The 140,254-nt window shown below is 52.0% G+C and overlaps 1 protein-coding gene across 2 annotated transcripts; it reads left to right on the forward strand.

Moving 5' to 3' along the window:
- Positions 1–935: 935 nt before the first annotated feature.
- On the forward strand, positions 936–115,029 carry PLXNA1 (plexin A1). Of its 2 annotated transcripts, none has more exons than XM_079316591.1 (32): positions 936–1,215; positions 14,634–15,980; positions 22,058–22,240; positions 49,850–49,990; positions 51,984–52,084; positions 52,530–52,653; positions 54,725–54,878; positions 55,553–55,652; positions 64,370–64,484; positions 68,964–69,164; positions 77,185–77,281; positions 77,566–77,756; positions 81,279–81,430; positions 81,737–81,857; positions 82,183–82,319; positions 82,864–83,031; positions 83,899–83,992; positions 84,465–84,704; positions 84,861–85,004; positions 85,694–85,928; positions 87,284–87,426; positions 89,895–90,151; positions 93,945–94,011; positions 98,540–98,686; positions 99,519–99,678; positions 100,239–100,342; positions 100,773–100,869; positions 101,531–101,721; positions 102,372–102,541; positions 104,193–104,405; positions 107,336–107,486; positions 110,760–115,029. In XM_079316591.1, exons 2-32 carry the CDS (start codon positions 14,778–14,780, stop codon positions 110,853–110,855), a joined length of 5,697 nt encoding a protein of 1,898 aa, XP_079172717.1. In that variant the 5' UTR covers positions 936–1,215; positions 14,634–14,777; the 3' UTR covers positions 110,856–115,029. The 2 variants fall into 2 exon arrangements, with proteins under 2 accessions (XP_079172717.1, XP_079172718.1); XM_079316592.1 differs by lacking the exon at positions 936–1,215 and adding an exon at positions 3,193–3,324.
- The last annotated feature ends 25,225 nt before the right edge of the window (positions 115,030–140,254 follow it).

A 140,254-nucleotide genomic window follows, 5' to 3' on the forward strand; every position in this document is an offset into this window, starting at 1 on the left:
TTCCTTCACAGACGGGGTAGCTCCCAGACTCCCACGGCGTGTCAAGGACAGAGTGTCTAAAGGACAAAGTGTCCCCGTGTTGAGAGCTGGTGGGGCTAAAGGTCTGGCTGGCTGCTGCCCTGAAAACCTGGCTGAACGAGCTACCTTGCACCGATTGTAAGTTCCCAGTGAACCAGAGCCACCTACAGCTCCATCTCCTAATGGGGAGCTCTGGAGAGATCCACTCCCTGTCATTTCCACCCCAAAGGACTCTTCTGAAATCTGTGGAGGTCCCTATGACAAACACTCTGTTTATTCCTGCTGATTTTTACTAAGGTTCTTCCCTGATGGAGGGATGATGGAGCATTTCTTTGGGGCCTAACCAAACACAGGGCAGGGGAGAGGCCGGGTGGCACTGCTGTCTGTAGTAAAGGTACTCTGGCTGGCACGGTGAGAGTGAAAAGTAGGAGAAGGTTACAACAGCAGATAATACTGAGAGTGCTTAAAAACCACAAACAACCACTTCAGACCTGTAATTAATATACTTTTACGTTTTTTATTATTTTTTTCCCCTTTTGTAATTTTAATTTTAGGTGGAGTGGATGCGATGCCAGCGGGCAGATGCTGAATGGACATCCCTGGGGCACGCAGTCCTGCCGTGGGGCGCAGGGGAGCGGCGGGCGAGCACGCTCAGGTGGGTGCGGGCCCCTCCTCGCCCCGCAGCCGCTCGCGGTCGCCTCCGCTCGGTGGCCGCTTTTACCGAGGCCCCACCCCTGTCCCCACCCTGGCATCGCCCCTTTAAGGCGGACAGGGGCGTGGCTGCCCCGCCCACTTTTCCCCGCCCACCTTTCCCCGCCCCCCTTTTCCCTCGGGCGCCCCCTGGAGGTTGCGCCGCGCGCGGGCGCGCCCCCGCCTCCCCGCGCTTCCCTCGCGCCGCCGGTGCGGGGCGTGCGCGCGTGCGCGCGGCGGGGGCGCGCGGCGGGCGGCGTTCCGTCGGGGCCCCGCGCCCCGTCCCATTCATGCGGGGCAGCGGCGGCGGCGAGAGCGAGGCGGGCGCGGAGCCCCGGGCGGCGGCGGCGGCGGCGGGGGGAGGCGGGCGCGGAGGGGGAGGAGGAGGAGGAGGGGACGGAGGAGAAGGAGGCAGCGGCGGCGGAGAAGGCGGCGGCGGCCCGGCGGGCGGCTCGGTGTGGAATGCAATTATGGCTGGCACGGCGGAGGCGAGCGGGGACCGGAGCTGTGAGTAACCCGGCTGCAACTTTCGGGCGCGGCGCGATGCGCCCGATCGGTCGGTTCGCTAAAAATAACGCGGATTTGGATATATCGCTCCTCTAAAAAATTTGGCTTTATTGCCGGCGCGGGGCCGGCCCGGGCAGGGCACGGCGGCCCCGTCGGGGGGCGCGGAGGGGCCGCGGCGGCCGGGCAGGGCTGGGCCGGGCAGGGCCGGCGCCGCGCTGCTGCCGCCGGGACCAGCCCGCATTGCGCCCCGCGGCTCCGGGAGCCGCCTCCCGCGGGGGGACAGAACCGCGCCGGGACCGAGCCTCTTTCTTTATCCGCCGCCCGCCCCGCGTGGGGCTCGTGGCGTTGTGTGCCGGGCACCGGGCAGGTGCGGGCTGGACGGGCTGGGGGCCGCTCCCCGCCCGGAGCTGCTCGGGCCGGGGCGCTCCCGCGGGCAGCCGGTGCCAGCGGTGCCTCCCTGCCCGGTGTAGCGGCGGGGCTTGGCCGCCTCCCTGCTCCCCTCCCTCCCCGCTGCACCCTCCCGCCCCGGCTCTCGGCGGCGTTCGCTGCCCCAGCCCCGCCACCCCTCTGCCCAGCCGGATCCGGCACTGCTGGGGATGTGAACCGGGCTCAGCCTTTCCCGTGCTCGCCGCTTTGGATCACGCATCTGCCCTGCCCTGCATCCCCGCTGCCATCCCCGCATCGCGCTGCCCCGCATCCTCGCTGTCATCCCTGTGTCCGCACTGCCCCTATCCCCGCATTGTGCTATCCCATATCCATTCACGCATTCTCGCTGCTTTACATCCCCGCATCCCGGCGGGGCGCGGCGAGTGGCATCCGGGCTGGGCTCGTCCTGAAGCCCACAGCGCCGCCGTTCCCTCCGCGCTCCCCGTTCCCCAGCCGCCGGCGGGGAGGTGCCGTGGGCGCCCTGCGGGATGGGATGGAACGGGATAGGGTGGGATGGGATAGGGTGAGATGGCTGCCGTCGCCCTCGTTATGATCGTTACTGTTGTGATCGCGCCGTAGTTCGGCAGCGCAGCGCTGGGCACCTCCGAGCGAGGCGTGGGAGGCTGCGGTACCTGTGTGCGGGGCTGCGCCGGTGCGCGCCTCCCGCCGCCGGGCTGAACCTGGAAGGTGGCGAATAAAGCCGGCTGCGCGCTCCGTGTCCCTCAGCCCCTTCCCGTTCCTGCCCAGCCAACACACGCGGCAGCTCCGGCGTGCGATCGGGGAGGGATTTACAAAATCTCTGTGGCATGCTGAAATAAATCGCGGAATCCCGCAATCGCTTTCTCCTCCCTTGTCTTCCTTGCGGGAAAATTCTTCCTTCTGCCTCTGGCCGAGCGCCGGGGTAGGGGGAGCCAGGGGAGGGGGGCTGGTGTGTAAACAGGACTTAACATGAAGGTCACTGGTTAAAGAGGAGACGGATGGGAGAGAAAAGACAGGCATTAACCTCACTTGTTAGCTCCCCCCTGGCTCCTGCTTGGGGAGGACAAAACAAAAGCAGAACCTGCTAACGGGGGGGGATGAATATTCATGATCCTTCTCGTATGCTCCGGGACACGGAGGGGAGAAAAGTTGGGCAGATGAGCCGCCTCCCGAAGCTGCTTTTCCTCCGGCTTGGGAGAAAATCCTTTTTTGCTGAGCGAGGGCTGTGTCGGGAGGAATTACCAGCTTTTTGCTGGATTTATTTTTTAAATCTTTTATTTTTAATTTTCTTTTGTGTGCGGCTGCAAGAATTGAAAAAAAAGGAGAGAAAAAAAAAAAAAAAAAAGAGGAGCTGAGGCTATTGACTACATCAAAGGTTATCCATTTGAAAACACCATTTTCCTCTGAACAGCGGCTAATTGCTTCCTGAACAATCCCAGGGTCTTTTGTATATACTCAGTGGGTAAAATGAGTGACTCGATGTCTTCTCTCAAGACACTGGTGACCGAACAGGGCGGAAAGGTGGAGAAGCCAAGGAAAAGCAGTGGGGCAGATGCCTCTGGGAGGATGCATGGATAATTTCTTAAGTGGCTGCGAGGAGGGAAGGATTTTTTCTTCTTCCCGCTCGCCGCCGAGTGATCTGCTGGTGCCGGGGGATGCCGGTGCCGGCAGCGGCGTGGCGGCACGGGGCTATAAGGAAGGCTGGTAAGGAAGTTTGGATTCAAAATACCCGATCATGCGTGTGATCTGGTGCTCCCCACCCGCCTGTGGCTTTGGCTGCCGGTGCCGCTCCTCCGAGAGAGGCAAGCCTGGATGCGCTCGCTGCTCTCGAGGGGCTGCGGGGAGGCAGCGCCGGGGGCTGCCTGGCTCCTGCTCCGTTGTGTGGCTGGGCTTTCTGCAGCTGCTACCCTGAAGATTAAAGTTTTGGCGACGTTGCTTTTGTTAGCATGGTGATAGCGGCGTCTGGGAGAGTTTTCCCCTCTTAGCATTTTTTTTTTTTTTTTAATTGATGCATCAGATTTGGAGCAGAGCGCAGGCATCTGCCTTCTTACACGGAGCTGCGGAGCAGAGCTCTTGTGCTCCGTCACACAAAGCCCTTTCCCCGAGCGAGGCAGTGCCCTGCGAGCGATAAACAAACTCCTCTGAACTCCGCCGGAGACGGGGCCGAGGGCCGTGCCGGCGGCTCCCGGGGTGTGTTTCACCGGGGCTTTGCGCAGCCGAAATGGAAGAGGGTAATAAAGCGGCGCTGCTGCGTGCTGGCAGGGCTGCCTCCCCTCCTCCACGGCGGCAGCCGGGGCTGGCCCCTGCCCTGCTCCCTGCCTGCCAGTGTCACGCCAGGCCGCTCGTTTCCGTGGGTTCGCTGCCTTTGACTTCTGCCGAACAAAGAGAAGGATCTGGCCCTGGGATCGGGCTTAATGAAGGGAGCTGGGATGTGTGTATTCGCTAGGCTGAGTGTGGGTCAGGGCCTTTGTTGCTGCCTGCCTTGCTGCTGGCTGCAGCGCTCAGTGCTGCCGAGAGCCGGCCCCGAGCTGGCGATTGCCGAGCAGCAGAGGCTGGTGCGGGGACACCGGCTCCCTGCAAACCAGGGACAGCATTACCCGTGCCGGGCTTCTGCTGAGTCCCCCTGGGCTTTGTTGTAATTGCCTTTCTGTGTACGGTGTTCTGGTTCCTTGGTCGTTTGTGTCTTCAATGAGGAGTCGGTCATGGTGTTTGGCACCTCTTGTTCAATGGAAGGGGAGCCTTGAAAGAGCCAGGACAGCAGAAGTGGTGCCATGTACCTGTGCAGTGACAGGAGGGTGGGCATGGTCACCCCAATGCCCATAATGCTGTCTGCATTATGGATTTTTCGTTAATCTGAACTGGTGGAATGCATGTATTTAGAACTTGGGGTGGTGTTGTCTCTAATCCATGAATGTCTCTTTCAAGTTTGTGTGCTATGTGGAAGAAACTAGTGAGTAGAGGGCCAGATTTGGACCAGTGAATGGCTTGGTGATGTACCATGTGTGTAGAGGAAGGCACAAAGGCTGGAATTATGAGTGATGTGGAGCTTGGTTCAGCATGGACCATGACTCCTTACCTTTCCTGAGTTTGGATTGGGTGCAAGGTACACCCAGCAAGGTGCTGAGTGCCATGGCTTCATGAGGAGGAGCAGCAAGTGTTTGCCACCATCCACTGGTGAGATAGCTGGTTTGGCTTCAGACTGGAGACAACCAGCTTCTTCTCTGGCTGTAGCCTGGGAAGTGTTCCATGCAGTGCTATGGGGAACATCCCACCACAGATACGTGGTACTTGGTGAGAACATGTGTGCTCTGACACCGTCCCTGACCCACAGCCTCATCCATGCTCCTCTTAGTCTGCCCAGGGTGCAGCATGGAAGCTGGGGAGACACCCCAACATGGTCTGCCTGCTACTCTTGGAAGTCACATTTGAGCAAACATCTTGTGCATCATAGAGGAGAAAAGCTGCAGACAATAAATAATTTTGGTGGTTTCAGTGCCAGGCAAGGGCAGTCCTGGTTCTTCTGCCCTGCACTCAGCATGTGTTGTAGCCAAACCAGACCTTCCCATGGGTTTGTCAGAGCGTGGCCAGACACAGGAAGGTGTCCTTGTTTGCCTTGCTTCCCTGAGCACTCTGTGTCTGCCTCCAGCCCTTGTTCCAGGTGGAAGCTGCCATTTAAAAACCTGAATGAAAAGCATTTCAAAGTTTATTTTCCCTTTAGCCAAGGCTTGGCACTCCTTCTCTTTGTTGCTGCTGTGCTGAGATGTTTGAGTCTGGAAGAAAACTCCATGTCTAGATAATCAGGCTTCACACCCCACAAACATTTTTGCTCCTTTTTCCTCTGAAGCTGCCTTGCATGGTGCACAATGGACTATTTTGGGTGATTCCTCTGTCCCCATGGTATCTCAGTCTAATAAGGACCAAATCCACCTCTGCCCTCTGAGCTGCTGTGTGCTGGTCCTTTCCTGGGGCCAGAGACCCTCGTGACCTGCCTGAAGCACAGAGGAGATTTTTTACTGCTGGGGTCAAATCAGGGCCTGGTGTGAGCCAGGGTGCGATATCCTCTTTGCTCCTTGAGCTGAGATTGTGGGGGATTTTGCTAGAGAAAGTGCCCAAGGTGAGAACATGCCAGGGGTGCTAGAGGCAGGCTGCATGGCTCTGGGGAATATACCATGCAGGGACCACCTCTTCCTCATCTCTTCTCCTCCTCCTCACCGGCAGCCTGCAGATCAGCCCTGGGGCTCGCTGCCCACCTCCCCATCCTGAGCATCCCGCAATCTGCCAGCCAAATTGGCACAGAGACCTGGGAGCTCTGCTAATCCAATTTGGGCAGTTTAGCTGCTCTTTGCTCTCCGTGCTGCTGGCCGGAGCTCGGCAGCTTTAATCCGGCTAATGACCCCAGCTTGAGTAACCACAACCATTTGCTTGATTCAGTTTTCCTTTCTGTGGCGATGGCGAACGGGCTGAGGCTGTTTCTGAGTCCTGCCCATGGTCTCAGGGACGGTTCCCAGGTATGTGCAGGGACTGGAGGGTGAGGGCAGTATGGAGGGACACTGCAATCCCTGCTTTCTCCTTGGGAGATTTCTCCTTTCCTCTTCCCGTTTTTCTTCTTCTCTCCCTCTTTTTCTGGTAAAGATAAGCCCTTCTTCCGGAGTTATTTTGCAACATAGTATTATTTTCAGAAAGGCAAAGCCAAGAAAAAGAAAAGCCTCTCTCTTCCTTGGGTTGCCTACTGTTTAATGTACAAAATACAGGGGTGGTAATTGCATTAAAACATATATAATTATACTGGAGGGAGGAAAAAAATCCTGCTAATTGCACATGTGTTTTGAGCTGATAAATGTTGAGTGATTCTTCATGTTTTCTTGGGAGTTTGGAGGAGCAGAGATGCCGTCTGGCATGTGAAGGGTTGGGAGCAGAGATAGTTTCCCAAAATTATTGGGAAGCTTGGATACTCTGAGCACCTCTGGGGTAGTGTCAGTGTTGGGGACCTGATCCTTTGAAGATCCACGTCTGATGCCCCCATCCAGGCAAGTCTTGGTGCCATTGCAGGAGCCCTGTGAGTCCCTTTGCTTTATGTGCTCAGTTAAACAACTGCTTGTGTGTCAAAATATTCAGGCTCTCTCACAGAAGTAAATTCCTGGCAAGAGAAGAGGCAGATTCCTGCACTGGGGGGAGAAATTTCCTGTGTATATAGCCCCACACAGGAGGGCTGTTCCTTCACTTTACCGTGGTGCTGGCATGAGCGGGTGCTGCTGGGGGGCAGGGGGAGGAAGGATGGTCACACTTTTTTTAAGTGGCACGATGTGAAAACCACATTTCCTTCGGCGAATGCCGACCCCGTCAGCGCTGCCGATAACATCTCAGGTAATTGTAATGGCAATAAGTTGTTTGCTTTGTGCATGCGGCCGGGCTTTGTGTACGGGCGGTTGCTTTGCTCTTCCTGTGCAGACTGTTAGTTTCAACAGGGGAAGAGGAAAACCCAAAAATATTTTAGGAGGAGTTTAAAAATAATCTTGGAGCTTGGCTGGTGGGCAGGATGTTTCGCAGGATCGTGTTCCCTGCTGGTCCGTGTCCAGCTTTGTGGCCCTCGGAAGGCTTTGCTGGATAGTGTTAAGTCCTGCATTGTCATTTTGGCCAGCCTGAGGGCTTGCTGTTGGGCTCTGGAGCTGCAGTGAGATGGGAGTCTGCCCTGGGATTTGACTTTTGCACTGGGCAGATCTGGCTGCCCCATAGCAGGGCATATCAGAGCCGGGGCATGAGCCCCAGTTTACAGCTGCCACAGCCTCTGTAAAACACTCCTATCTGCTCCCCAGCGTTGCATTCCCTCCACTCCCATCTGCTTCTCCATGGGTTTTATTCCTGCAAGTGTTGGCATGCTGGCAGGGTCCGTGCCTGCCCGCTGCTGCTTATCTCCGGGTCCGGCTCCTGGATGGCTGCTTCCTTTCTGGAGACAAGGGGGGGCTCTCCCCTCTCTGACGGGACCAGAATCAGCTCGATGAGCCCTGCTGAAGTCAAGAACCTGTTTTTCAGGCTGATGTCATCGGGAAGAAATGGGGGAGGAGGAAGGCAGGAAGGCAGCGCTGTTTCCGAAGGAGAGCCGCTGCTGAGCCCCATGACGAGCCCCATGATGCTGACAGCAGCCCTGGCCCACAGCTCCCACTGCTATTCCCTATCAGCACAGCCCAGGTGCCCCTGGCTGCTGGCACATGTGGGAGAGGTCCTGCTCTGCCTCCCTTCTGCCTGTGCAGGGGAGAGCTGGGAGGGAGGGATGCAGTGTGCCAGGGGAGCGTGCCAGCTCCCAACACAGCAGCATCTCTTGGCCCACTGTGTGCCTTGTATGGCTCCCTGGCCTGCCCTGGGGGTGGTGGCACTGCTGGAGCTGCCATCCAAGCACCTTCATTAGAAGAAAGTGGGTTTTTGGCAGAGGTGCTTGGACAGCCCTCCCTGCAGAGGCGAGCAGCCGCCTCTTCTCAGTTTTGCACTGAAGGAGCTGATCCATGATGCTGATGCCTGTTGGAATCTCAGCTCCATGCATGGCAGCAGTCCATAGTAGCAAGGTGATGCCTGTGTCTAGCATGGCTTGGGGCTGCAGGAAGAGGAGAAGCCTTGCTCTGCTCTCCCTCCCAGCCAGCAGCTCTAGGGCTGCAGCCATGCTTTGAAGTGTGCTCTGCCCAGGTCCAGTGGGTGAGACCCCCTTGCTGTGGGAAATTGGGGTGGGGTGTGCTGTGTTGGCACTGCCCATAGGAAAGCAGAGTGTGGGCACAGCCACTGCCATGGCTCCTCCCTGTTAATATCAGATGCTCTTTGCCCGTGGTGCTGTGAATGGAGCCTCTTTTGGACTCTCAGAACAATTTCTCCTCTGGTAGTGTTGCTCTGAAGAGACTTTTGGCTTTTCCTGTCTCTGCCTATCCCATTCCCAGGTGAGGCTCTACTATCTCTCGGGATATCTCACTTCTCCTGGGTCAGCTTCACCCTGGGCAAATAAAACATGGAGCTATGCTGAGCTGGAAACTCCACAGGGGAAGCAGAGCCAGGACTGAGCCATTTCCAGCTGTGGTGCTTGGGGCAGCGTAACTGAAAGAGCAGAGGGGGAAGAAGGAGGGTGATAGGGGAAGGAAAAGCACACGTGGCTTGGGAAAGCTTGTTTGGAGAAGTTCTGTGGTTGTTTTAATCAGAACTAATGTGATGGCAGTCGTGCTTGGCTTGCCACAGGACAGCACAAGTTCTGGTGTCACCAAGGGGCCAGGCGGAAACATGGGAATTTCAGTTTATCTGGAATTAAACCAACCCCAGAATGACCTCCCTTTGCTGGAGTAGAGGGGAACCAGCAACCAGGAATCCTCCTGTGGCAGTGCTCTATTAGAAAGAGCGAGCTCTCCAGATTCCCTCTAGGGTCTTGTGACAGAGAGGTGAAAATACAGCTTGGAGAGCTGGGGCATTGATCTGGGGAGGGTAAGATCATGGATTGCCCTGGCCCAATGAGGGATGTGGAGCAGCAGTCTGGTGGGTGAGGAGTGATGTGTTATGCCCCATGGAATGAGATCAGACAAGGGAAGGATGCTGATGGCCGGAGGATCTCTTGTTGGACTTCTCTGCTGTTGAGGAATCTTGCTTGTGGTGACCTTCTGGTCTCTGCAGGTCCAGCTGGACCAAGGTGACCTCTGCCAGCAGGACTGATTTTTGGGACATTTATATAGGGCAGTGGACTGATGGGTTGTGAGAATCAGAGTCAAAGCCAAAGGGGGAGGTGGCCTTCAGGGAATTTGGTCTGTACTTCTTTGCTCTTAAGATGTTATTGATCGGTCCTGATTGAGGTGACAAAATTCACATAAGTCTGGTGTTTGAAGCCTTGAGTTGACCTGGATGTTGATGGTAGGAAGCCACAGTCCCATGGCTGGTGTCCTGGTGCCTTGGGATGGGGTCTGTGGATGATGAGAGGCACAGAGGGTTGGAGATCTTGTGCTCTGTGTATGCTGATGGACAAACTTCCTGAAGTAGGATGGGAAGCAGCAGGCTGTGTCCTGTGTGGATGATTACCCAGGGGCTGTGCGCTTGTCTCCATTCCAGGCATCAGTCAATCCAGGTCTGTGTACTCCTCTCTTGGCTGCAGGGAGCACAAGGGAAGGTGGGGCTCACTTTTCTCCTGGGAAGTCCAGGTCCAGCATGTGGCTGCAAACAGAAAACCCCTTGGCAGCCCTTGTAGGGTCCCTGTAGGCTGTGATATACCCAGGTGAGTTGTGGGAATAAGGCAAAGGACAGCCACTGACTCTCACTTCTGGTGTAGCCAGATGGAGTTGAGAAACATGTGTAAGGTCTCAGTCCATGCCCAGTTTCCTGGCAGGACCTGCTGAGGCTGTCCTCATGTGCCTCCTTGCCTTGGGATGTGAAATGCTTGTGAGCCCTTTCTGGAAGGGCTCTGCAGAGCAGCCTGCAGTCTCTTGGTGGTGAGTGCAGGCAGTGGCTCCAGAGCTGTTCTGGAGTTCAAGCTGTTCTTGGCATGACATGGCTTCTTGCAGAGGAGCTGAGAAGGGGAATTGCACACTTGAGAAATGCTATTTAATTTCCTCACTGCTTGTTCTTTTATGCTCCTTTTTGCTGAGGGTCAAGCTTCGTGAGCCCTTGGGCAGTAGATGGCCGCTTCTCCTTGTCATATTTCTCAGGATGAAAGAGGCTGAATTCTTTGCCCAGAAGAGTAGGAGTGGAAGGAGTGGAAATTGGGGTGGATGGCAGGATGGGGTTCTCAGTCCCTGCCTGGGAGGGGTGGCAGGAGTCTGTGAGGACACTGAAGATGCTGAAGATATTGTTGATTGGGTGATAATAATGGAGTTTGGGGCAGCTTCAGAGCCTGCCTCTGATTTCATCAGGGTGTGGTTTGACCCAGGGATAAGGTTTTTAATGATTAAACTCACTGGCTAGGGAGGGACCCCAGCCATTGAAGTAGTTTTCAATGTATGCAGTTAAGAAAGGAGTTAAAGTTTAGCCCTGTTGCAGCAATTGCATATGTAGTGCAGCTCAAATTTGTACCACCACCAGGCTTTCCTCATTGTTGCAAGGCTTTTCCCAGGCAGATGAACCTAAAAATACACCAGATCCACAGTGAGGCTGCCTCTCCTGTGGCCTGAAGGCTTTTCTCTCCCCTGGATAATCTCCCCTCTCTCCCCTTTGCTAATTACTGGCAGCTTGTAGCTGGTCTCTTCTTGACTTTCTTATTGCTGAGAGCAGCAAGTGACTTGGAGGGATTACAGGTAAAGACCCTTTAGATGCCATTTCCCCTTTTGTGGGTCAGCTATTTGGGGGTTTTCAATCCCATGCCTTCTCTCTTCCAACCTCCCTTGCAAAAGTGCAAGGCTATAAAGCTCTTGGGGTGTTTTGCTGGAAGTGAACCTGCTGGGGTCCTGTTGATGGAGGAGCAGAGGTTGCAGGCAGGGCTGTGTGTGCCAGATATTCACCTCTGTGTCTGTCTGCATGTTTTAAACCCTGTCTGTGGGTGTTCCCATAAGGGCTGCTGCTTTGTAGGCTAGTGCTGACTCTTGGACTTGCTGCCTGAATGAGTGGAGCTGGTCCTTAATGCTCTGTCCAGTCTTTGCCTTTTAAGGTTAGTTTTTCCATCCCAGTACTCCTGCTTTGTGCTATCAAAAGTGATGATTGTTTTCCCAAAGTGTGATCTCCTGTCACAAACACAGGTTTTTGGGCATATTGCAGGACTAGGGAGCTCTCAGCCTTGGGGAATGAGTGCTGCTGCCCCTTGCCACCTCTCCAGTAGCCAGGAAGTGGGGCAGTGGCATCTCTGGGGCATGTCCATGGCTCGTTGCTGAAAGGCTCATTGGAAGCTGGAATGTGAGAGTGCTGGCTGTGCTGAGGTGGGCAGCCCCCATCAGTGGCTGCAGCCATCTCAGTGTGGCTACTTTGAGGTGAAACTGAGCAAATGTCCTTTCCAGTGGGGGATGAAGAGACTGGGGCGGATTTGGCTCTTGTGCTGGCTTTGCTCCTGATGGTAGATTTCCTTCCATAAATAAGTGTGTGTATATATGTGTGTGTTTGTGTTTGTGGAAATGAAAGCACAAGCCTGTGGTGCCTCTGGCCAGCAGGGTGGCCCTGCTGTGGGGTGGCCCTGGGGATGCTCAGTGCTGCAGATGCTCTGTGCTGCATCTCTCATGCCCAGCAGCACAGCTGGCTGTGTTTGGGGTCTTACTCTCCCAGCTGGCAGGCATGCAACTGGGCTGGGGTGAGTTATTTTATTGCTGCCTGTTTCAGGGCAGGGCACAGCTCCAGGGTGTCTGCCCAGGGTTTTCCATGCTTTTGGACTGCACTGGATGTGTTTGTGGTGCAGGCCTTGCTTCCTGGTGGTGGCAGTTGTACGGGACTGGGTCCCCCCAGGGTGAGGTGCTACTTAAATGCAGCCCCAGGGGGTTTGGGAGCCCTGTGGTTTAGAGTGTGCCAGTGGAGGAGCTGCCCTGTGACCTCTCCATGGGGCTTGGAGGCTGTGTGACAGCAGGGAAATGCCCTTTGGCTGCTGCCCCCACAGGCAGGGACCAGGGGCTGTGCTGGCACCCAGGCTCCAGTGCAGGGCTGGGCTTGAGCCCTGCTTTAGTTTAATCCAAAATTCAGGAACTCATATCACTGAACCCCGAAGAAAGCAGACAAACTAACAGTTTGTGCTGTTTTATTTTTATGAATCATTGCTGATAGTTTTAAGCAGGACTGGACAAAACCACCACTGGTGTCAGGTCACTAGGACGAGATGTTGCTGCTGTAGTATATTTAGGAGCAGAAATCTCAGAGGAGCTCTGCAGAGTGTCATCTCTCAGCTCGCCCCAGCTCTGCCTCACTTTGCTCTCGTTCCAACTTCTGATTTGCAGTTCCCTACGTTAATTTGGGAATCTCCTGTTGGGCTTTCTAGCCCTGGTTTGTGGTGGCAGCTCGACCTCTAGTTCTCTCACCCACTTCCTGAAATAGAAGCAATGAATCATAGAAATGCACCAAGAAAGCAAGTTCCCTGTCATGCTCTCTCATCCTGGCAGGAGATGCTCTGGTTGGCATCCCCACACTGCACCAATCTCCCACTGTCACCTTCCCCATCTCCCCCATTCTTTCTCTCCTTGGCACGTCACTGACAAGGAATTTGGTGTCAGTGCTGGTCTCCCTGCCAGGCAGCTGCTGTGCTGTTCCTGGGGGGCTCAGCTTCATGGGGTTTGGTGACAGCTGTGCCAGTTTCTTAGGGTGGGAAACCACTCTCTGGTTTCCTTCAGGAAACCCCAATGCCTGCAGCTGCTGGGCTGTGGCTTTCTGGGTAACCAATGGGTTTGTGCTGACAGTGCCACTTGGTCCCACATCAATGTGGTTTGGGGCTAATAAGCTCTGATATGGGGTGCTTGTCATTATTTTCTTATCAACAAGCTCAGAAAAATGAAGATTCTGGGCAGTGTGAGTGTCTTCTGGGTGTGTCCTTCCCCTGACAGTGTTGTGACTACCTACTCTTTGCTGGGAGACTCCCAGTGTTGGAAAAGGTGGTAGGAATGGGGTGATTAGGACCATGGGGATGGTTTCCAAGGCGTTGCTTTGATTGTCTCCACACCCATTGTGCTTTGTGGCACCTGGATTTGGTCTCAGTGCTGCTCATGTGCCATTATCCAAATGTCCCTTGAGAGTGTTGCCTCGGAGGCAGATGTGTTGGGAAGTCAAAGGCAGCAGGGTGAGGAGCATTGTGGGCAGAGGCAGATCTGCAGAGAGGGTTTGGAACTGGTGCAGAAGCTTTGCCCAAGGGCTCAGGGGAGCTGGCAGGGCTGCAGGGGTGACCAGGGCTGGGCATGCCCTGAAAAAGGAGAGAGGGGTCTTGTGTATGTTGGGAGTTGAAGAAGGGGAAAAAAAGTTTCTGCTTTTCCTTAGATCTCTCCCAGTCTGTCTCTGTGGCTTGGGAGGGGAGCAGCAGAATGAAGGATGCTGTGTGGAATGTTGGGGTTGCTGTATGGCTCAGCCCCCCAAGGTTTGTGTGTGGCCTAGCTGGTGCATCCCATAGCCATGCCAAGAGCAGGATGCTGGGGCTGGGGCAGCGTTCAGCCCCACCCAGCCCTGCTGATATGGCAACTGGCTGCCCTCTGACACCCTGCCTTGCCAGGGCTGGGACCTGTCAGAGCTGCCAGTCACCGTGGGCCATGTTTCCTACCGGTGCCACTCCCTGCTGGGAATCCTCTTGGAGGTTGTCCTGGGCTGAGTCAGAGATGGACGATAAGGAGAGAGAGGCTCTGCTCCTCCTCCACTCCCTTCTGGAGCTGCTTATCTGCATGGATTGGGAAACTGAGCTGGTGCCTCAGCCACGGACCTTGGTCCCACCTGGGGTGGGTGGATTGTGATGGTAGGATACGCTGTGTGCAGGCAGGGAGTTTACACAAACCCCAGGTTAGTCTAGGGGTGCTTGTGCCTGTGTGGGGAGGGTGGATGGAGAAGACAGGGATGGGATGTATGAGAGGGGCTGCTGAATACCCCTGGTGTGGGGTATTTGGCTGGCTCCCTGCCTCTTTGCCATTCCATGTTGGTGAGCACATGTGGCACAGCAGCAGGCAGAGCATTCCATCCTCCTTGTGTGTGCCCCTTTCTCCCTCTGGAGCATCTCAAACCAACTGCCTCATGTCTGGCCCTGTGTTTTCTAATGCACAGAAATGCCAGAAGGACAGGTTTGTCCTTGCCATGCCTGCGTGCTTCCTCCAGCCACTCCTGCCCATGACCCTGCTGGCAGGCAGGTGCCAGGATGGCAGGCAACATGCCAAGGCTCTTGGCTCTCTCAGCTCCTTTAAAAGGTGCTTTTGAGATCTTCTTTTGTGCAGGGGCTTGGGCTGCTAACTGGGATTTTGCATCCATTCCCAGCACTGCCATGGAGTGGGATTGGGGCAGCGGGTCAGGGTCTCTTCTGCCTGCTAGAAAAATGTGAAGCAGCAGAGTCTTCTGGGTGGGGTGGAACATGCTTGAGACTGCAGGAAAGCCTCCTAACCCCACTTTTCTTGTCTTTTTTCCTCTAGGGTTGACTGGACTGGCCATGCCCACGATGCCCTGAATGCTGAGCGCAGCGGAAGCAGAGGAGAGTGTATCCCATTAGCTCCTCCTCCCTCCCCCATCCCTTTAGTTTGGGTTTGTTTCTATTTATTTTGTGGCTGGGTTTGGGCATGGCCTTGGCTGGATGTGAGGCTGCTGCGATGTGGCTCCTTTGGCTCAAGCACCACTTGTCCATCCACGTTTGGACCTTGCTGCTCTTGGGGAGCACCTGGCTACCGCTGGCGGAAGGCAGCCCCAAATCTCCCTTTAGGACTTTCCCGGTTACAGACTGGAGCTTGACACACTTGGTGGTCCATAACAAAACCGGGGAGGTCTACGTGGGGGCTGTCAATCGGATCTACAAGCTCTCCAATAACCTCACGCTGCTGCGGACCCACGTGACGGGGCCCGTGGAGGACAATGAGAAGTGTTACCCCCCGCCCAGTGTCCAGTCCTGCCCGCACGGGCTGGTCACCACCAACAACGTGAACAAGCTGCTGCTGGTGGACTACTCGGGGAACAGGCTGATTGCCTGCGGCAGTGCCTCCCAGGGGATCTGCCAGTTCCTGCGGCTGGACGACCTCTTCAAGTTGGGTGAGCCCCACCACCGCAAGGAGCACTACCTCTCCAGCGTCAACGAGTCGGGCACCATGTCTGGTGTCATCATCGAGGTGCTGAACGGGCAGAACAAGCTCTTCATTGGGACGCCCATTGATGGGAAGTCAGAGTACTTCCCCACCCTGTCCAGCCGCAAGCTGATGGCCAACGAGGAGAATGCCGAGATGTTTGGCTTTGTCTACCAGGATGAGTTTGTCTCCTCTCAGCTCAAAATCCCCTCGGATACACTCTCCAAGTTCCCCACCTTTGACATCTACTACATCTACAGCTTCAGCAGCGAGCAGTTTGTTTACTACCTGACCCTGCAGCTGGACACCCAGCTGACCTCTCCCGACTCCACTGGGGAGCAGTTTTTCACCTCCAAGATCGTCCGCCTCTGTGTGGATGACCCCAAGTTCTACTCCTATGTGGAATTCCCCATTGGCTGCGTGCAGGACGGCATCGAGTACCGCCTGATCCAGGACGCCTACCTGACCAAACCTGGCAAGGCTTTGGCCAAGTACCTGGGCATCTCAGAGCAGGAGGATATCCTCTTCACCATCTTCTCCCAGGGCCAGAAAAACAGGGTTAAGCCTCCCAAGGAGTCTGTGCTCTGCCTCTTCACGTTGAAGAAGATCAAGGATAAGATCAAGGAGCGTATCCAGTCATGCTACAGAGGGGAAGGGAAACTTTCACTGCCCTGGCTCTTGAACAAGGAGCTGGGCTGCATCAACTCGGTGAGTTCCCACCTGTCTTTGCTCAAGCCAGACTGTTTCTGGTCTCTGGTGGTGTTCTCTAGCTGGACCTTTCCCCGTGATTTGAGCTGAGATGTATTTTCCCTGTGGATTTGGGCAGTGTCAGTGAGTTGGGCTGGCAGGGTGGGATGCTCAGGCTGTAGCTCTGCTGTGGAATCCTTGGCAGATGGCACGTGGGTTTGTGGGTGTTGTGGCCAAGCAGAAGGTGTTGGAAGCAGCAGGACATGCAGGACAGGGAGCACAGACCTGCTGGAGGGAGGTGGGGAGGCTGGTGGTCCCAGCAGAAGTTGGTCAGATGTTCAGCATGAAGAGACCACATCCTCCCACATCCATGGGGTGTGGGAGGGCACAAGGCACTGTCAGGCAGCTTTTGGGAGTGACCAGTGCAAGGTGTCATCCAGAGGTGCGGGAGATGAGTGCTGCTATGCTGGCACAGTGATTCCTAGCTGAGGGAGCACTCCCCTCTGTCCCCAGAGAGGTGTTTTCCTGCCTGGTTCTCACCTGAGTGCCTCTGCACCCTGCTGGTGTCTCAGCTGCTCAGTGTAGGACCTCTGAGTGGGGTGGGCAGGAGACCTCCCAGCTTGGCTCTTGGAGTTTGTTTTCTCATTGAACTGTTATTGTTACTGCATTCTTTTCTGGGCAATGTTATTAACTAGCAGTTGTTGCTGGAGGCTACATCTCCAGGTGATGGAGAGGTCATGGGCTGGATAGTCCCCAAGAAGGGTCAGCTATGGGGCTGAGGCAGGCTTGGGCTGCTGCTGTGTGTGTTTGGGAGGGTCTGGTGGAGGTCCTGACCCACCTGCTATCCCCCACCTCCCCCAGTTCCTGTTTGTTTGTGTTCAGCCCCACCAGCAGACCCCCATCCCTGCTCGAGCAGGGCTTTGGGTGCAGGCAGGTGGGCAGGGGTCCCTGTGGAGCAGCCCTGCCCTCTCTCCCACCGTCCTCAGTGCTGCTCTGAAGGAGACAGCTAACAGCTGCCTGACAAAGTAAAGGGTTTGCTGTCAAGAGCGCTGGGCTCGCAAATCAGATTTTGGCTTTGAACTAATTCAATTTTGCTGGAAAATGATGAAATCGTTACACGCTGCCTGTTGGGCTGTGCAGCTGCTGGCTCCAGTGCTGGAGCTGCTCAGAGCTGCTTCCTGCACTCCTGGCTCCCCTCTCCCAGTGCCCCACTAATGCTGTGTCCCCTGGGTTTGGGGAGGGTGCTCTGCCCCCCTACACTCTAGGGATGCTTTTAAACTCTGATAGTCCTAGGATTGCTACCAGCCCCTGGGAGTAAGTGGATCTCAAGGTACCCCCTGGGTGCTGAAGATAAGGCTCTTGTGGGGTGGAAGGATGTGCACTGTGATGGGGAGCTCCTGCCCTGGGATGGGCTGGTGGGTGACACTCTCCCCCAGGAGAATCAGGTGATGTTTTCTGTCCCAGTCCTCCAGCTACCACATAGAGGGGCAAGACATGAATGGATCATAAGTCAAGCTCTGAGCTCTTTGCTGTGTTAAGCACTGGCCAAACCAGACCTCTGGAAGTATATAGCCTCTTTCTGGCAGGAATTTCTGTGCCCCTAATAAAACAAAGCCACCTCTGGTGTGGGTCATGGCAGTGATGGGTCTCTCGGTGGTGAGGACAAGCCAGAAAATACATAACATTCTGTTATTTAGAATTTTAAGGAGGCAAAATGGAATTGCTCAAGTCAGTAGTTGCTTGGGATTTACACCCCGTCCATATGGAAATACATGAGGAGCTCTCTTGCTCTGCTCCTTCATGGCAATAAGGGGCTGAGGCTGGTCCATGCTGGAGGAGTTTTGTCAGCACTGTACTCCCAGACCTCAAGCAGTGCAGGGCCAATGGATGGATACTCGTTCCCAGTGCTGCAGGGTAGCTCTGATTCTCCAGAGCTGGTGCTGGAGCTGGGTGGGAGGAGAGGATACCAAGCTTGGCAGATAGCTTAGGAGATGTTAGTGATTCCTCTCCAGTGCTGGTGAATGGAGTGAATTCCTGTTTCCTGTTTCTCTCTCTCTCCTTCTGAGATCCAGTGACCTGGAAGTAGGAAGGGGAAAGGAGCTGGCTCTGTGGGGAGACTCCACACACTGGTGCACTCAGACCTGAGCATGGACTTCCAAATGCAGCACAGGCACCTTGTGGAAGCACCCAGGCATTTCCCTGTGCCAGCCCCACTGTCTAAAGCACCCCTGATCCTCTCCAGAGGCTTTGCTGCTCCCAGTGTTTCACTGAGAGGGGTTTGCTGTTGTGTAACCAGGCTCTTTTCTTCCCCTGTGCAGTGCAAGGCTGGGAGGTCTTTGTGCCTGTGGCCAGATGTGCTCAGCACATCTGCCCAGTGCTCCTGTCCCCAAACTGGGGGGAACAAGGACTAGCAGGTCTAGGATAGGGCAGTGGGATGGAGTGCAAGTGTTGCAGCAGGGAGTTATTTAGAGTTCCTGGAGCCCTTGACTCCTGGGTTGGCAGTATGGGCAGAGCCAGTGCCCAAAGCCAGCAGGATGTGGGCATCAGCTTTCCCTGGGCTACCCCAGGGAGAAAATGAGTTTTGACTCCTCAGTAAGGCTTGCTGCCCAGCTTGCTGGCACAGGACAATGGCTGGTGACAAACAGGCTGCAAGTGGGCCAGGATAAGCCAAATCCTTTCCGGGGCAGCCAGAGAAAGGCAGGTGGTAACAAACTGTACCACACTCGGATTATTCCTGAGCAGCGATTAATGCACAAAAAGCCTGGCACCCCAGCCTGGCACTTAGTACCAACGTCCTGTAACCTCCTCTCTGGCTCTTTGCATCCCTCCACATCCTCCATCACAGCCCCTGGAGGTGCACAGGGGGGTGGGGTGAGCCTATAATGGTGTTAACTGGCGAATTACTAGCTAATTAATAATGCTGAGTGATGCGAGCCTTGTCGTGCTGTCTGCTCCCTCATTGCTTTCGTAAGTGGGCTTGAAGGGAGGCAATGAGACAAGGCATATCAGGAGACACCCGCTCCTGCTCACTTGGTGCTGTGGGCCTGCTTTCCCCCTCCTCCAGGTCCCTTTCCCCAGGAAATTCAAATTTCCTGACCCTGTTTTGGGGAGGAAAAAGTGGTGCTGGGAGAGAGAAGACTGCTGCGCTGTGCAGATAGCAGCCCTGGGATGTCTGAGCCAGGGGCAACTGAGAAGGGTGCCAAAGAAAAGCATGGAAATAAAATATAAAAATAATTTAAAAAAAAACCCGACCCCCCAAAAGAACCAGCACATTCCCCTTGCAATAGGCTGAAAGCTGTGGTCCTTCAAAAACCCAGGCAGATGTGAGAGTGGGCAGACCCCAGTGTCTCTTGCAGACCCCAGTGTCTCTTGCAGACCCCAGTGTCTCTTGCAGACCCCAGTGTCTCTTGCAGATCCATCAGCATCCAGGCTGAAGTGCTGCAAGGTCAGTGGCCCTGCCGTGCCGTGGTGTGTCGGTCCCTGCCAGCACTGACAGCTGTCCCCTCTGTCCATGCTCCCCTCCATCCCTCTGCCCTGCCTCTCCCCTCAGCCCCATCTGCCAGAGACACGGTGGGCTCCATAACCCCGGCACTGCCGCCCTTGGCCCGACCTCTGCCGCCTGCGCTTCCCTAACGAGGCAGTTTGCTGTTAATGAGCTAATTGGCGGCGTAATTATTTATCGAGGTGGTGTCGGCATGGCGGCGGCGGGAGTTCCTCAGTCCCAGAGCGCAGCTGTATTTGTCATTTCCCAGAGAGTGTGTTGAGACAAAGCAGAGAGCAGTAAACACCATAAACATCTCTCCTCTTGCATATTCAGCAGCCGTGGGGTTGGAGAAGCTGCTGATTGAGCTCAGCAGAACCTGCACCCAGGGGTGCCAGGGCTTGAATTCCTTTGTGGCATTGCCCTGAATCCTTCTGCTGCTGCAGGTGGCTGGGTGGAAGGTGCTGGGGTTTATTTGGGCTGTGGGGGACAGAATCTTTTCCTCAGCAAAGCACCTGAGAAATCCCAGGTATTTGAATGGGAGCTGTGTATCAGCTGGAGCATCACTCACATTTCACTCTGTGATTAGGAAGATAATTTTCTAGGATCTGCTGTTTTAAAATTCCTAGTCTTGTAATGCAGAGGAGGATGCTTAGTATGTGTCTTGGCCAAAGGATAGAAAAGGGCATTCAGAGGATAGAATGAGGTTGTGATTTCCCTTTCCTCTTTTTCTTGTGGTTGCAGAGATATGTGGTGGCCCATGTTTCTGTCCTGGGGATCCCCATGTTTTTCATGACTGGCTGTAAGAGTTCCCCTGGTACAGGGAAGGATGAGCAACAGTCAGGCAGGGAAGGGAGTTGTTCTTTGTACTTTTAACTCAACACCCAAAAGCAGAAGTTAGAGTAACTGAGGGAGCAGCCCAGCATCCCCGGAGTGCCTGGTGGGCTGAGTATGACTGGTCCTTCCCTTTTGGAAGGCTGGGACAGCACTGACTTCCTGCTGCAGCAGGGAGTGGGACCACTGGCCCTGGAGCTGGAATGGTGAGGAGGGCGAGCAGCCTTGCCATGGCTGTGGGAGGCTGATGCCATTGTAGCTGCAAGTGCATTGTGCTGGGGCACAGAAAAGTGCTGTGTTTTCTCCCCTCCACATGGGTGATTGCTGGAGAGCCAGTCTGGGCTGATCCTCGCTTCCCAGGCAGTGATGAGTGGGAATTACAGAGCTCTGTACTGCCCTTGCGTACGTGGAGCTTGGGAGCTCAGCATTTTCCCATATGCTCTGTGCACATGCGGTATGGATTTAAAACCCCTTGGGGACTGGCATGCATTTGGAGCCTGCTGCTTGCCAAAAAACCTCTCTCCCCTTTAAATTCAAAATTATATAAGGAACCTTGTGAAGCAGAAGAATCCCGTGACCAGAGCAGGCTGTCTCCCTGTCAGCCTTGCCTGCGTTGCCATTTTACCCTCCTGCACCCAGGCTTGCTGCCACCTTGGGGTTTTGGCAAAGCCCTTCACTGCCTGGGACAGAGCAGGGATTTTGCTGGTGCTGTGTGACCATGTGAGGCCTTGTGTGGGAGCACTGGGAGGCCCATGTGCCCCCAGACCTGACAGCTGTGGCCAGGGTCTGTTGTTCTGCCCAGCAGGTCAGGGGGAGGATGCTCAGGTAGGAGTAAGTACTGTGGATCTGGTCCTGGTCCCACTCCCCTGCCTGCATCTCAGCTTTCACAGGGAGCATCCCTTTGCCTTGCCTGTCATTGGATTGTCCTTGATGGAGATCCCTGTGGTCATGGCCGTGAGAGTGGACACAGACCAGTGCAGCCCTGCTTCTGCCTTTCCCCAGGCAGAAGGAAAGCTTGCAAAAGCTTCTCCCAGAGCTGTGGGCTCACTCTGAACTGAGGGAGGCAGCTGGCTGAGGCAGGCGCCTTGTATGGGGCAAGGCAGCATGGAAAAAATGTGGGGATTTCCCAAAGACGTTCCTGTGGGAGGAAGAGCAGGGCTGGCAGGTGGGTAGTGTGTTTGCTGGAGGCTCTGCTGTGTGAAGGGAGGCTCTTCCAGGAGCCCTGACTTGTTTGCCTTGGCATGGCCTTGTCTAGGAACTGTTTTTTCTTTGGGGGAAGGCTGGGGATGCAGGATTCAGCCCCTCCTGCCTTGCTGCCAAGCTGGGTTGTTTTTTTTTTTTGCAGCTAGTGCTGGGATGAGGAGGAGAGGGATATGTGTGTGTGCTGGGGGGCTTATGCTGGCACCCCACGTGTGTGGGATGGCATTGGCAGGGATGGAGGGGGGAGCACTGATGTTCCACTGGCTCCTGCTGTGTTTGTGAGTGCTGCTCTGTAGGATACAGAGGACACACAGCCTTGGTCTTGGTCTGCAGAGCCTGTTCAGGTGTAGAGAGGGCATGCAGTGCATCTGTCCCAAGTGTCTTACATCCACGTGTAAGGAATGCTAGGGAAATGACAACTCAAGCCTTCCCTGGCTGGTGAGGTGGGTTGGCTGCGGGAGGAGGCTGCCGAAGGTGCTGTAGCTGTGGGGTGAAGGTGGGAGATGGCTGATTGCCATCTGTGAGGTCCAACACGTTGAGGCACTGGCAAAAAGCTCAACTCTCCTCTGCTTTCTTCCAACAGCCGCTGCAGATAGACGACAATTTCTGCGGCCAGGATTTTAACCAGCCGCTGGGCGGGACTGTCACCATCGAGGGCACCCCGCTCTTTGTGGATAAGGAGGACGGCATGACCTCGGTGGCTGCCTATGACTACAGAGGACAAACTGTTGTCTTTGCAGGCACACGGAGCGGGAGGATCAAAAAGGTAGGAAAGCCCTCAGTGATGATGATGGGGAGGGGTGACCACTTGCCTCACTGGTCCTTTGTGGTGTAGGGCTGAGCCTCCATAACAAAGTGACTTGATATATTTGGGGCAATGTGCAAAAGGCCAGTGAGGGGCAATTTCCCCTTGCTTCTCTCTGCCAACTGAATTTACAAAACATCTGCCTTTTGGAAGGGTCATGAATAAGGAAGTTGAGTCCTTGTTGATGGTTGTTCAAAGGCCATTCTGTCATGTCTTGGGGGCAGGTGGGCTTGCCCTGGAGCTGTCACGAAGGAGGCTCTGTCTGTCTGGATCCTCTGTCCACCTGGCCTTGTCATTGACCTGGGCAGGGTGGGTAGAGGTGGGTGCTGGTGGTTCCAGCCTGGTGAGGGGGTGATTTCACTTCTTGTACCTTGCCAAGGCACAAAAGGCTGCTTGTTGGTGCAATTAGCAAATAGCTCCATGCATGCCTTTCTCTGCCTGCATCTCCACAGGGCACGGATTTCCTGTTATCATAACATCATGCCTATAATTACAGCTGTACATGCCCTGTATAAACATAGCTTCCATTAACACATCCTCAGCCAGGGAGAGGCCATGTGAAGGTCCTGGTAGGGTCCTTGCTATGCACCAGAGCTTGGCTGGGGGGTGACTTCAGAGAAGGTGCTTCAGTACTCTGTTTTGGACACATTTTTGCTGCATCTCCTGATCTGTGCTGGCCAGGGTGCCCTGCAGGAGGCAGGGTGGTTTCCCTGGCAGGAATCTGGAGCAGGATGCCATTGTGTAGTCCCCATATGTCCTACTCACTCTGCCCCTGTTCCCCCACGTCCCCTGACAGACCTGCCTGTTAGCATTTTTGGGGCATGGGCAGCACATATTGGGGTGGGGTGCAGGAAGGAGGGATCCTCTCTAGCACCACACCTTCTACTTGTTTTTCTGCAGTCTTTGGAGGGGTGCACAGCAGCAGCAGGGCTGTGGGGATGGAGGCAGCTCATCCTCCCTTCCGGATCGATGAGGGACCCAGAGGGACTGGTGTCATGTTGCTGCTGACTTCTGCTGCTGGGCTCCAGATGGGAGCTTTTAGGTGGTGATGGGAAGGGAGGAGCATATAGGAGGAGGGTTCAAAAAGCCACAGCAACAGTGTTGCACCTTTAGTTCCTTGGTTACCTGGAGGATCTGATGGTTGGTTTTTAGATGGCAAATTGGATTTTTCTTCCAATTGCTTTTTTTCAGTTTTTCCTTGGTCTTTGCACCTTCAGAGCCATTTGGAAAGGGTCAACTAGTGTGGGTGCCTGATTGGTGTGTGGGCTGCATGCTGCAGCCATGACTCAGCCAGAACTTGATGCCCAGGTGTGGTTTGAGCATCCTCCTTCCCTGCAGGGCTTTCTCAAGCTTTGTTTTTCCTAGTTTGGAACTTGATGCCCCAAAGAGCTGATGGGACTCTGGCCCTGCAGAGCATGAGGACATGGAGCAGAAGAGACTCAAGAGATGAGTCTCAGTCCTGTCTCAGTGTTGGAATGCTGTGTAGATTTTATAGGCTTGTCCTGCCTGGAGCCCCCAGATCCCCTGGTGCAGCAGAGCACTCTAATAGCAGCATGGGAGCACTTTGCAGGCTCCAAGTCCTGTGCCTCTGGTCCTCTCCTTGTCCCTGCAGTGACCTTGGGGTGGGCAGCCCAGCCCTCCTGCGGCAGGGGCTGCCTGGCTGCCCGGCAAAGCGCTGCCTCAGCAGCTACCTGATCCTGCTGCCTGGCTGCCAGGGCCGGAGGCAGGGGAGGGCGAGGAGGGGCTGCTGACCTGGCTTTGAGTGGAACCAGTGTGTCCCCAGCCAGGGGATGTGATACCTGGCAGGGGCTCAGCAGAGTGTAGCCAGGGTGGCTCCTGCAGAGGATGTGTGTGGGGGTGTGGGAGGGTGCAACCTTCAGTCGTGGTTGCAATCCTCTGATTTTAAACTGTTGGTGTTTGCCACTGTCCCCTTGGCAAACACCCCCACTAGGCTTGGTGCAGCCTGCCGTCCCCGCCGCCCTTTCCAGCAGCCCTGGCGTCTCCTCTGGGAGAGGAAGGGCTGCACTGACAGCTGGGTGCCCCCTCCCCACCCCCAGGAGCCCTGGAATGGCTGTGCTCGGCTGAGGGGCACCGATCTCGCCATCTGGGCCGGGGTAAGGTCAGGCCAGAGTCACCGCCGCGTCTGGCTTTTCCTTGGGTGGCAGCTCCCATGCCCAGCATTTGTCCAGACTGCTGCGTGCAGACAGAGCCTCCCTTTGTCCCCCCAAAAAGCCACGCGAGCCTGTGGCTGCCCTGCAGCCTCTCCCCAGCCCTGCCACCAACAGTTGCTGTCAGGAGGGCAGGGTGCTGGGCAGCACCTGCTGCCACCACAGCTGCAGAGAGACCCCAACTTTGGGGAGGGGGGGTGGAAGGATCTTGCAGGCAATGTCAGATTTGCAAAACTGTCTGTGGCACAGAGGCTGTGGGCTGGGATGTGGAGGCACCAGGGGCATGGCGGTCACAACCCCTGGGTTACTGAGTGGGTTGCAGCAGCAGAACCATGGCAGCCCAGTCTCAGCATGTCCTGCAGCAGCACCAGGCAGGCAGTTTTCTTTGGCTGATCCCGAGTTATGTGGAGAGGCCAGGCTTGGAAAGCCCTTGGTCCCGCGTGCTCACTGTGCTCCGTGCCAGCAGTCATGGGACTGGGGCACTCGGGGAATTCCAGCCATGCCCAGGTGAACAATGCAGGGATGGGTTCCAGCACTGCTGGAGCTGGCACTGAACCACTTTCTCTGTACTCCTGAGCTGGCAGGACAGGGACCTGGCCTTGCACCCTACAGTCCGAGAGTCTGGATGGGGACGTGACATGGGGACGTGAGCCTTGAGCATGCTGCAGCAGGAATAACGGGGTGTTTTTGAGAGGGAAATGAAGCCTGCATCCTAAAGCTTGGGTGTTTCCTGGAAACCACCTGTCCTCAATTGGCAATGTTTTTATTGGGCAGTTATCATTTTCCCAGGCTGTCTTTTCTATTGTTCGGGTGGATAGGAAGCTGTGTGTATGATTGCAACGGGAGTGCTCAGTCATGTGCTGGAAAAGCACGTTTGACACTGCACCCATGTCAGCTCTTGAGCTGTGTATGCCAAGAACTTGATTTTGTGTGTGCTTCAAGTGTTGTATGGAGAGAGGGAAGGAGGGTGATAGTGAAGGGGGTGTGCTGATGGTGCAGCCCCCTCCCAGTAACCAGTGCTGGGCTGGCGGCTGCAAGCTGCAGCAGTGGGACATGCTGGGAGGTGCAGCACAGACCCGGCTGCCCTCCTTCACTGCCATCTGCTCCTTGTTATGCAAACACAGCACTGCCTTGGGGCTCTGCTGAGCTCACTGTAGCCCTTGTGGGTTGACCCAGTTTTGGGTGCTGTCTGGTTATTTTTGGGGGGATGAGCTGAGTTCCTCTCTCAAAGCAGGTTCCCTGCCCACAGCTGTCCCTGGCTGCTGCAGAATGGGGAGGCTGTGAGCTGTCCCTCCTGCCACAGCCCTGCAGGACATACCAGCACCAATAATCCAGGCACTGGAGATCCCTAAGGCAGGCATGGTTACAGGAGAGTGCAGCCAGTGCATCCCAACTAGGATAGCATTGGACTACATGTCCCTTGCAGCCAGCTGAGCTCTCATTTTGTGAGGATTATCTGTCTCTCCTGTCACCACTGCAATCCCTGTAGCTCCCTGTTCTGTCCTGGAACTGGCTGGCCTTGGGCATGAACGCATCGTGTCTCTGTTGGGAATCTGCTCCCCCTCGGGGCTTGCGCTTGCCACGGCTTGTTTATTCTCTCCCACAGAAAACACAGCTGAACTGGGCCTGTGTCTGGCTGCTTTGATTTCACTTCTTTGATAATAGCAATACTAATAATACTACTAATAACAAATTCTTCACATTAAGTGGGTTATCCCCATCCCTAACAGCAGGACGTGGTGTTCCTCTCCTGGCCTGGAGAGGATTGAGGGGCTTCCCTGCAGCTCCCTGTCCTGTGGGCAGGGAGATGATGGTGCTTTAGGGGAGCAGATTTGGCAGCCTATGGAGACACTTTCCTTGAATTCTCTAAAGACTTTGAGTTAAGGATGCTTCAGTGTGTTACCAACCCTTGATGTGTCTGGATAGAAAATAGGTGCTGTTGGGAGAGGGAGTTGCTGACCAGGGCATTTTTGGGATTTCCCTGTTGCCTGCTGGCTCCCTTCTATCCCAAAAGCCCCCATGTGTTGGTCCCCTGGCTATGATGCAAGATCTGATCGTGGTCCACGTGAGCTGGGAGAAGGAGCCATCAGGCTCCCTGCCCACCCTGGCACTCCATGTCCCCACGGATCCTTCCGATCACCCTCTGCTCAGTGCTCAGTGCTCAGGGTAAGCAGCTCTGGCTGAAAAGGGGCCCTTTGTGTCTCGGCGGTGAAATCCGGCTCCCGGAGTGCGCGGGAAGGCTTGGCCCGCCTCGTGACCCTGCTGCTGGCTACTTCTTACTGCCTGTGCCTGGGCTAGCTTTTCTTTTGGGGTGTGTGTGAGGGGACACAGGACCGATTTGGGGCATGAACCCTGCCCTGGCCCTGGTGGTGTCAGCCGGTGACCCTTGAGGACTCCTGAGGCATCGACCCCTGCGCAGCCCCTGGAAATGCTCTCCTGCCCGTGCTGCTGCCTCTTCCCAGCTGGCTGCCCAGCACAAGGGCCTTTTGTTCCTCCTGCCTCTTCCCTGTGCCCTCTCCTGCTCCATCCCCATCCCATCCCATCCTCTGGAGACCCCCAGCCCCTCCCCACACGCTGCCAGCCCCGGTGGGTGCTGTGCTCAGCTACGACAGGGATCTCCACTCCCCAGAGCATGCGCCCGCGCCTCGCCCCAATCAATGGCAATAATTTTATTGGCATGACAAGGTAGCCGACGGTTGCCAAAGCGAATCCATCAAATACCTCTTGGCGGCTCCCCGCCCCCTCGAGAGCTCTCGCTGGAGTCGTTAAGCTGTTTTAATCAAGGTGGAGGCTGGAGAGCAGGCGTGTTAAGTGGATGGGGTGGTGGGGAGGGGGCGGCGGAGCCTCCCCGTCCCCTGGCTCGTGGCAGGGAGCGCTCGGCATCGCCCCGTCGCTGCTCAGCAGGAAGGGGCCCCGCTCGCCGGCGCTGGGCTTTGTTGCGCCGCCCGGCTGTGAACAGGATGTCTCATTGTTGGAGGAAACAATTAGAAATTCATCGTGAACCGCTGGCCTCTGGGATCTGCCGGGGCGGCCAGGCCGCGGCTCCAGGCAGCTGCCAACTTCGTCCTGGGGTGACTCCTAAAGGGGAATGCCACTGGGGTTCCTGCTGCTGCCTTGTGCAGAATGGATGGGGACCAACATTTTCAGGCTCATGGCACTCCAAAGGATGCTACAGCATGCTCATACAGCCTTGGGGAAGTAGAGGAGGTGTCAAGGGACTCACTGCCCTCAAAGTCCGTTCCCTCCATGCTCCAAGCCCCCAGGCTTTTTGACTCACAAGCTCAAATCTCTTTCTTCTCTCCCCCCATCTGCTCCGCTCCCACACAAAGCCGGCAGGTGAGCGAGCCTGGGAGGCTGGCACCCGGCCAGCCGGGAGGCAGCAGCAGCAGCAGCCAGCCCCGCTCCAACCTTCGCTGCTGAAAGCGCTGACGGTGCAGGTCTGGCCTCTCCCTGGCGCCGGTGCCCGCAGACAGTGTGAGCCCAGCCCCAGCCCCAGCCCCAGCTCCGGCTGCAGAGCCGCCCCGCACGCTGCCGGACCTGAGCGGGGCCAGGCAAGGTGACTTTGGGCAGCAGTGCCCTGCAAAGCCAGAGCAGGCTCTGGGATGGAGGTGGACCCCAAAGACCCTGTGTCTTCAAAAGGGCTACTGCCTGCAAACCCTGCAAAGGGGTTTTGAGAACAAAACGCTGCTTGGCAGCCCCTCGGGACAGGTTGATGCTGTTCTGCAGGGAATGCTCAAGAATTGGCGGGTCTGTGCCAGCATCACCTTCACAGCTGGTCACTGCAGAGCATCCTGTGCCCTGGCAGGGGCTCCCACCCTGGAAATAAGGTTGGGAAAGAAAAAAGCAAGAGGCTTGTGAGCGTTTGTGACTGTGTGCCTCGCTGGTCCTGCCCCTGTTTTTGCAGGGCTGTGCGAGGAATTGGTGACCATGGCTTTGCAGTGCTGGGAGAACAAGGCAGATGAGAGATCTTTGGGATTGTTGATGGGGATACTGAGTTCCAGTAAATGTTTGGGTCACACTTATTGGGGGCTGTGGTTAGGAAAAGGGGGGGTGTGTGGGCAGGCTGGGGGCATGCAGTGCCAGCAGTGAGCAGTAGGTTTTCCTTCCTAGCTGGTGGGGTTGGTTTGCTCGCTGAAGCGTGAAGCTGATGAGTGTTTTCTTCTGCATCTCTCTGTTGCTGAATGCAGGGATGTGGCCCCTGTCTGCGACCTCTATTCTGCTGGGAAGAGCGGGAACACGACTCTTGCTTTGGACTGTGCCTCCTGCTGGGGACCTCTGTGGTGGCCCCAAGGGGGCAGGGCAGGGGGAAAAGCCACCCCATTAAAATGGAAATGAGGTGGGAGGGCCCAGCTCTGTTGGATCCCTCCTGTCAGAGCCATTGTGCCTATTCACTAGCTAACTTTCACAAACACTGACTAATTTTGGCTTTCTAGGTGGGAGAATGGCCCCAAGCTCCCACCCAAGGCAGCAAGGGCTGATGGCTTGGCTCATCAGGAAGGCAGTGGTTTGGGAGGCAGGGACTGTCGGTATGCCTGGTGTGAAGGGGCAGTGCTGGTGTCCTGCTTTGCCTTTGTGCAGGCCCATTAACCCAGATTTAATGGTGCCTGAGGAATTTGCCCTCAGCCCCTGGCCTGCTGGAGCAGGGAGGATGTGTGCTTAGCAGGAGCTCAGGCAGCTTCAGCGTTCTCTGGGTCTCTGTTGTTCCTCAGGTAGAGGCATGACTGCAGGGCAGGTCAGACATCCCCATGAGCTGACCTCCCTGCTTTTCCCGTCTGGGCTGGGAGGAAAATCCATCACAGATCAAGAGCAAGGTGAAGGTATGGTATGGCACTTGGGGATGCAGGATGTGGACTCCAGCTGCCCCTTAGTGGCTGCTGGATCCTGTAATCCATCTCTGAGACTTTGATACATGGGTGGTCATTTGTCTCCAAGTCCAGGTGGGGATGGTATCAGTTCCAGTCTGCTTGGAAGTGCTGCTGTTTGGCCTCTTGTTGTCCCCTTCCCTTGTTAATTACAGGCTTTTCTGAAGTGGAACAGGAGAAAGGATGCTAATGGCAGGCTGATACCGATGGGGAAGGCAGCAGAAAGGTGCCCCATGGGGTTGGCATTGTGGGGTGAAATAGGAATAGAGGAGCTGGAGTGGGTGCTGAGTGGTGGTGAGAGTGCAGACCCCTGGGACAAGGTCCCTGTTTCTCTCTAGTGCTTTCCCTGGATGACCTGTGCTACCAGAGCTGATCCTGGCACCTCCCTGCTCTTTGTGTACCCATGGACCAGCTGCCAGCATGAAACCTCCCTGTGGCAGTGAGAGCAATTGTCTACATGGGAAGCAAGTGGGAAAGTTTTATTTAATGGATGCTTAGTTCTTTTAATGCCATTTAGCAGCTGGAGGGAAGGAAGAGAGCCAGTGCTGTGTGACAAGCCGGCTGTCTGCAGACAGAGAATGGGCTGAAGTGGTGGGGAGCATCCCTACAGTCTGGTAGAGAAAAGCAGGATAATGTGATAGTGCTTTAATTTGCCCACGCTTTGTGCTCTTAAGGGCAGCACTGTAGCTTTGTGCTGGGACAGATCTGGCATGACCAGGGTGCTCAGGTCTGGGATGCAAGGAGGGGTTCTGCTGGTAGAGCAGGTGCTGGGGAAAGCAGCTCCCTCCCACCATAATCCCTGTATGGGCAAAGGAAACAACGCTGGGCTGAAAAAACCCAGTGTGGTTTTTATTAGCTACAACCCTAATGATGTATTTTGGATTGCTCTCCTGCGTGGATAAAAATTACCAGTCCTTGAATGAAGGGGAAATAAAAAAGTCTCTCTGACCTTGAAGCTGTTCGTTCACTTGTCTTCATTTCATTCCCCTTGGCTGGGGATGCAGGTCAGTTTTGGGTGCTATTTATAGTCCGCCTCGTTTGGTGGTTTTCTTTACAAAGCGAAAGGTTGTCACCTTTGTTTCTGATACTGCAGAGAGGAGCTGCTCTAGGGAAAAGGAAGAATAAATGAGAAATTTCTCAGAGTGTTCCTGTATGCGGCAAAGCTTTGTAATCTGGCTAGATCAAAAAGCCCTGGACTGCCAACCTGGGCTCCTTGTGTGGAGGCAGCCAGGGTCCATGGTGCCTTGAGAGATATGGGGTGATGCTTTTCTGTGCTGGCCAGTGGCTGCTGGGGCTGAGCAGAGCCTTTATTTGCACCAAAACAGAGATAGTTTCCCTTTCCAGGCAGCTTGGCTCAAATCTCCACTTCTGGCACGGTTTGCTTTTGTTGAAACAACATGTGGGCTTGATTCTTCCCTTCTCCCACCCCTCTGAAGGAAGCTGTGGCTGTGTTGTCCATCTTCACTGAAGCTACATGTCCACAGGAGCCCGACTGCTGAAGTTGAATTTCCTCCTCCAGCCCTGTCCCTGGCAGACAGACTCGTTGAAACAACAAATGTTGCCATAATTTAATTTTCAGGCAAACAATAGTCCGGGGACAATGTTAAATTCATGAAACTGGCTTAATGCGATGACATTTAATGAAGCAATTTGTGCTCCAGCGTGGCTGTGCGTGGCTCTGGAGTAGTGGGGATGCTGCTCCCCACTGCTGGGCAGTCCCTCTTTGGGAACAGGCTGGGAAAGGTTGGTGCTCCAGGGTGAACGAGGAGGGTTGTCCCACTGCCCTCCAGGCTGTGTGCTCTGGTGCTGCAGCTTTCCCATGCTGCTCCCTGATGCTGCTGCAGCGTGGGCTGGGAGCTGGTGGGTCCAAGCTCCGTGGTTTGGCCTGAAGGGAAGTGTTGATGAGAATGTTTTGGAGCAGGAGGGGACTTGTCCTCTTCTGCCTCTGCTTTCTTTGGACTTTTCCTTCTGTGTCTGGAGCCCTGGAAAGGTTCTTTGCTCTCCCTGACTCTTTAGTGCACCAGATTGAAGCCTCAAACCCTGTACCCCATCTCCCATGCATTGCAGTATCCCATGGGCTGTTAAGAGGCTGTTCCCTTTGGAGCAAGAATTAGGAATTATGCTGCACTGGGAGAGCACAGGCTTGGCTTTGGGGGGATTACAGTTCATAAAAGCAGGTGAGAAGAGCCAGTTTGGAGGGTGGAGGGACTGGCTGCTTCCTCCAGGGGTGGATTGGATTTGTGCCATCCCACCAGCATCCCTTGGGCATCCTGGCACCAGCAATGCGTGGGCTTCTGCTGTGTCCCAGGAGAGGGTTCCCTGCTGTTTCTTTCTCCCCTTGATTGACAGAGCCCTGTAGATCTTAATTATGTGCCAGCATCCACAGAGCAAACCTGGCGCTGCTTTAGCTGGAGGCTTTTATAGTGCTGGTAATGCTGCTCCCTGGGCAGGCAGCTCCCAAGGTAAGGGCTTTCCTTGCTTTTCTGGGGACAGCTTGTAGTCCTTGCTGGATATGATGGACCTCTGGAGCTGTGGGAGTGGGAGCTGGACTAGTGACAGGTGAAGATGTTTAATGTACATAAGGTTTTGGTGTGGCTGCTCTTTAGTGGAGCTCAGGGCGGAGGGCAGGCACACCCTGTCACTTCCCTGGAGAACTCCATGTCATGTTTCCCACCTTGAAGGACACAGTATCCATGTGTATCCAGCTGGGCTTTTCTCAGGTACAGTCCTTCCTGTCCCTCTTGCATCCTCCCAACCTTCCAGCAGCAACCTCAATCAAAACCTGAGCTCCACCAAACTCGTATCGCTGCTGATGCTCCTCCCAAGCAGGCCTTAAAACTGAAAAATCTTTCTGAGTTTGGATTTTAGGCTCAGCAGAGGTGCTTGTGGGCAAACTTGAGGTCTGTAGAGCAGTTTGCAGTCCTGCTGATCTTGGAGGCTGAGTCAGCACCTGGCTGTTCTCTGGTTCCCCTGACTTTTTGCTTTCTGTTAAAAGTGGTCAAAAATTAATTGGTAGTTATTGAGCAGAATGCAACTGAAAAAAATAATGGGGGAAAATATGATGCAGTTTGATGTGTGCACCCATGTCTCTCTCTCTTTCTACATATGTATTTATTTTTCTTTGAAAGTTTCCAGAAATAGGTCTGTGTCTTGGCCAGGGTGATTTCATCTGTAATTAGTTAAGGAAAGTGGGTGTCTTGGTGACAGCCACACAGAAATGCTCAGCATCCCTGGTGGGGCTGTTGGGATGGGGGACCTTGGAGCCATCTAGTACTGGCAGCTTCCTTGAGGGAGGGGAGCAGCCTCTGCCCCCTGGATGGGAACACTGGATTGGGTTGGGCTTACTGCCACCACCCCTGGTTTCCTGGGGGAGGGTGATGCTTGTGATGGTTTCTTTGAGACCTAAGCAAAGTCATTTAGAAATACCCAAACCCATGAAAACTGCATCTTGCATGCATGGCTCATGCCAGCTGATCCCCACCCTGTGTGAGGGATGGGAGCTTCCCAAACTGAACCCCCCCTTTATTTCTCCAGGATTACTCTGTGTTGCTCTCTGCTCTCTGTGTTTCTGGTATGTTTATGAGCCTCAAGGGATATTGTTTTTACACTCAACGTTTAAAATTAAAGATGTGTTTCCAGTAGGTGAGATAAACACTCCCTGTCTCAGCTGGGGGTTTCCTTCCTGCCTCTCCTTCCCTCCTTGAATCTGCCAGTGGGAAAGTGTGAGCCTGTGGCTGGAGCACATAACCTGGGAATGAGATTCCTGGGCTCTCCCAGGGGGATGAGTCAGCTTCGATGCAGGATGTGTGAGCTTTGGCTTCTTCCTCCAGTGGCTTCTTATTTTAAAAGAGGGCAAAAAATTACTGCCTTTGGCGTGGAGATGGAGGAGCAGGAAATGGGGAGGGGTAAATATGCTTGCTTGAGCTTCAAGGTGTGTTTCACCTTGGTGGCTGAGGGCACACCATGTGGCAGTGTGATGCTGCTGCCCATCTGCAGGTGTGCTGCTTAGATCGTGGTAACTCAGTTGTTTGGCAGCATCAGCATTTCTGGCTGGAGGCTGTGGCAGGGCTGGCACAACCTGGGTTGTTACCCACCACCTGTGGTCCCTGCTGGATGTGCTGCTTTAGCATGTCCCCTGCTCTTTATCCCCTTACCCCAGAGATGGAGCACATCTGTGTCCACCCTTCATGGAGTCCAGCATCTCCACTTGCCTTCCCTTCTGCAGCCTCATCCCTCCAGACCTCATGCAGCCAAGGTTGTCTTTGCCCATTGCCTGCTAATCTGGGATACTGAAATGAGACTGGGCTTTATTTTGGAAATGTAAGTGATGAAGAGCATCCAAACAGCTCTGATACTCCCCAAGACTTTATCTGCCCTCCCTCCTGGGATGGAAGAATCTCCACTCTCCTGTGTTTGGCTTTGGTTCCCCCTTTCACGTGCTGTCACTTGTGTGAGCATCCTCACCATTGTGCTGTGAAAGCCTTGGCTACAAACCCATCCCAAATCTCCAAGTACGTGATTTTTCATGGGCTGAGACTTGGCTCACTGTGCATTAATGAGTTGGAGCCAGAGGTGACATCTCATACCTGAGGACCAGAGGTATTTTTGCAGTATCTGAGCTCCAAGTTTTGCCCTCAGTGTCCCTGCCATGGGTGGCAGCTCACACTGGTCAAGGCTGTTGAGTCAAAACTGTTTTTTTTGACCCCTCTAACCTCCCTAATTCAGTTTATGTTCAAGACCAGGGAGAAACGGAGAGAGAGCAAACGTTTTTTAAATAGCTTGCGAGTTTCTGGTGTTGTTTTTCATCAGGAAAATGATAGTTGTATAGAGGCAATTAATTGGAGGAAAAGTTTCTGGTAATAAATGTCAAGAATGTTTCAAGGATAGCTTGGATAAAATACACTTTTTTTAAAGCCTCCCAGCAAAACAAAAGCCTTATCCTATTTTGAACCTTGCCAAAGAGAAACAACTACAAAACTTCAATTTTCTTTTTTTTTTTCTTTTTTTTTTTTTTTCGGTGTATGTATAACATTTAAGTGCTTTTTTTTTTTCCTGCTCAGCTTGTGCTCCTTAAACAAAAGCATGTGTTTTCCTGGCGTGGCTCCCTCGAGGCAGCTCTGTTGGAGTGGAGAGCAGGGGCTGTGGAGGTGATGGCTGCACAAGTCCAGGCAAGTCCTGGTTTTGGCAGGAGCTGGAGCTCTCCCTTCATTGGGGAGGGGAAGGGAGGTGCTGGTGGATTGTGGTCAGTTCCCTTATCCTGCCTGCACTGCCCAGTTCTTCCCTGTGCCAGCCGGGGGTGGTGATGCCTGCAGCCAAAAGGAGGAGCGATCCGAGTGTGGAGTGCTTTGATATCCCGGGGCAGAAGGTGATAAAGGAAAGAATGAAAGCTTCAGAGTGATGTTAGAGCCTTGGCTGCCTCTCCCGGAGCAGCCATCGCCTGCGGCTTGTGGGCTGTCGGTAACCCTGCTGTGCCTCTTGCTCCCTACAGCTTGGGGAGCTTGGCATGGAAAAACTGACATTTTATGGGCGAGGTGATTTCCTAGTGGGGGATGTCTGTTTCTGTGCATGGGCTGAAATGTCCCTGGGGTGCTGTGGCTGTGTGAACCTGCCAGGCAGCTCTGCTCACCCCGGAGCGGCCGAGCCCTGCTGCGTGCTGCCTTCCAGCCACAGCCATACCTTTGGTCCCAGCTGCGGGGTTCAGTGCTGGTGTGTTTTTCATAAAGGCTCTTAATCACATACAGGATGTTTCTGTTTGTTCAAGCAATGAAATCACACAAACAACCCACCCCCAGTTTGGCTTTTGCAGAGCATCAGCTGCTCGACCCAAGTCCTCGGCAGAGCCGGAGCAATCCTCCCCTCTCCTCCTCCAACCCTCGACCCAGCAGTGCAGTGAGAGTTCGCCTTTCATGCTGTGGACATGGCCTGGAAAGCCGCCTGCCAGCTCTGGGATTACATTAGGGCTGGGAGCTGGGGCTGACTCATCACTGGGGTGCTTGGCCGAGCCAGCAGCAGCGTCTCGAGGGAGCTGCACAAAGGCTGGGAGACCTCGAGCTGGGGCCAGCCCCGAATTCTGGGGGCTCAGTTGCAGGCAGGCTGCACATGGTGCCCCCCCAGACCCTCTCCTAAGAGGAGCATGGTGGTTTTTTGGGTGGGTGGGAGGTGAGTTGCAGGCGTCTTCTTGTTTCTGGGCGCTGGGGTTGTGTATTTTTGCATTACCCCAAATACTCGGTCCTGGATGGGGACATCACAAACCTGCCACTGCATCATCATCTTTTGCTTTAGGTTTTGTCCTTCGGGGTATTAAGCAGAAGGAGAACAGGAATGCGTCAGGGTGGATTGAAATAAAAAAACCACCCTGACTTTTCTCACTCCTGTTGCGTGCATCGGTCCCATGGCTGCCGTTTCCATGGCAAAGCAGCGGGCCCGTAACCCAGCCCGCCCCGCGCTCCTCAGCGTTTGGAGGAGCAAAAACCCTCGGAGATGACAAGAATAATTTAACGAGCCATTAACGAGAGGGAGGGAAAACACCGGAGGAGCTGGAGCAGGGTCGGGGTGGGGGCGAGGGGAGGCAGGGCTGGCTTTTGGCAGGGACAGGGTCACGTTGGCAGCCTGCTCACCTCGCCTTCGATGTGTTATGAAGTTTTGGAGGTTGCTTGAAAAGTGTCTGGGGAGCAGTGGCGAGCCAAGCGGGCTGCGGGCCAGCTCACAGCTAAACATGTTGTTGTGTAAAATTGCAGTCAATTAATTTAAGACCTGCCAATTTCAACTGCAAAGCGCTAGGAGGTTCTGTCAAGTTTTCAATGGGATAAGAAGGGGGAAGGGGGGATTAGTTTTCAGCACTTGGATGGGCAAATAGTGATCCTCTGCCCAAGTCTGCAAAACACCTCCTCCTCCCTCTGCTTCTTTTGCTTGCAGTAATCTCAGCCTCCACTGATGTTAAAAGTCCTTGTGGTGTGTGCTATTGGGGCTGAAATGGTTCAGGGATGTCAGACAGAGCCTGATTATCTGCTGATGACCATTTCAGGGCTTGGGGAAGCATTGGCTGCAGGGGGATGACCCACTCTCCTTTGACTTTGCAGTAGTCCTCCTCCAGTCCTGTCGAGAGTGTCTCCTCTCTGGCATTCCCAAAATGGTCTTCCCCAAACTTACAGATTCCTGCAAGCCTGCAGGTCCTTGCCCTGCTGGGCAGTATGCTGGCTGGAACTTGCTCAGGGCAGGCCCAAGAGGTGCCCACATCCCCTACATGCAGCCCTGGAGGTCAGTCCTCACTCCCTAGGAGGTGCATAGGCTGCTGCACACCATGCAAGAAGACAGCCTGCCCCAGAGAGCTGATTGCCAGGTGGGCACAGTGTCTGCACCCCAAAAAGGCTTATTTCTCCCATTTCATGGTGGCAGTCAGGTGGTGCTGCTCTGCACAGAGCCCTTCTTTCTGGCTGTGCCCTTCTTCCAACTATTCCCCATGCCTGTTGTCCTCTTGTGCTGCAGGAGTGCACCTCCAGTAATGGGATGTGGGCTGAAAACTTTGCTGAGGTTTTACTCACTTTACAGCAACTTTAATTTGAAAAGTGTTTTTTGGGTTCTGGGGGGTGTGTTTGTATCTGCAAGCTGGCTTTTTTTTTTTTTTTCCTTCCTTGTTATTTTTTTCTTGTTTTACAGCTTAATGCAACTTCTGAGAAAGTGCAGCTCTGCTGTGAGTAAGAGTCATGAGACTGGTGGGGAGAGCTGGCTTTGGCTTGCAGAGGATTGAGCTCCTTCTTGGGGCTGCTTGAGCCTGAGACTTGAGCCTCAGCTCTTCCCTGTCCTTATCCCAGCTTGCTTTTCCATCCACAAAAACACTGTTCCTTAGATTTACACACATATGTTCATGCATCTTTCATTCCCGGGCTTTTTTTGTCACCTCTGCCATCACAGCTCTATGTTCCCAGGACACTGTCTCCAACCACTGTTGCCTTCTGTTTTGTCACCAAAGGGTGTAAATCCCCTTCTCCCAGACTCTTGGGGCTCAGAACCAGCTCTGTACCTCACCATTTCCATGGGTTTGTGCTTTAGGAACAGGGCTTTGTGCTTTTCTGGGTGAGGCTTTGCTCAGAGCCTGTGTGTGCAGTGGAGCTGCTGCATGTCCCTGCAGGGCTGCAGACTGGCTGCTCCTTGTTGCTGCAGGAGAGGGGATTTGGAGGCAGGTCCCTCCAGAGCCAGGCTCTGCTGCTCAGCCACTTCTGTCTGCAGACTTCCCCAGAATATATTAAGCGTAATTTCCTCCTGCTCCCCCGGAAGCTTGTTAATATTTCACTGGGGCACGGGGGCACACTGCAAAGCCCATGCTTCAAAGGAGGGCAGCTTTCAGCAGCTCTGGGGTTAGCTTTTGGTTTTCCCAGCTCTTGTTATAACTCGTTCTGTGGTTTTGAAAATAGGTAAAAAGCCCCCAACGATCCAGCTGAGGAGAAAGCTCAGGCAAAGCTCACCAGTCCTGCATGTCCCTGCCTTGCTGAGCCAGGCTGTGGCTCTGCTGTCTGCTCAGCTCCACTCTTCCTGCACTGACATTTGGGGAAAAAAATTGTAAATTCATGTCTGGATGCTTTGTGAACCCATGTGGGTTAGAAATGTCTGGGAGGAACCCAGTGCAGCCTGGATGTGCCCTGCTGCTGCCAGCATGGCTTGCAGGTGGGCTGAGGTGGGTTCCCCTTCCATGAGAGGAGATCTTTGGAAATGACTTTTAGGGAATTACTTTTGCCTGATCCTGAACTCCACAAATCGGAGCAGGATTGGCCCTCCAGGAGCAATAACAGAAGAATTACTGCATTGCATGGGCGTCTTTATGTGTTTTTTAAACTGTGCCTCCTAATTATAAATAATGGCTGTGATATGAGATATGATTATGATGGATGGTGATTCTGTATTCCGTGTGCATTAGCGGCTTTAACCTTGCCGGGGTAATTATGTCTCATTTCAAATTCTGATACTATTTATTTGAGGTAGGGGACTGGGAATTTAATTTCTATTGCTTTGTCTTTTAGTATTATTATTATTTGAAAAGGATACCTTTGCAAAATTGTTTTTTAATCATTCCCTCCAGTTGGCAGCACCAGTTTATTAATATTTTCAGTGCCCATGTGGGGCTGTTTTGGAAATGTTTGTAAAGGTAGATGTTTTGGGGGAATGTGAAGCTGAGGGCTGATGGATAGGAGAGGAGCTATTCCTGCAAGAAACCAGTGTGCACCCCACAGCTTCAGTCTTCCCAGAGCAGCTGCCTTTGGCACTGGCTGCTGCTGACCCATGTGTCTCTGCCAGCCTCACATGGGGTCCCTGGAGGTCCAGGAAGGGCTGAGCCATCGTCCTGCCCACCCCTCACCATCTTCCATGGCACGTTTAATTAAAAACCGCATCAACCCGAAGACTGTGCACGTGGTCCTTAATCAGTTTGAAGTCTCTGTGAGAATAAAGTAATTATACTACTCGTTTGGTTACAGTAATTAAAACTTTAATTAACATCATTTCCCACCCCTTGGCCTCCCTTTACAGATATTCAGGTATGTGATGGGTGCCTGCCAGGGCTGCATCTCGGGATAAAGGTGTTTATCCGGGTGCTGTCTGCTGTCCTCATCTTTTTTCCCTCCAGCACCAGGCTGGTAAGGTCCAGCTATTCCTGACTCTGGCCCAGCTCTCTCCAGGCTGCCAAGTGTCAACTGCATTCCTGTGTGAGAATGCTCCATGCCCAAGGTGCTGGCAAATCCTGGTGGGTAGCAGCTCCACTTGAGATCCCCTGTAAGCCCTGGGAATGGTGGAGAGAGTGGTAGGTGATCCTTGAAGATCTTCTGAGAACTTAGTTTTGAATGTGGCATGTGGTCTGGTCTTAGCAAGAGCCAGGCTTTCAGAGAGCAGCCCTGCATTCCCAGGAGGAATTTGTTAAGGAGACAACCAGGCTCTTCATTTCCCATTGCACAGTCCTGCCAGAGCTGAGGTCACAATGATTTGTGGCTGAGTGCTATCACACCAGGAAAGCTCAGGGTGGGCTCCAGCCCCCCTGGGTGAAATGTGGCCATACCACCCTGTGGTCTGGGATGAGCTCTGTGTTGGCCAGCAGGATCCTGTGCTCCCCAGAGCCTGCAGAGGGATTGCTGCCTGCAGAGGCAGAGCAGGGAGTTCTGCATTGGTTCCAAAGGAAATCCGTGCTGTGTAAAACCTGAGCTCTTAAATATCTTGAGCAGCTTCCTTAGGGAAAGCAATATCTATATTTAAAATCTTCTCAATCTCTCCTTCAAAATTGCTCTGATGCACAGACTGAAGAGCCTAATTTCCATCCTGGTTTTGAACAGGGAGCCTACTGCAGACAAGTGGTTTTCTTTGCTCTGAGTTCTGCCTGGTGGGGAGCCATGGCTCCATAGCTTTCCCTTGGCTTTTTGGAAATGCATAGAAGGATCTAGTGTAGACAGGGATGTGACTCTCTGCATTTGAAATGGTGCAGGAGGACCAGAAGTTTAGAGTATGAGAATGAAATTATAAAATGGGAGCAAAAAGGAATATATGGGAATTTAGGATCAAGAGCTCAACCTGGAGTGAGTGAGAGGGTGTAAGTCTCCTTCAAGCAAAATATTTGCAGGCACTCTGGTGTGCTCAGTGTGAAGCCAGGCTTAGCTGGCTGTTATCACCAGGATCACTGGCCATGGAATGTTGGAGGATTTCTTCTCTAATCTTGGAAGTGTTTGTGCTTGGAGCAGGAACTGTTTTATGAGGAAAGGCAGGACCTGGAGTTTTCATCTTGGTGTGTTGAGCTGTTGATCAGAAAAGGTTAACAAGAAGTGTGGCTGTAACTTTCTGTCTTCTCCTGATGACATGGGTTGCATTCTCATAGAGTCCATCATGCAATCTATGATTTTTGTCATTGAATCTGTAAGAGATTCTGCATGCTCAGTCCTGCTTCCTGTGCTCTCAATATTTAATGTCACTGTGCCCTACAATATTTAGACCCTGGTTGTTTATTGCTTATCAGCTTCTCCTGGGCAGTCTGGTGTGATTTGTCCATGGAGATAAAACACCAGGACAGCCCAGAGCTGCAGTAAAATGAGGAGTGATGGGTAGGAAGGGATCAAAGCTGGTGTTAAATGGGTGAAGCTGAACCCCCCACGCCATTGGCATTGTCCTTCTCCCTGTGTGGAGGTGAATGTGCAGTGGATTTTGTTCCTTTTATAGTCACCCTGCTGCAGGAAATGGCTTTTGGCTCTCATGCTGTGGAAATAGTGGCTGGTGCACTTATGTGGTTGAAGCTGAATGAGTGGGGGGCTGAGATGGGGGTGCAGAAGGTGTTGGAGTGTGATGGATGGGTAAATCCAGACACGAGCCATTGTGCCTGCACAGGCAGCCCCCCTGAACCAGGGGCTGACTGGTGCCGTGTGGGGCTGCTGGGGTGAGCACTGGGTGGGAGGGGAGCTGACCAGGGGGAGTGCACTGAAACAGCTCCCCCCTTGGGGTGTGTCCCTCTACAGCCTCCTCTGGCTTTTCCTGCCACAGGCTCCTCTGTTTGCAGGGCCAGCAGCCCCTGCCTCGTCCTCAGGCAGCTCTTCTCTCACTGCTGTGCTGTTTAGGGACCAGGAAGGAAACAGCTATTTTCCTGGAGCCGAGAGGGAGGGGAGGAGGGATCCAGCTGATCTCCAGCTGTGCTGCAGCCCTGGAGCTCATACTTCCTCCCTGACATGTCCCTGGTGAGGGCCTGTTACCCCCTCCCTGACTTTCTGGAAATGAGGCAGTCCCATTTCAGTCCCACTGCTGTTTTCAGCGAGGCTTTGAGCCCCTGGCCACAGGCAGAGACTTTGCCTGATCATTGCTCCATGTTCCAGGATGGTGGGAGTGGTGGGAGTGGTGGATTGAGCCTTTGGCATTAATTTTGGGGTTATCTTGGTCTGGTTGCATATCTGGGCAGAAGCTGAGGGAAAGCTCAGGAAAGAAGCTTTATGGTGCTATGTTGAGCTGAACAACAGCTCATTAAGAGGTAAATATTTTGAATTTGCAGAATAAATAGCAAATTCTAAGCTATGGAGAGGCTGGGGATGGAGTCTCTGGGTCTGCTCTGCTTGCTGTGATGGGCTGTGTGTTTTGGGGACCAGTAGCCAAGGGTTTGGGCTGGTCCCCATGTGGTCTCTGGAGGAGCCAGTGCCTTGGAGCCAGTGGAAGAAATGGCTTTTGCTTTGAAAACTCAGTATTGAGTCCTTCAGGTGAGAGCTTTCTCCCCAGGGCCTTCTCTGGAGGGTTTAGGTATTAACTCGCCCCAGGCTGGTCACATGCAGTCTGGCTCCTGTGGGAGCTGGAGGGTGACACATTGCCATGGCTTCATTCATGCCTTTCATGCCTGGGGCCTGCTGGGACTCTTGGGATGCCTGCAGTAATTAATGAACAAGAGGAAAAATAATCCAGTATTTCTGTGATGTGCTCTGCCCTTCACTGCTGTCACCCAGGGCTTTATTTTTGCATGAAGAAGAACAGTGGGATGCAGAGAGGAGTTCCCTGTCACATTTTGCTTTGTGTTCTTCCTGCCCTTACCTTCCATTTTGCAAGGCTAAAATTCATTCTCCATCTGTTACTGGGCTTTCCTACCTCCAGAGCTCCTTTCTTTCCAAGCCTTGAGAAAAGAGCAGGATTGTCTCACCTGCCTGTGCTCCTCTCCCTTGCAAGGGACATTTCTTTGTTTGGGTGTGGTGCTGGGGTTTCACTGGGTATTTTGGCTGGAATGGGCACAGGCACTGTGTGGCTAGAAGCATAACTGAGATATTCTGTTGCTCCTCCCCAGGGAGCTGATGCCCTGGCAGCTGCTGTGCGGCCCCCAGGGACAGCCTGGAATTCCTGTCAGTTCTCTTTAGCCTGGGGGGCAGAGCCCTTGTGCAGCATCCAGCTCCTGCAGGGCTGGTGGCTGCACACACGCTCTGTGCAGAGGTTAAGTTGCCTCACTGTTGCTTGGCTGAGTGTCAGCAAAGATTGCCACCTTGCCAGGTCACAGCATGGCATGGAGGAGTCCCTGGGGTCTCCATCCCCTGTCCCTTGTACCACTCTACAGCTGCCAGTGCCTCCTGCCTGGGCCCTGGCAGCCCCAGGGCAGTGCCTGCCCATTGATTTGCTTGTTGGGGGCCCCCTCTGATGGCCTCAGCCCTGAGCAATGCTGATTGGGAAATAATTGCAATAATAATAGAGATATTTTGCTCCTGAGTGACTAGACGATATGAACTGGGCTCTGAGCCAAGAGGGTTTTGAAGGGCAAAGCTGAGAAATCAATGGCTCAAGACTGCTGGAGCTGCTGTGGGATGTGGGGCTGGGGGCTGGCAGGGATGGGGATGGGATTTAGGGCTTTATTTGGGATGAAAGTGGGGCAACTGCCTTAACCCATCACACATTGTGTGGCTCCCACTGGGAGCCAGTGATTCCTCCTACCACTTAATAGTGACTTCACCATCCATCATTCCCTCCTGCACCTGGGTTTGACTCTGCCAAAGGTGCTTCTCCTGTGCATTATCCTGGCACTTGCTCCCTCTTTCCAGCAGTTCAGTTTTGGCCCAGAAAGATGGGAAGGATTTTTCTGACAGTGTCTTAATTCTGTCAAAATTGCTGGAGCAGTGTGTTAGGCTGTACTTCCCATCCTGCTGATGAAGCAGTGCTGGCAGAGCTGGTCAGGAGAGATTTTGGGAAGGTTTGCAGATGGTGAGCATGGAACTGGTCAGTCCTATACTGTGCCACGTGGGCTGGTGCTGGTGTAACTGGCTGTGCTGAGCCCACTTATCATGGTGGAGCACCACTTGTGTGGGTGGCTGAACAAGAGGAAAAGATGGAAATGGGTTGAAATGAAAGGAAAGGCAGTGGAGAAGTTTTGTGGAAGGTGTTGCTGCATTTTGGGGGCCTGCTGAGCAGGGTTGCTGCCCTGCCTCCTTCTCTCTTCTCTTTCCTATGGCAAACCCCAGTGCTTCACCCAGTTCCCACTTTGCTTCCCAGAGAGGTGCAGTGAGTGTGTCTGTCCTCAGCCCACATGGCTGAACTCAGGATCCTGCCTGGGGATTGCACACTGGCAGTAACACATGCTTCAAAACCAGCTGGGTCAACCTGTGTCACATCTGCCAGTGTTGGTGAGGTGCTGGATTTGTTGCTGAGCATTTGAGCACTGATTTAGATTAAGTATCTTTTTTTTTTTTTTTTTCTTTATTGTACTAATATGATTAAATTACCAATATTCTCCAACTCGGGGTGATGTTGGGCCCAGGATAAAAGCCTCATGTTTATCAAGTGAATGGGTTTCACTGAATGGAATCAGAATCAGAAACAGCTTGCCTTGCTCCTTGGCAGGTTAGGGGAGAGGCAGGAGCATCCCAGCCCTGTGAGAGCCATCAGTGAAACCTTCCCTTGCAGAGGAGGGGGAGAGGACAGGACCCAGCCCTGCCAGATTAGAGCAGCCTGCAGCTGCCTGGTTCTGGCAGGAGGTGTGTGTGTGATCCTGGTGCATTCCTGCACAGGCAGCTGCTGGGGTGGCAGGGGTGGCAGGGAAGGGAAGGTGTCTGGCCACCCAGCTGGGGAGGAATGGGAGCTGGGGTGTTGCTGCCAGCCTGCCCTGCATAGCTGGGATGTTTCTGTGGGGCCCATCCTGTCATCAGGCCTGGGACAAGCCCCTGCAGGATGCATCCCCACAGCCCTGCCCATGGCCCTGCTGCTGGCTGTCCCTACCCTTCCACTGGGTGTGTAGCTCCTGCCCCGTGGCACAGAGCACCCGTGAGGGTAGCCCTGGTAAAGTGTGGCTGAGGCACTCCTAATGGCAATTTCCTGGTTATCTGAGCAAAACCAGGGGAAAATCCTCTGGCAAGCCCCCTTGGACACCAGAGTTTGGTGGGAGGGAGCAGGAGCCCTTGCCTTGACCTCCCTGCTCTTGACCCCAGCATGCCAGTGTCCCAGGCTGTGTCCATGGGACAGATGATGCCCTGCAGCTGCTCCTGTCCCTGCCTTTTGCTGCACCTTTCTGGGTGAAGGAAAGAAGAGAGTGTGTCTCCTTGGAGCAGCTGATTCAGAAATTTGATTTAAACCCTTTCCCTCCCTTTGGAAACTGGAGAGGGGCATGTGCATGGCAGCTGCTTGTCCTGGGGGAAGGCACGTGGAGGAGCAGCTGGTGTCCCTGTCCCCACACTGTCTTACTGCCTTGGGATGATCCCAGGCCATGTGCCAAGAGGGGCTGTGCAGGCTGACCCCCCAAGGCCATCGCTTTGCCTGTGAGCCCCCTGGACATGGGATGTGCCTTTTCCAGCTGTAGGCTTGTCAGCAGGGTGTTGTGTGACACTCTGCAGCAGCTGTCACCTCTACCCTGTGTGGCCAGGCCCTCTGTTGCCTCTAGGAGGTGGCCCCATGGCTTGCAGGGGCTCTGCCAGGACCCACTCCTCTTCTGGTTGTGTTTGGCCTATCCTATGCTTTTTGGGTGGATGCTGCCAGAATCAAAGCAGAGTGCTGGGGGTGTTCACATGGCTCTGCTCTCAGGGAGGGGACATGTGCTGCTGGTTGGGGTGTAGGAGCCTGGGGCTTTCATGATGCCTGAGCTGTGAGCACCAATGGCCTTGGGAGGGGAAGGTTTCACTCCTGGGTCTGCACTCTGCCCTCCACCCATGACAAAGCATCTTCTTCCTCCCAGCTCAGCTGTGTGCTACAGAGCTGCTCCCTGGTGAGATGACAGGGCAGGACATGGGCACAGGTAGGGCAGGCTCCTCTTTCCAGCATCCTCTCCTCCCAGCCATGTCTTGTTTAATCCCTGCCCCCAGTGGGGATCCTTGGGGCTGGGGAACTCTCTGCTTCCCTCAGCGTGTGTTGAGAGGGAAGAGGGGAGGCTTTGAAATGCACTCCCATAAATAAGCCTTTCTTTGGCGTTGCCTGTCAGCGCCGTGCGAGCCCCGTGGAACTGGGAAGGGTCCCCGTGAAAAGGCTGCCGAGTGTGTTTCAGGCAGATAAGTCTCTGCCTTTGAAGTGTGGCAGGCGGGCAAAAGCGCCCTCCTCTTGTAGCTGCTGCCAGCCGCTGCGAATTAATCACAGCCCTGCACAGATAAGAGTACAAAGCCTGCCTGAGCACTTCTCCTGCCCAGAGGAGGGGTCTGGGGGGGCTGCCTGGGAGCAGGGATGGAGGCTGGGGAGCCTGGAGCTGGGGGGATGTAGGGCTGGGGTGGGGGGCCTGTGGGGAGACTGGCTGTAGGGCAGTGACGAGCCCCCTCTGCCTGGTGCTGGGCTTAGGGGTGTCCCCTAAGTGTGAGATTGGGTCTCTTGGGGACCTTCTCCCTGGGTCCCCAGAAATGTGATTTTGGTCCTGTGAGGAGCCAGTGGCCCACCCTAACATCTCTCAGACCCTGCACAGATCTCTGCTGGCATGTGTTAAATCCAAAAGCAGCCTTGGCATGTCTGCAGCTGCCTTCCCTCTCTGGCTGTGCTTCCTCCCTCTCCACCTGGTGTCCCTGGCCCAGACTGAGCTGTAAAGCCCTGTCCTCCAGTGCCATCCTCCTCTGGACCCTCTGCCAGCACTGGGTGGGTGCCAGGTCATGGCTGCTGCCCCATGTTCCTCTCACTGCCTGTCTTTCCAAAACTCGGCTCTGGGGAGATGCTCCTCTCTGCCTCGTGCCCTTTGCTGGTGCCACAAAGATGTTGGGAGATTTTTCTGGTAGTTGGCTGATCAGCAGTGATTATGGCAGTGAGGAAGTGCCTCCTCACCTGGGCAAGTGAAGGGCACCTTGCCCAGGGGAGAATTGTGCTGCCATGGAGGAGCTGTTTCTTAGCACGGCAATGTGCTTGCCTGCCCCAAAGCCTTGTATGGGATGGCAGCTCCTTTCTCCAGCCAAGACAAAGCCACCCCCAGGAATCCTCTCTGGGTCTCTTGGGAGAAGGCTTTGCATCTATCCAGCTGGTGTGTGCAGTGTGCAGTCACTCATTACACCGGGGTCACCAGGTGGAGTGTGGCACCCCATCCTCTCCCTCCTTCCTTGGACAGGGTTCTCACCTTCTGGGGCTGCAGGTCGTAAACCCCTCTTAGAGTGGAGTTCTGCTGGGTGCTGTCCCTGTGGGGATGGGCTTGTTGGAGTGGGGAGGGAGTGTTTCTGGCAGAGCAGCCCCTGGGCTTGCTTTGAGATGATTCACCCAAGCAGGGAGTTTATAATTTCATGCCTCTGGTCTTCCCCATGTACTTAACAAGGCAGCAGCGCTTCAAGCTGACCCTCACTCCTGTGCCTCAGCACAGCCCTGGGAGCTGGCTGCCCCTTGGGGCTCCTGCAGCTCCTGGGAGGAGGCACCACTGCTGAGTTACTGCCTGAAGCCAGTCTGAGACAGGCAGGAGCGAGGGCAGGAATCCTGAGCAAGAAATTAGTGTGAGTAATTATTAGTATTGGGTAATTATATCAGCGTCAGGATGAGGAGAAAGGTTAATATGTTTATTTATTTATTTATTTATGGTAAATGTCTTTTCCCCTGGGTGGGAAGGCAGCCAGGGTGGGCAGGAAGGAGTGTGTTTCTGAGGGGGTCTGTTCTGATTAAACTGCATCCTCTCCCCCTTTCCCTGTTCCCAGCTACCCTGTGGGTGCAGGGAGGGGGAGGAAAGCAGCCCCTTCCAGTGTCTGTAGGAGATGGGGGGCTCATTGTGCATTCCTTGTGCATTCCTCATGCTGCTCCACCATGCTATACCCTGCTGGCCAGGATGGGCAGGTTCATGCTGGGCTAATCCTGCTGGAAGGGCCCTGATCCTGTGTTCCCACCTCTGTCTGCACAGCAGTGGGTGCCTTGGGCAGTTGGGTCCTGCCTGGCATGGGGGGAGTCTGGGGTCTGTCTTGCTCAGGGAAGTTGTGGATGCCCCATCCCCAGGAGTGTTCAAGCCAGGCTGGATGGGGCTTTGAGCAGCCTGGTGAAATGGAACCAGGGAGTTGGAGCAGAGGTGTTAGAACTAGATGATCTACAAGCTTCCTTCTACCGAAACCTTTCTATGATCTATGATCTCCTCATGCTGGAGGGGAGTGTTAGGATGCATTTTCCTACTGTAAGCTAACTCACAATCTCCCTCTGTGCCCTGCACTTTGGCCAATCAGAAAACACCTTGATTCCAAGTCTTCCAAATTTCTTTTTCCTGATTCCCCAAACACACCTACAGATTATCCTTAACAGGGGGAGTGGTGCTAGAGAGAAGGGTTCTTGTTTGTGCATGGCCCCACCAGAACATCTTAACATGTGTCAGGCTGGGTTCCAGCCCCGTTTGACTACTAAGAGTATTTTTAGGTTCTTCCTGGAGCCTCAAATTAACTGGAAGTGCTTAATGTCTGTTGTTTTTTTAATACATCTCTTTCTCTTTCCCAGCACCGCACAGTGCAATAATGTAATGGGGAAATTACCCCTCTAGTTAAAAATTACTGCCAGAGCGACATCCAGCCATAGATCTATTTTAGAACCAGGGTAAAATTGTATCGATTATTCTGTGCTGCAACTGTGGCCGTAAAAGGGCTGGAAAGGTGCGTTTGTCACTTTGCCATGGGGGGCTGGGGAGAGGGTGCCTTGCTGGGGAGTGGAAGGGGTGCTCCTTGTTAACTCTTCTCCAGAGAGGTGCCTTGGGAAGGACTTTGTAGGGGAGAAACTGAGAGCTGGGAGGAAGGGTTGTGCTTTGGGGGTGGTGCTGGGTACCACTGAGCAAGGGACACTGCTGGGCAGGGGTGCCTCATGACCCTGTACTGCAACTGTCTGGGGCTTGACCTCCTCTGATGTGCTTGGAGTAGGAACAAACATGGTCCTGGGCAGAAAGATACCCCTGCACGAAAGGCAGGCAGAGGCTTTAGCACCTCTGGGCTCCCCAGCACACAGTGTACCAATTGTGGGGCTGATGGGGAGCAGAGTCTGTGTAGGGGTCTAGCAAAGGATGCTGAGAAGCTGTGTGAATACCAGGACCATTTTGGGTTATGGTGAAGGCTCTTCAGTCCTGTGGAAGGAGGTACAGGGGGTTTTTGGCCAAGCCATGAGCTCCCAAGAGTTAGTCTGCAAACCCAGTTGTCACATCCCTGGGGAGAGGGCGGCCCCTTTGCTCACTGCTATGCAGGACTCATCTCTCTCTGGTTGCTCAGGGGTCTCTTTCTTAATTAAATACATTTGTTTTGTAAAACTGCCTAAAAATAATCCAGGGCTGGTGCATGCAGGAGGCTGGCAGTGAATCAAAGGCGCCGCTCTAATTAAACGGGCCCCGGTTTGTTTGTGAGCCGCATACATTTCCATGCTAATCAGCTGCACACCGGGATCCTGCTTTCCCGGCCCTATCCTCCTGATTGGGAACTCTGCAAATGCTGGCAGCAGTTTACTGCAGGAGGGGTGAGGTGCCTGGGATGCTGAGCTGGCTACTCTGGGGGCACAAGGGGTGGTGGTAGATTTGCTGGGCTGTGGGAGTGGGTGTGATAATTGGGACAGGGCTGTGGGATACATTTGAGGGGGGGTGCTTCTAATTTGCCCCTTTGCTGTGGGGGAAACCTGAGTCCTGCAGATGGAGATGCTGGACCAGGTCTCTGTGTGTGCCAGCACCAGTGGGGAGATGATCACAGGGAGAGTTTGCTCCATCTTGCTGGGCATGATGCTTCACTGCTTTCAGATGGGATTTTTGCAGAATGTATGGGTGGTGTGGCTCCCATCCCATCCCATCCCATCCCATCCCATCCCATCCCATCCCATCCCATCCCATCCCATCCCATCCCATCCCATCCCATCCCATCCCATCCCATCCCATCCCATCCCATCCCATCCCATCCCATCCCATCCCATCCCATCCCATCCCATCCCATCCCATCCCATCCCATCCCATCCCATCCCATCCCATCCATTCCAGCAAGGGCAGAGCTGAGTTTAGCCCTGTGTGGTGCTGCCTGCAGCCTCCTGCTGTGCCGATGGCCGGGACACCGATGTGCTTAGGAAAAGCTTTAACGTAATTGTCAGCAATAAGGAGATTAAAGCCTTCACCATGTTCCTGCTCGGGGAACAAAGGCGCTTTCTGAACCTCTGTTGACCTCCAGCTTCCTTGAGACCCTCTTGACTTCCCCGGTCACGAGCCCAAGTGTTTCCTCTGATGGATGGGCTGGTGGGAGCTGAGCCTGCGGGGCTGTGATGTGTGAGCTGCTCCCAGCACTGCTGGGGCAAGGTGGGGTTTGATGCTCTGCTGCAAGCTGGGGGCTCATCTGCTCCGTGCTGCAGCTTGGAGGGGCTTTGGGGCTGAGCAGCAGCACATAGTGGTGTGCAATGTGAGAACCAGGGATGTGTCTTCCCTCCCTGGAGAGAGATGAATGCTATCAGTATGGATGTGGTGCAAATGCACCAGACAAATGTAGTAAAGCAAAGGAGGCATTGCAGTTTGGTCTTCTGGAAAGGAGAGGGATGCTTGCAGAGCAGCTGATACTTTGCTGTGCTGCAGGGGTTGTGGAGTCACCTCACTGCTGTGGGATGGAGGGGTGCCCTTATGGGGCACATTCTGTATCCCACATCCTGGGTGGGGGCTGAGGTGTGTGAGGGATCATGCTCACCCTGCCTTGCTCTCCCCACAGATCCTCGTGGATTTGCCAGCTGAGAGGAAGCACCAAGCTCTGCAGTATGAGAATGTTGTGGCCCACGAAGGCAGCTCCATCCTGCGAGACCTGGTGCTGAGCCCTGACCGTCAGCACATCTATGCCATGACTGAGAAACAGGTAAGGGGAGGGGTCAGCAGTCCTCTGCTCTCCTGACTTGGCAGCCCACACTGCAGCCCTAGTCTACAGTCCTGTGTGCTGGGCAGCCTTTGGGGCCACTCTCTAGCAGGGTCTGCCCTTTGCTTCCTGGGATTGGAGCTGCCTAGGGACCCTGGGGCAGCTCCTCCCTGCAGAAACACTGTCCTGAGGCTTTAATTGTTAGCAGCAGCTGCATGAAATTCCCATGGTCCCTGGGGACCAAGGACTTCCTGACCCTTCCTTGCTGTGAGTGGCTGGCCATAAACCTCCTCCCTGTTTTGGCCGTCCCCTCCTGAGCAAGGGTTTTGCAGATCAGCAGGAGCTCCTTGCTCTAAACAACCTTTTGTCCTCTGCAGCAGTTGCTTTTGCATGACAGGGCAGAGGGGACATAGGGCTGGTGCATCCCCAGGCTCCTGATGTGCACCCCTTGGTCCCTGCCTCTGCTTGTGCTGAGCTAACTTTAGGTACAGACCCAATCTGGATCTGGTGCTGTCATCCTGGCAGCGTGATCCGGGCACATGATAGGAAGTTTTGGCTGTCTTAGTGAGCATTTGCTTGATCCATGATCTATGGGAGGGCTGCTGGTGTGAGTTCATCCATCCATGGGTTGAATTGGAGGGAGTGAAGCGGGTTTCTGTCGTGGTGGTGACACTTTCTGGATCTGGTGCCAGCATGCCATGCCTGGTAGGTGACACAGGGTGGCCATGCTGTGGTGTGCTGTGCCTGTGTCTCCCAGCACCTCTGCTCCTCTGCCCTGCCAGAGGTGTGTGTGTGTGTGAGCAGGGCTGCAAGCAGAGCTGGGAGCCTCACAGTCTCCTGGCCACCAGCCCAAGGGCTTGGGAGGGGAAAGGATGCTGGAGCAGGAATGTAGGTTTGTCTAGACAGTCCTGAGGGGACAGCAGAGCTCTTTTCTCCCTCCTCCCAGTGGCTGTTTCTGGTTTCTGCTCTGTTGCAGGAAACATGCAGCTTTCCAAGGGGGCAGAACCTGCGTTTGGACTCCTCCATGCAGCTGTCGTGGGCTGTGTTTCCATCCCTGGCTGTTTCTGTCCCAGATCTTGCTCAGCTAAGCTTTCCCTCTGCAGGGCAGATGTTGGAGAGTGTTTGCCAAGGGGGCAGTTTCATTGACCTGGACTGGGAATCTCCTCCAGGGACCCCCACAGTTGCTGGGACCTGCCACTTGTCTGTTCAGGATCTGCCTGGGGGTACTCTCTGCCACCACCTGCCTAAAGCAATGTCAGGGACAAACAAATGGGAACATTACAGGTGTCCTCACTACCCTGGGGGGACTGGTTGGCCAGCATATCCCAGCCCTGTGGACTTCATGCTGAGCTTGTGCTCTGCTGTGCATTCTGGAGAGAACACCCCAGGTTTAACCTTCAGTAGAGAAGTTTGCAGATTTTAATTAATGAGCGAGTGCTGCCCCATGGAAGCAGTGGGGAAACTGAGGCACAAGCACAGCAGCCATGGGCAGCTGCTTGGTGCTGCAGATTCCTTGTGGCTGGCAAGCAGGAACCCCCTCCCTGTCCCCCCTCTTCTCCTCCCCTCTCCTTAATAAAGCCCACTCTCTTCCCTCGTACGCTCGGCGTTATCAGAGTGCTGGTGGAAAGTAATTAAATGAACAGTTGTAACAGAGCTCGAAGGGCTTGGAGAATGAGGGGATTTTAATCAAATCTGGAGGAGCAATTAATAAAGGACTGGTAACCCTTTCAGAGCAGGGCTGTGGCAGCCATGGGGTGCCTGGCAGCGCTGGGAACCCATGTGGAGCTGAGCTGGCCCAGCCCTCTCTCAAATACTGCAAAGGTGCAACAATGGAAGGAGCTTGTTTGGAGTAAAAGTCTCTCTGGGGTGGAAGTGCTGCCTGCAAATGCGCTGCCTGGGAGAGGAGTGAGTGATGGTGAGGGGCTGGGTCTGTCTCTGCCATGTTGACTATGGGCACAGCAGCCTGACCCCATCACCCCGTGCCCATTGCCCGCAGGTGACGCGTGTGCCGGTGGAGAGCTGTGAGCAGTACGAGAGCTGCGAGCTGTGCCTGGGCTCCCGGGACCCCCACTGCGGCTGGTGTGTCCTCCACAACATGTGAGTACAGCAGCATCGTCCCTGGAGCTGTGCCAGTGACCTACAGCTGACAGAATGTGTCCATCCCCACTGCTGGTCTCTTTCAGGGCAGCCCTTCTGGGCTTTGGCCCCAAAATGCTGAGAGATGGAATGGTCCAAGGGGTCATTGATCCCCTCCTGGGGTGCCCAGGCTGTGCTTAGGAGTATCCATGCATGGTGAAGCTGCCAGGGCCTGCTCATCCTGCCCGTGGGCTCCTGGGTTTAGCATTCTTGTGCCAATAAGAAAAACGGAATATAAAATACTCCTGAAGCCTCAGGAGAGAGCAGAACTCTGGTACTGGCATCGTTCACGCACAGTCCCTACTGGTCATCATCTCCGTGCCAGAGGCTGTGTTTGCCATGGTGGCAGCCCAGAGCCTGCAGGTCCCGGGCATTCTCCTGCTCACACGGTGCTCTCGCCCCGCAGCTGCTCCCGCAAGGACCGGTGCGAGCGGGCGGACGAGCCGCAGCGCTTCGCCTCCGAGCTGCGGCAGTGCGTGCGGCTCAGCGTGCAGCCCAGAAACATCTCCGTCACCGTGTCCGAGGTCCCGGTAAGGCAGCCCTGCCTGCCCCTCCCCTCCTCCACAGCCACCTCCCGGCCCCCTGTGGCCACTTCAAAATAGCTGATGGCTGTGCCATGCATGGGGAGAAAGGGGAAAGGGGGCTGAGACAAAGCAGAGCAGAGTGTACGGCATTGATGAGGGGGGGCCATTAGCTCCTTATTGATGGAGATAGCAAGCCAGTTGATGATTATTCAGAAATGACATAACTGAGCAATAAATATTTCTCCATAATGTCAGCACGACCATCAGAAATGCTGTTCATAGGCCAGCGATCTAGCTCTAGTTCAATAGCCTGTCTCTGACTCCAGCCTGCAGTAGATATTTTGGGATGAGACTTTGATGTTCTACTCGCTGCTCTCTCTCTGTGCAGGTAGAAAGGATGAGGTACTTCCCTGAAGTGTTTTTCAGGCCATTAGCACCATGAAGAGAATAAGAAACAGTCTATACTAGCAATAAACTTCCAGGTCTAGATATCTGGCACTCAGGAATTCTAAAAAAGTTGGCCAAGTAGTTCTGTGGCCTGGGGATGTATGTAATAATATGACTTAGTAATAAATATCTGAATGTTGAGAAAAGCCCCAGAAACAGAAAAGATGCTCCTTTTTTTTTTTTTCCTCAGATGCACAAAGGACCAAATAGCCAGAGACTGCTTGGTTTTACTTCAGAATTAGAATAAGAAAAGAAAAAGAACAGGTGCAGAATACACCTGATAATGATTTAAGGATGGGAACATAATTTATGCCAGTCAAACATGACAAACCCCATTTTGCTCTTTGGTGAATTTATGACTTGAATTAGAAGAGGGACTGTGGGGATGTGATGTCTTTGGGCTTTTACAAGGCTTTTGACTTGGTACAACACAACATTCTGATTAAAAATTAGCATTATACAATATTGATAAAGCACACGTTAAGTGGATTAAGAACTGGCTCCGTGACAGATCTCAGAAAGTTCTCATCAGAGGGTAATTGTCTCTGGATGGAAACAGTTTGGGAAGCACTTCTGCAGGAGTTTATTCTTTGGTAACATGGAGATAAATGTGTTATGGCTGCAGATGGGACCTGCTGGGGTGCTGGGACTGGAGGGTGGTACAGGTGAAATTCCTTCAGAGCAGTTGGGTTTGAGTGGGGCTGTATAGCAGACAAACTGGGGCTTGGTATTGCCAAGTCTAAAGTTAAACATGGATGGAGGTTCACCTGATATCCTGGAAAGTGGTGCTGGGGCTGAACCCTCACTGCAGGCTCTTGGTGGGCAGTGCTTTCACTCCTGGATTAATTATCTCCATACCCATGGCAGGATGCTGCACAGAGGTCTGGGGTGGATGACACAGGGGTGCTCTGCCTGGGCTGGAGTGCAGCTTTCAAAGGGAGGGACTGAAAAACTCCTGTAAACATCATGTAAATGAGTTGAAGGCTGGAGAAAATGCCTTGCAGTGAGAGACTTCCAGAGCTCAATCTGCTTAGCTTATCAAAAAGAAGATTAAGAGGTGACTTGATTACAGAGTATAAGTGCCTTTACAAGGAGCAAATATCAGGGACTAAAGGGCTTTTTAATCTATCAAGGAAAAGCATAACAAGAACTAATGGCTGGAAGCTGTGAAAAATTCAAATTAGAAATAAGGCAAGCGTTTTGCAAAGTGAGAACTGCTGACCCTGGGGATGACTTTGTGAAGGAAGAGGTGGATTCTTCCCCTCCTTGCCTCTGCTGGAGTGGGTGCCTTTCTCCCTTTCTGTGCAACATACTTCAGCCCTGATGGTGTTCTTGTTCTCTGTAGAGAGCTGAGGAATAAGGGCTTGTGGTGTGTCAAGGGCAGAGGACAAAGGCTGTGAGTCATTCCAGCTCTTAAACCCATTTAAACCTGTGCTCCTTGCTTGAGCAGGGAGGTGCATGGATGGGACTCCCTTGCAAAAGCCCAGAGCAGGTCTCCCTGCCATGTGTGGGTGGCAGAAGAGGGATTGCACCCCCTGGTCTTTTCTGTTGGCTAGACTTACACATAGCAGCCACAGAGGAGCCTATTTTCCTAGTTCTCTGTGTTGATGCTCTTGCCTCTCCTCCCTAGCTGGTCCTGCAGGCCTGGAATGTCCCAGACCTCTCAGCAGGAGTCAACTGCTCCTTTGAAGACTTCACAGAGTCAGAGAGCCGCATTGAGGATGGGAAGATCTACTGCAGCTCTCCCTCTGCCAAGGACGTCATCCCCATCACCAGGGGCCGCGGTGAGCTTTCCCCCAGAGTGGGAAAAAAGCCTGAGACAAATGTCCCATGTATTACCCCACAGGCAGATGTGGAAGAGGACAGTCCTGCTGTGACAGTGATCCCAGTCTCAGGATCTGAACCTCACTTGGGTTCTCGGGATATAGGGGAAGGAATTGGTGCTCATGAGAGGCTGGTTCTTTAGTCTCCTCCAAGCCATGGACACAGCTGCTGGGACACAGCCTATGGCAGTGGGCTTGGAACTAAATAATCCTTAAGGTCTCTTCCAACCCAAATCCCTTTGTGATTTTTACTTGCTGATCACTCCTGGGCACCATGGCCCTATTTCCATCTGTGAACCATTCCTGGGCAGATGTGGCCATGGGGTCAGGACATTCTCCTGACCCCAAAACTGTTAAACCATCCTTCAGTATGCCCAGTATAACCTGAGGCCCCAGTCTCCATGCCAGGAGGTTGTGTTTGGCTGTAGGGGCTCAGAGCTGTACTTGGGCTCTTAGGTGTCTGAATGGAGGTCAATGAACAGTCTCTTTTTATTGCTACACTTGGAGGATTTTGTTAATTAGCTGGACTGAGTGGTGATGCCCAGATCTCTCCAGCCCATCACAAGTCTTGGACTGAATGCTGGGCCATGCACTGTGTCCTTTCTGATGTCTTTTTTTGCCTGGTTCTCTTGCAGGGGACAAACGAGTGGTGAAGCTCTACCTGAAATCCAAGGAGACAGGGAAGAAATTTGCCTCCGTGGATTTTGTTTTCTACAACTGCAGTGTCCATCAGTCGTAAGTGGCATGAACTTTGTGGGAGGGCTTCAGGAACAGATTGGTGGGATGGGGTGAGACTGGGAGAGAGAGTTCTTAGCTTTGTGGGTGCTGATGTTGCAAGAGGAAAGGGCAGTTGAGTACAGTGGTGTTTACCGTGAGAAACCTCCTCCTTTTGCCCGTGTGAACTGAGATGGTGACCAGAGTACCCACAGTTGGTTTGGGGGTGTGGGAACATGTAGCGTCAGGGCAGAACCTCACATAAAAACAGGGCTTTGGGTTTGGCAAAACTTTGGATGAAAAAGTGAGTTTACTGCACTGCAGACTGTGGAAATCAATCCATGTGACTGAAAACGCTGAGTGTCTTGTTATTCCTGGAAACAGTTAATAGGAGTGACTTGGCAATGCAAAAGGAGAAGCCTGTGCTTTCTTGCCACGGTACCTGCTTCCCAGGCTTGCTGGAGAGGGAGCTGGAAACTTACAGCAACATGGGATGGAACATGCCACATGTCCTGGGGCGTTTACCCAAGAATTTCCTAACTGGAAGTAATTGTGAATTTGCTTTCTTGTCAGGCTGCTGTGAAATCTACTCCTGTAAGGGTTTTTAGACAGCTTGAGATATGCGTTTGATAAAATAGAGGAGGTGTGGATTATTGATGTGCTGTCTAAGCAAGGTGTCTAAAGTCTCAAACCACAACTCCTGATGCGGAGCTGCAAACAGTGTTCTGGAGCAGTGGGGGATGGCTGTGCTGTAGGACTGTCAGAGCTGATGCTGGGGTGTGTTTGGGCAAAGAATTTGGACCTCAAGAATGTAAAAGATTTAATTACTCTGCCAGAAGCCTCCTGTGGATGGTGGTGTTCTGGCTGATCAGGAATTGCAGACAAGCAAATCCCAAGTGGTCTCTTTTGGATGTCTTTTTGCAAAGTGTTGAGCCTAGCTTGGGGGCTCTGCTGGAGTTCACTTCTCCACAGAGTTTCCACTTCGATCAAGGAAGAGCAGGTGAGATGCAGGTGCCCTGGCTAGGAAGCCACCTGCAGTGAGCTCCAGGAGGGAGGTGTCAGCAGAGAGCCCCTGCAAAGTTTCTGCATCACAGGGATCCCTTCCCTCCTGCTCTTTGCACAGGGAACAGGGCTCCTCCTGGGAGCACTGTGCCTGTGAGGGAGGAGAGACTTTGCAAACCTGACTTTCTCCCTCACCTTGACTCCGAGATGAGCTTTGTCTCCTTTCACATCCTGTGGTTTCAGTAACATTAGCTCAGCTTTGGCTCAGGCTGGCTGCATGTCAGTATTTGCAAATCAAAAAGCAGATATGACTTTTATTTTTCTAAATGAAAGAAGGATGACTTTTAAGTACAAATGGCATCAGATTTGGTCCAATCAGTGGTCCAGTGGGAAGAGGTGGTGAGGGAATTGGCATTTTATTTTATGTGCCTGACACAGGAGGGGAAAAAACCCCTACCCCCCCTGAAACAAACCTACAACAAAGAGCTGACTGATTTATTACTGCGTTGATGTTTAATTTTGGATGCATTATTTAAAAAGGCTAATTATGGATGCATTAATATTTATGGGCTCCAGTTGAAGCTGATAGAAAAGTCCATGTTCTAAGCTGGTGAACGTTATTATTTTTTTTTACATCAAGAGTTTTAGGGTTTGGAGGTAGTTTTAACTATGTGACCTGCAGTCGAATCGTAGCCAAAGAGCATGACAATGCCTCCTGGGATGATGCAATACTTTTAAATACCATTTGTAGACAGGCATCTTTAATGGATCTCTCTGGAGTTAATAGCCTTTCAGATCCAGGTTTCATATTTTGTGGAGGAAAATCTATACGTCAGCCTGATAAATTCTGTATTAGGTACAATATGCTTTTCCATGAGGCTAATGTTTTTCCTGTGGAGGTCTCTGATCACTGTGCTTTATGTTTTCTTTTTATATTTGGATGGCTTTGCTTAGGTTGGAAGGCAGAGTTCTGCATGTCGACTCATTTCTCAGCTGAGGACAAAGTGTTTGAGTGAGGTTTTTCATATGGTTGTGGAGAGATGGGAGGCCAGTGAGGCAGCTCTTTGCTGATGTCAGCTGGGGTAGCTCCAAGGGAAGCCAATGCAGCTCCACCATGTGCACTAGGGACAGTCTGATCCTTCTTATTTTCAGCAGACATCTGGAAAGGGATCAGCAAAATGTGGGCTGTGGGGCTGGTCCTGCCTCTGCATGAGCATCCTGGCTCTTATTTCCCACCACCTTGGCAGATCTGCTTCCCATGCATTTTCAAGGGCTGCTGGAACCTGCCTGGTCAAGAAGGGAAGATGTATCTGATCACTTCTACAGGAGAGGGGGGTACAGAGGGGGTTGTGCTGCCTGTATGTTTGACTGTGATGTACTGAGCAGAGGGGGTGCCTTCCAGGGAAAGTTCCAAAGCTGCCCCATCTGTTAATGAAGGGCTTTATTCCTGTGTGATGGAACTGTTCCTATCACAGACCATCAGTGGCTCCTGGGCTACTTTGTGCAAGGTCCCAGGGAGCCCTGGTCTGGAATTTGCATCCTCTCTGGGGCTTCATTTCTCTGCAGGAATCACCTGGGAAGCTTCTGGAAGTCCCAGCTTTGTGTACTCTGGGCTCCTGAGGGGTTCAGGCATGTGTTTTCAGGCAGGGGCATCCTTTGGGCATCCTGCTCCTAAGGGCTTGGGCATTAGGCAGGGGATGCTTCTGGCTAGAGTTTGATTCAGGGAAACAGGGCTCTTGCAGAGGGGGATGTGGATGGCTGAGGGTCACTGCCAGCCCACAGCAGGGGAGCAGGGCTGCCCACGGGCTTGTCTGCAGCTCCTGGGGACAGGCTCTGGTTCCTGCAGGGGAGAATGAGATGAAAACCCCCGTGGCAGGGCCTGGGTGGGTTCCCTTGGGGGTTTCTGATGGGACACCCATCGAGTGCAGGCATTTAAAGGCAGCTCAGCACCTTTGATGGTGTAATGAATCAGCCCAGTCCAGCGCGTGCACAGGCAGATGTTGAGGTTGTCTTTGTCAGAGTTAAACGCTTCTTCAAAGCATTTGTGGGGAAATGAGTCCCCTTTTAAGATAAAGATGTAACACCAGGCTCCCTGCCTGCCTCTGGCAGAGCTTGCTGGTGAGGTGGGGGAGTAGGGAATCCTCACAGAAGGCTAGTGAGCAGTTCCAGGGAATAGTAAGATGTATTTATTTCTTCTGCTGTTTCCATGTTTCTTTGCTGGATTTCTCCTCTGGAAACTCTGTTTCATAAATCCTTTTGTGGTTTGGCTTTTTGGAGTGTGTGGCTGTGGGAAGGGAGCTGGCAAGTGGAGTGGGATGGGGAAGAAGATGAGAGCCTTTGGTGCTTCCTTCAATTCTGTGGGCAAGTTTTGCAGAGCTGCTGGTTTTTCAAGCACCAACGTGCTCATTGTGTCACCAGCATGTCCTGCCACTGTGGAAGCAAAAATCCAGGTGGTGGCACAGGGAAAGAGAGAAAATCATATCAGCAAGTCTGATTCCAAGAGGGAATCTGAGCATCCTGGAAACCTGTCTGCAGTCCATCCATCCATGATGCTACCAGCCTCATGGTTGTGCCTCAGTGTAGTGACAGCTGTGACACCCATGTCCCATTAGCTGCAGGGTGCTGACTTTCTCTGATTCTGGAGCAAGAGCAGACATGCCAAATGGCTCCAACTCCTCCAGGCTGGAGAGATGTGACTGTGCTGTGTCTCCATCCCACAGGTCAGGCTTTCCCTGTAAGCCTCCATTAAGTAAATGGGATTTTAATGCATGTCCCAAGGGCTGGGAGCAGCAGGGTTGTGCTGGTAAGGCAGGGCTGGGCTGTTCTGGTGGCCAAGCACCCGTGGGACAATGCCAGCCCTTGTGCCACTGGGCTCCTCTCTGCAGCCTCTTTCTCCCTGCACGTGTGGCTGCTTCTCTGTTGGTCCACTGCTCATTTCCAGATGCTTACAGATGCTTTCTTTTCAAAGGCATGGACAGATGGCTGCAAGCAGTTCAGTGAGTGTATCTGAGTTTTCATGGCTGAGCTGCATGGTGGTAACAGATCCCTGTGTGTTCCTGGGCTGGGGCAGGTGGAAAATCCTGTAGGATGGCCCCAGAGACAGCTCAGGGTAACCTGGTTTATGTCATGTATGTTGTGTATGGGAAGGGCTGGTACAGCCTGGTACTGCACTTCAGTAAGGGAAGGCAACTGAGGTCTTTCAAGAGAATTATCTTAAAACCCAGGGCATGATTCTGCATCCTCCAGTGTGATGGTGGATGCTCTGGACCACCCTGAGTAAGGACTTTGGCAAAACCTGGCAGGGGTGGAAAATAACTGGATTGGTGTGAAAGGAAGGGCAGAAATTAATTGAGATGGGCAGGGGTGAAGGGAGATGAGAGCTGACTTCCACTCCTCTTGGAGCCTTTCCTGGGCACTAGTGAGGAAGCCTGTGGGTCTGTGTAGGGGCTGGGGGGACACTGACCAAATGGTTCCACTGCTCTGCAAGATTTCCCCTTCTCCCTAAGGTAGAGAGATGGATATAAAGCCCAAGCCTCTGCAGTTCAGCCCCTCAGCCCTGACAGCTGCTGCTCCAGATGCAGGCTGTGCTGGAGCTGAGTATTCACTGAGGATGCATCCTCCTGCCAAGAGGAGATCTGAGGAGCAGTCGGGGGGCTCGCAGGCGGCTGTGCTGTGCCTGTACAGATGCTGTTTTCATCAACACTGTGTTTATCATTTCCCTACTTAATGGACCTCCCCTGCTCTGCTCTTGGTGCCATTCAACTTCCCCCTGTTCCTCCTCCCTGCCCTTCACTCCATGTCCTTCCTTCCTTCCTTCTGGGACGTGCTGTGCCATAGAAATAGCCTCAGTGTCTGTGTGTGCAGTGCTCACACTCCTGTCCCGCTCATGTTTGCTGCTCAGGCTTATCTCACTCTTGTGAATGCTGATTTTGTTTTTTGCCCCTGCTGTTCAGTGTGATGAGGGCTCCTTTGGGCACATGGCATGCCTGGGGCTGGCAATGCAGGAAGGAGAGTGAGTGAGAAGACTGGATCCAGCCCTTCTGGCCCTCCACACTCCCCATCAGCTACAGCTTTGCTTTGAGTCCTGTGTGGAGACAGCTGGAACCTCTCCATGGTCACTGGAGGTGCCTGCACACTCAGGGAGGAGTCAGTCCCTGAAGCTACCCCTGGGTCTGGGCTCATCCTGCACTGATGCTTTGGCTCTGTACCTACCCTGGAGAGGCATCTTTGCTGTCCTTCTGTCCTGTCTGCACCTCTGCTTCTCTGCAACCCCGCCAGGTGTTTCCCTCCATGGCATTACAAGTTTGGGATCATTTATGGAAGTGGAGGGGAGCAGTGCTGGGATTTTTTGGCCCAGCTGTGGGATGAGATGTGGGCAAGCATATGGTGGCTGTGGAGAGGCTCTGGCTTTGACCCTGGGGCATGCAAAGTTGGGCAGAGCTGCTTTGCTGCCTGCAAGACTGCCTGTCCTGTCTGGGGGAGGTTTCAGGCCAGCAGTGAGCCTGGACTTGTTTAGGGATGGGGCACTTGGCACAGGGTGACCCTGAAATGCTGCTCTGAGGCTGAGGCCACACCTCTCTCACCAGGTCATCAGGAGGCAAAGAGGGCACTGCCAGAGGGTCTGGCCCTGTTTCCCTGCCTCGCCTGGGCTTCATCTCCACCAGCACCTGGCAGGGCTGGGGAGGAGGCAGATGGGGAACAAGCTGTGGGTCCATATCAGTGCTGCACCCCCACCATCAGTTTTCTGCCTCACTGGGCTCCTTGCTCTCCTGGCACGCTTTGGGGAGGCGGAACACTTCAACACATGAAGGAGAGCTCCCTCTAATTACCAGGAGTGATGAAAGCCTCTTAGGCAAGAAGTGATGAGGGAAGAGTGCCTGACCGTGGGAAGGAGAGAGACAGCACAGATGGCATCATGCTGCCAAGCAACCTGCTCCTGTGCCAGGAGCAGCCAGCAGTGGCACATGGACACGCAGGGACACAGCCCCAGCCACGCTGCCCAGCACCAGGGACCCCTGCCTCAGCTCCTTCCTGGGCTTTGGGCAGCCTTGCAGGTGCTGTGGTGGTCAAACAGCTGTGCTGAGGCCAGCAGGACTGAGGCAGGCTGTGAGCAGCATTTCACCATGTCCCTGGCACCCTGCTGACTTACTGCTCTGACCTGGACTGGCTCTAAATGCAGCAGAAGTGCTGCAGAGCAAGGTGTGTAGTGAGTGCTTGCACAGTGGCACTTGATGTCCTTATGGCAGAAGGGAGAGTGTGGAAACTATCACCCAGGGTGGGGCTTTAGGAATGGCTCAGTTAAGTTAGAAGCAGCTGGGAGAGCTAAAGTAGGAAGGGGAAACCATGCACCTCAGTGTGTGCATTGAGGATAACATGAGATACTTTGACAAGTGGAGACCAGGAGACCAGCTGGGACCTGCAATAATTAAATGACAAAGGAGATCCTCAGGTGAGGAGGATCTTGAAAGAGCCAAGATTTGGCTTTGACCCTGAAGAACTGCAAAGTGGAGCTGCAGCTGTTGGGGCTGGGGTGCCCAGTGCAGGGCTGCATCAGGAACTTCACCCAGCTGCTTTGAAAACCTTGTGATGTGGTGGAAAGGGGACTGGGGAGTCTTTTTGCAGACCCTGAAGGACCTGGTGACTGGAAAATCTCTTCTTTGGTGGATGGTGGGGGTGATTCATGGGAGGTTTTGCTGAGCTTGGTAGCTGGGCCCCAGCATGTGGCTTGTGTGGCTGCCTGTGCTTTTCTCTTATGTGACCTCTCTGGGGCTGAGCTACTCCCATGAGGATTGATCTGTATGTTCCCTGTCCCAGTCTTCCATATCCTGGATTTATCTGTCCACTGGTCCTGCCTGAGCCCTTAGCCAGGAGGGCAGGAGCTGTCCTTTGCCTTTGTTTGTGTTCCCTATTTCCCCCACCCTCTGCACCTCCCTCCATCAAAGCAACCAGAGATAGGAGGTTGGGGCTCTGCTTTTAAGTTGAATCTCTGCAGCTGAAATAAAATTGCATATATTTGCATAAGGAGCATCTCAATTAGCATATTTGTGGGTAAAGCTAAAAGGGCTGTTCATTTGGAAGTGAAAATGTGAGCGAAACATGGAAATGACTTCCAGCCCCCTTTGCAAGCAGCTTAATTAAATATTTCCTTAGTGTGTGAGCATGGATTTGGGAAGCTCTTGTTGTATATGTAATGGTGTGTGAAACCCCAGGGCAGGCTGGGAGACCTGGTCCTGCAAAGCCTTGGGTGTGTCTTTGCACCCTGGTCTGCCCTCACCCTGTGATCCCCCAGGCCCCCACACCTCCAAAGTGACAATTCTGCTGGAGGGTGAGGGTTTTGGCACACCAGGCTCTGCCACCAAGGATATCTTCTCCGAGAGGACTGGCTTTCCTGTCGTTTCCCAGGGGTAGAGGCAGAGAGGTAGCTGTGATTAGGAGGAGGATTGGGTTGGGCAGGGCTGCCTGCCTCCTGCCAGAGCTGTGTTCAGGGAAAGAGCTTGTCTTTGTTTAAATATAATTGCTTTGGGCCTGATCCTTTTGATGCTCTGATCAGTGAGGAGCAGGTATGAGCCTTCTAGGGTGAAAACCAGTGCCGCTGCTTTTTTCTTTTTTTTTTTTTTTTTTTTTTTTTTTTTTTTTTTTTTTTAAAGCCAGGCTGATTATTTTTACTGCCTTTTAGCTTATGCCTCAGCAGCTCTCCCATCTCCTCCTTGGGAGAACAGCTTGGGCTGCACAGATCTGCCTTCTGCAGACCCACCCAGTGAAGACTCGTGTACTGAATGTGGGACCATGGCAGGGAGGGTTCAGCCCTTCCCTCCCCACAGGGGTGAAACCCCCAAAAGCCTCCCTGCAGTTGTGGGATGCCCAGTGCCTGCAAACAGGGATGCCTGGGAGGGGGCTAGCCAGGGAAGCTAACCAGGCTGTGGAGGTGCCACTCCTGTGAATGGCTGTGGGACTCTGTGTGTCCCCTCCTGCTCTGGGGAGAGTCACCAGCTCCCTGGGGCTGGTTTCATTGCTGAGAGGAATGGAAAGCAGAGCATGGGACTCCTGGCATCCCTGAACACACCCTAGAAAAGATGGGGAGAGGGGAGCAGGAGTGATTCCTGTGCACAAAGAGCCCTGAGAGGGGGCTGGGGGGAGATGGAAGTGTCTGGGGCTGAGGAGGGGTAGAAGGCACAGACACAACGCACGCGTGCTGTGCAAGGCTGGGGCTCAGGGAGGGAGGGAAGGGGTCACACACAACCTATTGTGAGCAGCTGAAAGGCCCTACAGTCCTGAAATGTTAATCTGACCCAACCTTTCCTCAGTTATAATTTTCCTCTCAGTGAGCATGCATTAATCTGGCTCTTTCTCCCCTGTTCCCCTGTGGTGCAGAGCCCTTGTTCTGTTGCCTCTTGCTAAAATCGCCTTTCAGTGAACCCAAATAAAGCTCCCAAAGTCTGGAGCTTGGCCCCTGCTGGGGGTTGGTCAGGGTCAGCCTGCCAAGAGCTTCAGCTGGGACACAATTCCTGCAGTGCCTGAAGTCTGTATCCCCCCACCCTGCCATGGGCAAAGCCTGGGGGTTCAGGTGTGCAGCCACCTCTGTCCCAGTGCATGGCCCATGCCCCGTGGATAAAGGATTCTCTCCATCTGTAGGAGCATCATCTACGGGTGCTGTCCTGCTGAAGCACCCCAAGAAATGTCCCTGTGGACTCTGCCTTGATGCTGCCCTGACACTGCCCCCTTCTCTCCCTGTGCAGCTGCCTGTCCTGTGTGAATGGCTCCTTCCCCTGCCACTGGTGCAAGTACCGCCACATCTGCACCCACAATGCTGCTGACTGCTCTTTCCTGGAGGGACGTGTCAAGCTCTCTGAGGTAAGACAGTGTGAAACTGCTCCCCTTGCTTGTTCTGGTGCTGCCATGGCCCCTGCCCTCTGGGGAAGGGTTTAGAAGGCAGCAAACTCCTTCAGAAACCATTCCTACTGGCTCTCCTGGGGTGCTGGGGCTGCCTGAGGAGCAGTCAGGGAGGAAAGGGAGATGCTGGTGGGGGGAGGCAGCTTGGGAAGTCGGCTGAAGCCCGGAGCACTTCAGGCTGAGTGAAAGGAAAAACAAAGGCAGAGACGCTAAAGCATTTTCCTTTGATGTTTGTGAGGGGAGCAAGCTTGAACTGTCATTGCAGAACAGCTTGTTTTTGGAGAGGAGAAGGTTGAAATCTGTAAAACAAACTGTTTTGCTGCACCTCATGCCTTCTTCATCTCTGCTGCTTTACTAAGGAACATGTTCTTTCGTGGGGGTTCATCCTGTGCAGCATCCGTGCCACCCACTGGGGAAACCTGCCATCAGCAGGGTGTTTGCAGGATATCCTGCTGTCCCCAGCCTGTGGTGGCATTGCTGGCTGCTTGGCTTGGGTATAGAGATCTGGCAATCCACTGCTGGCTCTACAGAAAATGCTGATTTGGATTCTGAAGGGAGAGTTATGGGAATGAAGCTCTGTCCCTGTTCTGGAAGGGGGCTCCAGTTACCTTGTCTGGGTTTCCCATTGACTGTGCATGGCCCCGGTGGGAAGGGTCCTGCTGCCTCCAGGGGAATTTAGCAACCTGAGAAAGTTGGAAAAAGCTGTTTTCTCCTGTGCTGTGAAGAAATCCAGTGAGCAATCTGCCTATCTCAGGCATTCCAGAAGCCTGCTCCTGAGGTCAGGCTTCCAGCCACCCCTGGCATTGCTTCTGCTAATGTGACACATGGTGTCCAGACCACTGGAACCCAGCAGTTCTCATCTGCACATTCCCCTCACTGAGGCCATGGGGTCTGCCCCCTCCCTGCCAGGTGAACCCCAAAGCATCTGCCTGTACCCCACAGTGCTGGTGCCCTTGAGATGTGTGCAGCTCTCCCACAGACTGGCTGCTCAGGAAGTCGAGTCAGTCCCCAGTGTGAACAGGGTGTCCCCCAGCAGACCTTTTGGCCACACTGGGAGATGGACCAATGCCTGGTTTGAGGTTTGGATTGCCTGGCTCAGCCTGTTTGCACATTGGTGTGGCTTCAGCAGTTCCCAGCAGGGCTGGTGAGGCACCCTCAGAGCAGCTGCAGCTGTGGGCTCTGTGACCAGGCTGGAATGAGACATCCTGTCCCCATCCCTGGCTGTGCTGGGATGGTGTGGAGGGTGGGGGGGCTCGGTGCCAGTCCCATGGCACCACCAGACAAGTTAATAGTAGACATCCAGCCCCATCCTCTCTGCAGGAAGGTTATTTTAAGCAGGATTTGGTCTGTCTGTGTTGGCTGGAGTGTGGTGGGCACTGGTCAGGAAGTGTAGGGGCAGAGGGTAATTCTGTCTCTGCTCCTTCCCATGGGTAGTTCACCACAATTTCCCGGGTGGGAAAGTGGTTATTTTGTAGGAAAACAGAGTGACCTAGGGCACTCTGTCCTGGGCATGCCAGGAATGTTTGTCAGAATTTCTGGGGGTTGCAGGGCTGGAATGAGGCATGGGTAGGAGCCACCACTCACATAAATGTACCTGGAAACAGTGGCAGCAGTCAGGATGTCCCTGTCCACTGGCTGTGGTAGCTTTAAAGCCTGGGCTCTGGAGATTGCCCTTCTCTGTGGCTTTGCTGGGGGGATGCAGGGCTGGGGAAGAGGTGATGAAGCAGCACAGGCTGCTGTTCATCTTTTTCCACTCGTGGTGTGCAGTGGTGGCCAAAGGTGGTCAGTGATGGATATTGGAGCATCCCATTCCAGAAGGCTGCTCCTCTGAGACAGCCCCTGCTAATGCAGAGCTGCTGTGGAGGGTGAAAGGCTCCTGTAGGGAGCAAGTGTGTTGGTTTAGATTAGGTAGGTTCAGCTTTGTTTGTTCTTCACTCCCCATCAGTGGGAATGGCTGAGGACTTGGTGAGGAACCTCAAAGCTGGGGTCAGGCCCAGTCCCAGACTGCCTTCATCCTATCTCTGCTGATGCACAGCCTTGCAGCTGGAGCTGGGACCTGCCAGAGAAGCCCAAATGGCAGCATTTGCAATGTAATTCTAAAGCCAGACAAACCTGGACACCCATGTCATGTTCTCATCCAGCTAGAAAAGTGGTTTTAATTGAGAAAATCTGAGTTGTGTGATGTTAGGGAATTTGTGTGAGCTGGGGCCTTGCTTTTCAGCTTATGCCATGCCTCCATGGCTGCCTCCTCCTGGGCCCTGGGGCTCTGCTGGGAGGGGCTATTTTTGGCAGGACACAGAGCTCTGTGGGCTGTGCAGTGTTCCCAAGGGATGGAAGTGCTGGGCAGTGCCAGAGCAAGTTGTGTCAGCAGTTGGAATTGCTCGTAGGGGAAATGAGTTGTCCTTGTACCCCCACCCCTCGGGCACCCTGGGCGCCCACCAGCACCAGGTGTTTCCTGTTTGGGCACAGGCTGACATTTTTGCTGGATGAGACAAACACTTCTGCTGGCAGATGTGGAGCGTGTGACATCATGGGGGGATTGGGCTCAAACTGTGAATTGGCAGAATGAGCCCACCTGCCTGTGTGGGAGAGGGACACGTGGGCCTGCTGTGCTCCCTGGGCACATGCAAACAGCCATGGTGAGCCCAGCCTGGGGGCACAGACTTACCCACCACCCAGCTGGGCTGTGGCAATAATGACCAAAAAAAGAGGAGATGGAAGTGTTGGAGAGTGAGCCAGGAGTTAACACATGCCAAGTGTGTGTGTGCCCTGTGGGGAAGGCTTGTGCCACCCACGGGGTCCCCCTGCAATGTGGAGCAGATCAAGCAGGCAGGGGCTGCTTCCTCTGACAGCACTGCCAAGCTGGGAACTGGTGGGGAACAACCACCATGCAGTCATGGGGACACTGCATGAAAATGGCAACTGGCATGAGGTGTCTCCCCACTGTGAGCTGAACTGATTCTGGAAGTGGGGGGAAGCTGAAGCCCAACTTTGTGCAGTGGCAGCCATGATACAGAGCAGGGAGGTGGCAGAGCAGTGTTCCTCTCAGCTGTTCAGTGTGTTCACACTACTCTTCCTCTCAGCTTTTATTTTGTTTAGTATGTTTTGGAGATAAATAGTTTCTGCCTTTGAAAATTGTGCTTTTTGGGGAATTCAGACTTGTGAAGAAGAGAAAAACCAAAGAGTAAAAGTAGTTGGTTTTTTCTGTCAAGATTTGCTAAATGAAACAGTTTCGCTTTCTTTTCTCTGCATTGTTTGAAAGTTAATTAATCATACCAGCTGAGATAAAGCCTGGCACTTTGCAAGGTTCAGCCTGGCTTGCTGCAGGATGGCAGGAGGCAGCTGAGCAGCCCTGGTCACACATGGCTGCTGGTGGCCTTGGGACCAGAGCTGCCCCTGCAGCTGCACTGTGGCCATCAGAAGCTTTGTGAGAGCAGTGGAGTGGCTGCATCCACTGCATTTCTGTTTTTAAAGCAGCTCACATGTTATTCCCTCTGGATGTTATTTCAAGCCAACACTCCCAGGAGTAGCTGCCATAGGTGTGAGACCTCTGCCCAGCTCAGCAAAGCTGGAGTGGGATTGCATCAGGCTGTTGTTGCCAAAGTGTTATGCACTGGGGCTGCAGAGCTGTTTTGCTGCCTGAGCTCATTTATTTTTGCTCCCCTGTGCTTTGCACACCAGAGTCACCAGCTCCTCTGGAGCAGCTGGGAGCCCATGGCTATTAAAAGTGGAGTGCTTTGGCCTCCCAATGTCTCCTTCCCCAGGGGCTGGCAGGGAGGTGCTTTCCTCTCCAGCTCAGACTCAGCAGCATCCCCTGGCTGGAGTCACTCACTCCAGCTGTCTGCTGGGCAGCCTGCAGCTGGGCTGGATGGGGTGACTCCTCTGAGCTGGTGCAGATAGAAGCAGCAGCAGCAAAATTTGCTGCAGAGCAGGTTCTCTGCCACACTGCTGTGTGAAAGAGGGAAAAAGGCTTTTCTATCTACTTATGAAGGAAGGGGGATGGAGGCTGTAGGGGAACAGGAGGGCTGAGCAGGTAGCTTGACAATGCACAGTCTAGTGGGCATTGACTCTGAAACCTACTGGCTGCAACGATGGCATTGAAGTCCATCTTGTTCCATGTTGCTGTTGCAGTGGCAGGTTACAGATTCCCGAGATGGACCCTCTCCCCACCTCCCACCTAAATCAACCTGTGCTGTAGAAAACACTCTAGTGCCCTGCCACCAGATTCCTCAGTGCTCTTCCTGTCTTCAGGGCTTTGGGCAGAGCAGACATAGGATGCTGGTTTGGGGTTGCTGCACATGAGGATTTTCTCAGGCATGTGCTCAGGGTGGTGTTTCTGCAGTGCCCTCCAAGCCTGCCATGCAGGAGGGGGTCACAGGGGTGCTGGGTGAGGCTGCACAGTGCTCCATTCTCATCATCTGCTTCTTGTTGCCCTTGCAGGACTGCCCCCAGATCCTGCCTTCCACGCAGATCTACATCCCCGTGGGCGTGGTGAAGCCCATCACGCTGACGGCCAAGAACCTGCCGCAGCCGCAGTCGGGGCAGCGCAACTACGAGTGCATCTTCCACATCCCGGGCAGCACCACGCGTGTCACGGCGCTGCGCTTCAACAGCACCAGCATCCAGTGCCAGAACACCTCGGTGAGTGCAGGGCCTGGGGCTGCCTCCCTGCCTGCCCACCAGCTCAGGGCATGGGCAGCTTTGCTCTCCTGTGGGCAGCTGTGGGGGTTTCTGCTGCTCCCACACTGGCGGTGGGAGGTTGCTTGGGGTTGTTCCAGGTAGGATCAGTGCTGAAGCCATCAGGCTTTAGGAGTACTTCCAAGGAAATTGGGTTTGCAAAGCTGAAGAAAGTTGTCTGGACTGGAGCCAGCTGGGTCCAGATGTTCTGGAGTCCCCCTGACACTGAGCTATCCCATTTTACAGGCGGGAAGGAGGTAACACCTCTGTGTCCCATTGTGCACACGGAGCCCTCCACATGCAGCTGTGCCTGCCAGCCCTGCAAGCACTTCCCCTCCTGCCTTGCAGCCTCTGTCCATCCCTGACTCCATCCCTGATCTGACCAGCAGCTGCCTCTTTTCCCTGCCTGCCTGACCTCCATCCCATGCTCCTTGCATGGCTTCCTGCCTCTGTGTCCTTGCCCCCTGCAGCCCTGTCATTTCAGCTCTCACCTGCAGGCATCTCTGCCTTCTCTGCCCTCTCCAGGCACCTTATTCCCTAAGTGGGGATAAGTGGGTTTAGCAGCCCTGGGAGAGCTGTGTGTGTGCTGTGCACCAGGCCCATGAACAAAGTCACTCTGGGTGCTGATAGCCCCACTGGGAGCTGCTGTGTCTCAGCTCCTCAGTTCCTCGCTGTGCTCTTCACCGACCTGCCCTCCCCCAAATGGAGTCAGCCCCTCCCTTTGCTCTCCCATTTAATCCTTTTAAAATTTGTTTTTCATCTCTCATACTGTGAAGGCTCATTTGCAGCCTAACACCAGTGCTGATCCCTGTTCCCTTTGGTGGCACAAGTGACATTTAGAAGCCATTGAAGATGAACACTGGCTCCCTCCCTCCTCCAGTGATCCCAGGGCTGCAGAGCCTTTGGACAGGAGCATCCTGAGCCATTGCCTCCTGCCCTGGGCAGCAGTCCTGGGGGGATGCTGTGCAGCCAGTGCAGCCTCCTGCCAGGTCTCCTCTACCTGGAGCTGGCAGCTGTCTTCTGCCCAGTTCTGTAGTGTGGGGTTTGGCTGAGTTTATTCCAAAGCACTTTGGGACATGTGTGCTGCAGGATGCTCCCTGTGGGGCAGTGCTGTGGCTGCACAGTGCTGACAGCAGCAGCCTGATGGCTCCTGTAGGGTGCTGGGAAGAGGTGCCTGTGCCATAGGGGAGCCTTTACAAAACAGAGGTGGAGCTTGCAGAGAGGCTCTGAATGATGTGGAGACTCATTTCTTCCCAGTATGTTTCAACTTGTCAAGCAGGAGGGAGAGTCTAAAGCACAATGCATTCCCTGGGTTTCCCAAGGGATGATGTGGCTGCCAGGATTGATGCCATGGGCTGCACGGCCCCTGCAGCTCTTGTCCAAAGGGATAGGACAGCTGAAATCACTGCCTTATCCTGGGCTGACAGTGGTGGATGCTTGACCTGGGAATTATCAGGAATGCTATGAAAGCACCACAGATTGCCAGAAGGGTGTGTGTGTGGTGGTGTGAGGTGCACAGGGAGCAGGTAGCAGCAGCTCCATTGGGCTGCAGAAGATGTGGCTTTTGGGTGCAGGGTGGCTTCACAAAGAGAAAAAGAGAGTTTTGACTTGAAAGAAACTGCTTTGCTTTCAGGGTCTGCTTGCCTGCTTTAATGTTTGAGGGCATTGAGCCAGGCTGCATTATGGTGTGGGGGATTCAGATTCACACTTGTGTGATGCTTGTCTCCTTCGTGCCTTTTTGCAGTCCATCTGGCTGCTTGATAGTGCTTCAGGCTCTCCCAGCCATGGCCCAACGGCTTCTTCCATTGCACTTCATTCTTTGGGTTAGGATTCTGGTGTGGGGAACACTGGCAAGTAAGGAAATAGGGAAAGGATGACATCTTCCCAGCCAACAAGTGAAGGATGGATGCCAAAAGTAATTTAAGCACACAGTGTTTCCAGGAGTTCAGTGGGGTCTAAACAAGAGGTTAAATACTCTGTGGAATTACAGATGCTTTCCTGAATCACTGGTGAATGAAAGGCATAATAAGTCAAGCCCCTTAAAAACTCTTTGTCTTTTGTTTTAGTGCTTGTCAAACTCCAATGACTTGTTAGCACTTTGAAGAAAAGACATCTTGGTTAAATATTCAGCAGTCCATTCATTAAGGTCTGAGTGTTGACTATAAACATAGTTTGAAACACCCAATAGATCTTTGGCAAACTCAAGGGAGACCAGCTTGGTATTCCCCAGCATCCCAGGCCATAAACCAAGCCAAAATAACTTTTTCTGCCTTGTCACTTTGGACTCCTTCTGCTCTTCAAGGGGAAAGAAACACTAATAGTTTTCCACATGTATTGTAAAGATGCAAAAGGGAAAGACAAGCCTAACTAAGAAAATGAAGATCTTTGCCAATAAACTAATTTTTGCAAATTGACTGCTTTTAATCTTCTGGAAGCAGACTTTTCCAGGCTTGCTTTTTGCAGTAGAGGATGGAGAAATGGTCACCTGTGTTAATGCATAAGGTTGATGCCACTGGGATTAATTTTCCAAATATCCTTGCCTTTGCCTATTCTTTCCCATCTGACATGCCTCAACAGAGTTCATCTTCCTGATTGCTGCAAAAATTAAACAGTTTTGCACTTGAAAAATGCCACAGTCCCAAATCTGCACTAATGCTTGTAACATTGGACTTGATCTGATTTAGTCCTGGCCTTTGCAAAATGGCTGCAGGTGTCTCTTGCTGTCAAGGGTTTGGCTTTTTCTCTCTAAAATGTTCCTCTTATGGCTGAAATAGCCCCAGAGCTGCTGTTTCCCTTTACATGTATAAATAGGAAGAACTCCTGATCTCCTTTTCATGAGCTTGTTGTCTCAGCACTTTAAATTAAGTGTAATGCCTCGGTTATTTCCCTTTCCAAAGTCCCACGTGGTGTGGAGCAGCTGTGTCATCTCCCTGGCTCCTTTTTGGTTCCTTTCTCACCAGTGCCCCTGGCATGGAGAGCCTACCTTGCCCACTCTTTCTGCTGGAGCTGTGGAGATTCCTGCCCTCTGGCTAGACTCAGGTTGGGATGTTCACCCCAGAGTGAGCATTATTGCTGGGACAAAGTGATGTGGGTGCAGAGCAGGCTGGGCTGGCAGGGTGGGCACATGTGGGGTACCCCAGCATGGATGCTGAAGCCCAGCCCCAATTGTGGATGCCATGGAGTGAAGTAAGGCCTCCCAGATTTATGTTTTCTGGGTATTTTTTGTTGCTGTAGAACCTGGGTTGCTCTGGCATATTCCCAGGGTCTCAGATTCTCATACCATTCTGGATTTGAGGAAAGAGGAATCTAGGTGAAGAGGGTTGTGTGTGGTGGGGGAGGAAAGGAGGAGGTCCACGTGAAAAGAGAAAAAGGAGATGCAGGATCAGAGGCTGAGCGTTGCTGTCAAGTTGTGCTGTTGTGCAGATGATGGTATTTTACTCGGCCCAGGGTATATTTATAGAGGACCATAAATCATACACACATGCCCTGTTCTGAGCACTGCACACCTCCAGTATATGTATCTCTAATTAACCAGCCATGGAGAGGAAGCAGGATTGGAGCCCACAGCCCCAGCTCCCTTTGCCAGCAAAGCCGCGCTCTCCGTCCTAGCAGTGCCTACATTTATCTTTCCTGCAGCAGTGTTTAAAGTGAAAAGGGAGTATCAGGAGAGTTTGATAGGATCCAATTAAATTCCAGCAGATAAAATAATGATGAATTGCAGTTGAGCCCTGGCGAGACGCGATGTACATTACTGCCGTCCCCGTGGTGCGGGGAAGGAGTTGAGGTCATCAACTACAGAAAAATAGGACACAGCTGCAGCCCAAGCTCTCCTCCAGAAATGCAGCCCAGGGGGATGGTGCATGTGGGAGTGAGGGGGGCTGCACAGGAAATTTGGATGTGTGGGTTTGCTTGCAGAGGAACAGCCCCTCTGCTGCCTTCCCCAGGGATGGGCTGGGCAGGTTGTGGCTGCAGGAGGATGGATGCCCCGTGGAAAGGGGTGTGGTGGCTGTGGGGCTGCCCTGCCTCCTGGGATGGGAAGGGCTAGTGCCTTGCCCAGTTGGCATGGCATTTGCAGAAGCATCCCAAAGGGCTTCTTAGTGAGATCTGCCCACAGATTTGGGGTGTTTCCTGCTAGCTGCAGCTGTCTCCCCTGTGTGGTTCAGTGGAGGCACCTTCTCAGAGTGCTGAATCTCTCATCCCAAGGGAAGCCGGGCAGCTCTCAGTTCCTGTTGCTGCTAGCTGGTGGGTGTGTGAGCAGGGGCTTCCTAGAATCAAAAGTGGGATTTCAGGGCAGGTGACAGCCACAGCCCTTGCTGTGTGAAGCATTGCTGGCATTCCCTGCATGGGGGCAGGGTGGATGTGAGAATCAGAGATGTGAGGTCGGTGGTTATTACTTGGGAAGATGCCTGAGATAAGTTTTGGGTAAAGAACCTTGAGAAAGGTTTAGTGAGGACTTCTCTTGCCTGAACTGCACCTCTGCAGGAGACCTTACTGGGAAGACCAGTACCCAGCTGGGTGGGGCTGAAACATCCCCCGTCCTCTCTTCCACATTGGCCTTGTAAGCTCTTCAGGAAGGGGCAGGGAGGCTGGCTGGGTTAGGTAAGGAGCCAGGCAGTTCTCATCTCAGTTGCTGACTCACTTGATAGCATCTTTTCTCCCATCCCCTTCTGTGCTGCATCAGAACACATCACTTTTGGGCACCGCTGGTTTGTTCTCAGCCTGTGCCTGTTTTTTTTTGCTCCCAGAGCAAACACTCCTTTCCCATAGTTTATCCTTACAGCAGTTGCCAAACCAAATCAATTTTTGGCACAGCAGGGGGTCCTGGGCACCTTTGTAGAGACAAAGATGGTCTGACAGCAAGACTGCCTGGGTAGGTGCACCCCTCACTCACACCCATGCTGGCCTGCTGTCCTGCTGCTCATCCCAGTGTGCTGCCAGCCACTGGGATTGATTAACTAGGAGGTTAATAACAATTAAATGTTTAATGGGTGTTTAACGCCGTGTTAGCTCCAAACAGGGAGAAGCCAGCATGATGGAACCTGTTGGCTTTCTGTGAGCTGGTTTTTGGATCCCATAGGATGAACAGATTGGTAAGCACCCCCTGCCTGATGCCCACCAGTTGTGGGGCCTTCAGGGCTGGAAGGTGGCTGCTGTTTTCCCTGGATGCTGCTGCCTCCCTGGCTGTGCCCTTGGGTGGAGAGGGCACTTTTGTGCTTACCTATGGCAAGGGATGTTGTATGAGACCTTTTGGAAACACCTTTCAAAATATGAGATGCTTTAGAAATTAGAGAGGGATCTGACAAGCCTGGAGCCCCTGCAGCTGCAGCTCCTGCCTGTGTGCTGCCAAATCCTGACTCCAGCTCCAGCATTCTACAGGGACCAGTATCCAAGTACAGTATCCAAGCCACAGACCCACTGCTGTCTCTGCAGGGCAGGTTAGAGGCTGCTGGCAGACATGCAGATGCAGAGGACACATTTTTCATTGATATCCATGTTCCCTTGGTGATCCCATGCTTTGAACACCAGCTGAGGCAACAACTCCTCCTCTGCCACTTCCCTCCACACAGTCCTGTGCTCCCACTGCTCCCCACTGCCTGCTCCAGCTCCCTGCCATAGCAGTCAGCATCCTCATACTGTGTCTTTTCCCAGAGGGACACAGTCTCTCATGCAATTGTCCTCTTGCTGTCTCAGGACTGGTGCATGAAGAGTTAATGTTCTCCCTCCCTTTCCCCCTATTCTTCTTCCTCCAACCCACCTCCCAGAAGAACTAATTTCCAAAAGCAGCCGGGGCAGAGAGATGCAAATAAGTGTTTTGGACAGCTGCAGGCTGGATGCTTTCCCAAGATGCCAGGGCCCCAAATGAGACATGTCAGAGTACAAATTGAAAATGCCAATTTCACTTACGCTGCCACGTGGCTCGTCACAGCTAAATTCTGCTCCAGCACTGCCACCACCCTCCCCAGCATGTGCTCCCTCCTGCTGCCAGGGAATGGTCTCTGCTCAGTTATGGGTCTGGCCAGCTCCTCGTTGTGGTTCTGCTGAGGATGTCCTTGGGTGGGAGTAGGATAAGGCAAGGTGAACAGATCTGGACTCCTGGCCAAGTTCTGGCTTCACCTTCCCAGGCCTGGTGACAGGAATGTTGCTGAGGGACTCTGGTGGTAGATGGTGCGTGGTGGGGATGTGGTGAAGGTCGTCTGAGCAAACACAGAGGTGCCATCTCTGGGGGGCTGTGCTGGGGGGTGATGGGGCTCTGCCTGTAGAGAGGAGATGGTGGTGGAGCTGTTGGATTTGCAGCTGGCTGTGTTATGTGTGACAGCTGCTGGGTATGGCTAAAGCCTTCCTCCCTGGGGAGGGCTGCATTTTGGGGTCCTTCAGTCTGCATTTGGATGGAGTGGCTCGGGGGCAAAGGATCACCAACAAAAAGCTGTAATGGAGGACCAGGCTTGGCTCTCACTGGCAGCCTGTAGCACTGAGGGAGGGGTGTGTTGCCCTAGCCAGATCTCGTGTGCCCCATTTTGGTGCCGTGTCTGGTGCTGGATTGGTGATGCTGCTGTCTGGGAGAGACTCAGCACAGCAGGGAGCAGCATTGATGGTCAGGTGGGAAGGCTGAAGTGCTGTTCTCCAGGGCACACTGGCCTCCTCCATGGGCCCACCTGGGCCTTGTGGAGGGGCTGAGTAGAACAGACCCACTGCAGAGGGTCCTGTGGGGGCAGCAGCTGAGGCAGTGCTGGAGGAGAGCTGAGGCCACCCCTCCTTGGTACTGGGGCTGTGAAAGGTGATGCTGGGGTTGGCTGGGGAGTGGCAGGGCTGTGGCCAGGTGAAGCACTGCTGGTGCATCTGCTGCTCTCTAACAAACTCCAGCAACCCATGAATCATTCATTTAATCTCTCCTGACACGCCTGTCATTTTCTCAGGCGAGGAGCGGGGAATCTCTTGCCGAAGGAGGTCATTAGCTGTCAGGGATGCTTCCAAATGCCTTCCTGCCTCTGTATCGATTAAACCTCTCTGTCTGCATGCAGGGGCTTTGCAGGGAATACTGATGGTGCTGCTGGGGCTGGGACTCATGTGGAGGTAGGGGAGAGGGGTCTGGGTGGCGAGAAGGCACTGGCAAGGCTGGAAGGAGAAATGCAGGTGGATATGTCTGGACAGCAGCAAGTCCAAGGGCCTGAATTTTGGGTCCCCTAAAGTTGAGGGGTAGGATTCCCTGGTATCACCTTCCTGCATGGAAACTCAGGGTAGTGGTTCAGTCCTGAAGTGGAGTGTAGCCAATGTCCAAGCACAGTGTGGAGCTGGGAGTGGGGTGTCTGGGGGTATGGTGTGGAGGGGAGGAGTGCTCTCTCCAGACATATTTCTGAGGGCTGGTGTGGCACTGGAGGGGTCCTTGGCTCTGTTCCACACACAGCCATGTGGCCACAGCGTTATGTCATTTTGTTATGGATGATAGGGGCTGGAGGGAGCTGGGAGGGACATCCTCCCACTGGCTATGGAGGGTGACTGTACCGAATCCACTCCTGTGACGTGCCCACCCTATCCTCCCCAAGCTTCACTAGTGATGACCATAACTCCAGATATCTGGCTGAGCATCCCTGGAGTGGGGAGGACATGGGGAAGGGCTTGGGAGCCTTGTGGGTAGAAGTACATCTGTGCTGCAGAGGTACCATCTGTTTCTTCCTCTTCCAACAGCAGCAGCTTCAGACCTTTGAGTTGATGGGCTTTGGGTCTATTTACAAACTCTGTCTCGCTGCTTTATCTTTTTTTGTCAGTCCACCCCACTGGTTTCATGTGCTGTGACTGACACTTTGACGAGTGGCTGTCAGACCTGTTTGTTCCTAGCCAGCAAGTCCCAGCCAGAACCCCATCCTCTCCTCTGGGCTGGTGGGAGACATCCATGTAATGGGATTGTGTGTCTCTCTATGCCACTCACCACCGGGACAGTTTGCCTCAATAATTAACAGGCTCTGCCTCCTTCTGTTTCCTCCTGCAGTATTTCTACGAAGGGAATGACATCAGTGACCTGCCCGTCAACTTGTCTGTGGTCTGGAATGGGAACTTCGTCATTGACAACCCCCAGAACATCCAGGGTGAGTGAGGGATGGGGTGGGACCTGCCCCAGTGCCCCCTCAGCCTCCAGCCCACCCTGGCTCTGACCATAGTTTGCACCATTGCTTTGATGGGTTCCTAAACAGGCTTTTTCCCAGAAGCTTTGGGAGACACCATACTTTGGTGTTGAGTCCAGGGTGCTGCTGGCTCCCTCCTGTGTGGGTTTGTCTCACTTAGTGAGAAGGGGCAAGAACAGCTGCCTTTTCCCCCCAAGGCTTTTCCCGTGGCTGGGGGCCCGTGCTGACCCTGCCCTGTGCCATTGCAGCTCACCTGTACAAGTGCTCGGCGCTGCGGGAGAGCTGCGGGCTGTGCCTCAAGGCCGACCCGCGCTTCGAGTGCGGCTGGTGCGTGTCGGAGCGGCGCTGCTCCCTGCGCCAGCACTGCCTGGCCTACGACAGCAGCTGGATGCACGCCAGCAGCGGCAGCAGCCGCTGCACCGACCCCAAGATCACCAAGGTAGGTGGGGATGGCTCTGATGGCCTGTGGGGTGTGCGTGGGGCTCTCCCGTGGCAGCTCGCAGCAGCCAGATCTGCTCAGTGTTTAGTCCTTGAGCGTTCTTTCATTTCCAAGGTTAAAATCCTCTCTCTGCCACCCCCATGCACGGGGCTTTCTGGCTCATTTCTGAAATTCCAACCTCTCCTGCACATGACTGAGGGATCCAGGAAAGCTCTAGGTTGCTCTTGTGTTGCCGTATGCGCTGGGACCAGTAGTTCATCATCATCATCCCATTTCCCTGACAGCTTTTATGACCTTTGCTTATAAGATTGTGTATATTAATATTCACATGCCTGTTGGGCTGGGATCCAGGTTCACAAGGAGAGACTGTGGGTATTTCAGCTGGATGCCTTCTGCTAACCCACGGCTGGCCAGGCCTCGATGGTGTTAATTACTGGAGTCTTAGCACAGGATCTGATCTGTTTGGGTTTCAGTGCCTTATCTGATGGAGGCTGGAAATGAGAGTCTTGGCTTTTCCCAGTGCGTGCTGCCTGCCTCTCACACGGATGGGCCCTGCAGTGTGCTGGGTGGCAGCCATGTGGAGAGAGAGGAACAGCTCTGCTGGGCACATCCCTGCCTGCAAAGAGCCCTGCCTGCAAGAAGTACTGCCTGCAGAGTTGCCTGGGGCTGGTGGAGTGCTGGCAGGAGAAGGGATCCATTCCTGAGGAAGTGGGATTGAGCCTCAGATCCTGGATCCCTAAATGGAGCTCTGCTGTTATGTCCAGGGCTCCCTGTCAACTTCCCACTGTGCTCAGGCTGAACTATCCAAATCTGGACCCCTAGGGATGATGGGAATGGAGAATACTGTGGGGCAGTTCATGACCTTGCTGTAGGCTGTGCCCTGGTCCTCTTGTGTCCAGGTGACCAGGGCTTCAGGCATTTACACACAGCAGCTTCCCAGCAGCTGATGGTGCCCAGCATTGGTAACAGCAGTTGGTCCAGGGCTGATGGTAACAACTCTCCCACCCTGAATCATTATGAAATTTTACAGTAATTGCAGGTGCAGCAGGAACAGATCTGTTAGCAGGTGGGCTTGACCTTGGCACTGCTCTGTGTTAGTGCCCTGGGAGGTGGCTGTCGGTGTGGTTGTGCAGTCACTGTCAGTGTGATGCTGCTCCTGTAGCCTGCCTGTTGCCTGCTGCCTCCCACTACCCCAGTCCCACATCTGGGCTATGGGTATGCTTGCAAATGGTCCAGAGAAAAGCCCAGTGCAGCATAAGCTGATGGGGGAGAAGTCTCCTACAGTGGTTTCATGGGGAGGTGGAGCCTCCTTCCTGCCCAGCTCAATAGAGTGCAGGTGTCTTTGTGGGCGATGGGGCTGGCCTGGGATATGACCATGATTCTTCTACCTTTGGGTGAAGAATCACTGTTCAGTAGTGGGGACAAACATCTTCCAGACCTCTGTGGTGTCTTGGCTAATGCTCACTGTGACCCTCAGAGTGACATCCTTTCCCTTGGGAAGGGGGGTACCCCTTGGCCTCTGCACCTCCTGGCCGTGCTGTGGCCACGGGAGCTGACAGCAAAGCCAGCTGCCTGTACCCACTGGAGTTGTTTGCTTGTTGATGTAAAAGGACCCTATGAAACCAATTAGGAGAAAAGCAGCATTGTTTGTTGGGGCCAGGGGTCCGGAGGTGGAGGGGGAAAGGGGGGGTTGAGCAGCTCTTGCTCTCCTTGGCAGTTCCCCCCTCCCACACACCTTGTTTAGCTGTGACCTGCCTGTGCTGGTGGCCAACGATGTCATTTCATTCCTGGCTCCTTGGTCCCCCAGCGCGTGGCCCTTGTCAGCTTTGCTGCTGGAGGAGGAGCTGAGCATGCCGGAGCAGCTTTTAACACTCATTTAGAAACACCAAACAAACTGCAGCTCCTTGCCAGCTGCCCCACCAGAGCTTTTCTTAAGGGTAAGACCCAACCTGACGCTGGCTGCAGCTGCTAGAACAAGCTCCAGTTCCAGACTTGGGCAGGGACTGAACAAGGTTTAGGCAAACAGTGGTTCCCCACAGCCCCAGAGATTTTTGTTGCTGTGTAAATAGTGATCTGTGACTGCCTAGCATGACCCAGGTCTCAGGCACCAGTCCTGGCTCTGATTCTGGCCTGGGACATGTCCTACAGGATGTCTGTGTGCAAGGGGCCTGGGTGCTCCTGTCTGAGTTCACGTGTGCTGAATTTCATCAGCCCAGTGTGAATCCAGAGGATGGAAGTTAATCCCAGTGGCAATGGCTGTAGTGGGATTGTGCAGAAGCAGCCCCTGGCTCCATGCAGTCCATCAGGGGTGATGATGTGGACAGTGTCCACTGCTGCATGTTTCCCACCCTAAGCTCATCCACTTTTCCTTGCTGTGGAGATGATGTTCAGGAATGAGCCCTTCATGAGGAGGAGGAGGAGGATCCATCTGGCTCTGGCCCCAGGGCTGCAGCTGCTGAGATTTGTCAAGAGTGGAAAGAGCTGACACGTGCTTGGTCGTGGCTTGAACCTGTCCAGGAGCTGGGCTTAGTGCAGGCAGAGGTGCCTGCCAGTGCCAGAGGGGATCTCAGCCAGGAGAGCAGAGGAGGCCATCACCTGCAACAGAACCATCCCTTCCCCTGGGTCAGGGTGCGATTTCTTCCTGGGCTGACCCAGTCAGCATTCTCCTCTCCTTCTCCTGCCTGCAGCTGCCTTCTCTGCTGTGTCTTCATGGCCCTGGGGACCCAGCTGTGTCCCAGGCCCTCCCAGGGCATGCAGCTCTGCCATTCATCCCAGTCAGTGCTGCAGGTGCTTGACCTGGGGGCCCGCAATCACTGATGTAAAACTGCCTGAAATTGCCTGGTTGGAGGCAGCATCCCCATATACCTTGGAAAAGGGCCCACACCTCTGTTCATCCCTCATTCTGCCACTGTCTGTCAGGCCACACCTGCCTGCTTTATTGGGCATCATCCTGGTAAATGAGGTGTGATGCTGTGGTGAGGTCTCCTCCCTTCCTAGCTGGCCTCAGCAAAGGGTTTGCTGGTGAAGAGGAACACATTTCCCCCTGCCTGCCATTTCAACTCTGCAGGGACCTGTTAGAGATGCTTTCTGCTTTGAGGACATCTTGGACATGGGAATCTCATCCCTGGGCGCCTGAGACCTGGCCAAAAGCCAGGCACATCCAGGGGCTTCCTTGCCAGTTCAGCTGGAACCATGGCTGATCCTGCCCTGTCTCCTTCAACTCTTTTGTCCTTGTCACCTAGGAGATGGCTGTGCCTGCAGCAGGGTGTCCACATCCCAGCCCTCTGCTAGGACACATCTCATATCTCCTGGCTTGTCCCTGGGAGGATTTTGTGGATACAGCTGTCACTGGGGAGGTCTTTTCTGCTCTGTGGGCAGCTTAGAGATGTGCTGGCATTTGTCATCACCTGTCTGCTTCTTGCTGCTTGGAACACACATTCTGCAGCTGCCTGGGCTGCAGCCTGCCCGAGTGAGGTGTCCCTGTGGCTCTGCATTCCTGTGACAGACCATGGTCTCTCCTAGTTGTTCCCTGAGACTGGCCCCAGGCAAGGAGGGACCCGTCTGACCATCACTGGTGAGAACCTGGGCCTGAAGTTTGAAGATGTTCGCTGGGGTGTCCGAGTGGGCAAAGTGGTGTGCACCCCCATCGAGAGCGAGTACATCAGTGCTGAGCAGTAAGTGCCTGGCGAGGGGTGGCTGTGCTCCAAACCACCTCAGGAGGGGTTGGGACAGCAGGGATGGTGTTCAAATGCTGCCTGTGGCTGCAAAAGACATAGAGCTGACTGAGCTGAACTGGGAGGGAAGTACCTGCTGGTTATGGGAAGAGCTCAAAGGCTTTGCGGAAACTTTTCTTAGGGCTGGTAGTGTCAACTGCCACCACCTTGGTTGCTCATGGATCTGCTGGCACCTGAGACCTTTGCTTCACACAGGAAATTGTCTTGGTGCCAGGACACTGAGAGTTTCTTGCTCCCATCTCTTAGGATTGTGTGTGAAATTGGAGATGCCAGCCTGAGCAAGGTGCATGAGGCACGGGTAGAAGTGTGCATCCGTGACTGCACGCCCAGCTACCGGGCCATATCCCCCAAGACATTCACCTTTGTGGTAAGCTCCATGCTGGGGACAGGTGTGTCACCTCAAAAGGGAGGTGATGCTGGGTGTTTTTGGGTGGTTTTCTGTCTGAGTTGGAAAATTTGCCATCATTTTCCTGAGGGGCAGGCACTGAGTCATGATGATTGAATTTCTCCAAGGCTACCACTGCTCTGCCTCCCCACTGTCCTGCTGGCACTGCCAGGCTTTAGTACTGTGCCTGGCTGCTGTCTCACAGATCCCTCTCCTCTGTGGCCCTGTCACCTGGTTGAAGCTGCTTGGGGGTATGGGTTTCAGTTCCCACCTGTCTGACTCCAGGGATGCCCTTTTCCTTTGACAGACGCCCACTTTCTCCCGTGTTGTCCCAGCCCGGGGTCCTCTCTCTGGTGGCACCTGGATCGCCATCGAAGGCACCCACCTCAACGCTGGCAGCAACGTGTCCGTGACCATCGGGGGACGGCCCTGTGCTTTTTCATGGTGAGGGCACAGAGGGTGGTGGAGGATGGGCAACAGGCACCTCTGCAGGCAGTGGGGCCCCCAGATAGAGCAGCAGCTAGAAGCCTGGTCTGGGAAGCCAGGAGGGACCTTGGGAGCCAAACCCCCTGACTGGCCAAAGACATCTCCTCTTGAAACCTCTGTGTGTCAGAGGCTTCAGGAAGAGCCCTAAGAACAGAGATTTTTCTCTAAAAGCACAAAGCCCTGAGGCATGAAGTGGATAATTTTTAGATTAGGGATGATAATGGAGCGGCTCTTTAAATATTTTCCTGCGGTAATTACTGGTTATCAGCCCTAATCGCTGCTGTTTGCAGCCGCCGCACGATGGGAACGCTCAGGAGCTACTCAGTCGTTCCCGGCTGCCTTTTGTTCAATTTCTTGGATTTTTGCTTTCTCTTTTTTCCCTCCTTTCTCTCTTCACCCCCCAGCTGTTTCAGAAGGGGAGAGGGGTTGGGGCAGGGGGTTCCCAGGCAGCCCTGGCCCCCCTGCTGCCCAGGCACTGACAGGCTGTGTGTTTCTGCCCCAGGAGAAGCGCCCGTGAGATTCGGTGCAGGACCCCCCCAGGGCACAGCCCCGGCGGCTCCCCCATCCTCATCAACATCAACCGGGCAGAGCTGAGCAACCCAGAGGTGAAGTACAACTACACAGAGGACCCCACCATCCAGAAGATTGATCCTGAATGGAGCATCAACAGGTGAATTGCAGGGAGCTCATAGGATGCATGGGGGACTGTTTCCCATACGGATTTCTCCCTCCTGATGGGCACATTTCAGTGCTGTGATCACTGCCAGGCTGCACTCCAGAGATGTGGCAAGAGGAGTGTGAGCAATGGCTTGGCACCAGGGCCCTGCTAACTCCTGGCCTACAGTGCTCAGCCTGGCAGGGGGCAAGAGTAGAGAGTGCTTTGGATTCTGCTTAATTTCAGCTTGACATTTGGCGGCGGCAAATAAAATTAAAATATTTCCCATCGGGGGATTTTTTGAAATGTTTACATATTTTTCTAAAAGGTTTGAATTGGCTGGAGAGAAGGCGAAGGAATCCATTAAGAGCTAGTGCCAAGGGAAACCTTCCCCAAGCTGTTGATGAGGAGCAATCTCCCCAGAGGCATGGCCAAGGTCTCTGGGACCATGGAGCTTTTAACACCAAGTCATGGAGAAAAGCTGGCAGAGTTCAGCTCTCCTGTCACCCACTGCCTCTGGGGTGGATAAAGGGTGGCAGAGAGGAGCTTGTACTTCTTGGGATGCTTTTTTGTTGTGAATGCTTAGTTGACTTTAGTTTGGGAGCCATCTTCAGACCCTAAACCTGAGTGGGTTGTCAGTATTAATTTTCAGGTTTTATATCTCTAGTTGGCCCTTGGGTCAGCTGAAATTATTTGACATTGGTGCATGCCAGGTCCTGCCAGCTGTGCAATATATGGGTGGGATAATAGATCCCTGGGGCTTGGTGGCTCACCCAGGCTGGGGCAGATGGGCATCTGTCTGGAGATGATGGCTGCTTCCATCCTAGAACTGGGGATCAGTGCCAAGCTGCCTTTCCTAACCCACTGTCTCCATGTCTCTAGCGGTGGGACATTGCTGACTGTGACTGGCACCAACCTGGCCACCATCAAAGAGCCCAGGATCCGGGCCAAGTACTGCAGCTCTGAAAGGGAGAATGTAAGTGGTGCTGGCTGGGGCTGGGGGCAGAGCACAAAGAGGAGGGTTGCTGTCTGTGTGCAATGCAGGGCAGGCAGTGCACCCATTTTCTTTCAGGTGTGATGGTCTGGAGAGGCTGAGGTTTGGGGGATGCTGCCCCAAAGAGAGGTACCAATCTCTCTGCAGAGCCCTCCAGCCAGGTACTTTCAGGAGAGGGTTGAGATCTCAGCACTCAAAACTGATGGGAAGTTTGTGAGACATCTATATTGACAGATTCCCAGGGACATCTTGCCTGCTACCCCTTGCACATCTGTTGCAGACAGGAGCCTGTCTCTGCCCTGGGGTGGGACATGCTGCCTGTTGTTAGGACAGAGCAGGAGATTCCAAATCTACGCCTTCTGTCCAGAGCCGCTGCTTTCAGGAGATCCTTGTGGGGTCTGAACCTGAGCACCTTGTTGGGAGTGTGTCTGACCTCGTTCTGTGCCTCCTGCAGAACTGCACTGTCTACAATGACACCACCATGGTGTGCTACGCTCCCTCCATTGACAACCCTGTGCGGAGCCCTCCGGAGCTTGGCGACCGCCCGGACGAGATCGGCTTTGTCATGGATAATGTGCAGGCCCTGCTGATCATCAACACCACCAATTTCGTCTACTACCCAGACCCTGTCTTTGAGCCACTCAGCCCCACAGGGATGCTGGAGCTGAAGCCCAGCTCTCCCCTCATCCTCAAGGTAAAGAGTCTGCACCTGGGGGCAGAGGTAGGGACATATCCCTCTGCGGAGGTGGCATTGTGTCTCTCCTGGAGCAAAGATTTTGCCATGTGTTGGGTTTTTTAAGCATTCCCCATTGCATGAAAACTGACAGTCTCTTTCCTTGTTCCCTCAAAGGGCAGGAACCTGCTCCCACCAGCTGCTGGCAACTCCCGCCTCAACTACACGGTGCTGATCGGAGACACTCCCTGCACCCTCACGGTCTCTGAGACACAGCTGCTCTGCGAGTCCCCCAACCTCACTGGCCAGCACAAAGTCACAGTAAGTGCTGACACTGGTGCCTTTGCTCCTTGTGCCTCATGTGTCTCAGAATTTCAGTCTTTATCCCAGCACCAGCCCTGCTGTGTGCTTATCCTTGAATGAGGACCAGATAGTAGATGTATGTGCAGGAGCATCCTCAGGAGTCATCTCCCTGCTCTTTAGGCATCCCTCTTCCTAATTACGTGTTTGGTAGGACCAAATACTTTGTCACCCTGCTGTACACTCAGCTTGGTGCTACTGTGTCCTGGCTGGTTCTGGGTGCAAGGCAGGGGGGATTCCCACCTCTCCCCCTCAGTGCTGGCACATGCTGCAAAGCAGGCTCCTTTGTTTGTGGGCTTGTAGTGCAGCAGTGCTCACGCACCAGGACTCTGCCATGTTAAAAGGGACCCAGCACAGTCCTCCCCAGGCTCCCCATCGGTGGGGAAACTCCCTTTACATCCCATCTGTTACTGTAATGTTGTCTGAATGAGACATCAAACTCTCTGCCTGCTCCACGTGCACAGGCAGCGTGTGTGCTGCATGCCATTAAAGCACCTTGAGCTGCTCCAGACCAGCCCCTGCCACTCCTGTGCTAGTCCACATCACTCCAGTGTCATGCCCCAGTCCCCAGCACAGTGGGCACAGCAGGGAGGGCTGCCTGTGCCATATTCCCTGACAGCAGGCCCATTTTTTCCCCCGGCGTGGTGCAGATCAAGGCTGGAGGGTTCGAGTTCTCTCCGGGGACGCTGCAGATCTACTCAGACAGCCTGCTCACCCTGCCCGCCATCATCGGCATCGGCGGCGGCGGCGGCCTGCTGCTCCTCATCATCATCATCGTCCTCATCGCCTACAAGCGCAAGTCCCGCGACGCGGACCGCACCCTGAAACGCCTGCAGCTGCAGATGGACAACCTGGAGTCCCGCGTGGCCCTGGAGTGCAAAGAGGGTGAGGCATCCCTTTGCTGTCAGCGTGGGGATCTTTGGCTGTTTCTTACTGCTCCAAGCTCAGTGTGCTCCTACCCTTGCCTTACTTTCAGAGAGGGAATGGGAATGGGCAAAGCTGTTTTGGCAGTGGAAGTGAGCTCATTTTGGGTGGGATTTGGGGACATTTCCAGTTAGGAAGTTCTTCTCCATTTCTCCAAGTGGGAGAAAAGACAGCAAGCAGGATAGTGAAGGCTTCCTGTGAGTGGGCAGTGGATCTCTCATTATGTGACAGACAGATGCTGTGAAATTGGACAGAATTCCTTGTATGATACTGCTGATAAAACCTAATTGCCCATTATCCCCCTGAGCTGGCTCCAGAGGCCCCGACCCTGCCAGCCACAGCCACAACCAGCCTGGACGCTGCGAATGAAGCAGGCACCGAAAACAAGATAATAAAAAGGGGAAAGAAAGACAAACCTTTGCTCCCCCAAGTCCCCATCCCTCCACATGCCTGTGGATGGCACTGGTGACAGGGAGAGGGGAGGGAGCTGGTGAAGGGGATGGTGTCTTGTCTTCCACAGCTGGCAGATAAAAGGATCTGCTTTTAATTAAAAGGCACAATCTCTTCCCTGCCTTTTCTCTTTTCTAGTCCCGCTAGTTACAGATAAGATAGCACGCCTTTCAAGCTGACGGTTTGTTTTTTCTCATCAGGCTGACGAGCCTGCAGTCCTCTGCCTGGCTTTCAGCTCCCTTTAAAGTGCTGTTAATTTGATTTTTCTGAGGGTTTTCTCCCCCCACCCCAACCCCCTTCCCTGGTGCATTTCCAGGACTCTTCTCCCATCAGCTTTTCCCTGTAGGTGCAATTAAAGGTTCAGGACCCCCCTGGATCATGTTCCCCTGGCAGTCACAGCTGCCTCTGCTGGGATCGGGAGGTTCTGGGGTGGGTGTGTTCAAGATCTTCTCTCAAGTAGTATTTAGGTCAAAAAGAAATGAGGGCAATCTTGTGGTTTAGGCTAACATTTTCCCCCAAAGGCTCTGTTTTTGTTCAAACCTTGCTGTTCTCCCCTTCCCCCAGCATCCCTGGGAGGCTGCAAGTGCTGGGCAGGGGGGATTTGGCCCCCCTGGGACCTGGCAGTTCTGTTCCCAAATCTGCCACTTCATTTATTCTGGGGATGTCATCCCCACACTCTGCAGCTCAATTTCTCCATCTGTGTGGGGACAGCAATCACAGCCTGCCAAGAAGAGGAATGCTGAGAATATTCATGCCTTGGGGAGGGTCCACCCGTGGAGTGCCGGGGGTGTGATGAGGGGCTGAGTGCCAATGCTGTGTGCTGAGACTCCAGGATGTGCTGTTTAATTCTGCTTTTCTCACCCCAGCCTTTGCTGAGCTGCAGACAGACATCAACGAGCTGACCAACGACCTGGATGGGGCTGGCATCCCCTTTCTGGATTACCGCACCTACGCCATGCGGGTTCTCTTCCCGGGGATAGAAGACCACCCTGTGCTGAAAGAGATGGAGGTGTGGGTCTGTCTGTCTGTCTGTCTGTCTCTGTAGTGCTTCACAATGGGGATGTGCCCCTGCACAAGCCCCTGTACCCCCAGGCTGGAGATGGATGGTTGGATGCTGGCCCGGCGTGGTGCGTCTCTCCGCGTGGCAGCCGGCGCGGATGTGGACTGGCTGCCAAATGGTTACTGCGCTCTCTGACATTAATATCAATATTTATATTAATATCATTGCTGCTGTCATTTTCTACAGCACTTGCTTTATTCAATTGGGTTTGTTTGATGCCTGACCGGTTGCTTGCTTTTAGCAGGGTTGTCTGACATCGCCTGCTTGCTTGGCTCCATTTCCCCATGCAGAACCCATCCTTGGCACCCCTCCTTTGCTCCCCAAACCAGCTCCTTCTCTTCTCCTGGCCTCCCCACCTCTGTATAATTTAGTGCATGCAATTGCACAGCAATTGCTTCTCGTGTGCTGGGCTGCTGAGGCCACTCTTGATTAGCGGAAGGAGGGGGGTGACCTTCGCTTCCCCTCACTGCTGACCCAGCACAGTAATTAATGTCGACGTGGGCTTCACAATGTATTTAGGAGAAGTAATTGGCTCTGGTGCAAGATGCATGGTCACTAATTACAACACAACAAGCTCTTACCAACTGCAAGTGCACGTGCTGGTGTTGTACGCCAGCATGGCTATGGCATGGGCCCTGGCCTTCTGCCTGCTCTGCTTCCCCAGCCCCTAATCCCAGCTCTGGAGGGTGGTGGGGACCCTGTTTCCATGGATTTCCCCTTGCAGCTCAGGTTTCCGGATGCACAGAGCCAAAGCAGGCGTGTAGGTCTCCCTGGGGCACAGCCCTTCCTGTCTGTGCAGATGCCTGGCTCTCCTCTCACCTCTGCTCTTGCTCTTAAAGATTTTCCCTAAAGAGGGAAAGTGGAAAGGGTATCAAAAAGGGTATCAGAGGAGGAATTTTTCATTTGCTGTGGCAGGCTGGGTGGACTTTGTCCACTTCCAGCTCCTGACTCAAAACATCCTGCTTGAGAGAGCACACCAGCTCAGCCTGGTCTGGAAAGCAAGGGGTTAAGTTTGCAAAGGGGAAAAAAAATCCCCAAAAGAGATTAAATAAAGCAACTAGAGTTGTGTAAGCTTCATATAATTTAATCAGGTTTGCTTTTATTTGTCTCTTTACTCAGAGTGTAACATTAGCTATTGCAAGTGACGGAATGAAGCGGCGCTTGCTCACGCACATGCTAATCCACAGTGAGCACTGGTACCAGCTCCCTTCCTCTGCTGGGTTTAGGGGCAGGCTGGTTGCTTTGTGAGAATTTAAGCCTGATTAAATATTTAATTCAGTATTGTTCACTTATTTCTGCTAATGATCAGCAGGTTGAACATGGGAGCTTGGAATTTACAAGGACTCGGTGGGAAACGGGGTTTTTGTCCAGCGGGAAGGAATATTTCGGGAGAGGGAAGTTACAACTGTTAGGAATTTCACTGAATTGAAGAGCACAAATCCAAAGTTTTGATTGAAATGAAATGATTTGATGTGTCAAAACTCTGTTCTTCATTTTGAGTTGGTGTTTTGAAATGAAAAGTGTTGTTTTGTCTCCAAATACCGACATGAAGCGAAATTTAATGTTCATTCTCCAAATCAGGAAGACAAGGGGGGGAATTAGAGAAAAAATTGATGTTTTACCACAGGAAGGCTTTTATTCAGAGGAAACCATTTTTCTAATGGGTAAATGGAGTATTTTAAAATTTTTCATTTCTGATAACAAATGTGGTCAGGGCTGGCCAGAGCTGGGCTGCTGATGGTAATGCAAGTGTGAAAGCATCCAAGTCCAATCCCTGCTGGGTCTTACATGGCCAGATATGGCCAGAAATACAACTTCAAATGTCTCATGAGTAAAGGGACTGTTTTAGGGTGTGCCTGCAGTGAGATAGAGCCCAATTTCTGCTATTGTTTCCCTGTCTGAAATCCATCCCCCCCAAACCAGGCAGGTTTGCTGCTGGTGGACTTCAGGGTTGTGGCTTTATTTGCTTTCTATGTAATACCCAAAGCACATGTTGCAGTGACTTGGGTGGGAATTGAGCTGCTTGTTAGCTGAAATTGAAAATTATAATCTGTGTGTATGCTTGGGAGAGAAAGAGTGTTTGTTTATGGGAGGGAAGTGTTTTTATGTGTCTGCACACAAGTGGGAGAGAGTCTTTGTATGGAAGGGTGTGTCTGTATAGACATATATATATACACTGGTGCCCTGAGACTGATGCTGGGATTTTACAAACTAGATAACTCTTCTGGGGGGACTGAGGCTGATCACCAAAAGGGAAACTTGGTAGTAGTGAGAGACCTAGTCCAGCTGCTTTTGGACCCTTTTTCATAATTTCCTTTCTTGGGATTGAGGGTGAATTCAGGGTGTGGTTCAGTCCAACCACCTTCTCGTCACCCTCCCCATCATGCCTGTCTCTCAGCTTTGCTCTATCCCTGCAGGTCCAGGCTAATGTGGAGAAGTCCTTGACCCTCTTTGGCCAGCTCCTGAACAAGAAGCACTTCTTGCTGACCTTCATCCGTACCCTGGAGGCCCAGCGGAGCTTCTCCATGCGGGACCGCGGCAACGTGGCCTCGCTCATCATGACAGCGCTGCAGGGAGAGATGGAGTATGCCACAGGGGTGCTGAAACAGCTCCTGTCCGACCTTATTGAGAAGAACTTGGAGAGCAAGAACCACCCCAAGCTGCTTCTGCGGAGGTGAGTGTCCCCCTGCGAGGCTGGAGCTGTGGGACAGCACCCAGGCACTTCTGAGTGCAGTGACATGAGCTGGTGTCCTTTGGGAGTGCCACCAGTGATGGCTTTGGTGTTGGCTGTGGCAGTGAGGCCACTGAGTCTGTGATAATCAATTCCTTGCTTGTCTGCGTGCAAGTATGGGAGGGATGTGGGACTAGCTGGTCCCAGCCAACTCAGGAGCACCCATGGGATATTCTCACTCCAGTTTGGCTGTGTGGTCTCATGCTGCCTGGGAAGGAGAGAGCAAGGTGCTTGCCAGCTGTTCATGCTGGTGCAGGTGTGGTACATGCTAGTGTCAGGCACTGTGGTGTGTTGCTGTAGGTCATCTGGAGAAGGGAAGGTGACATTTCTTGGCATGTGGGACAGCTCTCGCTTTGCCTGTGGCTGTGTGGGTGCCTCTGTGGGCTGGCAGCAGGCAGGAGTCCTCCTTTCCCCACTGTCTCCTCAGGGCTCACCCCTCTGCCAGTCACATGGGGGTTTTCCTGGGAAAGTCACTCAGATCTCTGCAGGCTGGGAGTCTCGCCGGGGCCGGGGGAAGTGCAAGCAGGAGGCAGCCTGCCAAGCCCTGCCGTGAGTCTGCCTGCCCCATCAATATTTAACGATAGCTCTGAGCTCTCCTTCATCATGGGCTGATGAATATTGAAAGATACACCAAGTCCTGAACAAAAACTATTAATAAGCTCCACTGCTTCAGCTCGAGGCCCTCTGTGCCATCTTCTCCCTTTGCACGCCATGTGGTGCCTCCCCATCCCCACATCCAGCAGCCTGGTGCCACCAGCCTTTGGCAGAGATGCAAGGATGGCTGAGAGACACAGGGCTGGCATGTCACCAGAAAGGCTCAAGAAACCCAGGGCATCTTTCAAAGATGTTCATGGCATGGACAGACTGGACTTCTATGCTTGGCCCTGGGAAAACACCTGGAGAAGACCCAGATGTGAGCTGGTCCCAGTTAAATCTGTATTGCTCATCTCGTTAGGCACGTTGCTTTCTTACTCTCTCTGCTTCATTTATCACATTACAAGGGTGCCCTTAATGTCTCAAAGCATCTCATTAGCAGTGTGTCAGAGAGGGTGTGTTGTGCAGATGATGGCTGGCTAGGAGTGGGCTGGGTCTTGGAGATGCCAAGTGCTGTTCTCTATCCCTCTCCCCTCACTGCATTCTTATGCTCTTCTCTTCCAATCATTCCTCCATAACACCAGGTTTCACTGAAATATTTAGAATGCGTTTCCAGCTCCTGAACTAAATCAATAAAATATAAATAAAAGGCATCATGAGGAGGCCAGCAGCAGTGACTGAGCCGTGGCAGCAGCACAGGGGCAGAATGCAGCCTGCACCAGTGCCCAAAGACTGCCAGTCCCCAGCAACAGTTCTGGAGGGCCATTGCAGTTAGGACAGGGATAAGTCCCCTGGCCATCTCCTTGCTTGTGCCTCCCTGAGTGGTATTTATCAAAGAGACCCTGTTTTTGAAGCCACGGTGCAGAGCGAGTGGTGCTTCTCTATCTGTTTGATTAGCCTTGCTGTTGGGTGTGAGAGTGTGCTTACTGCCCAGGGCAACTGGATTAGCATTGATCTAACTGGGGAGAGCTGCTACTTATTTATTTGGCTGTTGGATAATCCCCCCATTGCTGTGGCATCTGGCTCTATCATGGATAAAGACAAACATCCACCAGAGCCTGAGTGGTGGCACTTCAGATAAGCATTATGGGCCTGTCAGGCCCTTTCTAGGGCCAGGGAGGATGTCTGCTGAATAGCTGCAGTCCACTTCTCCCTTGGCTTTCTCTCCATGTCCCTTTCCTTCTCCCTTTTTTTGTTCCCTGTGGTGGACTATTCTTTCCTGGTGGGGGAATGAAGCTTCTCTTCCCCAAGGGCTCAGGTAGTGCTGTCCTCAAATGCTTTAAGGAGGGCTTTGCTATTCCAGGGAGGGCAAAATGCTGAGCCCCATTAGCACAAGAGAAAAGTCCTTGGTCCCTTGGAAGGGACCATATGACACCAAGTCAGCTTGAATAAACTCTGGGAAAGTGGATTTCCTGCCACAGCCATCTGGTCTTTGGGAGTTGCTCCTGGCCCATCTGCTGGGTATGGCCTTGCAGTTGGGCAGTGCATGGAATTGGGCAGTGGGACTCCTTCTGGTGGCTCTAATATTTTGTTTCCTTTTGGATTTTTGAGTCAACCATTTATATTTGTCTCCCTGGTGCAAGAGGAATGCAGCCACGTTCCTGAGATTATTAGTATTGCCTGTGCTTTCAGGACTGTTTGCATTTGCATGTAGCTGATCTGATAATTAATAGGTGGATAAGCTGAAGATTTTAGAAGGAGTGAAGGCCATGTTAAAAATAATGAACATGTCAAGGGGAGTTTTAATCTTATGGCAGAGAGATAAGGTATGGTGCAGAGTCAGGCATGTTAAGCTGCACCTGTAGGACTGCAGGGTTCACCAGGGTCTGGTGTCACCCTCAGCTCCCTCCATGTTTCTCTCTCTGCTGGTGTGGCACATCCTGGCTGCAGTACCAGCACCTCAAGGTCCCTCATTCTATTTGAACCCACCACGTTTCACATCCATCCTGAGGGATCCTGCTCCCCATTTTGTGCACGGTCCCCAGCAGACACAGGAAACTCCCTGGACCTTCTCTGCTAAGCTGCTTTGGAGCACAATTTGGATTTGAACTGTGCTTGAGGAAACTAGAGGTAATATATAGGTTTTGTCAAGGCAGCTTTGTCTGCTTTCTTTAACTGCATATCCAAAAACTGAGAGTCATGGCCTCCATTTTTAAATTTCTTTTCAAGTGGGTGCTGCATTGTACGCTTGCAAACTCCTGCATCCCCACCCCACTCCAAGGAGACACAGCAACCCTAAACTTTACCATGCAGGCATGGAAGGGTTAAATTCCAAGCCTGACACAGTGTCTGTGTTCCAAAAGTACATGGAAAACAGGTTAAGTTTCCAACCACTGCTCTTGCTCTCTCCTTTTTTAATTCCCTTGTTTTTAGCTGAATTAGTAGTGAGGATAAGTTTGATCAAAAACATATTTGGGTCAAAGTTTCCAGAGTTAAATCTGATTGTGGCTTTAACCAAGGCCATGTACCAGTGGACTGACAATCAGTGTCCTCTTGTTTTACTATGGGCCCTGGACTTTGATGCTTTAGAGGTCAAGGGCTGTTTCAGGGATGCCCCATGTCACCAGTAGTGGTGGCCTGCATGGGGCAGTGGCAGTACTGAGTGCATTGCAGGACCAGAAGGCAGCAGCATCTCCCAGGTGGGGAAAGGGGCTTCCAGCTTGGTCTGTCTTTCCCTTGCAACCTCAGCCCTTCTTTCAGGTTGTACCTTAACTGGGGAGCTTGAGTCAGGTTTGGGGACATGGTACTTGGCTTAGGTGCCTCATACAATCCTCCTGTGGAGAGAGTTGCCTGAGTCCATTGGGACATCACAGAAGAAACAAAGTTCATAGGAGCAGAAGGTACCAGGGAGAAGCAGAAAGCTTCTCATCCCCTGGTGAGTCTCCCAATGGGACAAAGCTGAGCTTGACTTGTTGCACTTCTCCAAATATACTGGAGACCAATTTGCATTTCTCTCCTGGGGGCCTGCTGCTGGGCAGGCTTCCAGCAGAGCTTGTGCCCCTTGCTTTGAGCCTCCTTTCCAGATGAAGCCTTTTAGAGCCAAAAATAATTTAGCTGCAGTCTAAGGGTGAGGTGGCAATGAGTGAGATCAGAGACCTTTAATATTCTCTGCTGATGGCTTTGCTCTCTTCCTTCCCTACAGAACGGAGTCAGTGGCAGAGAAGATGCTGACAAATTGGTTCACATTTCTGCTGTACAAGTTCCTGAAGGTGAGTTTGGGAAGGGATGGCAACCCCATGTGGATAGGGAGGTGGTTCCTGCCTCACTGGGTCAGGTAGCATGCTGCCCAAAGCCCAGGCTGATATGCTGCTGAGCATTGCTGCTCCCTCCCAGAGCAGAGATTGCTTCCCAGATCTCTGTTTCCATCCTGGTTTTCTGAGATGTGATTCTGGTCTCCTTTTTGGGGAAAAAGCGGAGATTGGGAAATGAAATCCAGATTGGGATTGCTTAATGCATAGTGGGTTTGAAATTTTAACAATGGTACCCTGAGGAAAGATAAATCTGAAGCAACTCAGCTGAGTCTTGGAGTGGTCCCCATTCCTCTTTTCTTGCCTTTGTTTTGTAACTCAGGAGGAAAAAGCCCTAAGAGCTGATCCTTCTGTAGGCATGGCTGTGATTGGGGCTCTTTCTACCTCTTTGAGTTGTAGTTTGGTGAACTGTACTCTTCATGTGATGTCACTGCTTTTCCTTCATCTCTCCAACACTGAGGTTCTGTAGTAGGAGAATTGTTTCTTGCAGGCATCTCCACTTCTGCTCCTGCCTCCCCTTCCCAAGATGCCCTGGTAGGGATAGGTGCCTTGAGGGGCTTATTGACAGCCAGGGAGAGCTCTCCACTGCACCTGCATGAGGCTGCAAAGCCTTTTAGCTTGAATTCACCTGTTTCCAGTTTCATCGGGGTAGCAGAAGAGGATGCCACAGTGTAAGCTCTGTTTTTACCACTGGTGCATCTACCCATATTGAGAATATTTATTCCATCACCACCAGTGCTTCCACCTGCTAGAGTTGCACCAGTTTCCATGCAGATTACACAGCAGCAGTTCCAGTATGTGGACCCCAGGCTCAGTTCTGCTGCAGCTTTGGGATGACTGCGATGGGTGAATGATGCCCATGATCCTGCTGCTGGTTTGTCAGGCAGCAGGGCTGTTTTTTGGGATCCTGCCTGGTGTCAGTGCAATGAGACTGGGTGGCACACAGCTGTTTTTCTGGGATTTCATCCCTCATTAAGACAAAGAGGGTTTGAATTACTTCCAGCCAAGAGATGAGAGTGAGCAGGAGTCTCAGCAGAACTCAAGTGATCGTCAACGAGAGGTGATTTATAATATCACTTACATGCACTTGGCTTTTTGCCTCTGTTGAGGAATACTCTGTATCTATAAAAATCTATCTAGCATGCTGGAGATTGCTTGCCAAAGGTGGGAAGGGAGAAGAGCTGTGCTGGTCATAGGGAGGTATCAAACCTCCCACCACCCCTTTGTGCCAGGGCTTTGTCCAGCAGGGCCCTTTTGCATCAGCAGTGCCCAGTGGGATCAGGTAGAGCACTGGCAGAAGGCTCTTTGAGCTCTGTGAACTTGGTGGGACAGGCAGGAGTAGCTCTCCTTGTGGATAAACTCCTCCAAGGCTCCATGAAGTGACCAGGGTCATGCTTTGGCTGAGCAAAGTGCAGTGCACAGCCTACAAACACCCACAGCAGCATTTGGGGACACTGTATTTGTGTGTGTGACCTGACACCCTTGACCTGTCCCTGGCTGGACTGGCCATGTTCAGAAGCCACTTTGGATTAGCTCATGCACCACCAGTGTCCTGCATCTGTCCCCCTTCAGAGAGGCTTCTGGGCACACTACCAGTTGTAGAGCAGGTCTGAGGACAAGAGTAGCAGCTGGGAAGTGTGAGGATGGTGGAACCAGGGCAATACCTCTTTATAAAAATGTCCTTGGCTACACCATGACTTAGGCATGGGAAAACACCTCCAGTCTCTGGGAGGTAGCAGCAAGAGAAAGCTCTGATCTGGGTGCACTATTACAAGAGGAATGTACACAGAGGGCCGGGATGAACTTGCTGGCTGTGAAATTTGTTATGCTGGGATTCATCTCCTTGGGAAGTGGTTGAAACTCCACTGCTTGAGTTACTCGAGTTAAACTGGAAGAGACTTGAGGATGTGCTCATGGCCTCTTCTGGGTTGGTGCCACCAGAAGAGACCCACGAGGCTGTTCTCACCTGTCTCTGGACAGTGAGGATCACAGGTGGCAGCAAAAGCAGGAGAAGGCCATGGAGTGTATCACTGCAGACAGCTTGGCAGCAGGGGAAGTGCCCCAAACTGCAGTAATTGTGCATGTAAATGAGGCAGATAGCCAGGTGCCCAGCTTCTGGATCAGCTCTCAGCAAACCGGCCCTGAGCAGGGCAAGATAGACTGGGGTGAGGGATGGGGACAGGCACAGGACAGCCCCTCATGCCCAGGGCCAGCAGCATGGGGAGCCAGCAAGGGCTGGTGCTTTCAGGAGGACCCTGTAGTAGCATTTATCAGACTCTTAATGAGACACCTCAGGGAAAGGGAGATGGATAAATCGAGACAAGTGCTGAAAAATGCACAATATTAGGTGCCTGATGAGCTAGATCTAGTAAGTAAGACAGTTTGGGAATTAGCTGGCTTGTCTCAGCCTGCTCACAACATATCAACATGGGCATGCACAGGGTGTCTGCAGCTGCCCTCCTCCACCTCAGCTCCCATGGAGAGCCCCCATATCTCCCCTCAGCCAGGTCCCCAGCAATGAGCAAAATGCATAAGGGCTGGCAGGCTGGGCACAGTCACATTTAGGGGACAGGGTGCCCTTCATCAACCTGAGGGGCCACCTGGCCACATCTCAGTGGTCTCCTGTATTTCAGCTGATGGAGTTCATCTCAGGTCAACTGCCCAGAATTGATTTCTTTGGTCCCTGTTCATTCTGTTGGTCTCTGTCAAAGATGATTCCTAAACCATCCCCATCTGCATTGTCTCAGTGAGCTGCGACCCACAGCAGCACCTTGGCCCTGGGCTTCAAGAACCCGTGGGGACAGTGAGGCTGGGAGTGAGGTGTTGTATTTTAAGGGTAGGATCCACACTAGGAACAGACAGAGAAGCTAGTGTAGGAAAGACTGAGCCCACCCTTCTTGGTGTGAATCCCTAGAGGTGGGTGCAGAGCTGAAGATGTGGGGGCAGCCTCCATGACTTACTGGAGAGGTGAAAGCTGTGGGCTGGGACTGTAGCAACCATGGCAGATGGAAGCAAGAGTCCTGCTCCATCCATACCACTTTCACAGACTTGGAATTTTTGCAAGCAACCAAAAAAAGGCAACTTATGTCTTTCCACCAGAAGCAGAGGGGTAGGCTTGGGGTGCCCTGGGCTCTCACCACTCTGCAGCCAGCCTTGCCTGACCAGGCAGCCGGTGCTGTGCAGCCTAGCACCCACTTGGGTCTCTCACTTTTCCAAACTGACTTAATGAAGCCAAGTTTGCAAATGAAACATAATTTCAAAGACAGGCATGTTGTCGGTAGGTCTGGGGATGATGTATGCCTGTTCCTGCTCGTTAGCAGCTGTCTCTTTAATTACCGCAGATGCTAACGAGATGCTAACAGCATATGGTGACAGGGAGAGCAGCCACACTTTGCACCAAAGTACAATTTATTTGTGAGGCGGCCGGGAGGGAGGGATGAGGCTAGTGGGGTAAAATCTGCTGGGACTTCTCTCCATCCTCTCTGTTCCCATTGTACTCTTTTTTTCTCCCTTAGGGCTAATGCCTGTATCTGGAAGAATTCATTGGGATGCAGCTCAAGGGACGTGTTTAGGCCCTGGGTTATGAATGAGTGTCCACTCCCAGTCCCACTATGCCAAATCCTGGCTCCAGGCTGGTTGGTGTTTCCAACCTTGGCAGATCCTTTTGTATTTCTGAAACATCCAGCGTGTTTTAGGGAGAAGTGTCTGGTCCAATTTCTCTTTCCCTTTCTCACATGAGATAGATGCTGATGCCACAGAGATGTGGCTCTGTCTGGTAGCTAAAGCTGGCTCTGATTACAAGGCTTTGGCAGTGGAGATGCATAGATGGCAAATGGTTTAACTCCAGGTTTGCCTGGTCCCCTCCATCACCTGGAGACTCAGGGTAGGATTGTCTGTGGGTTGCTCCCTTGCTTTTTATTTCCAGTGGGTATGGCTGGCTGTGCCCAGCTGTCATTTGGAGAAACCTCCTTTGACCTTTTCTCATGTGAGATTGGGATCCTGGCAGATGTCAGAACTGCATTGTGATGTCTGGGCAAGAGCCCCCAGGCTGTCCCACTGCAGTGTGCCCTTTCCAGTCCTCAGATGCTTCTCTTGTCTGGAGCACCTCAAAAGACAGGCTGTATCCCATATTCAAGGTCCCCAGATTCAATCTGCTTTTCAGTAGACCTTTTTAGCTCATCTTAGGCTTGCAGAATTAGCAGAATTCACCCAGAAGTATCTGGAAGCTCTGGGAATCTGAGCCAACAGGTTGATAGATGAACAACTTCCAGTGGGCTTGGAAGGAGAGAGTGAGTTCCTTCACAGGATGAATTTTACCACGGATCCTCTTCCTAGCCATCTTGAGCAAGGGATGGAGACTCTTTTAATGTTGGGTGGAGATTGATGCTGTAGGAGACTTCTGACATTGTGGTGGCTCTTGAAAGGTGAAGGTGGTGCCTGGCACCTTCTAACTCCTCTCTCTCCTTCCCTCCATCCCCCTGTCCCACAGGAATGTGCTGGGGAACCACTCTTCATGTTGTACTGTGCCATCAAGCAGCAGATGGAGAAGGGACCCATTGATGCCATCACAGGAGAGGCTCGCTACTCCCTCAGTGAGGACAAGCTCATCCGGCAGCAGATCGACTACAAAATGCTGGTTAGTGCAAGCAGAAGCCTCAGTGGCAGTGGTGCTTGCCACAGCTGCCAGGTCCAGCTATTTAACAAGATCTTGGAGGCACACAAAGTACTTTTAGAGAGAGATTTTTGTCTGTTCTCTCCAGCATTCCTGGGGTGTCTCTTACCCTATCTGAGTGGGGCCCATCTCAGACAAGGTCAGAAACAGGCCTTTCCTTGGCAAGGTTTGCTATTGCCATGGGCCCAAGGAAGCCAAACATGAACTGAATTCTGCTCCATATATTTTCAGGCAAACCTCTGGCAATGGCAGGTTTGGGTGAGAGATGCTATTGAGCTTGTGCTAATATAGATAATAATCATAATAATACAATATGAGCAGCCCATAGCTCATGTTTGGTGGGGATCAAAGTTAGGGCTTGGAGGTAACTGTAGGAGGTGGAGAGATGTCTTCCTTCTGAGCCATGTCCTCTGTCCAGCTAAATGATAAGCCAGACCCTTCTCCTGGCTGAACCTGCAGCTGGTTCTTCACCTGCAGCTGTCTCCACAGGGTTGGTTTGGGTGGGGAGTGCACTGTGCCTGGGCATTGCTCATTCTCAACAGGCTGCACTGGGCATGGTTTGCTGGCCCAGGATTCATTCACTGACACTGTGCTTCCTTTCTGGGAATTGGAGGTTTGAGAGTGGCAGGGAGAGGTGGGGAAGGGGGAGCAGAAATGTGCCATGTGGCTACAGCCCCCCAGCAGCTCAGGAGGTGAGAAGACATGGCCTGTAGACAGCTGTAGCCTTGTGTCCTTGGACCTGCCTTTGCAGGTGGTGTGTCACAGCCTCTCACTCGACCTTTCTGTCCCTGTGCAGACCCTCAACTGTGTGAACCCTGAGAATGAGAATGCCCCAGAGATCCCTGTCAAGGTGCTGAACTGCGACACCATCACGCAGGTGAAGGAGAAGCTGCTGGATGCTGTCTACAAGGGTGTGCCCTATTCCCAGAGACCCAAAGCTGGAGACATGGACCTGGGTAAGAGAGAGGCCAAGCACTTCCCTCTGGGGAGCAGGGATGTGACTGAGAGCAGAAGTGCCAACAAATCTGGGCAGGGCAGGAAAATCAACAAATCCTACAGAAGCACATTTGTGCTTGTTCAGCCCACTTTTGCCATGCTGGTGGCACTGACTGTGTGTGTGGGGGGAACCCTGGCATGAGGGCTCTACTGGCATGATCCTGCCAGTAGAGAGGGTGGGGAGAAGAGCCCCCATGGCTCTTCTGGGGTCTGAATTGCAGACTAAGGTGCCTTGAGATCCAAGGAGGCCAGCAATAGCTGAGAGCAGTGTTAATGGTCCCGTTCTTAAATGGGGGATGGGGGAGTGGAGAGCACAAGTAACATGCACCAGGGTCAAGCTGATGCTGTCTTTCCCCGAGTACTTGGATTTGTCCAACACATTGACAGTCATCAGCCCTGGGGCTCAGAGAGGGGTGGGAGGCCTCTTAAGCTGATGCCTTGGGACTGTGCTCGTAGCCTTTCCTTAGCTTTGTGCTCCTGCTGTCTGCTAACCATGAGCCCTTCTCCCTCATGGGGACAGAGTGGCGTCAGGGCAGGATGGCCCGCATCATACTGCAGGATGAGGATGTCACCACAAAGATTGACAATGACTGGAAGAGGCTGAACACCCTGGCCCACTACCAGGTAAGGCAGTCCATAATGGAGAACATGGAGCAGTCACCAGCTGCTTTGAGCTTGAGCATCTTTTCTCCCTCCTCAGCTTGGTCAGAGCCTAGGCTCAGCTCTCCAGGCCATGGCCAGGAGGTCTGCAGTCACTTTCCTGCCTGCACCTCATGTTTAAAGTGCTTTTAAATGGGTATTTCCAGGATTCATAGAGGCTGCTTCCCACTCTGACCTTACTCTGCCATTTTGACACTGAACTTTCTGGTGTATTCCTGTTCTGCCCCTTCCCCCAGCTGTCACAGAGATATGTCAGGCTCCTTTGCTGGAGATGATGTCCCTGGGGTGGTGGCAGTGTCACTGCATCCTTCTGGGGCTGGTTTATCCTGTGCTGGGGCTGTTCCCCCTGTGCCTCTCTGGTGTGGCAGCCTGCTCAGCCCATTTCTGCCTGCAGGTAACAGATGGTTCCTCAGTAGCCCTGGTGCCCAAGCAGAACTCAGCATACAACATCTCCAACTCCTCCACCTTCACCAAGTCCCTCAGCAGATATGGTGAGTGCACATGAGCATTTTTTTCTGGCTGGCAGGGGAGGTGGCACTGGGCTGGGCATGGACCAAGGCACAGGGCAAGTGAATCTAACTGTAGCTCATGTGAACAAAGTCCTCCAAACTCCCAGCTCTCCTGCACAGTGCTATTTATTCTAGTGTTGGAGAGAGAGTAGGTGCCCTCAGAGCCATCTTTCTTTGCAGTATGTTGGACTCAGGGGAAAAAGGCAAATGTTAGATGGCTGCTCTTAAGGGATCCTTTCCCTTTTATTCCCCTGAAATCTAATTAAAATAAGCACAGAGGCACTTAGCACTTAAAAGAGCAGAGTTGAAGACTCCCACGAACGTGCTGGCAGGTGTATTTCAGCCTTGGTTTGGAAGGGAATGGTGTGATCAGCTCAGACTGGCACAGAAAGCATCTGTGATCCTGGCACTCATGTGCTGGGAGCAGGACAGGCTCTGCAGAATTCCTTCCATGGTTGTCCTGGTTCCTGTATATCAGTCAGGCTTGCATTGGCCCAGCAGGCTGTGAGGAGGGTCACAGCAGAGCAACCAATTCACAGTGGCTGCAGAGGCTGAGTCCCAAAGCTGCTGTGGAGGGAAGGGGAGTGCTGGGGCTGGTGGTGAGGCAGCAGCAGCAGGGTGGGAGCCTCCCCTGTGCTTGCAGAGAGCATGCTGAGGACAGCCAGCAGCCCCGACAGCTTGCGCTCACGGACACCCATGATCACCCCTGACCTGGAGAGCGGCACGAAGCTCTGGCACCTGGTGAAGAACCACGACCACATGGACCAGCGCGAGGGCGACCGCGGCAGCAAGATGGTCTCTGAGATCTACCTGACCCGGCTGCTAGCCACCAAGGTATGGCCCAGGCACCCAGAGCTGCTGCCTGTCTTGTGGAATCTGAGTGGGGAAGGGGAGGGACTTGTGCTGCTTTTTTGTTAGTCCCCTGCTCTAGCACAGAAAGAAGTCCTCATTTGGTCTCTTTTCTGAGCTGGAGGTGAAGGGTTTGTGTGTTGAAACCATTGGTGAATATCCCCTGAGTGGATTTTCCTATTTTCTTTTTGTACCTTTTGGTGTTGTTACTGTTCTCTGTATCCTTGAGCAGCTGCTGGTCTGCAAAGCAGAGATGTCCTGAGTTAGGTGCCTCTTTGTTGTTTGGGATAAAACTGCAGAACTGGTGATGTGGGAAGGGTGATTACCCCAGGCATTTGGCACTGCAGCATGTTCCACTTCCCTCAGCACATGCAACACTTTCTTGCTTTGTGTTTTTCTTTGTATACTTTTAGCATGCCAGATCATACAGTGAAGGAGATACCTCATCACTGCAGTGTCTGTTTCCCAGTAGAAACCACTGAGAACCAGTAGGGTTGCACAGACTGTACTGTGCTGCTCTTTCAGGTGTAGGAATAGAAGTGAAATTGGCTTAGAGGCTGACAATTAGTTAGACTCACCTCTCTGCTGGCATAGGGTGTTGCTGAGCAGCCCTTTTCTCTCTCTCTCCTCCCCAGGGCACCTTGCAGAAATTTGTGGATGACCTGTTTGAGACCATCTTTAGCACAGCTCACCGTGGGAGTGCACTGCCCCTCGCCATCAAATACATGTTTGATTTCCTGGATGAACAAGCTGATAAGCATCAGATCAATGATTATGATGTCAGGCACACCTGGAAGAGTAACTGGTAATGGAGAAGGACAGCGGGCTGGTGGGGTGGGCTAACAACATCACAGCTTCCAAGCCCTCCCACGGGGAACAGAAATATGTACCTGGAAATGATCCAGGACAAGAGGGGCCCATATCTCTGTATTTGGGGTGTGGGTAAATCCCTTGCATGCCTTCCTTCGCAGCAAAAATCCCAGGAATGCAGTGCTGGCTCAGCCCTTCCCCAGATCCCAGCACCACGCTCCCCCTGATGTCTGCAGTCGCTGAGGGCCACTGCAGCTCCCTTCCCATCTCACCTTGGCTCTGCATCCCCCGGGCTCCTCCAGGGATGCCAGCCCCAGTTCTCATCTCTGCTGTCCTCAAGGTGTTTCTCACTCCTTGCTGTCACTCAGCCGTGCCCTAACGCAGTCAGCCCAGATCTGTGTGCTGCCCTTGCAGAGCCAGCCCCTGCTCTGCTGTCACTGGCTGAACACCGGGGTGGGGCAGCTCCTGACACCTCCTGGGTGCTGTGCTGGGGCAGGTGTTGGCTCCTCAGCCCCCTTTGGCATTTTTCATTTCTGCTGCCTCACTGATTCCATCTCTCTGATTTTGCTGTGGCTGGAGACGGGTACGTATGTTCCCCGTGTCTGGCATTTGTTAAATGGCAGCCAAATCACTTTTGTGTAGTTCAGTAACTGTTTGCAATTAGCAGGGCAGGAAAAGAAACATTTTGAAATGGAGATGTGAGAGCACGGAAGTGCTTGGAACTGATTTATAACTCAGCTTCCTATATTAAAAGAAGGAGTGAAAGGCAAGGGAGGAAAAAAGCCCCACTCTTCAGGAGCTGGGCACACAGGCTCTTGCATACTAATGCCTGTGCTTATCTCTGGGTGCTAATTCGACGTGTGGAGCTAATTTCTCCAGGCCATTCCCTTCACAAATGAAATATGTACATGCACCCAGTACCCTCATTAGGAAAGTCCTGGGGAACAAAGTGTGTTTTGTTTAAGATAAAAGCATTCACTGAGTGTAGGTGGTGGGGAATGAAAGAGGGAGGAGGATTTCTGGTGGGGGAGGCTCTGAGGCACTCCTGGGAGAGGAGAGGGGCAGCAGGATTGGGAAGTGCAGCCATGGACGGTGGCACGTTTGTCAGTATACAGCAAACAACCAGTCAATGGTTTGCCAGGAGACCTGCTGTCTCTACAGCTGAGAGCTTTATTTGCAGCATCTGAGGCCACCTAAATTTCCCTCTGGTGTTAAACGCGCTAATGAGTCCCTTGAGGAGTCCAGCTAACTCCCTGCTCTGACACAGGAGATGTGTGAAATGCCACACTTCAAAGGGATTATTAACGTAAGAGAAAGGGACCGTGTCTGGTTTGACCCAGGGGCTCAGCAAGGTTTCTTCAGTGTGAGTGGATCCTTGGAGAAACCACAGATCTGCACTGCCTTGGTTTACCTTGGGAGATGTTGGCAGTGCTGAGGAATTTCTTCACTGAGAACTGTTTTTTGGGGTGGGCAGGGGGGAATAGCCATTTACTCAGGATGTTTGCATCCCTGGAATGCTGGGAAAAGCAACCTACCCAATTCTTGGTCATGGGAAGCTCCTTCTCTACAACTGGAGGTTCACGTGTGTGCCAGCTGCCCTGCAGGGTGTGGCTCAGGTGCTGACTCCTGTTTCCTTCATCCCTCAGTCTACCTCTACGTTTTTGGGTGAATGTGATAAAGAACCCCCAGTTTGTGTTCGACATTCACAAGAACAGTATTACTGATGCCTGCCTATCCGTGGTGGCTCAGACATTCATGGACTCCTGCTCAACTTCTGAGCACAAGCTAGGAAAGGACTCTCCCTCCAACAAACTACTGTATGCCAAGGACATCCCCAACTACAAGAGCTGGGTAGAAAGGTGAGTAGACTTGTCAATAGCTGCTTGCTCTGCCCGGGGGACTTGCAGTGGATGGTGGAGTGGGGATGTGGGTTGTTGGGAGAGCTTCTCTTGGCAGCTGACTGTAGCAGCACTGTACTGATGCTCACAGAAGGTGATGCTCTTGTTTGGGGATGATGCTGTCTCATGATTGTCTCCTGGAATGAGTTTGCAAAGACTGTTTTGAAGAGCCGTTTAAGACTTGCTTAAGGGGTGCTAAAAGCAACCTCCACTATTAGGTTGTCTGATGTCTTCTGTTGTAAAAACTTGGTCTGTACTAGGGAATTGCTAGCTCCTCACTTGATTGCTTTTGAAGAGCAGCGACAACTCAGCCTTGGACTAGAGAAGTGCCTTTTTTGTACCACAACAATACATGCAGGTTTTGCTGAAATGCTTGAAAATTATCATTTCCCAGTGCTCAGGCTGCTGTCTCTGTGCTGAGGAGCAGGTCCCCTGACACCTTCCAACACCCTCCACCGTCCCTGTTAGCTGAGGAGAGATGTCCCTCCGTCCCACTGAATTAATGTAGTGTTTAAGGTTCAAGGTTTGAATGAGACTGATTGCAAATTGGTGCACTCAGGCATAATGCTGTGTTTAGCTTTATCCTTTTAGAGAGAAACCTAGGAGATGTCCTCCAAAGCCCTCCAAATAGAGCTACAGTTAAAATGCTGCCATCTTGAGAAGTGGAATTCCATAAAATTTAAAAAATGGCAGATTTCAGGTTGCTGATGCAACTTTTTCTTTGTGATGATGTGCTGGGCTAAGGATGATGCTTTTTCTTAACTGAGGGCCCTTTCTCAGCATCCTGACCAACACAGACTGAACTAAATGAAGTATGTGCAGACAACAGCAAATGTCATATTCTCTAGTTTGTAAGGATGGGACTTTGTACTGGGGTACTGGGTTGTACACAGATATTTTTGCTGCACTGTTGGCATGCCTGCTGTTTTGCAGGCGAGTACAAAGACAGGCATCTTCCCTCGAGGAAGGTAGGGCTTGGATCAGAAGGAAAGGTGCCCCTGAAATATGATGCCTGAGATGAGAGATGAGCTGCATGGTAATAGGAGGAAATTCTTTTGTGGGGCTGGATGAGGCTTTGGAGTGGGGTCCCGTAGGAACATCACAGGCTTCATAAGGTGAATTTCTCTGACCTTGCCATTTCTATGACAAAAATATTCAGCTCTGTGTATGTGCCTGGAAGAAAAAAGGTATAAAACCATTTCAGAGTTAAACATTGGTCTAGACATTCTGTGTCCCTGGTGAGGAGGTGGGAGATCTCAGTGGCGACAGATGTTCCTGCCATTGCTTACCCCCAGTATGATCCCAGAGGCAGATGAGCAGGGGGCAGAGATGTCCTGTGCAGGGGGTGACTCTGTCTGCTACTGTTCCTCTACTGCAGGGATTTATGGCATAATCAGCATTTCTGGCTTTTGGCACAGTTATAGTCACAAAGCTTTGCAAAGGAGGGATGGGAGTGGTGCGGGGGTGGCTGAGTGGGACTGCTGGTCCCAACAGCAGGTCTGTCTGCTGCTGTGGCTCAGGCACCAGCTAAAAAAGGGCATCCTCCCAATCTGAGGCAGGAATAGCACAGGGAAATACCTAGGAAGTGGGAAACCTGGGGAAACCCAAGGGGACTACTGCTGGGTCACAGGTGTCCCCTGGAAATGGATGGTGTGACTGAAATCATGGTCCATGTGAGCCATGCTCACTTGTATTGAAAAATGATGGTTTCTTCCCATCCTATGTGTCATGATAACACTTGGAATGTGAAACTGCTGCTTTAGGAAATGCCACTCTGGGGTGATCTCTCTAGGGGTATAGGAGATGCCTGGTTTAGTCAGAGGTCCTCACCTCAGACCACTGTCTTCTGGCAGCATCCAGAAACTCTCTTACATAATTTTCTCGGTATGAATGAGCATCTTTGTAAAAACTGCCCAGCTTTTAGTGATAAAGTAGTTTATCACTAGCTGAGTTCAGTGCAGTGGGCTGGAGTGGATCCTCATATTCATCTTCTCAAGTGGTCTTGCTGCCATCTGCTCCTATCCAAGTGCTTCAGCAGTGTTCCATCTCAGCGTTCAGCTGATGACACTAATGATGCTAATCACTGTACCAGAAACTTTACTGAGTGAGGAGTCATGAGGAGCAGAGCAAACCTGAGAGAGGCAGGCACTCTGTATTTCCAGGTGGAAATGCTGGCAGTACTGCTCTCTGGAGCAGCCATGGCTTCTCTGCTGTGGGCAGGGCTTCTTTTAAAACAAGTGGACACGACTCTGGTCTCCATAAAGTCCACTGGTTTGTCTGTTTGGTGTAACTCTCCTGCTTTAGTGGGATGCTGCAGCTTTGTCCTCTCAGGGTTGTGATGAACATCCTGTTGGATATTCTGTTTTTCCACTACCACAGCACATGTATCGCTGCAGGGGCAGGTTGTCATGTGTTCACACCTCAAGTATTTTATTGAATGCAAAGGGGCATTGTTGGCTTTAGGGACATGGTGACCTTAGGAGAGTGGTAGCAAAGCCTTATGTGTTGCTGCAGGTGTGGAGGGTCCTGGTGCATGTGGTTTGGTGGCAAAACATGCCAATGGGATGGGAAGGACAAAAAATACGTAGTTTAGGAGAGGGTGGAAAATCCCTTAGAGCATCATCGCTTGGCTTCCCACCATGGTGAGCAGAATTGCACTGAGCTGGGTGCTGTCCCATCAGGACCACATTCCTAATGGTGCTGACTGCTCTGTGGAGTGCTCAGAGACCTGTTGGTGAGCAGTGTTAGAATGGGTGGGTGTATCTCACTGCTTGGAGGACAGATGCTCTTCACTTGCCTTTCCAGTGGCTGTTCTCTGTGAGCGTGGTGGCAGGGCCCATCCCTTCCTGCCTGTCCCTGTTTGTGACCCTGTCTCCTGTTCCCCCTGGCAGATATTATGCAGATATAGCTAAAATGCCAGCCATCAGTGACCAGGACATGAGCGCGTACCTGGCCGAGCAGTCGCGGTTACACCTCAGCCAGTTCAACAGCATGAGCGCCCTGCACGAGATCTACTCCTACATCACCAAGTACAAGGATGAGGTAAGATGTGGTGAGGCACACTCAGGCCTGAGATGCCTCTTGTGTCCTTTTGCCCTTGTTTCTGCAGTCCCCTGCTTTTTCCTGTAGAAAAACACACAGTGAAATGTGGAATAGTAACATATTCCATGTCTGTGCTTGGCCTGGTGGAGAAGGAAAGGTTTGGGAGGCATGAAGCCAGGAGCTGGAGGGGGCAGTGCTCATTCCTCATATTTTCTGCAGTGAGTAATGTGGGAAACACCTATTTTTCTACACATTTGGCACATGAGCTCCATGAGGCTGCAGAGTTTCCAGCATTATATGAGTATGCTTCCCCTATCCACTGCTACTCACACCATGGTGGTACCAATATTGTGAAACTGTACTGGTGGTGTTTGGCTCCTCTCCCCAGGGATGTTAGAAGATATGGTGGCCTCTCCAGTGCTTGTTTTGTGAATGTCAGTAAGGATGGTTAAGAACTCCTCTGTTGTAATTTATACAAATTAATTTCTCACAACTCTGTTCAAATCCACAGCCTACATCTTATTAAAGCAATAAAATATGTAACTACAGTAAAATATAGGTCTATACACATAGCATGATAGTACAGGTTTTATTGTCCCAATAAATGGGTTTGATGACTGTATTAGGATGGTGGCTAATTTAGGTGACAGAGTGCCAGAACATTTTCCCACTCAGAGCCAGGAGAGGAAATGGGGTGCCTCTTGTACCATGCAGCAATCCCAAGGGGCTTCTCCCAGTGCCTCTTTGAGGTGTGAATTTAAGGGGTCCATGGGCAGATTGTAGCAGACCTGGCTCCTGGGCTTAAGGTCAGCACTGGGATTGTGATTGCCAATATCCTGTGGAACTCAGTGCTTTACAGGAGGGAAGAGGAGATCCTGGCTTTCCTGGTTCTTGGGAAGATGCTGTGTGGTAGTCACCATGCAGCTGATGGCCATGTACTGATGACCATGCCAGTCCTTAGCTGATTTTGGATGGCACATCCCAGAGGCCCCTGTTGCTCTGGGTAATGGGCTGGCCCTGAAGGGGTTTTGGGATTTTACAGTTTGTACACAGCTCTGTGCTACCATGAGAGTGAAAGTGGAGCAGTCTGGAAGATCTAGATTTGCTGTGGTCCGTCTAAAAATCCCACAAACTTTAAATAAAAATCCTCCAAGCCCTGGGTGAGAGCATGGAGGGGGCCATGTGAGAGGAACCCATGGCATTAATGAGCTCCTCTTTAGGGGCACAGGTCCTCTTCTTGCCTGCTAACAGCAGCCTGACATCTGTTGAGTGTCTTGCTGTTGCCTGCTCTCTGAGCATCACAAGTGTGTTCACAGCTCTCAGGAACTTTTTATTATTTGTAATGGGATTAATAAATCGCAGCTGTTCCCTTTGTTTGTTTTCATTCATTAAGCACAATTATATGCAGCCCGATTGCACCCTCTTTGATGCAAAATGGGAAAGAATAATTTTTCCTGTTGTTCAGTGCAATAATATGCTGTCATTGGCTGTGAATGAAAATCATAATTAATTTTCACTTGGGTACTTGCATCTTGGTAATCAGTGGTCCTTGCTCCTTACAGCAGGTGACAAACCTGGGTCTCCCTACACCCAGCACAGGTTTCCTTTGACTGCATTGTTTCCATAAGGCTGAGATAAGAGAGGAGTAAATAAATGCATGGGCAATTTGGGAATCATTTGGTACCTCAGCATTCCAAGATATACAGCTGTCTGGTTGGGAGAGGCAGAGGAGGCAGGTAGGGGAATAGGCTTCAGTTCTCAGGCCAGTCTTACTTGGTTCCAGCTCAGGCATGTGGAATTTTGATTTCTGTATGAGTATCACTACATGTATTTTACTCTGTGTGTAGCATGAGGGCTGAGAGCATCTGTGGAGATGGATGGGGGGGAGTGTCCCCAGTAGCAGTTTTGTGGCAGAATCTAAGAATCCTTGCCAGTCCAGCTGCTGCCCTGGGTGGGTGCTGCCAGGGGAGGTAAATCAGATGTGTCCAGCTCTTGCTGGTGATTTTTCCCCTCCTTGGGAGCTGACACCAGTGCCCAGATGTAGCTTTCCTTTCTCTTTTGGGAGGTGACTCCCCATCAGACATCTCTTAATGCCCCAGAAGACAGGGGCCAGCCTGGTCCTGCCCCACCAGAGGCTGGTTGTGGCAGTGTGGTGGATGCTCCTCAGCACGCTCTGCCTGCCTTTCAACAACTTGCCAGCACTGCAGCAGCTCTTAATCAAAGGGAGCTGATTCCCCATTAAGAAGTTACCTGTAGGGCTCCTGATGGACTTTGCCTGCCTCCTAGTAAGTCTATTAATTATACAACAGTTGGTTTCCAATTATGCAGCCAATGAAATGGTTAATCAAGTCCCCTTTGACGGATGCCCTGATATATAATTGCAAAAAATTTGCTCTCTCAACTAGCTCACCCGAGGAGATGAGATTTCTGTCAGGTTTGTTTTTTTTAAATCGGCTTTTCTGCTCTGCTGTTATGATGTTAGTGAGACGAGACTCCTGGCTGCTGGGAGGGCAATTGCCCCTTTGTTTTACACTTTGTTACTCCCTTTTCCCCACTCTGAGTCTCATCCTCTACCTTCCTGCTGCTTCCAGTCCTTCCCCAGCCCTGGGGGCACAGTCACATCTAGCCTGGGGCAGGGGACTGTCCCTGCAGCCTGCAGTCTGTCATCCTTACCAGCAGCTTGTTTAGAGAAAGGATTTCAGGGGAGGAAAGTGACTCTAAGGGTGCAGCCTTTGAACAGGACTGGGGGCTCCCAGGCTTTGCTGGTGCATCTATCTGATGTCCCCTTCCAACACCCACTGCTCCTCAGTTGTGATGAAATGAGACAGGTTTTAGCACTGGTGGCAGCTGAAGCCTTGTGATTTGGTGTTTTTGTGCATGTGGAACCAGTTCATGGTTTGATTGTGGTCTCTGAAACAAAACCCCTACTTCCCAAAGGTGTTACAGGATTGTTGGAGTCACAGACATGGTGGGAAGGTGTTGCTAGCTTGGATTTGGGGTTCACCTTCTGTTTGACTGCGTTTTCTTCATTTCCCCACGTGCAAGTTGGCTCCTGGTTGGTGTCAGGCGGGTCCCGGTGGCTCGGTTTGAGGATGGCCTCACTCACAGTGGTGTCCTTCACCTTGCACTTCCTTTGGCCCTGTTGAGAACAAGAATACTTCCCTTGGGGCCACATCCCCCTGTCCTGCTGCCATCAAAGAGCCAGCAGGCCACAAGGAGCCGCTTTGGGTAGCAGGGCACCTCCTCACCCTGTGTGCTGCCCTCTGTCCCCAGATTTTGGCTGCGCTGGAGAAGGACGAGCAGGCGCGGAGGCAGCGGCTGCGGAGTAAGCTGGAGCAGGCGATCGACACAATGGCCTTAAGCAGCTGAGAAGGCGGCAGCGGCGCCAGCGTCCGGCAGCGGGGACGGACGGACACGGACGGACAGAGGGAGGGAGGGATGGACGGATGGAGGAGCAGCCAGTGGCCAGCGTGGGCACAAGACTTTGGGGCTGGGAGCGGCCGGGCCCGTGGGAGACACGGACACACGCGGAAACCTCGCGCTTGGCGGAATGACACGCAAATCCCGAGGGCAGCGGCAGAGCTCCCTGAGCCACGGCCAGAGCCAGCGGCAGCGGGACGAGCAGGGACCTTGCAGAGCAATGGGGCCGCCTGCCCATGGAGCTGCCGGGCGCCCCTGCCTGGGCAGGGCCCCGAGCCGCCGGGAGGCAGGGCCGGGAGCGCGGGGCTTTCTCGGAAGGCGTTCGGATGTTGTTGTTACTTTGGTGAAGGGAGGGTGGGTGGGCTCCTATTTTTACTGTACTTGACTTGCTCTCCCTTCCTTCCCCCCCAGCTGTCCACCCCCTCTCCTCCTCCTCCTCCTCTCTCTCTTTTTCTGTCTCTCCCCCCTTCTCTCTCTCTCTCTCTCTCTCTCTCTGGCCTTCTGCCACTAGTGTTAACTGCTATATTTGCACAATTTACACGAGACAGACAAAATTTTTAATTTAAAGGAAAAAAAAAATTATAACAAAAATGGGAGGGGAAAAAAATATTCTGAATTTTTTGCAATGAACTAACAAAAACGATTTTAAGAGATAAGCTAAAGGACTGATGCTGGGGAGGTATGGGGTTTGGGCTTTAGGGGTGGGCAGGAAAGGGAGAAATCCCTGAGCTTTGATATTTCTAAAATACGTCCTGTGCCATGTTTTATTTGAATGTTGTTTAGTGCGAAAAAAAAATTGAAGAAAAAAAAAAAAGTTGGGAGTTTTGTTAGCTGGATAGATGCTGTTATTTTAATGCTGCTGAGTGGTTCTGGAGGTCAAAATCAGAGAGGAAGGGAGATCCCAAGGCTGGTTTTTCTTTTCCTGGGTGATTGCTGAGGGATGGTCGGTGTTTTGTTGAGCTTGTCCTTGTTTTCCTGGTTCAGTGGCTGTGGGGTGGTCGGGCAGTGGTGCCTGCTCCTGCCTGTCCTGGGATGATGTGGGGTCGAGGATGCTTGTGGGGTCTTGTGGGCTGTCAGGAGGGTTGATGGAGAGCCAGCCTGGCTTTTTGTGGCAGGTTCTATGGCACTGGAGCTGCCTTAACAAAGCCCCTTTATGTTTATTTTTCCCCACCATCTTTTTTGTGCTGCTGCAGGGGAAGAGACCAGATCCCCAGGGAAAGGGAAGGCAGCTCCTCTGCACTCCTGACTGGGATCCAGGTTGCCATGGGGCTGTCACCTGCTCTTCCACCTGGGGAGCCCAAATGTGTGCAGGACCTTCCACCCAAAACTGACCTTTCTTTCTCTGTCTTTTCCTTCTTTCTCCCCCTTTCTCTCCTTGCTGTCACCCTGTCTCCCCTCCGCTGCCTCTGCCCTGACAGGGCTTCACTGGAGACCTGAGGTCTCTCCCTCAGCTTCCCCCTTGGAAATGTCAGTTCCTTGTGGGTTTGTGCTTTCCAGAGATGAAAAGGTGCTGAATGCTGCCCTGAATGGCAGCAGGTGACCAAAAACTTCCAAAAAAAAGAGAGCAAAACCCTTTCCTTTCCTGTACTGAGAACTCCTGTCACTGCCCAGGCCATGGCACATGGGGCCACACTCTGCCAGGAGCGGATGGCTGTCGAAATCCAAGTGGAGAGAAGCCCAGCTGATTTCTGTCCATTCCCTTAAATTGCAAGTTAAGGGGGGGAGAGGGAGAAATAATGAAGTTTTTAATTAAAAAAAAAAATAATAAAAGTGTGTATATATATATATGTGGTTACAATCTAATTCTCGTGCCCCAGTGGGGTGCTGTATAGTTAACTGAAGGAGAATTGAACCAATATAAAAATGAGATGAATTTACGCAGCCAGTTAAAACAAAACAAACAACCACTGAAAAAAAAAAAAAAAAAAAAAAAAATTAAAAAGGATACCAAATGGTCTGGAAGGAACTTCCAAGCCTTTCTCACCATGCAGAACAATCGTTTGAAGCCTGCACATCTCTCATTATGTTGTAATTTTGTTTGGTTTTGTTTTGTTTTAATAAGGAGGGAAAGGAGAGAAGATGCTGATTAAAAAAAAAAAAAAAAAAAAAAAAGGCAAAAAAGATGACAAGAGAATCCAACCACAACAGCAAAACTATGTTTGAAAGAGAATTTCTAATTGTTTCCCAAACCTACGAACCCTGAGCTGTCGCTGGATTTCTGAGAGCTGTGGGCTGTTGCATGACTGTGCTAGATTTTAGTCTGAGTTGATCTTTTTAAGAAACAGAAGAAAAAAACCCATAAAACAAAGAAACTGCGAGTATTGAATATTAGAGGTTTGTTTAGACCTGTTACCTATTTTTTTTTAATTTGAAATTAATTTGCCACTTTCTCGTCCAATAGAAAAAAAAAAGAAACAGCAAAAAGAAAGACTTTAGAGGTTCACATCTCAAATGTGATACTTGGAGAGCCTTAAAGGACAGCTGTGTGCCCTGTGCTGGGGCCACTGCTGGCTGCCAGCACCTCCCTGGGTGCTCTGGTGGGATAGAACCTCTGGGAGTCCCTTTGTAGAATTCACTTTTGCTGTGATGGGCTGGAGGGGTGCCTGCAGCTCCCTTTGGTGCAAAACTTCTTCCTTGTGGCACTGCTGGCTGCGTGGTGCTGGTGGAGGTCCTGGAAATCGCCTGGAGGATGGCAGCAATGCACGGTGGTCACTGCAGTGTGATGGAAGTGTGATGGCTTTGGGGTCTCTGTCCAGGACTGGTGTGGGCTCTGCCTGCTGCAGTGGTAAGAGTGTCTTGGGGAGCTTTGGTTGCTGTTGAGGGAGCCAAGCACATGGGTTTTGTGGTGGTTGAGAGGGGATGGAGATGTGTTTCTAAGACCATCTCCCTGAAAATTTCTCTTCTGACAGAGGGCTGGAAGCACCATTAATTGGTCTATTATGGTGTTGCTTTCCCAGCACCAATGCCATGGGGGCTCCCTCAGCCAGTCTGGAGGGACAGGTGAGGTTTTTGGCCATGGTGGGTCTAAGATGGGTTTGGGCAGCTCCTCCTCCTGGGGAGGTCATGCTGAGCAGGCTGGCAGTGCCATGGTGTGGCTCTTCTTTCTGGGCTCCCCTTGTGCTGTGACCTGGCTCTTCCAGCCCCCTGGTGATGCTGACTGCCCACAGCGTGATCCTAGGGATGGGTTGCCTTCCTCCTGCAGGCCTTTGGGGTGTCTGTGGTGTGCTCCACCAAAGGATGCAGCTCCCCACTGCTCAGGCACCCCCTTGCTGCCTCCACAGGGAGGGGGGGTCAGTGAGGTGGGCACTGCAGTGCTGCCCCAGCACCTGGCGCTTCTCGGTGCTACCTTTGCCTTTCGCACGATGCCCAGCGTCCTTAATTGTGCCAGGCAGCTGCCCACCCTCCCTTCACTGGCCTGGTGGCTCACAACTGGCCCTGTCACACCCTGCCTCGGAAGGGGGAAAGGTGTGGAGAAGCTGGAAGCATCCACAGGACTCCTCTTGCTGCTGGTGTAGCCCATGCCCCAGAATGGGGTGAGATGGAGACGCATCCCTTGTTGTGAGCCTGCATTTCTGGGCACTCCTGCTCTGGCCCCCACCAGAGGCAGCTGGACAGTGCAGGCTGATCCCTCACACTGCAAACAAGGGGATCCCTCCCTCCTCTCATTGCCTTTCACTTCAGTTTGGGGTGAAAAAATGTGCAGTCCAGCCTGGAGGTGTCCCCCTTAGCAGGAGCCCTGTGTCACAGCCAGAGCTGGCCCCAGCCTGGGGACAGGGAGCAGGGGGACAGGTGGGGGGACCCCCAGGCTCACCTGCTCCCCACCAAAGCGCACAACAAGCTGTCCTTTAAGGAAGCAGGGGAAACCTGAGGAGGACCCGGCGAGAGGCAGAGAATTCTAATAGTTTTAGAAAATTAAATGGGGAAAAAAAAAAAAAAGAATCGCACTCCGGAGTCCTGATTCCCTTTCTGTGATTGTTTCAGACTTGAAGCAACAGGCCAGCACGGCTGGTCAAACGCCCTTTGATCATGTAAATATCCTGCTATTTCCTATTTTAATGTTCTTCAGATTTAGTACTTGTAAATAAACACATGCATCAAGGAGAGATTAAACATTTTTGCTAAAGCTGGTGTTTTGCCTGTGTTTTTGGGGGTGATGTGGGTGCATGGAGCAGGCAGTTTTGGGAGCTGTGCAAGGGGATGTGACACAAATTGCCATCACCATGTGCCAGCAATAGAGTGCATGTGTAGTGTGGGCATCCTGAGCTGTGGTTGTTAATACCCACCAAAGGAGCTCCAGATGCTCACAGGTGGATTTGGGTGGCTTCCCCATCAGCCCCTATCCTGGGTGGCTCATGATAAATTGCTTTAAACCATTTGGTTTTACTTGTTGCCTTTCAAACTGCCCAGAGCTGCTGATCAGATGCAGAGGAGCTGACCCACCATGCAAGCACAGAGAGGTAGATCCCTGCCTGACTCCTCTGGCACTCACTGGGATCCACAGGGACCATCCAGGGCTGGGACACCTTTTCTTCCACCCCTCAGACATCCTGGCCCTTCCTCTATAGGGACAGAACGGGGTGACAGCACAAGTGCTTGGGGGGAAGTGCACAGGGGTGAGGTGATGCTGCATCATGTCTCTGCAGGCTCTGCACACTGCAGGGGCATCTTTTTGTTTCCATCTCCTGGTCTTTTTCTATCTCCTGATCCTTGTCTTTAAGCTGCATCATCCTGTAACTCTGGCTACCTCTGGACTGTGCTGTGGTCTCTGCAGGGTCCCAAAGTGAAGCAGGAGAGGAAGCCCAGGGCAGCAGTGGGCACTCAGCACCCTCACTGCAGCAGGGACCTTCCTCAGCAATGCTGGGTGGCTTGGGAAACATTCCTGGAGAGAAGGGGGTGAATCCCTGGGGTTGTGGGCTCCTCAGCAGGAACCCAGCACACAGACCCACATCACACAAATTAGGCTGCTTTTTTTTGTTTTTTATTGTTTCTTTAGCCTCTTCCTGCCCTGGGGCCAGTCTTCTGAGAGATTGGGCTGGCAGGGCTCATTGTACTGTGGATGTTGAATACCTATTTTCTCTGCATTTAGTGTGTATATAAACTGGATGTTTTTCATGTTTTCTCTTACAGTTTTCCTACTCCCCAGCAAGAACACTATCGACAGGTATTAAACATCCACTATTTTTGCCATAACATCAATAAAACAAAGATTGTTTTGATCTTGTTTTTCTAGCTTAAAAAAATAAAGCTTTCTTTTGCCAAGCTTTCAAATGCTTCAGAACACATTTGAACTGAATTTTGGTTAGGTTTCTGGGAGGATTTGATTGAGGACAGTGGGAAAAAGACCCTCATCTTCCCCAATTTTGTGCTGCAAACACTATCCTCATGGCCACGTGGGAGCAAGTGACAACTGAGCATCAAACAGGTGAGCACTGTGGTGAGTACAGGAAATGTATTTAAATGAGAGTTCAGACCAACATATAATGGGGCTTTCATTACTTTTTTCAAGGCATAGAAATGAGGATCTCTCCCTGAAGAGACCTTGTTGCACCTTGGTGCTTTACTCTGAGCCCTTTGCAAGCAGAATTATTATTTTAAAGTTTTTTTCTATTATTTTACCAGGGCACCAGGGGAAAAAACTTTAAAACCTCTTGGGTGACCAAATAAATAAATAGATAAATAAATATCTAGTGTTTCACCATCACCAGGATGTTCCTCAATACAAATTGCACCAGTTTTCCCTAGGAGCAAGAGTTTCTGGCAGGAAGCCAGGGCCTCCAACGACAGCTACAAATGTCTTTGTTTGCCTCCTCAGTCCTAGTGCAGAGCTAACCAGAAAAATATTATCAAGGCCTGCAGATGATTGTGTGATCCACAAATGCACTTTATTTGATTAGATGATAAAATGTGAACCTTCCAGCAGTAACATACACTGCTGCCTGAGCCAGCACTGATGCAGCAGATCTGCTGCAGCCTCCTGTGCCTGGGGCTGCCTGGGCTGGGGTGGGGACAGCCCTGCTGGGGCTCCCTGGGGCTCTTGGGAACCCTCTTGCCATCATCTCCTCCAGACTTGGGCTCCAGGTGAGTGGCACATCACAGTGTACCTGTGTGGGGTCTAAAGGTCTCATCTTGGGCTCTTTGTACAAAAACCTTTATCCCCTCAGCATCACTGTGGTTTTGTACTTTCCCTGTGCAGCTGCTGGTCCCCCTGCCCTGGGAGATGATGCTGTCCTGCCTTTGGGTCTCTGTATGATCCTTTGCTTGCCTTACACATGCAGTGAGGGCCAGGACATGCAGATGGTAGCTCTGCTCCTGCAGAGCTGAGTGCTCAGTGTCACCTGGGGCTGTGGTGGTGTGGGACATGGGGAGCCAGGCCTGCAGCACAGGGACACACTCACCTCCCTGTCATGAACAGCCTCATGCTGGGGCAAAGCTCCTCAGCAGTAAAGCTCCTCCTGCCTTTGATAAGCTTTGCTCCTGAGAGAACTGAGTGCTTGGCTTGGGGGTTCAACACCTCTTTGACCTGCCACTTATGTCCCCCAGTGTGTGTTTGCTTCTGGTGCCACCACTGGTGTGCTCAGAAATCCAGAATCATTAAAAACGACTTTAGATTCATCCTCTTCTTCAGGTTTAGCCTAAAGGTCAGCAGGAACATCTCCCTTGCCCACCATCCCCAAATTCCAACAACGGCCACGTGCACCTTCCCTTCCTCTTCTGCACCATCACCCTGGGCAGTCCTGGTCCTTATGCTGCTCCCCATGGCCCAGAGACACACAAATGAAGAGACCCCCTGAGCTAATTGGGCTGTCCCTCATTGCTCCCCAAGGTCTATAATCCTGCAGGAAAGGGAACTGCCAAATCTCCAGGGGAATTTGGGGGGGGGGGGGATCCTCAAACAGCCACTTTCCATGGGAGAGAAGCTTTATTTCTCACACATTATATATATATATATATATATATATATATATAATCCATAGTCTATTATACATATAAAAAATTTGATAACTATGTATATGAATAGAATAGAATAGAATAGAATAGAATAGAATAGAATAGAATAGAAATTAAAACCCAGCTAGAACATTAGCATGGGCTGCCAGTGCCAGGCCATGTGCTGTCTTCAGAGATTGCATAGGAAAGGGCAGAGCAGCATCATGTGACCCTGCAAGTTGAAGGATACGACGGGGGGTTTCTTCCCCCTCAGAGGTGATGATTAAGTTTCTTCTGAGCTGCTAGGAAGAGGGAAAAAAAAAAAAGAAAATCCATAAATTTTGAAGGCAGTAAGGGCTGAGCAGAGAAACAACCCCTTCCTCTCCCTGCCTGGAGTAATGAAAATCGCAGCCATGCTGGGAGGCAACTGGTTTATGTTTGTTCTTTGCTTTAAATGTAGTGGTAAAAAGCCCACAGTTTTGGGCATGGATGGGAGGTGGGATCATTAGGAGGTGGCAGGCGATGGCTGATACACATTAATGTGCCATGAGCAGAGCTTTACTGTGTGGGTTTTTTTTTTTTAACTGAGGCAAATTATTGCTTCAGGAAAAAGACTGTCTCCCTGGTGGAATTATAGCAGGGGGAAGGGGGAAAATTGATTTGTCTCAAGTTTTACTGCAGCAGATTGACAGCTCAGGCTCAGCACGCTGCCCCCCTGCAGAACCGTGGGGCAGAGGGCAGGTGACATGGCCCTGGGCACTGCCAGATGCCCCTTTCCAGAGGGTCCCCCTTTAGAGGGGTGGCAGTGGGGTGCAGCCACCAGTCTGGAGACCATGACCACTGGGAATCTTGGCCATGACAGTCAGGAACAAATTTTCCATATGGTGAAGTCAGCTGAGAAACATTGCTGCCCATATTTTGTCTGCTGCTCAGTGGTTTGGTGGCTCAGCATCGTTTCTGGCACAGGTGGCCAGCAAGCTCACCCTGGGCTGGCAACCCTGGGGTGATGTGTGGGGGAGCTGCACTTGTCTGAGTGCTGTTCATGGTGACTGATGTGACACTGCATGTGCAATTCCTGGGTGCTCTCCCCAGCAGGAACCCTGCTGTGATGGGCTTCAATGGGCCTTTCCCTCCCTCTGCTGGAAAAAAGCAGACATATCCAGTGTCCATCCTTGGGATCTGGATGGCAGCCAGGGGCATCTCCTGTCCCCTTGCTGCAGGTGCTGTCCCCCAGCAGCTCTGTTGCCTCTAGCAGGGTGTCTGCTGCTAAGGGATGGGGATATTTCCATGGTTGCCTCTCCCATCTCACAAGGGATGACAATGCACGTTGTAAAATAAGCCAATAGCTCACACCCCACCCAGATGAGTGCTGTGGGGGAAACTGAGGCACGAGAGCAGAGCTGCTTTGCCCAAGGTCATGCAGAAGGTTGCAGTGGGGAAGGAACTGCTCACAACAACACTGAAATCCCCAGGAAATGTGCTTTGATTATGGTCCCAGATGCCTGGGCCACTTTGGCTGTCACACTATCCTGAGCTGGAGTTTTATTTCTTCCTCAAACTGTTTTTTTCCCCCTTTTTTTTATGAACGAAATTCTCCCTTTGCAGCTCCTATTCTCTCAGGGGCTCTTCCACTCAGTGGTAGCCCAATTTCCTTTTATAGCTCGTACAATGACTGTCCTAATTACAATTAAAACCGGGAACACTCTAATCAAATCTTTTACTATTCTAGACAAACTCAGAAAATGAGTAAAATTAGTGACACATGGTGCAAAAAAAAAAAAAAGGAAGAAAAAATGTCTGTGAGGCAATCTAATGCAGAGAGAGTTAAAGAGGGCAGCAGGATTTCGGCTCTCATCTGCAGTAATTGGTGGTGGGAGGAGGCAGAGCCACCACTGTGGAGCAGGACTTGAGCATCCCTGGGGGTTCCTCCATCCTGCTGACCCTGTGCTGGCTGGACCCGTTGGTTTGAATAATCCCCCCCAGGAGTTACCATGGAAACAAAGCCTTTTGATGGTGGAAACCTTCAGCAGCAAGAGTTAATCAGACCCTAAATGAAAATGGGGTTAAAGGCAGAGCAGGGATGTGTGAACAGTGGAGCCACTGGGGCAGAAGAGAAGCAGTGAGTGGAGAGCAAATAATAAGCAAGGAAGAGGGGTCTGATGTCTGCTTGAGCTCCAGCCAATGGCCAGAGGGGTTTGGCTTTGATGGGAAATCACAGGGGTAAATTAACAGGCTGGATAATTATTTTTAATTTTCTGAAGGGCTGGTTGTATGATTTTACCACCCTGCACCATCTCCCAGGTCTGGGTGCTGATTTAGCAGGGGAAACACTCAATGCTGTGAATTGGAAGGCTGGGCACGTGTCCCACCTGGGTGGAAAGGTGGCTCTCAGCTGGGATCCTGTCAAGGGACAGGGCTTCAGGCCAAAATGGAGTGGAAGGACTGGCTGACTCAACATGTGTTATCAGTTTGGGTATCTGAGCATGCTGGTCCTGAATTACCAGCCAGAAATACTTGATGTGGAGAGGTGGGCTCCCTTGTGTTTGTGTTAGGGAGGAGACAGAGAAGGATTTATGGATACATTCCTTGGATTAGTGCTCTTGGATCACATAAATGTTGGAGAGGTAGGGTGGAGGCAGAGCCAAGAATTTCAGGCCTTTCTGTAGTTTGCTGCTGCTTTGGGGTTACAGATCCTGTCTGGGTGATCACTGCAGGTTGTCTGTTTCCTGAGCTAGTGTAGTTTGCAAGGGTTTGATGAAGGGGAGAGACTGAACTGGGAATGCAAAACTTGGTGCTCTGTTCCCACCATTGTTCCTACCAAACAATGAAATAGTACTGTCAGGGTAAGGGTGTTTTTTCTGCTAGAGGGAGGAGGTGTTTGCAGCTAATCCCAGTACTGTGTTGTTGCAGTGGCCAAGATTCGTGAGGTCCTCTCCATTGTGGGGAGAAACCTGTTTTTGTTTTTAGTTTTAGGATGCATAGGAAGACAGCCCTGGTTGAGAATTAGTGTTGCAGTCAGGGATGGAGTTAAAAAGAAGGATCTTTAGTGTGGAGAGCTGGGTGGAGCAGAACTCCCAGAGAGCCAGGGCTGTTGCTGTTGCTGTTTTGTGTTGCCTGGCATCCCGATTTTCATGTGATTTGGTATCATGAAAGACCTCATGTTGGACCTGCCCAATGCATCAGTGTGTTCTCATCCTAAACTGTGGTGTGATATTCCCCTAACTCCTATTTCAGGAACAACTGTATGTTTGCACTCATCAATGGCAATGTGCAACAGGACTTCCTCCACTCAATATGTTTTTCCTTCTGACCAGCCTAAATCTTACTTGTTGCTGTATAATCCCCTTTCCACTGGTCCTGCTCAGCAGAGAGGTGAAGAGCAGATTGCTCACAGATGCTGTTTTTAAGGACATCTAACACCAAGGTCTCAGTTATCTCCAACTTCCCCCTGCACCTTTAGTTTTTGGAGATGTCTGAAGTTTCAGCAGTGAGGGAAATAATGTTGAACAAAATGGGTGACCAAGCACCTTTATATCTTGGAGTTTATCAGCTTTCTATCCAGATCATGCAGTCTCACAGCTGGATGTGCCCTGAAGCCTCCCATGATGGAGGGGATCTCCTCACTCCTTTCCTTCATTCTCCATCTTTATTACTTTGTCCAAGTACTTTCAAGTATAATACTTAAACTTTATAGGTCTGAAGCATGAGATTATTCAATTTTCTTTATAGGCCCAGTTTGATAAATCCACTTGGAAACCCATGCTGTGGTAATTGAAATGCACTGCCTGGGGAGGAGGGAATTTCTGCACTGGCTTCATCCTTCACTTCTGACCACTGCTGGCTGGCTGCAGGGGCAGGACCCAGCAGAACCTGATGGGATTCACAGGGCAGGAGCTGCCTGGTGAGTCTGGATGGGAGCTGGGAAAGTTGCTGGGACAGAGCTCTCTGGAAATGCTAATTCCATTCTTCCTCCTCTTGTTCTGATCCTTCTGACCCATCCAAGCCTCAAGGGCTGTTGAGCTGCTGGGGCCCAAATTGAAATGACAAATTACTCAGAAAGCAGGAGGATGGCCAGGAGCTCGGTGTGGCTGCCACCAGGACATTTCACATGCCTTCAGGAGCAGCATTTGATAATTCATCCCTGCCCACACTGAGCCAGCAGCAGATGAATTTCTCAGCTGCCTCCAAATAATCAGAGACTGAAAGAAGGTTCTGGGGGCAGAAAAGCCTCTCTGAAGGGGTTTGACACCTTTCTACTGGAGGGGGTGAATGTGGGAAACTCTCACCTTTGCCACAGTAGTAGGAGAAGACTGTCTTGAGGAAAGCTTTGGTGGGTCTGAGGCAGGAGAAGGGTTTGGACATGAATTTCTGGTCCTGGGGGCCAGTTTCTTTCTCATGCCCCATTCCACCTTCGTTTTTGGGAGATTTGCACCAAAGCTTTGAGCTTTCTGTCTATTAAAGGACAATATATCACAGTGTCTGTGACAGCAGGGACTTGGTGCAGTGAGCCAGGAGCCATTCCCAGCTCATGTTACCCATGTCCTTGATGTCCAGCTCTCCACTAAAAGTTTGTTAATTGTTCTTGGTTCCTGGCATTAGATGAACCTACCTGTGACAGACCAGGTTTCTTCCAGCATTAACTCTCAGAGGAGCAGCACTCCCCAAAAGCACGTGGTTTGTAAGCCGAGGTCAGTTTTGACATCAGTTTTCCCATTTAAAGAAAGGCTCTCTCCTCAGGGATCAGTCTGTGATGCAGCAATGCCTGGGGCTCCAGGGAAAGCTGTGGAAACACCACAAGAACAGGGACCTGTGGGTCATGTTCCTGAGGGTACTGTGGTGAGAGGTTGCTATGCTGAGTGTTGGATTGAGGTCTTCAATCCAAATGTTGTTAGAAATTTCCTCTCACTGTTCAACAAAAAAATGTCAATGTTATACTGAAAGCAACATCGATCCTCTGTGACACCAAATATTTTGCAAAGTCTTGGAAAAAAATGGGGAAAGTTGTTTTTTCTATTGCTTGAAAGATTTGGTTTGGGCTAAAATAATGTTATTTTTTTTCTCAACTAAAAAGTTTGAAAAATGCCACGGCTGGGTCTAGTGAAGACCTCACTAGATGGAACTGATCAGGTGTGAAGAGGCACCAGTTTCTTGATTTATGCCTGCCCTTAGGGCAAAAAGCTGAGTGTATAGAGTATGTTTGAAGGCAGATTTGGGAGATGGTCCTGCCTGCCTGGTGCTTCCCACAGGCAGAGGAAAATCCTTTCTGTTGTTCCCTGCTGGCTGCAGGGATGAAGTGAGGTGGCATTGGGAGGTGCACCCCATAATCTTGACTCCAAACTTTCTCATCCAGCCAGGCTTTGCATGGCACTGGGACTGTCAGTTCATTGTTTCTGCTGCAGAAGTTGCTCTTCTTTTCTTGTTTTAGACTTCATCCCCAAGGGCTGTTAATACAGCATTTCCCAGAAGGGCTAAATTTAAAGCAAATTGAAGTATATTATATTTTTGGCTCCAGTAGATAGAACTGTATAACACTCTGACTTCATTTTTTCTTTCTCTCTCTGCACAGAGTATATATCATAGACTGTCATTGTATTTAAATAATAGAGCAGAACCAGGATTATTTTGTACACTTTTTTCCTCCTCTCTGATCTCCCCATTGAAAAATGCATGGAAAGCAACAGATGTTTCGACTTTGTAGCTTGAACCTTCTCAACTGTTTGAAGATTTGATATGAAGTTCTTTGAACATCAGTTTCAGAGGAGACTCTCTTAGTAACAGTTGCCATGCAAAATCCATAATTAATGAAGATTTCAGGGTTATGGTGGGTTTTTAAAATGTTATTTCTTTATTTGTGTTATTATCTTCTACTCTTCTTAATCAGCTTGGAGGAGGGGCAGCAGCCAGCTGGAATAAACAGTCTCAACTGCACCAAGTGTGTGGCATTGGCTCAGGCTGCCTTCTCCAGGCTCTGTGGCTCAGGGGTAGCCAGAAAACCTCTCTGACTAGCCACGGAGGCATGGATGCTAATTGAGGCAGGAGCTGCTGAAAGGCACTGGTAATTAGTTGCTGGGGTTCAGGCACTCACCTGCTGCCCAGTGCATCAAAGGAAGAGCTGATCTAACTCAGAGGACTGGATTACCCTCTAGTGGCTGCAGATTAAATAAAGGAGGGATGTGTGTGTTTCCTGCAGGCATGGCTCTCATTTACTGGATGCTCCTGTCCAGGGGCGCAGTGTAGAGGGGAGCAGGCACCACAGCCATGGGGAATGCTGGGGCCCAGAGCCCCCAGGAGGAGCAGCTGTGGCAGTGTGGTGCAGATGCCCAGGGTAGCTGCAGTGCAATACTCCATCCCTGACTGCCAGCTCCAGGAGGGCTGGTTTTGGTTTTTGGAAGTGCCTGTGGCTGGGAATGCTGTGGCCAGGCTGCCTGGCACAGCACTGTGCTGTTGTGGCTATCACACCAGAGTTGTGTTTGGGATGTCTAAGGCAGATGGCAGCATCACTGTGGGCAGGCAGGGAAAAACTGTGACTCATGGACGGGCTGTGGGTTTTCTCTGGGCTGTCCCACATTGCTACCCCACAGCTGCTCTGGCTATTTCTGTCATGGGGTGATCCCAGTCTCTGTCAAGTCAAGGGGTGTGGCAGAACTTTTGCTGGGCTGGCCCTATCTGCAACACCCTGCCCCCATCTGTGCTATCCCAGATTCTGGACAATCTAAAAGAGATTTTTTTTTTTTTACCATTGGGTTCATGAACTGCTAACACTCCAGGGAGATTTGGGTTGATGGCAGAGTGACAGTGGTCTGTTTTTAAGGCAGGACATAAGTGACTGTATGGTTTAGAGGGCAATAAGCCAGCTGGTACCCAGGGATGTGTCACTCTGGTGAGACTGACCATCCTTGGCATCCCTTGGGAGAGGCAGCAGCCCAGCAGTGTCAGCAGTGACCAGTGATACTTTGCTGCCACCAGCAAGCCACCACTGGCTGCCACGGCAGAGGCACTCAAGTCATGCATTTAATTGGTGTCTATTGGATTTTTTTCCTGCAGCTACAGTTTGTGCTACTTATTGTGACATCCATGAGAAGCGGTGATGTGGGTTTGTTTGTGTGTCTGGCTCAGAGGATTTCTCCACGCTGACATCTGACTCCTTCCCCCCATCCTGATGGCTGTTTTTCTGTGTCACTGGGCTGAGATAAGGGGAAACTTTTGGGTTGTGGATTGTGGGCTAGGCAGGGTCGAGGGAGCAGAGGAAGGAAAGCACAGCCAGGCCAGCCATCAGGGCAGCTGCAGGCACGTGCCTGTCTCCTTGCTGCTGATGCCCCAGGACCAGCAGCCAGGCTGGCCTCCAGCACAAAGCTGCAGCCAGGCCCTGTCATGTCACCACTGTGTCACCAGGCACCCCAGCTGCTGACTGGGCTTCAGAGGCTACAGGAACAGAGCAGACAGCCCAGGCAGCAGCAGAGCTGTGCAGTCCCAAGGTGGCAATGCTAGGTTTTCTGCCTGCAGAGCTGTAACTCCAGAGCTTCTCCCCTTGGAGATGAGCAGAGAGCAGGTGGAGTGTGGACTGTTCTAACCTTTCTGGACCCATCATTTCTTCAGCTGGATTTCTACCTAGGGACTATCAGCTGTGTGTCTGATGGGCAGTGACTCCAAACTGGGTGATGGACAGAGCAAGATAAAACAAAGGAGGAATGCTGAAAGGCATCCTCTGTGAGATATGTGCATCCTAGCCACAGCTCATGTGTTTGTGATATGTCCTTATCACTGGGTGGGACAAAGCCTTGGAAGTTCTGGGCATGGACAAAACAACTGAGACTTAGCAGAGCTTCTGCTTCAGCACTGATACTTCTGCTCACTGGGGAGAACTGGGATGGAAGTACCTAACTTGAGTACCTGAGGTTTTGAGACATTTCACAAGCTGAATCTACATTTCTCAGCTGACCCTGCTCTGCAGAGTAAGGAGAATGAACCCCACAGCCAGTAGTTCTGGGCTTGGTCAGGGGTCCAAGGCTGCTGCTCACTCCCAGCACTGTGTGAAGCAGCTGCAGGACACTGGTGCAGTACAATGGGCTGCAATCTTCACCCTGCAGTGAAATTTTGTGTCCCAGGGCATTGGTCACCCTGGCACTGCACATGATGGTCCCTCCTGAAGGACTGGTTTTGATGCACTCAGAAATGGCTGTGATGGGTTGGGTGCTCTGTCCTCTGATCAGGGGGAAATCCTTCTGCTGGTGTTCCTAAGAGAGAGGAGAGAGGTTTGGTGTGGAGAGGGGTGTGCAGCTGGGGACAGCTCTTGGCCGTGCCAGGCTGTCTGGGGGTGCACTCACTGGGGCTCTGGGCATTGTGCTGGCCCTGCTGTCCTTCAGCAATACATGGTGACAGCACTCAGAGCTGTCAGACTTGGCCTGTCATCCTCAGCCAACACAGTGGAAGCCTCCAGGGCTTGCTGCCCTTCCCTCCTGACCAGTTTGCTGGGCTGTGTGCATGTGAGGGCTGTTACAGCAGCTGCCACACTCCTGCTTTCCCAAACTGACCAGACAGCTTCTTGCGCAAATGCCTCTGTCCTTTTTACCCATTTGATGGTGAAAGGCATCTTCCTTCCTTCCTCCCTCTGGTCCTTCCTGCACTCTGCTGCCTCTCTCCAGTCCCTCCCTGGGATACATGTTGGGTGTATGCTGGACTTCAGCCAGAGCAGAAGGTGGCATGGGACAGGATGCAGTGAAGTTAAAGAGGCTTCCTGTGGGAGCCTGTCTCCTGACCAGGCACTTTTTTGGGATGTCATGGGCAACAATGCCTCCCAGAGAGCAGGCTGAGCGAGGTCACTCTGATTTTGGGAACTCAGCCATGCTGAGTCACTTGCCTTGGGCCAAAGGCTGCCCTGCTGCATCTTCTATACTTTATTTACTTTTATTTGTGAATATCTCTGTAGTACTCTGAAGAAACAGTGCTGCAAATCCAAAGGATCCATATCCCTGCAGCTGGAGCTCACCCTATGTAACCATCTCCTCTCCATTATAATAATAAATCCTTCTCCTTCACCACTTAACCCTTTCTGCTTCACCTCCACCTCTGAGGGCGAGCTGAGCCTGGTGGGATGTGCCTGTCCCCCACAGCAGCTGGGAGCAGTGGCTGTGGCAGGGTGCAGCCAGCAGTGCCCCTTGTCACCCCTGTGTCCCTGTCCCAATGCTGGGCAGCCCTGGCTGAGCCCCTCTGGATAACCCACCATGGCAGATGTGGCCTTGCAGCCCTGCTGGGGCTCTGTGCTCAGCAGAGGGGAACAGCTCTGCTCTCTAATCCGAGCAGACAGATTGAGGTCAGCAACAGGGAAGGGCAGGGGAAGGGGAGAGGAGGAGAGTGTGCCTGTGTGGGGACAGGGAGGGAGAGAGGGGAGCAGTGAGGATGGGCAGCCTGGGCCCCTCCTGCCCCTCTGCCAGGCTGTGTGGGTGGGTGTGGCAGTGGCACTGGTTTCACTGGTGTGCAGTGCAAAGGCAAGGCTGGCTGTGGGTGGCACAGGTCAGCACTGGACACATCTGTCCCAGTACCCCAGGCAGTGTGCTTGGCCCTTCTCTGCTGTGGTGTGGGCTCCAGACAGCCTCCCAGAGATGAGAAGGTGAAAGGTGCTTTTTTGGGATGAGGAGCAGGGTAGGGAAGTGTCAGCTGCTCCTCATCTTGCTGTCAACTTTTGAAGTCACTGTGCTGGGGACAGACCTGCCACTCTTGTGCCAAGCTACAGGCTCAGAGGAGCACTCAGAGGAGTGGGAGGTTTCCCTGCCAAACCTCTGGGTGTCAACAGCTCCATCTGCTTCCATCCACCTCTCTGCCCAGAGGCAAGGAAACACCTGTGGGAAGAGGAGCCCACTGCAGAGCACCCTTCTGCCTCTGCCCCATTCCCACATCTGGCCTTCCCTCTTGGCTCAGCCCTGCTGCCAGACTGAGCAGCAAGGGATGAACTACAAGCAGCTGGAGGAGGATTTAGCCTGCTCAGGTTTGCTCTTTTGTGGTGCTTTGGCATTTCCACACTGTGCTGTGCCTGCTGGTCACTGCTGGCAGGGCAGGACTTGCAGTGCTCCCTGGTTCACACCCAGGCTTTGATGTGGAGTCTTTCACCTCTATCATTCAGCACAAATAATAGGGAGCAAAAGAAGGCACAAGAATTTAATAACCCAGAATTACCCAAAACATGGAGCCCTGCTTAGCAGTCTTTTTTTTTTTTTTTTTTTTTTTTTTTTTTTTTTTTTTTTTTTTTTTTGTGGAGTCTGGTGGTTGTGGCAACAAAGTGCATTGAGCTCATAAAAAATTATACACAGGCATTGGAACACCTGGAGGTCCCAAACAGTGGTTGCTCCTCTGTGCATAAAGACTTGGTGCCTGTTAAAATGAGCTCTTTGCTACCTGTGGACCATGGAGGCTGCTGGTATATTCTCATTTGGCTTAGGATGGAGATGGCTCAGCTTTCTTTCAGCCCAGGTAAGGCTGTGTTATTAAGGAAGTCTTGAGTGGCTCTGAAAGCATCTGCTGCTAGCTGGAATTGCTTGGACATGTCTAAACTGTGCATTACCCTGCTATGCCTGAGCTCATTCTCTGCTTGCCAGGAGGGGCACAGAGGTGTTTGTTGTGTGGCCAGTGTCCCCCCCAGCTGCCCAGGACCCTGCTCCTTGTGCTCACATGTCCAAAGGTGATGTCTCCACAGTGTGACAGCCTCAGGGAGAGGGGCTGGGAGCTGCCTGGCTCTCAGAGCTGGGCTGCTCTGATGCAAATCCTGTTAGTGGTGAAGCAGGATGAGAGGGACAGAAGTGTGGAAAGAGAATCAGCTCCAGACAGAAAATATATATATATTTTTTGCCTGCTCCCTGGGAGACTTTTGAGAGTCTCAGAGCAGCATTTCACATAGTTGCTCAAGTGGAACTGTGCTGAATAAATAGTTGCATTTCAGCAGTGGAGATTTAAAACCAAGGTCTTGGCAATTTCTGGCTGCTGAAAATCCCTTGGTACTTCTCAGAGTAGTGGGTGTGTTAACCCCAGTACCTTGGCCAAATTCCCAGCTGGGAACCACCTCATAAAATCTCTTTCATACTCCTAGCAGGAGCCATCTTAAAAATACTTCCTACTTGTTTTTTCATTGTCCGCCCCAGCTTCCTCCCTACTCTGGTGAGGCATAATTTTGAGCTTAGACATGTTTCTAGCTGACATATTTTTAGTACTCATGTCATCCTTCTACCACCATTGCTTTTTCTCATGTTTACTGACTGCAATTGGAATGGAGACAGAAATCACATGTCCTTCAGCCTGATAAATAAAAAATTCATGCACCCAGTCTTTTTGGGCCATTTTCCATCCACTGGTTATCCTGACAGCCTTTCTTTGTGTCTGTTGCTGCTCTTCAGTGTGGCTGACCAGTTTAATTTGTGAATTGGGAGATGCCCTCCTCTGCTGGAAATCTTTCCCTGCATACATGTTAGGATCAAATTTACCTGCTTGGTGGCTTTATCTCACTAATCAGCCTGTAACTGACTCCTACAATCAAAGTCTTTTTCTCTTCAGTCATTTTCAACTTGTGAATTCCTTATTTGCAGCAGAAATTCTTGAAAACCACATGGTTTGCTTCAGGGATTGAGCCATGCTCAAGCTGTGTTTCCAGTGTGATATCCATATTGTCTTCCCTGGTTCCTCCTGCTTCTCATGGGCTAGTTTAATTAAGAAGGACTCATTAGGGAAATTGTTGACCAGGGCAAGTCCTGAGACCACTCTGCTGGGAACTCCACTGTCAAATTCCCTGTACCCTTCTGTCCTTGACCACAACTATGCCTCCATCAAATCCTACTCTGCCTCTACAGTGCCTGGGATAAGCCTCTTTATCACAACAAATCACTTCCCTCATGGCCCTGCATTCAATGATTCACTGAAATATGTATTTTCCTTTGTCTAGAAGGTCAGCTAGTAACACAAAACAGTGAGATAAAAATAAAAACAATCCCAAATGGGGTAGCCTGGCATTCCCCACAGCCCTGCCCAGTTTTTGCTGCCTCCCTTGTGCACTGCCATGGGTGACAGCTGCTCAGATGGCTTTTTCATCCTTCTTACCTACAGGTGCTGCATTTTATGTTCCTCACCTCCTTACTGGTGAATTTATGGAAGCCCTTGCACCCAATCTGTCTGTTTCATGGAATAGTTCCTCCAGGAATTTGGGTTGTGAGTTTGAGCCCTGTGACTTGATCACAGGAGGATCTATCTTGGATCTTCACTGCTCTCCCAGCTGTGGTAATTACCTTTTCCATATCAGTCACCCAGCTAAGTTCAAGTGCTTGTAATTATTGTCACTGTCCAGAGCTGCTAAGAATTCCCTTAGTCTTGGGACCTCAGCTGGATTTCCTGTGAACTCTCTTCCCACAGATTGAATCACAGCACTGCTTGTTCTGTCTTTATTACCTTTGTGTTTGCATGACCAGACAACCTTTCACTATTTAATATCCTTCTTCAGGTCTAACTCCTTTGATGTTTGGCATATCCCACTCCATCTCTTCTATTTACAGCCCTAAAATTTTGCTCTTTGCTGATTAATCATTTCCATTTCTTTTCTGTCTTCTTTTTTCTTTTTTCTTTCTTTTTTCTTTCCTTTTTTCTGCATTGCTCTACTAATTCCAGCAAGTTAGGAGCCACACAGGATTTACTCATTCACTATTTTTCTGTATTTGGGGTGAAGTCCCCAGGGGGTTTTGCTTTTGGCTCAAAGACATTTGAACCCACCATGAAAGGTATGTAGGTTTATAGGCAAGGCTAGGTTTGCCCTTTTGAAACCAGGAACCTTTAGGCAGCACTCTGCTGTTGTCTATCTGTCTGTTCTGTTTAGAATAAGTCAAAATGAGGCATGAGTTTTAAATAAATCAGTCTGTCCAAAGCTATTTTCCAGTTCCATCTCTTCCACTCTGTTTTTATCATTCACCAATACTGAGTCTAAATCACAATCATGTCTTGGTGATGCATCTACAGTTGGTGTTCAAGTCTTTAACTGCTGCAGCTAGGGTGTGTGAGCTTTTGCTATTGCATTTTTAGGTTTATTTTGGTAGTTAGTCTCCTAGAAGGGGCATTTTTCATAGTTCCTCTCTTTTTATTAATAATGTTAATAGAAATCTCAGTGTCCATCCAAACTTTCAGCACTTTCCTAATGGAGCTACTTCTACCCTTTTGTCCAAGTGGTGGTGGCCCAAAATGATCTTCTCCCATCCTGTCACACCTTCATCATCACATTAATGAAGGTATTGCTGGCTTTGCACCTCCCTCTTTCCCACTTTTCCTTTATTTTTAATATTTTTTTCTCTATAGCATATTGTCAGTGTCTTCTGGACTTGAGCCTCTTGGGATCTTCAGGAGAAAACATGAGCTGATTTCTTCTGGAGAGGGAATGAGCAGCTCCAATTTGCCAGTCTGGGTGGATTATCTTGTCCTCTTGCTTTTAATAAGCTGCACAGGATTAAAGAATGACTGTGGATTAGTTTGGTTGGGTTTTTTTCCCCTGAGTTTTAACTTGGCACATAATTGGAGTCAAAACAGAGAGTTCTGGGTCCTTTTGCACTCCTGCTTCCACACTGGCCCTGGCAGCAAACCTATTAGTAAATCCAGCCAGGGATAGGGACCAAGGGTTTTGTGGCTTTGAAGGACTCACATGTTGTTAAACATTTCACAGTGTTTGAATTGTTTGTATGTGTTGGTTTTTGTTTTCTTCCCCATTCTCCCCTTCACTTCATCTTCAACATCTGCTTGCCACAAACCTGATTTAAAAAAAATACACGCACTTACTAATTTATGAGCTGTGGTCAATGCTGTGGGAAGAGAGACCTGAAGGGAAAAGGGGTTTGTGGAAGCAGCAGGGCTGTAATGAGATCAGGGATAGGGGAGGATCTGCATTTGGACTCTGCTCCTGCTCTCGCTGAGACACTCGATCCTCAGGGGAATGAACACAGCAAATGATCTCGTCAGCTCTCCAGCAGTTTAATATTTCTCTGAATGATTGATAGCACCATGTACAGGACCTTCAGACATTAGGATGGAGAGGTTTAGACCACAAATATCCTGTGTTATGGCTGATAGCAGCACCTAGAGGAGAGCAAGTGCCCCGATGCTCTCCTCTGCTTCCCAGGGCAGCAGTGACCATTGCCTGGGGCAGTGCAGCTGCTCTTCTCTGTGGGCAAGGAAACCTGTTTCTGTTACAGCAACATATTCATAGATGCTCTTCTGTGGTGTGTCTTCCTCTGCTGGTGTGGGAAAAGCAGAGTCAAAGGAGAAAGGACCAAGGCAAAGCTTTCCAGCATCACTTTCTGCCTGGTGCATGTGGCTGGCACCTGGGCAGAGGCAGCTCCCTGATGGCACCCTGCAGACCACAGTGCTGGGGGGCACTGACTCCTGCACTCCTGAGTGCATTTACCTCAGTTAAAAGCTAAGGATGTGAAAAACAGTGGATGGTGGAAGCGTTGTCTGATTTCAATTTGTTCTACTGTACTCCTACTGGAACCTTGCAGGTGAGATTGATTTTCTCTCTTAACCCTTCTCCCCATTCCCATCCTAGAAATAGATTTTGCTTCTCACAAGCCCAACAAGGCCCCCTGGATCCCCTGAACATGCAGTTTGTGTTGGGGGAGGTTTGTGCTGGGCTGGTGGTGGCTCCTCCAAGAGCTGGGCTCACCAGCCTGTTCCTGCAAAGCTGCTCAGGAAAGTGGCAATGCTGGACAAACTGGGCTTGTGGCTGAATGGCTTCTCAGGGGACCTTGGTGGCTTCAGGCAGGAAAAGTGCCACTAGTGCTGAGGCATCTGGGATGTGTTATGACTCTTTTGACACACAGAGCATCATGTGGATTTTTCCAAAGGGATGTAAAAACCGAAAATACAGGTCATCATTTGGCCCTTCTGATCTCCACATGCATCCCATTAATGAAGGGAAAAAATGATGCAGGAAATTTGTGAGTTGGCTCAGTTGCCTGTGGGAAAAGATAGAAGTGAGGAGGGGAAAATACTACTTTAAATCTAACATCCATATGCCCATTTAGGATTTAATAAGAGTTACCACATCTCTGGTAAGTGACAGCTGGTTATTAGAAGCATACACTGAAGCTGTGGATCATCTAAAGTCAAAGCTGATGCTTAGCTATTTGTATACCAGTACATCTGCCTTCAATAATGGCTTTTAATTTTGTTAACATGCTTTAACTAGCTTATTAAATCAAAATAAAGTGGGAATCTTAGTCTTAATGCAACCACACAAAAAGGATCCAACCTCAAACCCTGCCTCCCTGGTTGTATCCCATGATGTCCTGGATAAAAATATGTCCAAGGATAGGTTTAAACCAGCATGGTATTCTGGCAGAGTTACAGCAATGTTATATTTCCTCTCTCTATCCATTCTTCCCTTTCTTGACTTCTACATTACCATTCTTGGCACCCTCCAGACTTTCTGTGTGTGGCATGGGTGGGAAGCTCAGCCTGGTTTAAAGTTGTTCCATCCAAAAAATAGGCAGCAAGTGTGATTTCTCCTGACTCTTTCAGAGGAGGCAGCACTTCGGGCCTCTCTAGGTGAGTGAGTGATCTGGATCACTCTTCAGAGTGCAACATCCTGGGTTGCAAGGGAGCAAAAGCTTGGACTTGGGGACACAGGCTGCATCTGTTGTGTTTTCTGCTTTAATAATGACAGACTGAGATGCTTTTAGTGTGGTGGGAGTGTCCCTCAGCCCATCATGCTGGATAAGCACTGCCAGCACGTTGCTGCTGTGCTCTGCATTTGCAAACAGATTTGCTTGGATTGGGCTCACCCTCTGCTTTTGCAAGCCAGCCCTGGTGTTTGTGCCAATGTGCTTTCACAGCATGCAGGCAGCACTCTGAGATGGCTGCTGGTGGCTACCATGTGGCCAAGAGGCAATGAGTGTGTCCTCCCTGCAATCTGTGCTGTGACAGAGAGGGAAGGAGGGCAGGTCAGCCCTCAGTGATGCCAAATTCCTGTCCCAGCACCCTCTGCACCTCCCTGACAATTCCCATGGCTCTCAGGCCCTGCATGGGGAGATGCACCAGTGTGAAGTGTGCTCCCTGAGTACATGGTAGAAGGGCAGCAGCAGGGTGTTAGTGCTTGGGGTCCCATCCAGGCGTGCTCTGAGTCTGCCTTAAAAGAAGAAGTGACTTTTTGTAATCAGGTTTCTGGGTTGTCTGCACCACCTGCTTGCCCCTCTGCAGCTTGGTGAGGTTCAGCCAAGGGTTCCCTGCCCACAGGGAACTGAGGCTGAGGTTCTGCTTTGTAACCATCTGCATGTTTAAGTCTGTCTACTCTGTCCCAGCCAGTTTGTTACTTTACATATTCAAATATCCCCAATTAACCAAATATTTATTTATTTATTTTTTTATTTATTTTTATGGCTCTTCTCAGTTTCCATCTCGAGACTGTGTCCCACAGCAGGTGTCCTGCCCCTGCCTTGTCCTTCCTTCTCTCTGCTGGGTGCTGCTAAGATGCCAGCAGGTGCTGGCCAGGCTCAGTGTGCTCTGAGACTGTGGCCTCACTGGTCCCTGCTTCCCTCTGACCAGCAGAGCAGAGAAATTGCCTGTTACCCAGGTCGATTTTCCATGCACTCCTAAATTGCTTTGTATTGACACGCTGTCAGAAATGGATTGTCACATTAACCCAGCCAGAGCCGGGCTGGGGCTCACATCCCTGCTGTTGGGATGATCTCCCTGCAGGCTGAGGGCAGGCTCCTTTCCTCCTGGGTTTGCAGAGATGCTTTGCAGCACTTTCTAATTATGATTCAGATGAGCCAGTGAAAGGCAAGGCTCTCCATTATAACCATTTCTTCTTCCTTTTTAGGATCAGAAAAGTGACTTGCAAGAATGGGAGCTCCTTACCTCAGCTATAGGGCCCATTGCTCTGACTCAAGTTCTCTTCCAAGGTGACAGTAGGTGATAGAGCACAGGATTTCAAAATTTAAAGGATTAAATTAAATTAATTTTCCCAAAATGAAATAATGAATTCATGTTTTGCCCATGATGGTAGTTGTGAGTGATCTCCCCCTGTTCTTATCTTGACCCTTGAGTCTTCACTATAATTTCTCTCCCCTCTCCAGCTGAGAAGGGGAGTGGTAGAGCAGCTTTGGTGGCATCCAGTCAGGGTCAGTTCACCACATCAGTGATTTTGAATATGGTGAATATAAGGAAGCAAGAGTGATGGACTCACTTTTCCCCCTGAGCCAGCTTGCACAGAGACTCCCATTTCTTCTGGTCATTTTTCTAGGTGATGTGTAATTTCTAGAGCTTCCCATCCCTACCCCTAATGACCTCTTCAATTTCTCTAATGAGATTCCTCCTCAGAGATTAGCAAATGCCTCATGAAGTCAGAGTGTACACCACCCACTTCATTCCCTTTGTCTTTCATGCAGCTGAAAGAAAAATCCAACACAATGCTGTGAGCTGGCTAAATTCAGCCCAGGAAACCAGGAGTGCAGACAGTGCTTATGTAAGGGGGTCTGAGCCTCAGTGATGAGTAATTTGAAGTTGCTCATGGTTTGTGTGCCTTACCTCCTCTCTGAGCTAGAGGTGCCTCCTTGTAGACAAGAGAGTGATGAGAGATGAGTTTGCATGGGAATGGTTTTCTGAGCAGCTCCTTCCCCTGTATCAGTTTCATGATGTAGGTGAGCACAAGTCTGCTGTCCTCTTTAATGGATTTGTGGAGAAACAAGCCCCAGGTATGCTGTGCCCCAAACATAAAAACAGCTTTAGAGGTGTAGTTTGGGTCCTTATAGTCCTTGCTCAGCTGCCTTGCAATATCATTGCTATATTTCTGTGTTTTCCATCTCCCTGAGGACCTGCTTCTTCTCTCTGCCAGAGCCACCTCTGGTTTGTGTGCTGAACCAGTCAGTTCTTTGCAGCACCACGTTACTCTGAGCATGTCTGGCTTACTGCAAAGTCCAATCTATGAGGCATGTTCTGGGCATGGATCAGAGATCAAGGTCTGCATGGAGTTTGGAACTTTGGCCACTCTCACAAAATAATGTAGTGGCTACAGCACTCTCTACTCCTGTCTTTTCTCCCTTTGGAAGAGACTCGAATCCACTTGGAAAGACCCTCCTGATTGTCAGGTAATTCTGGTTTTGAGGTGGCACTCCTTCTCAGTCTTCCTATTTGAACTTTTTAGCATTGGAAGGAGTAATTAAATATTTTTCAAACCTTGGGTAGCAGTGAGAAAGTGAAAAGAAGCAGAACTTTCAGCCTAGAAGCTCAGGTACTCACCTGGGAGTAGGGAAGATTTGGGTTCCTGTTTAAGGCCCAGGGAATACTTGAGCACAAATTATGCTATGAATACATTTCTCCTCATTCTGTTCCTTTCTTTCTCTTCAGCCCAATGAATATTTACTCATTTCAAGCATGGTAGAAGATACTGAAATTCATAGAATGAGCATACTTGAATAATCTCAAACTTTTATGCAGTGTTCCTGGTCTCCTCTCCCAGTCCTTTATCTCCCAGAATGGGGAGGGACCTCCTCCCTCTCCACTGCAGTGCCCTCTCATAGTCATTCCTCTGAATCCATATTTAAATGTATTCACCTTTGCCTTCAAAGGAGCACATCTTTAGCTGATTCCTCAGCTGTTCCTATTTTGTCCAGCTTTGTCTTTCTTTACCATTAGGATTGCAGATATGTAGGGCAACATTGGGATGGTGGCACGAGAGCTACCCTGTGTAATTCCTGCAGTGACCATTCCCTGTGCTCCATGAACTCCTCCATGGCACAGGAGAGGCAGTGCCATGGCCATTTGGTCATTCTTGGCTGAGGGTGCTGGTATCAGAGCAGCATTTAGCCAGGCACACATTTTATCTGGTAGCTTTGTCTCTACAGCCCACTTTCCATTAATTGCCATGCTGCTGATGTGGCAGTGGTTTCAGCCCCTGCTTCCTGAAGCCACATGGAGGAGAGACACAGGACAGGAGCCCTCCCAGGAGCTTCTTCCACCCTTCCCCCTGGGACCCTGTATCTGAACATCTTTGTCCTTTTTGGTGCTGTTGTATCACAGATGAAAAGCATCCTTTGCTGTATGGAATAGCTCTGCCATTTTCCCATTTGATTTGTCTTTCTCTTCTAATTTTTTTCTTTTTTTTTTTTTTTTTTTTTTTTTTGCTGTTCAGCTTTTTTTCTCATTGTGCTCCCTCCCCCCTCGCCCCGATCAGTCAAAATTCTCCCAAGCCCTGATGTGTTGTGACTGGGGCTGAGTGACAGCACTTCTCTGCCTGACACACATCTCTGGGATGCAGCCCAGGGCGTGTATTTAAGAGCAAAGTTGGATTGTAAAGTGCCATGTGGGAGTCTCTGAGAAAGGAGTCAAAACACCATCAAGCCTATTCTTCCTGAGAGGAATGGAGATGTTGAGTGGAGGCTGCTGATGCCAGGAGAGACTCTGAATTTTGGGTGGGGGTCATCCTGTCCCACAGGCACTGAAAGATGCACTCAGCCTCTCTGCAGAGCCAGGGTTGAGGGGAGCTGTGAAAAACCAACCTCCCTTTTCTGGACTGGTGATGCTTCTTTTAAACTCACAGTGGGTCTGTGTGGGTGACATGGAGCAAGCAGAGGAGTCACCTTCTACTGCACCTGTTCTGGGTACAGGGCATGGCACCCTGTGGTGGCTGTTTCTGGTATTTTGGCAGGGAAAGGTGAGAAAACTGGGCTGCAGCTGAAAAGAGAGAATGGATTCATGAGTTTTCCTTTCATCTACTCTTCATCAGAGGACTACAGAGATGCTGTTTCCCATCTTCCCAAAATTTGTTTCTTTCCACCCCAAACCTGGAATGGGTGGAGATAATGGAAATGAGGGATAGTTTGTGTTGGACAGGACCTTTAAAGGCATCTAGTCCAACCCCCTGCAGTGAGTAGGGACATCTTCAACTAGATCAGCTTACCCAGAGCCCTGTCCAGTCTGACCTCAAATGTTTCCAGGGAAGGAGCATTCGCCACCTCTCTGAGAAGCATTTATCAGTGTTTTACCACCTTTATTACAAAAAACTTAACCTTTATATCAAATCAGAATGGACTGTCCCTCACTTTAAAACTGATTCCTCTAGAGATGTTCTGGCAGAACTCTGGGTGGACTCACAGCTCTGAACCACTTTGTTCCACCACCACACTCATCCTGTTTCAGCCCTCCCTGGGCTCTTGGGCTATTTTTGGTGTACACAAGAGCATTTTTCACAGAATGAGCCCTGATGAATTTGCAGAGAGTGGTGCTTTGCTGGGAATGAAGAAAGGTTGTCCTGGCATGGAGGACATGGGTGAAGTAGAAGCAGCTGTTGTCCTCCTCTCTCCCAGCCCACCTGCAGGCTCAAGGCCACTTGCCCAAGCTCAGCAATTATCTCCTGGGGCTTGGAGCCAGTCTGCTCTGCTTTCCCCAGCCAATGCAGGCTTTAGAGGAGCTGGCTGGGCTGGAAGGTCTAATTTGTACTTGGAGGAGGCCTGTGGTTTTCAGGGCCATCTTTAGCACCACCATGTCACAATCCTGCCTGCCACCTCCTGAGTTTTCTGTATGCAAAGTCATCTCTGCTCACTGAGAACCTTTTTATCTCCCTGTCTTATGCAAAGTCACCTAAAAATCCCTTTTTTCTGACACCCCTGGTGACCCCAGGTGCCCCTTTGAAATCTCTTGGAGAAGTAATCATCCCCTTTGGATTGCAGCATCAGTCACCTTCAGTCCCTCTGACAGCCCCAATTTTCTTGTGTGCTTGGCTGTAGAGAACCAAAAGTCAGACACAGTTGTAGGCTTCTGGTTCGTAGAGTTTTCTTCACCTGGGAGAAAATCAGCAGGGTGAAAGTTTGTTCCTTGATCTCTCCATCTGATACCCTGTCCCCTGCTCCTCTGGTGGCTTTGACACCCTCCCTTGGTGGAGGGGAGGGATAATACCTCAGTGTAACTGCTGCTGCTGCTGGGAGGTGTTCTCCCTTCTGTAGATGGGGAAGAATGGTGATTACAATGAGAAATGGGGGCTGATTTTGGGGTCTTTGCCTCCCCCCAACAAAGAAATAATGTTCCTCTGTCCTGCCATGGGACCCAGAGGTATCTTAGGACCTGCTTGGAGCACAGGATCACTGATGGACTTATTGACTTGATTTGACTTGACTTAATTCGACTTGACTACCATGCTAGTTTTTCTGCTATTTCTTAATGCCTCATCTACTTTCATCTGAATCTTATTCATCTCCAGCCTTCCATTTTACTTTCTTTTTCCTCTTTTCCCTTTTTCCAGCTATAGCACCAGCCCCTGGCAGAAGGGGAGTGTTGGAGATGAACTTGCTCGACTCCTTGCTCCAACCATACTGCAGAGATGCTTCCTGGGCAGGGAGGTGTCAGAAGTGCAGCAGCAAGGAGGAACTGCTCCAGGAGAGACTCAGATGGAGCTATGAAGATGTTCCTGACTGATGTGGGATCTTGGTTAAAATTCACTTCAGGATGTAGCCTGGAGCTATTGAGGGCCATCCCTTCAGATGGAGGGGGTAATTCCTGCGCAGGAATTAGCAGTCAGCACACCTGTTACTACAAGAGACTCCAGCTGAAAAGAGAAGAAGGATGGGAGGGGGTGAGGAAAAAAAAAAAAGAGGCTCTTCAATTTAGTGCAATTATCTCAATTTTCCCAGGATAAGGATGCTCGAGATATTTATCTGATTTATAAGGGTGCACGGCAAGGCGGCAGACACGTCCTTAAAGAGACATTTATCAATTTCTTAAGTGTGGATGAGGGGAGAAGAAAGAAAAAACAGATGAGTGAGGAGGAGACTCTGCAAGGAGACTCTGTTGGACTTGGGAATGGAAAAGGAAGCATGCTCTCTCTGTGTGTTTTCACTTGTGATTAACAATCTGTGGAGAGCTGTAGAAGCAGGAGGAGGTTGGCTGGGCTGGGTCAACAGCAGAAATCTTGTTGTAGACTGGGTTGCCTTTATACTTTCAGCAATTTATATCCAGGGATGTGTATTAAGTATTTCCTGAAGAATTTTTTTAGCTTACCTTTCTGCTGGGGAAATACTGAGGTTAGATTTATGCCAGGCCTGGAGACCCTGCCCAGTCACAGAAAAGTGCTCTGAACCTGCATAAATTTGGTTAAAGTGGCACAAGTTTCAGCAGGATTCATCTTGTCCAAGTGCAGATGTTCTGGGCTCAGGGAATGCATGATTGTCCACACTGACTTTTAGGAAAGGGGAGCAGAATTTACCTGGCATTCTTAGCTGCCCACTATTGGAGGGAGCATACTCCTCTCCATTAAAGAGACAGCTCTCTTTTTTATCCCCTTTAGTGCCATCAGACTTTCTAATTTTTATGCCTCTTCCTCCCTTTATGCCCTGCAACTACCACTGTTTTCTCTGCACCTTGTAGCTAAAATGGTTCTGGACACCTTTTGCATCTTGGAGGCCGCATCTTTGCTCTCT

The sequence above is a fragment of the Erithacus rubecula genome (assembly GCF_903797595.1).
Source record: "Erithacus rubecula genome assembly, chromosome: 13".
NCBI classification, from domain to species: Eukaryota; Metazoa; Chordata; class Aves; order Passeriformes; family Muscicapidae; genus Erithacus; species Erithacus rubecula.

Bases quoted from the DNA above. Each gene is read 5' to 3' on its own strand.
- PLXNA1 (XM_079316591.1), top strand. From the start codon at position 14,778: ATGGCCTTGGCTGGATGTGAGGCTGCTGCGATGTGGCTCCTTTGGCTC. The intron at 55,653-64,369 runs GTAAGTGGCATG...CTCCCTGTGCAG, and splicing joins AACTGCAGTGTCCATCAGTC to CTGCCTGTCCTGTGTGAATG. The intron at 82,320-82,863 runs GTGAGGGCACAG...TTTCTGCCCCAG, and splicing joins CGGCCCTGTGCTTTTTCATG to GAGAAGCGCCCGTGAGATTC.